General features: G+C 41.0%; 3 protein-coding genes, 5 long non-coding RNA genes and 3 pseudogenes across 12 annotated transcripts; 7 read left to right on the top strand and 4 right to left on the bottom strand.

The window, feature by feature from the left end:
- The first annotated feature begins 10,890 nt into the window (after window positions 1-10,890).
- Window positions 10,891-14,309, top strand: LOC134204136 (protein sel-1 homolog 1-like). Of its 4 annotated transcripts, none has more exons than XM_062678964.1 (4): window positions 10,891-11,106; window positions 11,214-13,179; window positions 13,382-13,586; window positions 13,653-14,309. In XM_062678964.1, exons 2-4 carry the CDS (start codon window positions 11,264-11,266, stop codon window positions 13,947-13,949), a joined length of 2,418 nt encoding a protein of 805 aa, XP_062534948.1. In that variant the 5' UTR covers window positions 10,891-11,106; window positions 11,214-11,263; the 3' UTR covers window positions 13,950-14,309. The 4 variants fall into 4 exon arrangements, with proteins under 4 accessions (XP_062534948.1, XP_062534946.1, XP_062534949.1 ...); XM_062678962.1 differs by having other exon boundaries at window positions 11,183-13,179; XM_062678965.1 differs by having other exon boundaries at window positions 10,891-11,146.
- A 23,133-nt stretch (window positions 14,310-37,442) lies between these two features.
- Window positions 37,443-42,364, top strand: LOC134204138 (uncharacterized). Its single transcript, XR_009977787.1, has 2 exons — window positions 37,443-37,719; window positions 41,637-42,364. It is a non-coding gene; the product is annotated as an uncharacterized LOC134204138 (long non-coding RNA).
- A 666-nt stretch (window positions 42,365-43,030) lies between these two features.
- Window positions 43,031-95,244, bottom strand: LOC134204129 (serine protease persephone-like; annotated as a pseudogene).
- LOC134204134 (uncharacterized) lies at window positions 64,743-72,587 on the top strand. 2 transcript variants are annotated; one of them, XR_009977785.1, is made up of 3 exons: window positions 64,743-64,856; window positions 71,581-71,935; window positions 71,994-72,285. XR_009977785.1 is itself a non-coding variant. In XM_062678960.1 (2 exons), the coding sequence occupies exon 2, from the start codon at window positions 71,599-71,601 to the stop codon at window positions 72,505-72,507; it is 909 nt and encodes a 302-aa protein (XP_062534944.1). In that variant the 5' UTR covers window positions 64,749-64,856; window positions 71,581-71,598; the 3' UTR covers window positions 72,508-72,587. The 2 variants fall into 2 exon arrangements, 1 of the variants encoding a protein (XP_062534944.1); XM_062678960.1 differs by having other exon boundaries at window positions 64,749-64,856; window positions 71,581-72,587.
- Window positions 77,086-79,588, bottom strand: LOC134204135 (uncharacterized). Its single transcript, XR_009977786.1, has 3 exons — window positions 79,510-79,588; window positions 79,013-79,332; window positions 77,086-77,381 (listed from the first exon to the last, which is right to left on the bottom strand). It is a non-coding gene; the product is annotated as an uncharacterized LOC134204135 (long non-coding RNA).
- LOC134204132 (uncharacterized) lies at window positions 80,234-85,347 on the bottom strand. The gene is made up of 4 exons (XR_009977784.1): window positions 85,182-85,347; window positions 84,533-84,836; window positions 82,702-83,165; window positions 80,234-81,006 (listed from the first exon to the last, which is right to left on the bottom strand). It is a non-coding gene; the product is annotated as an uncharacterized LOC134204132 (long non-coding RNA).
- A 740-nt stretch (window positions 95,245-95,984) lies between the features above and the next one.
- On the top strand, window positions 95,985-97,057 carry LOC134204130 (uncharacterized). Its single transcript, XR_009977782.1, has 3 exons — window positions 95,985-96,481; window positions 96,550-96,841; window positions 96,898-97,057. It is a non-coding gene; the product is annotated as an uncharacterized LOC134204130 (long non-coding RNA).
- Window positions 97,058-112,592: 15,535 nt separating this feature from the next.
- On the top strand, window positions 112,593-115,278 carry LOC134204137 (uncharacterized; annotated as a pseudogene).
- On the bottom strand, window positions 115,108-126,105 carry LOC134204133 (RNA-binding protein spenito-like; annotated as a pseudogene).
- Window positions 126,106-126,668: 563 nt separating this feature from the next.
- On the top strand, window positions 126,669-127,460 carry LOC134204131 (uncharacterized). Its single transcript, XR_009977783.1, has 3 exons — window positions 126,669-126,759; window positions 126,897-127,250; window positions 127,310-127,460. It is a non-coding gene; the product is annotated as an uncharacterized LOC134204131 (long non-coding RNA).
- A 9,745-nt stretch (window positions 127,461-137,205) lies between these two features.
- Window positions 137,206-138,396, top strand: LOC134204128 (uncharacterized). Its single transcript, XM_062678959.1, has 3 exons — window positions 137,206-137,452; window positions 138,028-138,317; window positions 138,392-138,396. Exons 1-3 carry the CDS (start codon window positions 137,427-137,429, stop codon window positions 138,394-138,396), a joined length of 321 nt encoding a protein of 106 aa, XP_062534943.1. The 5' UTR covers window positions 137,206-137,426.
- Window positions 138,397-144,179: the final 5,783 nt, after the last annotated feature.

Raw genomic sequence — 144,179 nt, 5'->3', positions numbered from 1 at the left:
ATTTGTTAGTAGGTAGAATTGTTGATTAGTTAGTTCTTTGATAGTTGGTTGGTTGCTTCATTGTTTGTTGGTTGATTGATTGGTTATTTAGTTCATTGGTTTGCATGATTGGTTTGGTTGGATGATTGTTGGTTGGTAGAATGATTAATTGGTTGGTTGCTGCTTGGTTTGCTAGTTGGTAGAACTGTTGAATGGTTGGTTGCTTCACAGTTGGTTGGTTTGCTTGATTGGTTGGTTATTTGGTTGATTGGTTGTTTGACTGGTTGATTGGTTGGTTGGTCGGCTGGTTAGTTGATTAGTTGTTTTGTTGGTTGCTTGAATGGCTGATTAGTTGATTGCTTGATTGGTTGGTTGCTGGAATCGTTGACTAGTTAATTATTCAGTTGATTGGTTGCCTGATTGGTTGATTGATTAGTTGGTTGGTTGATTGTTGGTCGGTTGCTTGATGGGTTGATTAGTTGTTTTGTTGATTACTTGATTGGTAGATTAGTTGGTTTGGTTGCCTGATTATTGGTTGGTTGCTTGATTTGTTAGTTGGTAGAATGATTGATTGGGTGGTTTGCTGCTTGATTTGTTAGTTGGCAGAACTGTTGAATGGTTTATAGTTGGTTGGTTGCTTAATTGGTTGCTTCATGGTTGGTTGGTTGCTTAACGGGTGGATTGATCGTTGGTCGGCTGTTGAGTGGATTATGTGTGTTGTTGGTGGCTTGGTGGAGGGTTTAATATGTTGATTGCTAGGTTTCTTGATTGGTTAGTTGTTTGGTTGATGGGTTGGTTGATTGCTGCTTGATTTGTTAGTTGGTAGAATGGTTGATTGGATGGTTGCTTCATTGTTCGTTGATTGATTTATTGGTTGGTAATTTGGTTGATTGGTTGTTTGACTGGTTGATTGTTTGGTTGCTTGATTGGCTGGTCGGCTGGTTAGTTGATTAGTTGATTTGTTCGTTGCTTCAATGGTTGCTTGGTTGGTTGATTAGTTGATTCGATGCTTGATTGATTGGTAGCTTGCTTGAATGGCTGATTGCTGGATTAGCCAATCAAGCAACCAATCAATTAAATAACCAACCAAGCGGCAATAAACAATGAAGCAACCAACCAACCAATTAAGCAACCAGCCAACTATCAAGGAATCAACTAATCAACAGTTCTACCAACTAACTAATCAAGCATAACAAACCAATCAATCGACTAATCAACCAATCAAGAAACCAACAAAACAACTAATCAACCAACCAGCCGACCAATCATTCAATCAAACGGTAAAGCAACCCATCAAGCAAATAACCAACCAACTAATCCAACAATCAGCCGTTTAAGTAAGCAACCAATCAATCAAGCAACGAATCAACTAATCAACCAACCAAGCAACCAACAAAACAACATGTCAACTAACCAGCCGACCAACCAATCAATTCCGTATTAACAGAGGCCCCCTGACACGGATGACAGCATGTATGATGCTGCTCTTCCTATGTATGATGCTGTATGATGAATGTTCTAGGAGCAGTTTGTAGTACAAATACAAACGGCGGAGATGCTGATATCCAGGGGAGTGCAACAGGAGCGTTCTCAATTCCGCATTAAGCTCCACTATCAGCTGTTTCGGATTCTCCCAAGTAATTCGACTGCAATAGATAAGAAAAAAAACATTTTTAGTACCTAATCAACATACTGAATACACTACGGTTTTAGTTATAAACATACTGATAACAAAGCTATAGTTTCTTAACATTGAAGCAAACGAACCATAAAGAACATCCCTTATAGTAGGTCATAGCTCGTCATAGCTTATATGCCATAACTGCCCTTCTATGCACAATAGTCCTATGTCCTATGTTTTATGTTTAAATAATACCAAACTCGAAGTGTATGAATATTATTATTTATTATATTATTATGTATATGTATACGTATTGGCTTCAAGTTACTCTTTATCATATGATATCACTTCTTACAAACGAGGCATGACAATATCTATCTACTTAACGTTTGACCAGGTTTGACCCATCTAATATTCTGTGTTATCTATGCTTATTAGATTTAAAACAACCTGATTTCTTCAGACCCATTCGATTAAAAAAACCGGACCAATTGACTCGAGTTTGCACTTTTGATCATGAGGTTATTATACATAAAGTGTTTAAAATCATATGTACCGTCGTTAGGGGTGACAATGGGTCAAATGGGGGTAAGAATGGGTAACTGTTTCAACTACTAAGAATGCTTGTAGAACAGGTTGAATATATCTGTGGGAGAAAACTTAAATATAAGAGACCTTTTGAACGATTTTGTAATCCGACATCCAGGCTGTCAGTAAGAACGATGACCCATTCTCACCCCTAGACCCATTGTCACCCCATGAGGGTATTGAATATATAATTAAATTATTACAAATAACGGTCTCACCTTAACAATCAGCGAGTTTGCGTGCCGGAGTTTCCGTCGTGATTTTTCCGCTAGATGATTTTAACGTCCGTTTTCGAGAACGACAAGTTCTGTCTGTTCTTGTGGACAAACTTAGCACAGTGGAGGCCGTATTAGTTTTCCTTTACGGGACACTTTTAGAGGGCGCAAAAGCAGGTATCCGGGTTCATGACGTATAACGGTGCTATTGGCTTTTACTGTAGATTCGTTTTTTTTCATGTTGTGCGCTTGATTGAATTAGGCCTGGAACGAAATTAAATTAGATTAGAATCGAAATTATTTCAGTAGGTTGTAAACACGCACTGGGCAAACAGTTTGTAAAAGATAATGGCGGTGCGAGTAATTTTGGCAGAATGAACGTTCGTACGTTTTTGGCAGAATGAACAATCCACCTACACCATACACACAGGCGCTTTCCGCTGTCGTTGCTGGTGGGGGCAGGGTTCTCCGCCGATTGTCGTTCGTGATACTCCTGGAAGCAGGGCGCAATGCACAAGTTCGTATGGCACTCAGGACAGTGGTACTTGGTTTTCCGTCGCAGTATCCTCCTTGTGTTCCAGCAGAAATTGCAACCCAGCGCGGGACCCTCCCGTACCACCGGACAGTGGCTAGACCGTTGGCTGTCCAGGCCGTGTATTTCCTTCGATCGGCTGCTCATCTGTATGAGGAAGATAGATCAATTCACTGTAAATACTGGCATTTAAGTACAAAACAAAGGTAAATTTTGATTCAGGAAATGTTAACACTTACCAAAGGAGATGAAGCAGACTGCGACAATTCGTCGCCTTTTATGCGAATTGAACTGTTGATGAACTCAGGTCGGCAAGTAGCGCTGCGACGATGGAGCTGGTGGTGCTGGTTCTGGTGATCGTTGTGATAGGTGCTTGTACTGGCAACCGCACTTCCCGATAAATGGTGCTGGCGCTGCTGTTGGAACGATTACATATCGGAAACGAGAACAACCTTTGGACTCGATGTGCGATCGGTTTTCAGGTGGATTTGTCGGATTTGTGGAATTGGGGGTACGGGTGTCGACGGTTCATCGTCCGAATCGGTTTTCAGAGAGGAGGACGGCGTTAGATAGTGGGTGGACCCACTACTACTGGTGACCAGGGTCAACGGAGTTGAGCTTTGTGTGGTGGGTATGACGAAATAGCCTGAAACGCCTTGACAACAATGGGTGGGAGTATTGTTTCACATGTTCTTGCAAGATATGGCTGCTGAGATACGGTGAGATGATGTTCGCCGTGTTAACGATCCGCGGGTGCTGATCGCGCTTCCGGTGGAGACGATACGGCCGGCGATGTTGGAATGATCGGTTCGGAAATTTGCCTTTCAAAATGATGGTGCGCCGGAATCGTCAATAAGTTTTGCGGGTACATGTTCGTTACATCTAGCGTGTCCAAGTCGGACCCGTACTGCTGACCGGACGATGATGAGTCACTTCCATTCTTTATCTGCTGCTGGCGGATCAGTAGACGACCTCGTTTAAATAAATAAAAAAGAACAACCGAAAAAGTTGTTGATGTGCGGCACGCGAGGGAAAAACAGAAAAACATAACAAAACATAAACAAAAATGAAAATGACAACTGTTGTCAAACTGACGTGGTTCGAATTGAGGGGCTTCTCAATGGTCGAGTGATTGTAATAATTGTAATCCGTCACTCCCCAGGGGTATATAGTGGTGCCCGGAAAAATGGCCACCCCTCCGTCTATGTATTCGTCAATGCTGTACATATATCCATCTCATCGCTAAACAAAGAAATACGGCACCAAATTCGTCGCTTCTTTTTGTCAACATGCGTGCTCACTGCTGAAAAAAATCACAAAAATAATAAACAAACCAAATTCCTTTCCATTGCTTTTTTTTTTTGCCGGCTGTTCGGCCACATTGAGAGTTGACGTAAAGTCAATGTCAACTTCTCTCCACGAACAGCCTAGATAGCCGTGTGGTGTCGGCAGCTGGTTATCTGGCTAAGAATAACATTACGGATTGCCTGTTCCAGTGGTAAAAGTCCACCATACAGGTGACCCCTAATTTTCGGTGTGATGCGGCTTTATGCTTACCGTGCCTACGAATGAATGGTTAGGGGGGTCTAATAAGAACCTAACCGCAAACGGAGCCTGTGAAGCACCAGGGCCCCTTCACAGTATTTTAGCCCTCGCTGCGCTAACCGGAGCTATGGCGTAGTTGACTTTTTACTTCTCCGAGATAATCGGCTACTCTTATTCAACTTCATCGTGAGGTTAAATAAGAGTAGGGTTATGAATATGTGTTTTACTTAGTTTTCAACAAATTGTCACCTATATGGATTCGCATTATGCGTTTTTCACAGTGTACTCTGTGTCTCGTCTTTGACGTTCGGCTTTGGCTACTCTTGTTCATCCTCAACGTGAGTGTGGGGTTATGAATATGTGTTTTACTTAGTTTTTCAACAAACTTCCACCTATATGGATTCGCATTATGCATTTTTTTTTACAATGTACTTTGTGTTTGTCACCTATATGGATTCGCATTATGCGCTTTTCACAGTGTACTCTGTGTTTCGTCTTTGACGTTCGGCTTCAGCTACTCTTGTTTAATCTCAACTTGAGGTTGAATAAGGGTGGGATTATGAATATGTTTTTTTTACTTAGTTTTTCAACAAATTTTCACCTATATGGATTCGCATCATGCGTTTTTTTTACAGTGTACTTTGTGTATATTACATTTATGGATTCGCATTATGCGTTTTTCACAGTGTACTCTGTGTCTCGTCCTTGACGTTCGGCTTCGGCTACTCTTGCTCAATCTCGACGTGAGGTTAAATAAGAGTGGGGTTATGAATATGTGTTTTAATTAGTTTTCAACAAATTGTCACCTATATGGATTCGCATTATGCATTTTTCACAATGTACTTTGTGTATGTTACCTATATGGATTCGCATTATGCGTTTTTCACAGTGTACTCTGTGTTTCGTTCTTGACGTTCGGGTTCTGGTTACTCTTGTTCAATCTCAACGTGAGGTTCAATAAGAATGGGGTTCTGAATATGTGTTTTACTTAGTTTTCAACAAATTGCCACCTATATGGTGTACTCTGTGTCTCGTCTTTGACGTTCGGTTTTGGCTACTCTTGTGCATCCTCAACGTGAGTGTGGGGTTATGAATATGTGTTTTACTTAGTTTTTCAACAAACGTCCACCTATATGGATTCGCATTATGCATTTTTTTTACAATGTACTTTGTGATTGTCACCTATATGGTTTCGCATTATGCGTTTTTCACAGTGCACTCTGTGTTTCGTCTTTGACGTTCGTCCATTGTTACATCCTCTGTGTTTTTGTGACCTCTCTTTAGTCCCTAGCTGAATGCGTGTGAGTCTACATAATTGGCTTTGTTATAAATGGTTCCATTCTCCTTTCCAACTCCACTTCCTCTTCCTTTCCTTTTTTCACATCCTTTTCCGTCAGGTAAATGATGAGAAAGGCCAGTGAAGGCGATGGCACAAATCTCCCAAATTGAGGGGAACGTGCCTCCTGAGCCGACGTTCTGATACCTGATAGTAGTTCGGATTTTTGAAATCACGGTAGACATATTTTTTTAAAAAGGTTGAAAGTCGACAAGCCAATGTAAATATTGATTTTTCTTCCAAACTCTTCAGTAAACAGAAACGTTCTATGCTAACTACCAGCGGGAACTGGTAGAGTTGAGTATACCTACTATAGAATATATAGGGGAATTGTTCCGATCTCAATCTCACTGTACATATATCCATCTCATCGCTAAACAAAGAAATACGGCACCAAATTCGTCGCTTCTTTTTGTCAATATGCGTGCTCACTGCTGAAAAAAAATCACAAAAATAATAAACAAACCAAATTCCTTTCCATTGCTTTGTTTTTGATGGGATGGAAATAGGAGCTATGAAATGAAGTGGCGAACCGTTCCCCTACGATAAAATATCTCCTATGATTTTTTTTTGTAACCTCATAAAATTTGATAAGTCGTAATCCAGGTTTCAGATTTGACCGAAATCGGGGCCATTTCAATCGGGGAACAAACATTTCTGATGGTTGTTCCAGCATGGGATTGTGGTAAATATCCATTCGTTCACCGTCCATTTTGAAAACTCCAAAGGTTAGTGAACAAGACTGCATGCTCCAAAACTAGATTCAGAAATCTAAAAATCTATCTCCGGAGCGTGCACCCGGAGTTTTCAAAATGGATGGTGACAAGGATGGTGAACAATTGAATATTTACCGCAAGGATCAAATGAACCAAATACTCTCATAACACATGCCATATATCTCCAAAACATGAAATTTGAGGCGTCGTACCCAGGTTTTAATACAGATCTAAACGTGGTCATTTTTTCCGTGAAACTGCATTTTGAGATTTTTTCGTAAATTTCTCAATACCGGGAACAGGAAAAATTCAGCACTCTCTACCAAATGGAAGAGGAAACACCGTCAACAGATCTTAATTTTCATTAAATTCGCGGCCAAAGTCAATATTTACGACTATTTCCGCTACAGAACAACAATGTCAAAATATGATGCCAAATCTGTCAAATCTAGCAAGCGCACTTCGTAAAAACACGCATTTTTTAACGATTTGATGCATTTGTAATGCATTATGTATTTTTATAGCAAGCATTTCTTAACGCATTTAGTATTAAGATGCATTTTTAACGCATTTGATATTTTACGCATTTTTCAACGCAATAAATTAATTGGCACATTTTTGGCGCATTTTTATCAATACGTATTTTGGATTCAGTCAAATTTCACAGTGATCCGCCCCTCGGGGATGGCAGTACTAAGCGTACTCGCTCATTATCGCTCACACAGGCACTCGTCCCATGCGAGACTGACTTGGGTGCTCGCACACCATTCACTCCATTTGAGTTATACTTGGATGCTCTCCCGGGCGCTCCGCTGCCATGCCTCGAGGTGTCAATAGCGGTAACTGCCTGGGCCTACAGATATTACGCTACGACACTCCTGCCTCAGCACGAGCAGATCAATCACACCTCTGCCGAAGCAGACCTCACGCTACCCTGCCGAAGCAGGGACACTCCCCATGCACCACATGTGCACAACTGTAGGTGTGTGGGTACAACCCACTGCTACCCTGCCGCCGAAGCAGCTTCTCCAAAGACCATTCGCTCCATGTGACCCTTTTCGGGTGCTCACTCTAACACTCCACTGCCATGCCTCGAGGTGTCGATAGGTCCCTCGACTCCTACCTCAGCATGTGCAGTTCATACTCAGACTTCTGCTGCGCTTCGAGGTGACAATAGCGGCGACACGCTATGACACTCCTGCCTCAGCACAACCAGATCACTCACTCCCTGCCGAGGCAGCTCACGCGCTACCCTACCGAAGTAGGGACACTCCCCATGCCAATTGGCACTCCCTGGGCTTGTGCTTTTGAAGCGGCACACAGTCGCTTTGATAGAGTCTGATTACGGGCACTTGTGGTTTTGGGAGTGGATTTTAGCAGAGCCCACTGCTAAATCCCACCACGCCCTAGGCAGTTCTCCCTGACTCGCAGACAGCTGGGGAGGGGTCGTCAAGCCCTTGGACATGGTCCATGCTGTCCCTGCTGCCCCCTGCTGTTTCCGGGTCTAGTTTACATCAAGGTTTACTTGTCCCGGCATGACAACGCTTGGCCGTGTTGTTGATGACCCGGCGACACCTCCACCTCCTCCGGTCTGATTGCAATCGGAATCGCCGCCCGAAAAATAGAGCAGATTGGCTTTGAATTACTGAAGAAAAAAACACAATTGGTTTGAATAAATATAATGTTACGCCTAAATAGGATATTACCTGTTGATGTTTGTTGCTCGTTTTAACGAGGAACCGGATCAGAACAACAAAACGTGAACAATTTTTCCACAACAGTTTGGCTGGAGGATGAATATCCGACGGCACCGCGGCTGCTTTTCTATTGTGATATGCTAATCATAAGTATAAGTTTCGCCTAATACATTTTTGCCATTAGGCGAAACTTATACTTTTCATTCAAAACGATAATAATCGATATGCACACTCTAGATGAAAACGATTCAGCTTTATTATGACAATCATATAATCGAAAATGAAAAACATAATCTGATGATTAATAGATAATATAAATTAAATTGTATAAAAAAAATAATTGAATTTTTTTACGTGTAGAACTAGTTTCCTTCGAATAAAAATGTTAAATGAAATTTATGATTTTTCTAATTTCAACACAGAGCCAAAAAAAGTTGGGATTCCAACATTTTTTAAGTTTTATTTTAAAAATATGGAAAATTTGGTATTTTTAAGAGCTAAAATTGTTGTAATCGAGTGCTAAATTAATTGATTCGAAAGTTTTTTTTTTCAATTTAATATTCTGATTTTAACAGTTAAAACACTCAATAAAAAAATTGTAAAATTCTCAATTAAACTTTAACATTTCACGTTTTTGGCAACACTGATAGGAAGAATAACTAAACTGGCAGCCAAAGATTATCGGTCAGTGACAGATACACTGTACCCAAAGCTCATCCTTGCATCGACTGAATTATAATTCAAGACAAAATTTTCAAAACGACTTATCTGCTTTTGTAAACAAAGATTCAAACGACGATTTGACGAATCTGATAGTTCTCCCACGCAAACCAATACCATCAACAGGTAGTGGAAACCTTCAACTACCTATTGGTGGTGTTGATTTGCGTGGGAGAGCTATCAGATTCGTCAAATCATCGTTTGAATCTTTGTTTACAAAAGCAGATAAGTCGTTTTGAAAATTTTGTCTTGAATTCCAGTTTTCTATTATTTATCTCCTCCCGTTATCATATGAGAGAGCAGAGCGACCGCCGCATGCATAAATATTCGTATGAAAATCATCTGGAAGAAAGTTGATTTTCATACACTGAAATCAAATCACCATTATATTTTATGTGCGTGAATCATATAAAAAAGATTCGACTGGAATTATCACGATTTTATGTGCAGCATTTGAAATTCATTAATCACCAGGGATTAAATAATAACTGACTATATGCAATATAAATGTAATCTATTTACATATCATTGGATCTGCCAATAAGTTTTATGTGCAATGATCGATAGTTAACATCTATCAACATCTGCATGTAAAACTCAATAGCGAACTCTAATAGACTTGTTTGTGTTGGAATGCTCGTGGTTGGATTTTTTCTCTGGCGACAAAATGTAAGTAAATTCAGATTAACATCCAAAATATCTTTAAAAGAGTTTTCATTTTCAGTTCCTGCCTTGGACGTCTGCCCACCATGCTTCACCAGCACCAATGCCGGTTATCGCTTTCCGCTTTCTTATTTTCCCAGTGGAAAAATGCATGCCAACTTGTTGTTGCCTGTTTCTGGTCGATAAGCTGGAGAAGATCCCGAAGAAGTGCTATAGTGAATAGAGCAACATTACGATTGTCGATTGGAACGAGATGCAGCTTGATTACCTGGTGGTTGAACATGTGCAAGCAGGAAGTGTCTATATGAAAATTCTGGTGGACCTATATTGTTTCATCAAGTACCAGCAATCAGATGCCGAGTTTCCACCAAACAGAGGAGTTGCAATCGGAACTAATCATCGCCACCGGTGAATCGCGTCAACATTGTTATAGGAAGACAGATCGCTGAATAACTATGATCCCTCATCGAAAACAACGGTTCCATCATCTGTTGAAAGAAGCCAATCCGGTACCAAAACTCATCACCACGGATAAATTCCCTTGCGGTGCCTTCCTTTACATCGGGGATAGCCTCCAACGCAACAGCCGCCCTGCAATTCTACGGTATCTTCTCCTTCGGGACCGATTCTCTCTCAGCCCTGGCAGCATTACCCCATAGCTGCACTCAAACAGTGGATACCATCCAACGTCCGAAACTGTGCAAGAGATGCTTTGTAGTTTTCCTATTGCTAGTGCCAATCTATGGGAACTGTGCTTTGCAATTGTATCATCGATTGATTCTTTTAGCATGATAGAATAAATAAAATTCATTTGAATACATTGTTTATTTTTGCAATATTTGTTTTGTAATTGAAAAATAAAGTAACAATTGTTGGGTTCGGTTTATAAAGCAGGGCAGACGAATAATATTTGCAGATGCATTTAAAGTATATTGGTAAGGCCAATTAATTTATATTAGTTGTGCATTTATTTTATGTGTGCGTTGCACATAAAAATGAAGGGCCACCAAAATTTCAAGTTTTATGTGCAAGATTCATAAAAATTATTTGCAAAGCTTGATTGCAAAAATATATGTGCGTTGCACATAAAATTTAGATGGTAATTAAGCTCAGTGTATGAGTATGTAGAAGCACAATATTTTTTTTACTCATTTTACGATATTCTGGCACCACCCTATGCTGCATATTTGCGCACTATCGAAAATTCCCGGGAGCGAATCCCATCTGTCATTATCTGCAAATCACACGTCATTTTTTTTGTATTTTCTTCCACCTCAGTGCAAAATAATAAACATCACATTCTCCGACGAAAAAATCTTCAAAGTTCATCGTCCAAAAAAGTGAAAAAATCCTCCGGAAACAGTTGTAAAATTGGTAAAATTAACTTTTATTAGTGCACCAAGAGTTTTGGTCTAAAAATTGAGTATAGAATCATTCGAACGAGCCATCGCTGAACCGTTTCGCCGGTGTATCGCATCAGCAACTTTGTGAAAGGTGCGAATTGGTGGTCGCAAGATTCTGATAATAGACGACGGTGTTGGAACTGATAGCATTTTATTCCATTCATCAGCAAACTTTTTTTTCTCCCGTCCGATGGGCAGCAAGACACGTCACAATTGTTGTTACTGGCGGCACTAAAGAGCACCTGAAGATGAGAACCATCGTATTTCTGTTCTGCGCCGCGACCCTGATCCTGTTCGGAGAGGTGTGGAGCAGTGAGTTGGAATCGTTACCGCAGGGGCCGGAGGAAACGAGTGCGACCTCCGCGGGAAACAATAGGAAGCGCGAAGGGGAGGGCAAGAATGCGGAAGAGGACGGAGTGAAGGAAACGAAGGAGAGTTCAAACCAAAGAAAATCGGCGGAAGGTTTGCTGGAAGAGTTGGTACTGGAGAAGTCCGGGAAGAAGAGTAGCGAGAAGTCCGAGTATGAGGTGTTGTCGGATGATTTGCAGTTTATGCATTCGGCGATAAAGATAGTGAAGGCACCGGATTTGTCGCAGGATAAAGAGAGCAGGAAGATGTCCGAGATGCTGAACGAGCTGCTGGACAGTCACGAGAGGATGATTCAGAAGATTGAGAGTGAAATTGAGGAGATTAATAGGCTTTCGCCGGAGGATGAAGAACCAGTGGTAGTGACCCCGGAGCAGTTAGAGGCGCAAGAGGCGTACGATAGGGCGATGGTGGTACTCAATAGGACCAAGGTGGACAAGCTGCAGGGGCATAAGCTAATGGTGGAGGCAGCCAATAAGGGCCATCCATTGGCAAGGATTCATGTCGCTTGGGCTCAGCTGTTGGGTCATCCGGTACACATGGATACGGAAGCAGCGAAGAAGACATTTTTGGAACTGGCCGAGGAAGGGTTGCCCGAAGCTCAGATGGGATTAGGTCTGATGTACGCTACGGGAATTGGGTTCAACGTTAGTCAGTCCAAGGCTTTGGTGTACTACACAATGGCCGCCCTGGGGGACAATTCGTGGGCCCAAATGGCGCTTGGATATCGGTCTTGGGCGGGAGTAGGCGTGCCGAACAGTTGCGAAACGGCGTTGGATTTTTACAGGAAAGTAGCCACGAAGGTGGCCGACAAAGTGACGTTCTCGGGTGGAGTCGCCGTTCACCGAATCAGGCTTCTGGATGAAATCGAAAATGCCGGACCGAGCTCTGGAATATTGGACAACGATCTGATTGATTATTATCAGCTGCTTGCGGATAAAGGAGATGTTCAGGCCCAGGTGGGTTTGGGCCAGCTTCACTACCAAGGCGGTCGCGGTATTCCACTGGACCACCAAAAAGCGTTGCAGTATTTTAGCCAGGCGGCAAACGCGGGTAATGCTGTGGCCATGGCCTTTTTGGGAAAGATCTACCTGGAAGGAAGCGACAACATTAAAGCGGATAATGACACTGCTTTTAAATATTTCAAGAAGGCCGCAGACTTGGGTAACCCTGTTGGACAATCTGGCTTAGGTGTCATGTTTCTACATGGCAAGGGCGTCCCGAAGGACACCGTAAAAGCATTGAAATATTTTACACAAGCCGCCGACCAGGGTTGGGTCGATGGTCAGCTTCAGCTCGGAAACATGTACTTTAGCGGAATCGGCGTAAAGAGGGACTTCAAACTGGCGAACAAGTATTTCAATTTGGCCTCACAATCGGGGCATGTGTTGGCCTTCTACAACCTGGGTCAAATGCACGCTGTAGGACTGGGTATGATGCGATCTTGTCCGACCGCAGTAGAGCTGTTCAAAAATGTTGCCGAGAGAGGAAAGTGGTCCGAGAGATTGATGTCTGCCCATCAGGATTATCGTTCTTATCGGTTCGAGGAAGCTTTTATGCAGTACACACTGATGTCCGAATTGGGCTACGAGGTAGCGCAGAGCAACGCCGCCTTCCTGTTGGATAGGGGAGAGATCAATTTGTTCCAGAATAGGGAGGAAGAGCTGATTCGAGCGTTGCAATTCTGGGGACGTGCTGCGGCTCAGGGCTACTCGGCGGCACAGGTGAAGTTGGGTGACTATCACTACTACGGATTGGGCACGAACGTTGATTTCGAGACTGCTGCTTCCCACTACAGGTGAGTGCCAAATGTAGGATTTTTTAACTCTCTTGCAGATGGTTCACGTCATCTCAGAAGGCTCTTTAGACGTTTAGATAAATTATGTTTCCATTAAGCTAACCTACCCTTTTCGTAGTTTTTATGATGGGATAACTTTTTAAAAATGAAAAAGGCTCCTAATATTTAATTTCTCAAATACACATATGTTGCATTTTTTCAGGATGGCCTCGGAACAGCAGCACAACGCCCAAGCAATGTTCAACCTGGGTTATATGCACGAACAGGGGCTCGGAATGAAGAAAGATATTCACCTAGCCAAACGGTGCTACGATTTGGCCGCGGAGACCAGTGTAGATGCCAAGGTTCCCGTTACTTTGGCACTGATGAAGCTGCAACTACTGTTCAAGTTGGAATCACTACGAGAGGTAAAGAATTGCGATTTGATAATAAAAAAAAACTTACTTTGAAAAATTCGCTACATTCGATTTTAGTCCCCCTTCAGCGTTCTGTTGGAACTGGACGAAAACATTGCTTCGAACTGGGATCTCTACCTGATCACGATGCTCACGGTGGTGCTCGGAGCAGCACTGTACTTCCGACGACCACCTCCACCGGGAGCAGCCAACTATAATCAACCGGCTGCTGCTGCGCCAGCAGCGCCCCCCGTGCCCACGGAAGCAGCAGATGAAGCTCCACTTCTGGACCGACCAGCCGCGCCTAGTAATACGAATGATGATCAACGCCGTCAGCAGCAGCAGCAACAACAGCGTGAAGATACACCTCAATGAATGTCGTGGCATCGTGCAGCTTCATCAATATGGAAGGAATACTTCTAATCGATGCTTTTATTTTTGAAACATTAATCTTTGTCAACTCATGTTTCATTCATTATTTGCAACTCTCACAGTACCGCAAATCAGTTCTGTGAAATTTACTAAAGTCAGCACTCTCTGTTGCATTATGTTTCTGTTTATTGACTTGCTCTGACTATACTTGAAGTGATTGATGAGTGTGATCTGATTCTACGGGAGGGCCATGTCGAAGAATGCGTTTTGAAAAGCCGTTGGATGATACATTGAGATACGGCGAGGTACATCTGCTGTCGGAACGAATGTAGAAGTTTATGTGAAATATATTTAGTAAACGGAGTTCGAAGCCAGAAGATTAACAAAAGAAAGCCTTTACATAACAACTTTACTTAAACAACAACAAACGCAAATATGGTGACTTGAGGATGCGTTTGAACATTTTTATAAACTTTGTGCAATGGAGATTGCAGGTTAATTGAGATTTTATATTCAATCATATGCCGAAAATGTAGTTAAAAACAACTTTGTAATTGTAATTTATCAGCCTACACCTTGGCCGACATCGTCCGCCCATCTTTACTTAAGTTAGGTGAAGACCTACCGAGCTTTTACCGCATGCGTTAGACCATGGCTTTCCAAACTGTGGGACGCGATCCCCAAGGAGGTCGTAGGCTTATCAATGGTGGGTAGCGCAAGACAAATCTTGATTCATACTTGTAGAGAATAGTAATAATGAGAAGAATAAAATAAAATAGATCTTTTACTTGAGTGCATTATTACTTTGGAGTGGGTTGGTCGGTGGCTGGATACGCCATCGGACCTAGTTGGGTCAAGAAAATCCAACTCTGGAGTGGGTTGGTCGATGGCTGGATACGCCATCGGACCTAGTTGGGTCAAGAATCCAACTCTGGAGTGGGTTGGTCGATGGCTGGATACGTCATCGAACCTAGTTGGGTCAAGAAAATCCAATTCTGGAGTGGGTTTGTCGGTTGCTATCGGATCGGATCATCTATCGGATTCGGATCGCTATCGGATCAGTTGGGTTATGAAAATCCAACTCTGTTTTTGGAAATTTTCTGATTTTAATGCTTGAATGATTTCTTGAGCCTGGTACGCTCAACCCATAAAAGCATAATGAAATCAGCTGTTTGTGAAGTCTTAGAACATGTAAATTGAACTGCTTTGAAAAGATTTTTAGACATTCTCTGATTTTAATGCTCGAATGATTTCTTGAGCCTGGTAAGCTCAACCCATGACAGCAACCATATTTTATCCCATCAATCTATACTACAGTCGACTCTCTACATCTCGATGTTCTATATCTCAATATCTCTCCCTATGTTGATGGTTTCCTCAGTCCCAGGGCTGACAATCGTCATCGTCATAGCACGAAATGCCACAGTAGCGACGAGTTGCATGGTCTTCATTGCTACTCTACACATCGTCAATGACGCGCACGACGTTAGCTTTCGTCTTGTAACCAAATCGTCCTGACGACATCGAAGAACGAAGACTTCATACCGTTATTCTTCAAGCGGCAGCTGCCATGCGAAGATTTTTACTAATTCTTTGTAATAATGAATTTGAAGCAACGTATGAAAGCGTTATGAATGTTATCGATACATTTACGTTACCAAATCTCCTACTATTTGTTTATTTCAGACGATATTATGTTTTTAACCAGTCCGTCTATAATGACGTGCAATAAATTGTGTGAAGAAGTGACGACGAAAATCGTCATAACTTTTGGCTGCGCGACTATCGTCGTGGTACGCATGCGGCGCGAAGAAAACGAATAGGTGTTGCGTCGTGCAATGTTATGACGAAGACTAAATTTTTTTCGCTTTCTTCATACGACGAGAATGACTATTGTCAGCCCACTCAGTCCCTTCAATCTACATACATTTGGGCTTTCTACATCTATAGATAATCTCCCTATCTCGATATCTCTTTATCTCGATGTGTTCTGATCATATTTTGTTCAGGATTCACTCTCCTTATGTCGATATGTTCAAATTTTTAGGCTACTAGACCATATTTGGACAATAACAAACACATCAACAACAGGAAACGACATTTATTTTGTTGTCGTTTTTCATAGCAACGAGCTTTTTTTGGATCTAGTTGTACCCATTTTAATTTTCATCCTGTTTCGAGATAAATAAATTGAATTTCTTTCCGTGTAGTGTTGCACACATTTCAACGTGTGAGTGGTGAGAAGACTCAGCGCTTGAACTTTTTTTTAGTTATCTTACGTACAGCATTGCGATCAGTTCGCTTTTCTTATCGCTAAATAAAATTGTTAAAAATACAGTCCATTAGTGCTAATTTCACTGATTATCCGAAGGAACATGGTCCTTAACGTACCGGATAATGAATTAGTGCTTTGATTCCCTATTTTCGTGCGCGATTCGGGAAATATTTTGACGTGTTTCGACGGCTTGACGCAGTTTCGGACGCGAATTGATTTCTGGCTCGGTAGTGCCAGAAAAGTGTGACGTAGTGATCGGCTAGAGGAAAGCTGAAGATTGATTCCCAGGAATTCGAAACTTACGGAATCGATAAAAGACAGTGATTCCGATGAAACACTCGGAAAGTTATGGAATGATATGTTCCTCAGATCCGGAAAAGTGAAAAAATTGTTATTTCCGTCGACGCCATTTTCAACACCGGTTGGAAACAGCGGCGCATATCGTAGTGTGCGTGATCAGAGAGAGGAACAAGAACAACGTCGTGAGGAAAAAATCATGGCCGAAACGGTTGAGGCACTAATTCAGTGTTGCCAGGCATCTAGAAATAAAGTAGAAAGAATACGAACGGCAATTGTTGCGTCAAACATGAGCCATGACAAATTCAGCTTCCATGCCCTGAAGCTCTATTTGAAGACAGTGGATTCTTCTTACGACGAATTCAATGGATTTCAAAATCGCATTTACTTGACGGACCCGGCTCGTAAAGCTGAGTTCGAACAAAACTTCATCGACTTTGAGGAGGTGTACGAGTTCACCCGGATTTCTATTTGTGAAATGATTCAGGCGTACGAGGATGAGCAACAAGCTGTAGCTGAAGTCTCTACAGCCGCAAGACAAAAACAGCTGATTGCATTGAATTCCGGTGGGCATGGCTCAGCTGGTGGTAGCGGAACACATACTCAGGCACGAAATCCACCTTCGCTAATTTTGCAGCAGGCTCCGTTACCCACTTTTGACGGACGTTACGATCAGTGGTTCAAATTTAAAGCCAGGGGTGGCATTGTGCATCTCGAATCGAATCACTCGATTCGTACGTTTTTGCATTCGTTTCGAAAAAATTGCGGCATTATGTATTTCGTTCGACTTCATTCAGTCGCAGTACAAGATTTCGAATGGTGCTGTACTAGTTCAATCGAGTATCTTCTGTCAAACGAAATGTAAACAGAGAGAATAAGAGATATCTGTCTCCGTGTTTAGTATGCCACCCGCTGGAGAGACAACCTTCAGCGCATGGCGAATGTGAGTAAACAGAGAGAAAAAGAGTAATTTCATCTGCGTGTAGCATGTTGCCTGTTGGAAAGGCATCCTTCAGGGCATGAATTGGCGGTTAATTTATAAATAAGCAAATTGTGCTCAATGACTATAAAAAGGAATATTATTTATTGAGCAGTTGCAACCGATTAAAACATTATGCCGATACGATATGTTTTGTAGATTGAGATATTGTTACGACACACATTATAAGTTTTATGTTTTATTGGCCCGTTTATATAATATATAATATTATTATCTAGTTCTAGAGGACAATGCATTATCCGACAATTCTAGCGCTAAATTAGCATAATGTAAACTCTTATTAGCGGAGACAATTACTGTTTACATTGTGCTAATATCGTGCTAGTATTGTCGTAGTGCATTGTCCGCAAGAACTAGCGAATATGTAAACGGGTCATATGCCACAGATCAAATTTTGAGCTAAATAATTTAAAGCCAATGGCCCACTATTAGCAAATGACAATTCCTGTTCACATTACGCTAATTTTGCGCTAGTATTGTCGGATAGTGAATTGTATGCTAGAACTATCCGACAATACTAGCGCGATATTAGCACAATGTAAACAGCAATTGTCCTCGCTAATAAGCCTTTACATTGTGCTAATATTGCGCTGGAACTGTTGGATAGTGCATTGTCCGCTAGAACTAGCGAATATGCAAACGGGCCATAAAGAAGGATTCGATAATAAATTACTTTGATGTTTCCATGTGTTTTATGCACTTGGGTTATCTCTTGCGCGTTTTTTGTTATGTAACTCAACTATTTTTACGTAGATTTTAGAATATACACGTTTTTACGCAGATTTTCCCCATCGGTTATTTCGAAATCGTCAAGAAATACGTGAAAACTACAAAAAAAAATTTAGTTGAAGTCGTTTTTACGCGGATTTCGGGATAATTAGAAATTGCATATTGTCTGGAAACTATAAAAGAAGGTATAATAATTACATTATTTCCTTCAAGATACAATAATGAAACATTTATTCTCTTCCCGTAGAGTAATAATAACAAATATAATTAAAAACTTTCAGCAAGAAATGACTCTCGAACAACATTCGAAAGCTAGAAAGGTGACGAGTGTTTTTCATTCGACTTGAGTCGTTTTTCAGTGTGCTATCGAGTATTCATAATGCCAAAACATCTCGTTATTCTTGTACCTCCTCGAGCATACTCGAACGATGAGTCGTTTTCGAGTTCGAATCGAAAGCCGTAATACCAAACATGTTCGACTCGATAAAATTACGTTCGAATCGAGATGCGCAATGCCACCCCAGGTTCCGTGACATCGTTTAAAAGTGTGTACATGACTCCGACGCTACGAAATTACATCACTTGGACAAGGCTTTGATTGGCGAAGCAAAAGGTGCCATAGACGAGCAGACCTTAAACGACAATAACTATGATGGTGCCTGGAAGATGCTGGTTGATCGATATGGGAATTTACCGATGGTGATACACGGTCACATCACAAAGTTACTCAACTTGAAGCCAATGACCAAGGAATCAACACAGGAGTTGCGAACCTTGCTCGACGATTGCGTAAAACGGGTGGAATCACTTGAATTCCACAAACTAAAAATGGATTCGATGGCCGAAGCGATCATCATCACTCTTTTGACGTCAAAGCTTGACCCTGCAACCAGGAAGTCGTGGGAGTTGTCGGTAGGACACGGCAAGCTCCCAGGGTATAAAGATACGATCGCGTTCCTGAGGAATCATTGCCACGTACTGGAGCGCTGCGAACAAGGAGTTGGTTTTGTGAAGGCAAGAAATCAGCATTCTATTTTGAAACCGGCTGTAGCACAAAAAACGTAGAGTAGAGTGGGGCAAGAGTGCGCGTGGGGTAAGAGTACGTTTTCGATTTTTTGAAGTAATAAAAAAAGATAAACTAGCAGCACTGCATCAGTTTGACAGGTATTCTGGCCAACTATTATCATGAGTAATTGTAAACGATTTGAATAAACAACAAGGGAGATATGGAGTTAGATAACTTTTTGGTCATCTTGCTAAAAATAATTGGATTTCCGCAACTAGTATTTCATTACCATATATCTAGACCAACATTTGAAAAGGGCGGAACAGCCAAAATGTAAACATTGCAGTTTTTCTTTTGAATGCATAGAATATGGTGCAAACTAGCCCATAGTAATGAGAAAAATAATATTTTCTATCAGTAAAAGTTATTTTGAGATACTTGAAAAATGGCGGATTTCCATCCTGGTTATATTCACCAAACATGGTTCTTACGCTATTCTTTCAAAAGCATAGGAACTTAGCGAAATTTGTGTGAATAAGGTAGGTTTTACTCTATCCTTCATATTGAGTCAATATTTATTGCATTTTCGCTTATATTTGCTGTAATAATGAATATTTTAATGAGAAATACGAAACAAGGATTTCCTACCTTTTGCTGGAGCTGCTGCTGTTACGGCGCGTACATCAGCCTGTTGAAAGGTTTATAGTGGAAATACGCCTTTCGAAAATAATCAGATGCAGGCTCCCGCGAGAGCTCTGTACCTTTAAATTTTTGTTCAATGTGTACACTGGAATAGCATAGACGTGATTAGATACCACGTTTGTTTCTATTAAACCCTAATAATGCATAAAAATCATAATTAAATAGATTTTATTAATTTCTTTTTTGGTTCCTTACTGGAAACCTAACAAAAGCGCATTTTCGTTATGAAACCTAAAAAATGTATATTAATAGCTGTTTTGCGCATAAGTAACATGAAACTATTTGGAAGCAAATCTACTTCAGTCAGGTCATGTAAAATGAAACATTAGCATCATTACTAATGCCTTTCAGTGAGTGGATCAGTACCTATACCGAGTTTAGGCAAGCTTTAAGACCAATTATTTGAGAGAAGTTCTTTAAGAATCAGTCACCCCCAGAAGTGATTCACCATATGCTGTTTATATTAGTTTAATTTGAATTAGTAAAATCGATTGTAAAACGATATAAAAACTCAAAGGTGCAGCCCAATGGGGTTGTAAGGCAAAGGCGATGCAGAACCATGCATGTAATGAGTATTATTTGTATTTTAGTTTGTGTTTGTAGTTTTAGTACAATGATATTTTACTCTTCTCAAAGTCTCAGCATTAACCCTCGGTATCGTTGCGTTTGAATTCTCTACAGCAACCACTTCCAACTATCGTAATCAATGCTGAAGGTTTACGGCTGCAAACTGAGGATTAGAACTAAGCTTATTGTTGCATTAATTTGCCTTCAGTGCGATGCACTTATAGGTTTGGATGATTTACCGAAACCCATTGCGAAACTGTTAGAAAATTATCAATAGTAAATAATTATCAATATATTTTATTTAATACATTGGATATGAAGAATTGACTCTTCCTTGATCGAATGGTCCAAGAAAATAGAGAATCCATCGAGAACCGGCTGAGATATTAACGTTCAAGTCTATCATATTTTCGTGATGTTTTTCAATTTTTCGCAATCGTAAAATGTACCCCAATATAGAAAATACAGACGTGACCCCAAATCAAACCTGTTTTTCTCTTAATCCATGATGTGAAAGCTTGGAAATTAATGTTTTAATTGGTTTATTTCTTGAGAATAACGTGCTACGCAATTCAAGCTGTACAGAAATAACCTAAAAGTAGGCAATTTATCGGTGAAAACGTTGGGCGGAACAACACAGGCAGTTGGTAACAGGACTAATTTCCATGGCGTATTTCCAGTGAGACTTTGATTTTGGGCGTAGTGCATGTAATTTCCATTTCTGAAGCTAATATACACTTAGCTGCATATTTTGACATAGCACATCGAAGACAAAGGTAGTTTTCATCTATAATATGCAAAAAGTTCAATTTTTATTGAATATTCACTAAATAGGAATTGATTTACAAGCTCGAAACTTGGAGAGCAATTTTCTCGGTTTCATGTTAATGGAATTCCGCCCTTTTCAAATGTTGGTCTAGATATACGTTCAATCAGGTGAACATTATACCATTTCGATAACCTATTGTATAGAGTACTTTATGGTACAGAACACCAATCCGGTTGGTTTTCCAAGAAGTCAAAACCATTACTTGAATAATTTTTGGGACTGTGGGGTAAAAGTACGCAGGAACCGATGGGGCAAGAGTACGCATATAAATCTTCAAGTTATGATGTCAAACCCGTATCTCCGGCCGAAATAAGACTTCTTTCAAAGCGTAAAGATCCACAACTAAGAAAAAAGGGACAGAATTCGAAATTATAACAAGTTTGTAGGATAAGTTGAAGTAATTCGGTGTTAGAAAGGACTTAGCGAACAAAGCACTGAAGCGAAATAATGAAATTGTATTAGGACTTGTTGTACACCTAAACATAGTACGAAAACATAATTTCATCTAAATGATAATTTCATTTAATCAAAAGAAACATTCATAAATTACGCAACGTTCAGCTGGGAGGTGTTGTGAGTTGTGTGACGATCCATATAATTTTTAGAGGATTCATACAAATAGTGTAAGATAGGGTGAGGGGTGATGAAATAGCCAAATTTTACGTTACGTGATTGGTAGACTTTCTTTAAGGAAAATGCCTTTGAATTCGCCACGCGAAACCTGATATATATTTTTACCTCTGAAGTTTTTTGTATATATAAAAAACAATGGTTTTTCGTATGAAAGTGCACATTTTTAGGACCCTCTCCCCCTTTAAGAGTTACGTAATCTTTAAACATTCCCTAATATATGCTCTTTAAACATCAATTGGCCCTGACGAAAGCGAGAAAACAAAATGGGGGCCGCCTGATGCTTTTTTATTTCACCCAGCAAGGGATATAGGACGTCAATTTTAAAATGCTTATTAAAGCGTTAAAATACATTTTTGCCTAAAATTGTTCACTTTTTTGGGTTAGAAATTTAATTTACTTTTATATAGGAAACACGAAAGTTGAATTATTTCGATTATAAAAACATGTGTAGATAAGGAGCCTAACATGTAGTTTTTCAAAATTCTAACCGTACGTATTTAAAAGTTTTCAACATATCACTGTTAATAACATTTTAAAAGCATTTTAAAATATACTTCCTATACTTCACCATGTTGAAAAACAGTGATTTCACGCACACGTCCGTCGCCGCTAGACGGCAATAGCGCGGCTGCGTCAAAGCGAATTAAATGTTATTAACTCTTATTTGTGTTAATATATACTTAAAGCACATGATTGAATAAATGCGTAGTCTTACCCCACCCAATGCGCACTTTTACCCCACCGGTGGGGTAAGAGTGCGTTTTTCACTTGTCTTGCAATAAGGGTTCTACTAAAACGAATCTCAATAATTTCAATATTTTTTCCACTGGGTAACATAAAGGAAGAGTATATGAATCATCGACACTGATTTGATATGCAGAAGCTTGCTTCATAAGGGCCACATGATCGATTGAAAATTAAGTGCGTACTCTTGCCCCACTCTACTCTATACGATGACAGTTCAGAAATCAGACGACGGATGCCCGATATGCTCAGCGAAACATTTGGTCGACTCCTGCGATGCTTTCAAGAAGCTACCGATAGACGCGCGGTATGAAAAAGCGAAGCAATTGGGGTTGTGCTTCGGATGCCTCAAAAAGGGACACCGGACGGCATCTTGTAAGAAAAAAACGACTTGCCTGTCTTGCACGAAGAAGCATCATCCACTGATGCACTATGAAGAGAAAAAATCTGGCAGCTCGGAATCTTCGGCAGAATATAAACAAACTAGTGGCAACGCGGAGCAACTAACAGCGGCGAAATGCGTGATTCCTGTCGAACCTAGCTTGGCGAAGAAACAGATCTTGTTGGCAACGGCAATTGTGAAAGTTTTTGATTCTTGTGGTGTTCCATATGATTGTCGTGTGCTGCTTGATTCAGGTGCAATGGCGAGCTTTATTTCGGAGCGAATGGCGAATCTGCTAAACTTGCGAAGAACAAGTGCAAACGTCCCCATTGTAGGCGTAAATGGGATGAAGACGACCGTAAAGTTCAAGATTAGTGCGAGAGTGGCTTCCAGGACGACGGATTACAGTTTTGTTGTGGAGTATCTTGTCATTCCTCGAGTAACTGGACCGCTTCCAGCGAATAAAATCGATTCTTCGAGCTGGCCGATTCCGAATAAAATGGAACTTGCAGATCCTAAGTTCTTTGAGCCAAGTCGCATCGACATGTTGATAGGTGCGGAGATGTTTTTTGATTTGATTCAGCCAGGTAAATATCGAATGGCCTCAGACTTGCCAGTGTTACAGGAGAGCTCGTTAGGCTGGTTGGTAGGAGGACCTGTGGGTAGTGCGACTACGTTTAGCACCGCACGGGTGTGTCAAGTAAACTCAATGAACATTGGCAATGATCAGCTGACCGAGTTACTTCAACGATTTTGGACGATAGATGATCAGCAAAATGAAGCGACTCCCAAACACGACGATTTTTGTGAGGATCACTTCTTTAGGACACACACTCGAACACCGGAGGGGCGATATGTCGTGAAAATACCATTTCGAGACAATGTTTGTGATTTGGGCGCATCTCGGCAGCAAGCAGAGAAGAGATTCCACTCATTAGAACGACGGCTTGAGCGATTTCCTGAAACGAAGAGAATGTACGTAGATTTTATTACCGAGTATTTGACACTAGACCACTGTCGGATTGTGAATGAAGCGAAAGATGAATCAGAATCGGTGTATTATCTTCCCCATCATTGTATAATAAAACCGGATAGTTCAACCACAAAACTCAGGGTTGTGTTCGATGCTTCTGCGAAAAGCAGCACCGAACTCTCTCTGAACGACGTCATGATGGTTGGCCCAACCGTGCAACCTTCCCTATTCGACATTATGGTGAGGTTTCGAATGCATAAATATGCCTTCACTGCCGATATCTCAAAAATGTATCGGCAGGTGCTGGTGCATCCTGAGCATAGAAAATATCAACACATATTGTGGAGAGAGAGCACGACCGAGCCTCTGAAGGAAATAGAAATGAACACGGTAACATACGGAACAGCAGCAGCTCCGTACCTTGCTACTCGCGCAATCGTGCAACTCGCCAAAGACGAACAGGATTTATTTCCCGGCGGCAAGCGATGCGGTACTGAAATCGTTCTATATAGACGATGTTCTTGACGGCGCAGATACACTACAGAATCCACAACAGTTGCAACGCGATTTGGTAGCTCTACTTGCCAGAGGAGGCTTTGAACTGCATAAGTGGTGTGCAAACAACATTACACTTCTCGAAGACATACCGGCACACGCACACGAAAAGCAGCTGAAATTCGATGAAAGCGGTGTAATCAAGACCCTAGGTATCTTGTGGGACCCAACTGCGGACGCCTTCATGTTCCGAGTGAAGCCAGTTGATGAGAATACCTCTAAACCAACGAAGCGATTAGTGCTGTCCGAGACAGCCAAGTTGTTCGACCCGCTAGGTTTCCTGGCGCCGACTGTTATAATTGCAAAGATGATAATGCAGCGGTTGTGGAGCGAGAAGACGAATTGGGATGATCCACTGCCTGCAGATCAGTTACATAGCTGGATGAGGTTGCGTTCGGAGCTTTGCAGCATCAGTTCATTCAAAATCGACCGAAGGCTAACGGCGGATGACGTGGTAACACAGGAGCTCCACGGATTTGCCGATGCGTCTATGCTGGCGTACGGCTGCTGCATTTATTTCCGAAGCGTGACAATGGATGGAAGCGTGAAAGTGTGCCTGATTTGTGCCAAGTCAAAGGTGGCACCCATGAAGGAACAGAAGCGTGTTGAGAACCTTGGAGCCGAAATAGAAGAAATTACTATCCCGAGACTTGAATTGTGCGCGGCTCTTCTTTTGGCGGAACAAATGAAAAAAGTGCGCGAAGCTCTAGCATTTGACACCGAAAAGGTGGTGCTATGGGCCGACTCGAAAATCGTGTTATGTTGGATAAGAAAATTGAACCTTAAGGCTCCAGTATTTGTGAGAAATCGAGTGATGAAAATTCGTAACCTGATGCCGAGTGTTAAGTGGAACTATGTACCTACGAAGGAAAATCCTGCGGATTTAGTATCACGTGGTGTGTTTCCCAACGAACTAATGACGAGTATTCTTTGGTGGTCGGGACCAGCGTTCATCCAGGGTGCAGAATACGAAACTGTACCGAACGAAGTCGAAGCGTTTGATGAGGAACAGGTTGCAGCAGTGACAATCGACATTCCCGAACAGATAGTGACAGTTGCTGTACCTGATAACCAACTGTACAACGGCATCCTTGGATGCAGCAGTTTGCGGAGGCTGCAGCGAATCTTTGGCCGAGTCTTTGGCTATAAGGTTTTACATCAAAGAAACATAACCTCAAAAACTCAATCAAATGAACTCAATTTGACAATCGGTGGTAGGTTCATGAGGTTCATCCTATTTCCCGCAGCAAGCGGATGAACCTTTGTTTATATACAAACCACCGATACCTGTCAAATATGGAAGAAATTCACCAGGACGCAGCCGTGGCTTCATACGTGTGACGTCATACTGTAAAACCAAATAGAGGCAAACGGTGTAACGATCAGGGAATCTATATCAGAGCAACGCCTAACAATATACCCTTTGTCATCAACAGTTTTTTACTGACAAACGCACCTCGCAACAAGCCTTTACCAGAACCCGCACACAATATGATAAGAATTATTTCCCTTGCATGTTGCATGAACTGAATTTTCCGAGAATACAATGCTATTTTTTATAATCAGAGTTAGATTCAAGAACATGTCCATAAAAGCAGAAACTACGATAGTATAAAACCGAATTTTTTTATATAGATAATGCAAAACGACGGAATGAAAAGTTAGCAACAAAATTGTCTTCTTTTTTGTTGCTGACAAAAATGTTCGGATCTTTGTCATTATTATCTCCGACAAAAACAAGGATTTGTTGCTAATTCCCTTTTGTCGCTTGTATCGCAAGCGCATCCAAGAAAAAATGATTCCCTGGTAACGACCAATTCTTCGCTATCGCAAAAATTGTGGTAGGGATTTCGGATTGCGTCCACCTTGCTCGTGTTTGATTTGCTGGCTTGCTTGGTCTTCTTGGTGTCCTTGTTGTCATTGCTTTGGATAATGGCGCGCAGCTTCTCGATAACTTTGTTCTCAACTTCGAGATTCGCTTGCTGCCTACCGTGGTTTCCGTCAGCTCCTACACTTTTTGGATCAGATCCTCGATCGTGCCGTTTTGCTTAACGGCCTCTGAGGTTTGTTTGGTCTTGGACGCTTGCAGATCCTTGACCATTTTCCGCAAATCTTCGATCTCCTGGTCCTTACTGGTTACTTGAGCGAAGAAACCGGATTGTCCAGAGCTGGAGCGGGATTTGGGATGCCTTGGTCCACGCGGATCTTTTGGATTTCGACCTCCTTGAGGTATTCCGGGCATCTTCTGCTGGAGGTTTGGTGCTCGTGGCTCTTGCAGAATTTGCAGGAGGATCGATCAGGGCTTTGTAGACGGTTGGTGGGCTCGTCGTTCGCCATTGAGGCGTTCGCGAGGTGGTTCTTCGAGCAGTTGCCGCACAATTGTTCTGCCCTTGGACATCTCTTGTTCCAACACCGGGAACGCCTCATGGGATTGGGGTAGTAGTTTCTGGTTGGGCATCTGAACTAGCTGAAGGAGACGTGGCTCGGAATGACTGTACCTGCGAAGGTCAGAATAACAGTCGGGGAGTCGCTTTTGATCCGGTGTAGCTCTTTCACACCTTGCTCCTTCACACCTTGCTCTTTCAGTTGGCTTAGAAGGTAGTCGTTCGAGACAACGCATCTGACTGAGTTCAGTTGAGGGTGTTCAATTACCGATATCTGTATTCCGTCACTCAGCTTGTCCACCTGCAGCAGCTTGTGAAACTGTTTCGGGTTGCGAACCTTGAGAGCATACGAGATTCCACCATTCTCCTTGTTCGCGCCTTCAATTGCTCCTCCGAGGAAAGCTTCGACGGAGAGACGGAGAAGGAAAGGGTCAGCACCAGGATTGAAATATGTCAAAGTCAATGCAGCGAAAAACATGGATTTCAGCATATTCTCATCTCATCGCCGCCGTCGTGAGTGCGACTGTAGGGCAGCCAAAAAATCATTCCAACACCAACCATTCAATTCAACTCAGTGCTGCCGAATATTTACAATCCTGGTCAGCACACCTTGCAGTTTCGCAATCTGGAGCGATCCAGATGAGTTGTCGGGGTCCATGTAACTCGGGAGTCTTCTCCCGGTATAGTCACCGTCAATACGGTTGGTGACCGTGCCATTACTGGGGCCCCCTGGGTCCCGTAAGCGAAAGGGATGGCCCGAGGCCACCGCCATATCAAACCGACACATGCGGATTTCAAAGCGTGCTCGTCGAAAAGCTCGACGCCGTGACTAATGTACCGAGCCGAAGGTTTTACTGTGCCGCTACCGTTACTAGTGGCTTTCACACTCGCTAAAAAATTGACTACACTCCCATCGCGCAAGATTATACCGCACTGTTTTTACGCTTTACCGACCGTGCGTCTTTACCGCACTGGACGAAAAAAGTTTGTTTCACTCTCGCCGCTCCCCTGTTTGGGTTCGCCACCTCTACGAAAAACATTCTCTCAATCCCTCCGCACAAGTCACAATGATGATGACCACCCTTACGAGATGGTTCGTTTCACTTCCTTCGCGCAAGTCACTAGCGACAATGCGTCGGGGTGGTTTTCACCCTTCGCGCTTACTCACGAAACAGCCACTATGCGTCTCCACCAGACCGAAAGAAAAAAAAACACTATTTGTCTCCACAACTTTTTTTAGGCCGGCTTAGGAACGGCTGAAAAAACAATGTCACTGGGTCTTTTCAATGGCAAAAGTTCACTGGAGGTCGAACGTGTGCCTTCCTGCAGGGAGTGCACTTTGGAAGCCAACTCAATTTTTCCAATGTCAAAACTTGTTCAGTGCGATTGCAAGGCTAAATCACCCAATTTTCACCCCTTTTTTCACCTTAGAAGGACGCTTCTCTTCTTTAAGAAATCTTATTTGATATTTTCATTTGTTTTCTTCTTCTTTTTAATTTTCAAATCATAAAAACAATATATAAACCCAATATTCATATTTTATTGTTCATTATAAACCTAAAACAATACGGTATTGTTTTTGGGCAAACCTTTTTCTTAACATTCAACTTGACCATTTTTATTTCTTATTGGTATATTTCGTAATAGTAATGGCTTCTTCCAGTATGGCGTTCACTTTGGAACCATACCGAAGAGGAACATCATTTAGTGACTGGTTCACACGGTTGAAATATTTTTCCGTGTGAACAAAGTGAATGATGACGACAAAATGGCATTTTTTATAACTATGAGTGGGCCAGTTATTTTTGCGGAGATAAAGCTCTTATATCCTGCCGGAAATTTCGAAGAAGCTCAGTTAGAGGACATTATCTCTAAGCTCAAGAACCGCCTGGACAAAATAGACCCAGATCTCGTACAACGGTACAAATTTAGTACTAGGGTACAGAACCCAGACGAGTCAACAGAGGACTTCGTTCTGAGTTTGAAATTGCAAGCCGAGTTTTGTGGTTTTGATAATTTCAAGGAGGTCGCAATACTAGATCGCATTATTGCGGGTCTCAGGGATAAAAATCTTAGGCAACGGTTGTTGAGCGAGGAGAAACTGTCTTTAACTAACGCAGAAAAAATAATTGCAACATGGGAAGTAGCCAAGGCAAATGCCGGGACTACTGAATCTCAGATAAGGGAAATTCCTAATTTGGTAGCAGCGGTTGATAATGGGCCAGCGAGCCAAGGAACTAGTATGGGAAGATTATCCAGGGTTTACGAACTAGCAAGGCAGTATCAGGAATCACCTAATAACAACACAGATAGAAAAATCCACTGAAATTTACGCCAAAAGTCATGCACATAAATGGAACGCCATTATTAGCGTAATTCCAAACGGGATATAGCCTAAATGTATACAATATTTGACGTGAATCGTCGATATTGCATACAAGTTGTAAGCAATCTTGTTGGGAAGAAGACCATTTCAGCGTAGAATAGCGTAAATTTTCGCTTGTAAAGTTTTACACGCTGTTTATTATTCATTATTTTTTTCTGTGAATGTGAATAATAGGGGCCCAGTAAAGAGTCGTTTAGGGTTTAGGCCATACGAACGAGCATCACAAATAACTCGAGGCGGTCGTGTTAGCTATGGTACCAGAACACACAACTTCCGTCGGGATAATCAAGCATATGGACAACGTCAATGGCAACGACCTGATTATTCCCAATCAATTTGTAATTACTGTGGAGTAAAAGGGCACATAAAGAAGAAGTGTTTTAAGCTGAAGAATCTGAATCGAGACGCTGTAAACCTAGTGGAATCTTATAAACCTGGACCATCGGCAGATAGGCATATCACGGAGCTGTTAGAACGTATGAGAACTCAGGATTCGGAGGACGACGACGAGTTAAGCGATTCAGGTGAATTATACTGCATGTTAGTTTCGTCAATAAACAAAATTAGCAACCCATGTTTAGTACGGGTAAACATCGAAAATAAGCAAATAGAAATGGAAATTGATTGCGGCGCATCTGTGTCAGTAATCAGTAAAAAAAGGTTTTTATCTAAATTTAACTGCCCTTTACAAAACTATAGCGAACAACTGATAGTTGTGAATGGGGCTAAATTAAAAATTGAAGGAGAGGCAAAGGTCTTTGTGAAATTTAATGGCAAAGAGGCATTTATGCAATTATTGGTGCTGGACTGTGATAATGATTTTTATCCTCTTTTGGGTCGAACTTGGCTCGACACATTTTATCCAAATTGGAGAGAATATTTTACGAATTCGTTGCACATCAACAGTTTGAGTAATGATTGTAGCAAAATGGCTATCGAAGAACTACAAAAGATTTACAAATGTATTTACAAAGAATTTCTCCCAACCAATTAAAGGATTCAAAGCAGAACTTGTGATAAAAGATGAAACGCCTATCTTTAAAAAGGCCTACGATGTTCCTTACAGATTGAAGGACAAAGTTTCAAATTATTTAGATAAGCTGGAGAAGGAAAAGGTTATTACCTCAATTGACACGAGCGAGTGGGCTTCACCAATTGTTATTGTGATGAAGAAAAATGACGATATAAGATTAGTTATCGATTGTAAAGTATCGATAAACAAATCTATTGTGCCAAATTCGTACCCTTTACCATCAGCTCAAGATATTTTTGCAAAATTATCTGGGTGTAACATATTTTGTGCCCTTGATCTTGAGGGAGCTTACACTCAACTTGAATTGACGGAAAGGTCCAAGAAATATGTGGTCATCAATACCATGAAAGGTTTATACAAGTATAATAGATTACCACAAGGAGCATCTTCTAGTGCATCAATTTTCCAACAAGTAATGGATAAAATATTAGAAGGAATTGAGAATGTATCATGCTACCTAGATGATGTTCTAATTGCCGGAAAGACCGTTGAAGAATGCAAAAATAAGCTTTTAATTGTATTGGGACGTTTAGCAAATGCTAATATTAAAGTTAATTTTGATAAATGTAAATTTTTTGTTACACAGCTCGCCCACTTGGGACATGTTATAAGCGGGAAAGGCCTTATGCCTTGCCCTGACAAAATGACAACAATAGAAAAAGTACTTGCGCCAAATAATGAATCAGAATTGAAGTACTTCCTCGGGTTGATAAACTATTATCATAAATTTATACCTAATTTATCTTCGAAGCTTTACCATTTATACAACCTGCTTAAAAACAATGTGCGATATATATGGGATGACAACTGTCAAAAGGCCTTTCTAGAAAGCAAAAAATCTTTAATTAATGCAAATATACTAGAATTTTATGATCCAAAGAAAAAGTTAATAGTAATTTCAGACGCTTCCAGTTATGGTCTTGGAGGTTTAATAGCCCATGTGGTAAATGAAGTAGAAAAACCTATAAGTTTCACATCCTTTTCTCTGAACTCAGCACAAAAGAAATATCCTATCTTACATTTAGAAGCTCTGGCTTTGGTATGCACAATAAAAAAATTCCATAAATATCTCTATGGACAACACTTTACGATATATACAGACCATAAACCACTAGTTGGAATTTTTGGAAAGGAAGGAAAAAATTCAATATACGTAACAAGATTGCAACGACTTGTTTTAGATTTATCAATATACGAGTATGATATAATATATAGACCTTCACATAAATTGGCAAATGCGGATTTCTGTTCAAGATTTCCCTTGCAGCAAAGCGTACCTGAAGAATTGGATGCAATTGCAATCAAGAGTATAAATTTTAGTAAGCAAATTCCAATCGACTATTTTATGATTGCAAAGGCAACAAAAGAAGACGAGTTTTTGCAAATAGTGTTGTCATATATGCTGAATGGCTGGCCAGAAAGAATTGAAAAACCCTTTACAGATGTTTATGCAAATTGTGCTGAATTAGAGTTAGTCGACGATTGTATACTATATAAAGAAAGAGTGATCATTCCCCAAATTTTCCAAAAACAAATTCTTAAACTGTTGCATGCAAACCATTCAGGAGCTATAAAAATGAAGCAATTAGCGCGCCGTATGGTCTATTGGTTCGGAATGAATGTGGATATAGAAAAATTCGTGGCTAACTGTGAGGCATGTAACAGTATGGCAATATCCCACGAATCCAAAGAAACTTCAAATGGACTCCTACTACGAGACCTTTTAGTAGGATTCATGTGGATTTTTTCTTTTTTGAACATCGTACTTATTTACTAATCGTGGATAGCTTTTCCAAATGGATTGAGATCGAGTGGATGAAACACGGCACAGATTGTAACAAAGTTTTAAAAAAATTAGTGGCATATTTTGCTAGATTTGGGCTACCTGATGTTTTAGTCTCGGACAATGGTCCTCCATTCAATTCTCATATGTTTATAAATTTTTTAAAAAATCAAGGTGTAAGAGTTTTTAAAAGCCCCCCCTATCATCCTGCGAGCAATGGACAAGCAGAGAGATTGGTTAGAACAGTAAAGGAGGTACTTAAAAGATTCCTAATGGATCCGGATATAGATGAATTGGATATGGAGAACCAGATAAATCTTTTTTTATTTAATTTTAGAAATTGTAACATGACAAGAGATGGATATTTTCCATCCGAAAAGATATTTTCATATAAACCAAAGACCGTACTAGATTTAATAAACCCGAACAATCATTATAAGAAACAGCTTTGTATATCACAGCCTGATGAAGATTTGTCCTTAAAGCATCATAGCGGGGATAATCCCGAATTTTCGGATGATGCTAAAAATCTGGTGGCGGGAGATGAAGTGTGGTATAAAAATAATAACCCACATCATCATGCTCGCTGGGTAAGGGCCACATTCATTAAATGGTATTCTCATAATGTTTTACAGATATCCATTGGAAACGTCAACGTAATGGCGCACCGAGCCCAAATTAAAACCTGCAAGGACGATAAATCGAGGCAAAGGCCGAACGTTTTAGTAAAAAAATATGAATGGCAAGAAGATCAGAGGAGGAGCGAAGGCCCAATGCAATTCAACGATCAACCAACTTCCAGTGACGTAGTAGCCGAAACTCCTAGGGGAGTTAGAAAGAGGAAACGCAGAACTTCCGGCAGTCCGCTGGGGATACCTCTGGAACTCAGAAGATCAAAACGTTTGAAGAAGATAAATCGTTCGGAAGATTTTTGCTACGATTAACATCGTGTTCGGATATTTCTAAGTTCCACAAAAGTTTGAATGAATTGAAACAAAATTGTATTCCATATTATAATATTACAAATGCTTGATTAATGTCAGTTCTGAAAGTGAAATCAACCTCTAGTAAAAGGGGGAGAATTATTGTATACCTGTGAATTTAAATACGTTGAGTATTCTGTCGTTTGACAGTTTCACTATCGCGCGTTCCTTAAGCGCTCAACCGAGCCGTTGGCTCCAGAAGAGAAAATCAATACACGGACCTCAGTCCACTCTGAAACCTAGAACTGTATAGTAGTGATTTACAACCCCAGCAAGAAACCCCCAATAGTAAACCGGTTTATAGTCCGCTTTTAGTTCCCTATATTTGGTAGACACCTTTTAACACTGCCCTTGATAAAATGGAATTTTGTGTCTATGTGCTTCGATCGTTTCTCTCCGTGGTTGGTTAACAATTTTATGCAGCTTTGATTATCCTCGTAGATTCGTACAGGAAACATTACGATTTCTCCGAAATCCTTCAATAACTTCTCGATCCTCTACAATTCTTGACAACATTTGGCGAGTGAGATGTTATTGTGGGCAGCAGGGACTATGTCCAAGGGGTTGACGATCCCTCCCCAGACCATCTGTGAGTTGTTGGGCTTGTCTAGGATGTGGTGGGGTTTAACAGTGGGCCCTGTTAAATTCCTAAAAAGCTGCATGTATTAGCAAGTAGGCCGCTCCAAAGCGACCGTGTGCCGCTCAAAGCGCACAAGCCCAAGTTAGGTGGGACACACAACAGACCTGACACGACGGCCCTCCTACGAGACAGGAGGTTTGAGCAGGCTCAATAATTCGCTAGGTCGCTAGGTTTCGCAGGTTGCGACAGGATGATTTACGATGAATTATATCCCCGGAACTTCGACGTCGTGGCGCTCACTAGATTTGCTAGACAAGACAGAAAGTGTGGAAAAGCGGACATCGAGCGGCTACCTTCTACCAAAGCTGTGGCACCACCACCGAGCTGGGAACCGGCTTCATAGTGCTGGGTAAAATGCGCCAACGCGTGATTGGGTGGCAGCCAATCAACGCAAGCATGTGCAAGCTGAGGATCAAAGGCCGTTTCTTCAACTATAGCATCATCAACGTGCACTGCCCACACGAGAAAGAAGCATTCTATGCACAGCTGGAGCAAACATACTATGGATGCCCACTGCGGGACGTCAAAATCGTAATCGGTGACATGAACGCACAGGTAGGAAGGAAGGAAATGTATAGACCGGTCATCGGACCGGATAGTCTACACACCGTATCGAATGACAACGGCAAACGATGCATAAACTTCGCAGCCTCCCGCGGAATGGTAGTCCGAAGCACCTTCTTTCACCGCAAAAATATCCACAAGGCCACATGGAGATCACCTAACCAAGAAACCGAAAACCAAATCGACCACGTTCTAATCGACGGTAAATTCTTCTCCGACATCACGAACGTCCGCACTTACCGCAGTGCGAATATTGAATCCGACCACTACCTCGTTGCAGTATGCCTGCGCTCAAAACTCTCGACGGTGTACAACACGCGTCGAAGTCGGACGCCGCGGCTTAACATTGGGCGGCTACAAGACGGTAGACTAGCCCAAGAATACCCGCAGCAGCTAGGCGCACCGTCTGGCTGGAGATGGCTGGAGAGATATTCGATCCGCCATTGGTAGCACCGCAACCGCTGCACTTGGCACAGTGCCCCCGGATCAGAGAAGCGACTGGTATGAAGGCGAATGTGAGCAGTTAGTGGAAGAGAAGAATGCAGCATGGGCGAGATTGCTGCAACACCGCACGAGGGCGAACGAGGCACGATATAAACAGGCGCGGAACAGACAAAACTCGATTTTGCGGAGGAAAAAGCGCCAGCAGGAAGATCGAGACCGTGAAGAGACGGAGCAACTGTACCGCGCTATGAGAAGTTAAACCGTTCACGTAAGGGCCACGTGCCACAGCCTGATATGTGCAAGGACATAAACGGGAACCTTCTTACGAACGAGCGTGAGGTGATCCAAAGGTGGCGGCAGCACTACGAAGAACACCTGAATGGCGATGTGGCAGACGAAGATGGCAGTATGGTGATGGACCTGGGAGAACGCGCGCAGGACATAATTTTACCGGCTCCGGATCTTCAGGAAATCCAGGAGGAGATTGGCCGGCTGAAGAACAACAAAGCCCCTGGGGTTGACCAACTACCAGGAGAGCTATTTAAACACGGTGGTGAGGCACTGGCTAGAGCGCTGCACTGGGTCATTACCAAGATTTGGGAGGAGGAAGTTTTGCCGCAGGAGTGGATGGAAGGTGTCGTGTGTCCCATCTACAAAAAGGGCGATAAGCTGGATTGTAGCAACTACCACGCAATCACATTGCTGAACGCCGCCTACAAGGTGCTCTCCCAAATTTTATGCCGTCGACTAGCACCAATTGCAAGGTAGTTCGTGGGGCAGTACCAGGCGGGTTTTATGGGCGAACGCTCCACCACGGACCAGGTGTTCGCCATTCGCCAAGTACTGCAGAAATGCCGCGAATACAACGTGCCCACACATCATCCATTCATCAACTTCAAAGCCGCATATGATACAATCGATCGGGACCAGCTATGGCAGCTAATGCACGAACACGGTCTTCCGGATAAACTGACACGGTTGATCAAAGCGACGATGGATCGGATGATGTGCGTAGTTCGAGTCTCAGGGGCATTCTCGAGTCCCTTCGAAACCCGCAGAGGGTTACGGCAAGGTGATGGTCTTTCGTGTCTGCTATTCAACATCGCTTTGGAAGGGGTAATACGAAGAGCGGGGATTAACACGAGTGGTACAATTTTCAGTAAGTCCGTCCAGCTACTTGGCTTCGCAGACGACATAGATATTATGGCACGTAATTTTGAGAGGATGGAGGAAGCCTACATCATATACTGAAAAGGGAAGCCAAGCGGATCGGATTAGTCATCAACACGTCGAACACGAAGTACATGATAGGAAGAGGTTCAAGAGAAGACAACGTGAGCCACCCACCGCGAGTTTGCATTGGTGTTGACGAAATCGAGGTGATTGAAGATGTTGTGCACTTGGGCTCACTGGTGACTGCCGAAAATGATACCAGCAGAGAAAATCGGAGACGCATAGTGACTGGAAATCGTACGTACTTTTGAATCCGCAAGACGCTCCGATCGAATAGAGTGCGCCGCCGTACCGAACTGACAATCAAAAAAAGGCTCATTAGACCGGTAGTCCTCTACGGACACGAGACCTGGACGATGCTCGTGGAGGACCAACGCGCACTTGGAGTTTTCGAAAGGAAAGTGCTGCATACTGTGGTGGCAAAATGGAAGATACCACTTTCGAACTCTAGAGAGCAAACGATAAGCTCTCTTTCGAAGTTAATGAGTGAGAGATAAAGATGAAGTGTAAAACCATAATCGGGGAAACCGAATATCTGAATAAACAGAAGTTGTTTGACACCCTTGTAGTCCAGACGTTTCTTTACTATTCTTCAACCGAAAGATAGTCCTTTCCGTAGTAGAGTCCTTTTAAAGTCCGCTTAGGTGAACAGAACAGTGGCGACGAGGAGAAAGTGTTGTTTTTAGCACCAATTTTCACGGCCGTTTGTGGTTTCGCACATTTTGGCGTGATTTTATCCACGTAAGTGGTGCTTTTAAGCGTGAAAACCGTGTTTAGTGGAAAACAAAAAAAAAAAAAAAAAAGATAAATAAGTTTCACCCGTTATTGATGCGGCATAGTTTTAGCACAATAGTAATTGAAATTGTCGTTAGCGTTGGTTTGGAAGTGATTTTTTTTTTCATCTTTTTCCGCCAAAGAATTATGAGACTAACGATTGTAGTGCTTTAAGTGCAGTTTTTTTTTTTCTTTTCTCTGTGAAATTGTCATAGAATTATAGAGAAAAGCGTTTTATTTTTCTTTCATTGGACTCCATTTTTTTTTTTCTTTCATTGTATTAATTTTTCTCATACATTGCTTTTCTTTTATTCTTTTGTTTACACAGCCCTATTGAAGCCAACTCCGCCATCCACCGATTTGAGGAATCTCTGACGACATCACTGGTAAACTGTGGTAGAGGCGGCAAAATCATTCTACCGCTTGTGTATATTTGGTGGTAGTGGTGTGGTAGACTGTCAAAGATCGAACTATACCAGTGTACTACGGGCTGTAGCCATCGCATTTGAAATACATTCTATCAACAATTTGTCGGTGCATCGTGCAACAAAGTGCATTTTACGTTGGGCGTTGACCCTGTTGCGACCGTCCAGTTTGGCGATATTTTGGTGAAGGTGATTGCTGTGATTTTTGCTTGGTTGGACTACTGTTGCTACTGCTTGTGGTTCAGGAGCTTGGCCCGGTTTGTTGCTGTTGAAGGGCTCCCAGGAAGTTGCTGTTTTTGAAGGGTTTGCCGTTGTTGTTGTTGCTGTTGGTCAGAGTGCTTCTAACGTTTCTGACTTTTGTGCTGAGAGTTTGGACGCTTGATTGCTACTTGGTTTCAGAGTGAGCTTTGGTTCGTCGCAGCGATCCTACAGGTACGTGATTATTTTTTATTGCTTTTATATGCTTTTGCTGAATTTTATTTACATTTAGACAAACCTGTGATAAGGTGCAATTTTGATTTTTTTGTGTTTTGTTCGTGTTTTGTTCGTTTTAATTGAAATAAAGGATAACGATGACTACCGAACCGTTTATTCCGGGTACAATCCCATTTTCGCAGTACCTGGAACAGCTAGAGTGGCAATTTCTGCATAATAATGATGGGAGGATAGATACAAAACCTCTTTTCTAGCTGTGTGGTACAGAAGTTTTCACACAGCTGAAACTTCTATTTCCGGTAGAAATTTGAAGGATTTGTCATACAAAGAAATAACAGAAGCGCTCCAAAAACGCTTTGATAAGAAGGATTCGGATGTTATTCATACATTCAAATTCTGGACACGCCGGCAAAATCCCAACGAGAAATCCGAGGATTTTGTGTTAGCTATTAAACAATTAGCTGAACTTTGTGGTTTTGGTGCTTTTAAAGAGCGGGCTATTCGGGACGCGCTAGTGATTGGTGTAAACGATCGTCAATTACAGAAGCGGCTTTTTGACGAGGAAGATTTGACTTCAGAAAGAGCCGTCAAGCTTATTGTTAGTCAAGAGTTGTCTTCGGATAGAACGAGGTTAATGGATAGAGATGATGATCGTAGAGGGAGTGTGATTGCTAGATTAGGACGTCGGGCAGTCCGTTCACCTGGCCGAAGGAGCTATCGGAGTAGAAGTCGTAGCAGAGACAGGAATCACAATAATTCATTTTCTTCCAGAAATGGTAGTCAATACAAAAGTCCGCGGAAACCTTTTGTGTGCTCATTTTGTAACAAAACAGGGCACACCAAGAAATTTTGTTTTCGTTTAAAGCGAAAAAGTCCTCGCAAAAATCGTCATGACGTCAAGTTTATTGAAACCTCTAAGCCTGCGATAGCCGAACATACTTCAGGTCTTTTCAAGCGATTAAAGGATGAGTTGAGCTCGGATTCTGAGGATGAAGTTTTAGGATGCATGATGATTGCATCGAAGCGTAGAGCTAATGAGCCATGTTTAGCGGAGTTAATTGTTGAAGATAAGAAAACAACTATGGAAGTTGACTGCGGGTCTGCCGAAAGCGTTATATCCGAGGAGTTGTATCGAAGAAACTTTAAAAATTGTCCACTGGAGGCCTGCAATAAACGGTTATTTGTAATTGATGGAAATAGACTGGATGTTTTAGGGAAAGTTCGCGTAAGTGTGCGAATGAAAGGAATAATCAAAAACTGTTTATGGTGGTGCTGCGCTGTGATAAGGACTTCGTTCCACTGATGGGGCGAACATGGCTCGATTGCTTCTATGATGGATGGAGAAATACATTTTCTGGTACTTCGGTACAACGCGTGAATGCCCTAACGGAGGACGAAACAGTAGACAGAATCAAGAGTAAGTTTCCCACATGCTTTGATAAAGATTTGTCTAACCCGATAGTCGGCTTTGAGGGAAACCTTATTCTTAAAGACGATACACCTATATTTAAAAAAGCGTATGGAGTTCCACTGAGATTGCGGCCAAAAGTGTTAGAACATTTAGATTCACTGGAAAAAGATGGTATAATCACTCCAGTGGGTGCTAGTGAGTGGGCTTCGCCGGTCGTAGTTGTTTTGAAGAAAGATCAAAGCATAAGACTCGTTATCGATTGTAAGGTCTCCATAAACAAGCTTATTATACCGAACACCTATCCTTTGCCATTACCCCAAGATTTGTTTGCTGCGTTATCGGGGTCGAAAATTTTTTGTACTTTGGATTTGGCAGGAGCTTATTCGCAGCTTTTGCTATCAAAGAAATCGAGGAAGTTTATGGTAATCAATACCATTAAAGGATTGTATGTTTATAACAGGCTTCCTCAGGGAGCATCATCTAGCGCTGCGATTTTTCAAAGGGTCATGGACCAAGTGTTGCAGGGGTTAGAAAACGTTTTCTGTTATCTGGATGATGTCCTTATTGCTGGCAAAGATCTACAGGATTGCCAAAAGAAACTTTATTTAGTGCTAGAAAGATTGTCTAGAGCCAACATTAAGGTAAACCTTAAAAAATGCAGGTTTTTCGTGAATAAATTGCCATATTTAGGGCACGTTTTGACTGAGGATGGTCTTCTTCCGTGTCCCGAAAAAGTTCAGACTATTAGTGAAGCAAAAGCTCCGCATAATGTCTCGGAATTAAAGGCTTTTTTAGGTTTGATAACCTATTATTCAAAATTTATTCCAAATTTATCTTCCCGCATAAGTGTTCTGTATGGACTCCTGAAGAAGGATACAAAGTATGAATGGAATGCAGAATGCGAAAAAGTTTTCAACCAATGCAAACATTTTCTTTTGAAGCCAGAAGTATTGGAGTATTTTGACCCAGATAAACCAGTAATTGTAGTAACTGATGCTTGCAACTACGGTCTTGGTGGTGTAATGGCTCACGTGATCAAAGGAGAGGAAAGACCAATTTGCTTTACGTCATTTTCTTTGAACGAAGCTCTAAAGAAATATCCGATTCTCCATTTGGAAGCGTTGGCGGTAGTCAGTATGGTCAAGAAATTCCATAATTTTTTGTATGGAAAGAAATTTACCATTTATACCGATCATAAGCCTCTGATCGGAATTTTTGGAAAAGAAGGTAAGAACGCGATGTCGGTTACGAGGCTACAAAGGTATATTTTTGAACTTTCTATTTACGACTACGATATAGTTTATAGACCATCTAACCGAATGGGTAACGCAGACTTTTGTTCGCGATTTCCACTCGCACAGGAAGTACCTAGAGAATTAGATAGAGCATATGTAAAGAGCCTAAATTTCACAGACGAATTTCCCATAAATTACAAGCAAATAGCAGAGGAGACCAGGCGTGACGAGTTTCTTACAAAAATTATGGATTATTTAAGAAACGGATGGCCAGATCGACTGGAAAAACGGTTCATCGACGTGTATTCACATTACCAGTGTCTAGAAGAGGTAGATGGATGTATTCTGTTTAAAGACAGGGTGATAGTACCAGAGTCAATGAAGAAAGGGATTTTAAAACTGCTTCACCGCAACCATTCAGGCATGCACAAGATCAAACAGTTGGCCAGAAGAACTGTATATTGGTTTGGGATGAATACGGATGTAGAAAACTATGTAAAATCTTGCCGAATATGTCATGAAACAAATCCAGCTGCCAAGAAACCGCCATATTCGCCGTGGATTCCTACAAACAAACCGTTCAGCAGGATTCATGCGGATTTTTTCTATTTTGAAAAAAGACATTTTTAGTGGTGGTAGACAGTTACACCAAATGGGTGGAGGTCGAGCTTATGAGGTTTGGGACAGATCATAAGAAAGTCATCAAGGTTTTCTTAGGCATCATGGCGAGATACGGATTGCCGGACGTACTGGTAACAGATGGAGGACCACCTTTCAACTCGAACTATTTTATCAAGTTCTTTGAGAGACAAGGAGTCGTCGTATTGAAAAGCCCTCCATACCATCCAGAAAGTAATGGGCAGGCAGAAAGGATGGTTCGTTTGGTAAAGGATGTTCTAAAAAAATTTCTATTGGATCCGGAAATTCGTAAATTGGACATTGATGAACAAGTATATTTCTTCCTTATGAACTACAGAAACATATGCCTAGGAAAGGATGGAAGTTTTCCCTCAGAGCGCCTGCTATCGTATAAACCAAAAACAACACTTGACTTGATTAACCCAAAACACAGCTTTAAACAAAATTTGACAAAAACAAAGCATGATGATAACCAAAGCGCACATTGTGCAGATACTGACAAAACTGCTAATCTGTTTAACAAACTGCAAAAATATGATCTGATCTATTATAAAATTCCTAACAAAACAGATATTAGACAGTGGTTACCAGCAACTTTTCTAATGCACATCTCTCCAAATGTTTTACAGGTATCGCTTGGGGGCCGAGTGATCTCAGCCCATAGACGCCAGATCAAGGTCTGTCCCGATTCTCATCGTACTCGGAAACGAGTTTGTGTACAAGAAGAGATTTTGGGATCCACTCCAGCACAGCATTTTGTCAACGATAATGATTACCACAGCACTGAACCACAAAACGAAGGGGGAGAAGCACTATGTACAAGTTCTGCTTATCGCAAGGCCGATTCTTCCTCAGCTCAAGGGGATTTTGGCTTACAAAGTAGTTTTCCGAGCAACGAACCACACAGCAAACGAAGGAGGGAAGAAGATTCTGATTCGGATTCAGATTTTTATGGATTTGCAGCAGATTCATTCGTTTTTCAAGAGGTTCCTGCTTTTGAAGAATATGAGATAACTTCACCGGCAGTGAAACCGATCAGAAGGTCTAATCGACGAATGAAGAGAAGAAGAAAAGAGGAATATGTTTATTACTAGCCACATATCGAAGAAGCATGTAATTTTGAAATAGGATAATTTCTTTTCTGAAATAGAATTGTTATTTAATTTAGTAATATTTGCTAGTTACTTATGGAAGGAGGAGTTGTGGTGGCAAAATGGAAGATACCACTTTCGAACTCTAGAGAGCAAACGATAAGCTCTCTTTCGAAGTTAATGAGTGAGAGATAAAGATGAAGTGTAAAACCATAATCGGGGAAACCGAATATCTGAATAAACAGAAGTTGTTTGACACCCTTGTAGTCCAGACGTTTCTTTACTATTCTTCAACCGAAAGATAGTCCTTTCCGTAGTAGAGTCCTTTTAAAGTCCGCTTAGGTGAACAGAACACATACCATCTATGGTGGGGTGCAGATGGCGGACGGTACGTGGAGGAGGCGAATGAACCACGAGTTGCATGAGCTGCTGGGAGAACCATCCATCGTTCACACCGCAAAAATCGGCACGTAGCCAGAATGTCGGACAATAACCCGGTGAAAATGGTTCTCGACAACGATCCGACGGGCACAAGAAGGCGAGGTGCACAGCGGGCAAGGTGGATCGATCAGTTGAAAGATGACTTGCGGACCCTCCGTAGACTGCGTGGTTGGCGACGTGTAGCCATAGACCGAGCCGAATGGAGAAGACTCTTATATACCGCACAGGCCACTTCGGCCTTAGTCTGAATAAATAATAATAATAATCATATTATGGTGATACGGAACACACATCTAATATATTACAGTTATCGTTTCCGGCCGAAAGGGCTGCGTTCAATACTCGGCTGAACGATAAAAACTGATATGTATCAAGTGTACAAGAAATAAAATATTGTGAATCGTGTAAAATACGGCAGACTTCAGTGGCATCCAGTTTTTGGGCCTGTTGATCAATTATTTGATATAAAACTTCAACATTGAAAAGCGAGTTTTCTCATATTTCGTATATTTTTTCAGTTTTCATGACAAATTCCTTATTCCATTTGTACTACGACCGTTCATGTTTTCGGAACTCCGGTCGGCCATACGATGGGCTCAATCCAATCGATAAATCTCGCGACCCGGGTGTATACACTGGGCGTATTCGATCCACATCCGTTTCCAAACGAAGTCACTCCCACCAGTTGGAACTTTCCGTCCACTACGATCTGGAGTGGACCCCCGGAATCGCCCTGGCAGGTATCGCCTACCTGTTTTGTGACGATGTTTTCACGACCCGTTGCGCAGTACTGCGTGTCAATGATGCCCTGGGGTAACCTGCGATTGTTGGTCAACAGATTGTTGTCAGCGAAGGATTGGTTACACTTGGTCAGGGCCACCGTGGTTAGATTGACCTTCATCATCTGAGCGGAGCGAATTTGCTCTGTAAATTGAACACAAGATGAGCTTTGGAAAATCTGTATGTTATATTCAGTACTTACTGTCTACATCAATAATCCCAAAACCTTCGGCAGTGAGAATCACATCGTTGGGTAAATCTCCGGTATCGCTGCGGACGCAGATGGGATTCACGTCAGGTTCATTTATCAGTCTTTTCTCCAGTTCAATCAGGGCAATGTCGTTGTAGCTGCGGCTGGCTCTGTAGTCGGGATGAGGATAAAACTCCTGTAAAATGTTAGCATGAAACAATCCAAGCACAATGTTGCATCAGCGCGAATCTGTTCCACACGTACCTTGATTCTAACGACAACTCCGTTCATGGAGTTGAGACTGGCCGTACCAAGCAACGCAACTACCGGACGTCCCTGTTTGGGAATGCAATGTGCGGCCGTCAGCAAGAAGTTCGGTGAAATCAGACTTGCACCACAGCGGTAATCGTACCCATCTTTGATTTCCTCGTTTTCGTACCCTAAGGCTGCCATGAAGGAAATTCCCCATCGGCGGCGTCCTCCCGTCGATGATGTGGAATGTTAGCCGATTGTCCGCATCCGGTATATCCTGGCAGGCCAAACCGCTGCGGACACCCGGCTTAAAAGTGACCGGTTTGTCCATTTTGCAACAGATGACCTCAATGGGGCCATCGAACCCGCACGTTACCCGCTCTCCGAAGCGTTTCTTCTTCACTATGGTCTCCAAGAACCAGGGACAACCGGTAGCCTCTTGACATATCCCCGCTTCTCCGTCTTTTAAGGTACATGTGTCGCCATCTAGAAAAAGAATAGATAACAATGATTTATGATTAAATAAGTGTAATATAGTACTGATTTAATCAAGTACATTCAAAAGATTTATTCTGATACATATTTAATATTTTTCGAATTTTTAAAATGTGGCAATTTTTGCAGCAGTGCTGAAATGCGTTCATTGCACATTGCCGTTCATCGTCCTGAGACGGAGACACGAATCGTATTCGATAGATCCTGTCGTAACTCTACCAGTTTGCGTTGAACAAGATTCTTTTGGTTGGACCAACAGTACAGCGATGCATCGAAAGCAGCATATGGTTGCTCATCTCAGACGAATTCGGACAATGTCACAGTATCCAAATCTCGCGTCGCTCCACTATGTGGGCGGTCAATTCCTTGACTTGAACTCGCCGCCCTTCTCGGTAGCCAGTTGGCTGACAATCTTTGGAGGGAAACAAATTTCGTCGAACCGCCAATGAACCAGCATCTGGGTGAACTCCAGCATTGTTTTGCACTGGTTGAAATCCCAGTTGTACCGAATCGCAAAGATCCAACGCCTAATCAATGACTGCAAGTGGAGGCATGTCCCACCGGAACTGAATCCAGATGATTGTATTTTTCGGGGAATGATGGCAAGTCAGATCTCGACGGTCGGATAAAAAAAAGACAGAATTACCGTCTTCGACCCGAGGTCGTACAGACTGAACACTTAATCATCTAGCATGAGATAACGGACAGGACATTTGCACAACACCCAGTGGACCAGTGGAGAACTTTTCGCTTTATGAATCGAGCCCACAGGGAATCGAGCCCACACTCCACAGCACATGCGTTTAGACGATTGAAGTCGCTAGTCGCACGGCTACGAAGCCAGTTTTCACTAGGACCTTCAACTTCATCGGGAGCACACGCATACTTGCCGATGTGCTCAAGGACCGTGGATTCGGCATCGTAGCGCTGCAGGAGGTTTGTTGGAAGGGATCAATGGTGCGAACGTTTAGAGGTAATCGTACCATCTACCAGAGCTGCGGCAACACGATAAACTGCCCATGAACAGAAGCTGGGAAAAAAAATTTCACATAGGGGAAAATACGGCTTTGGCAGGTTTTGTTCTATTATTGGCAGGGGGTTTTTGTCGACCGAATTTTATGAAATTTGGCCACCTATAGCTCTTGTTCTATGTCGCTCACGCAACCTGTCGTTGATGGATACAGACAGACAAGGAGCAAAAAACAGTGTTGGGAAATGAGTGAGCATGGTTCGTTCCATCCTCACTCACTCACTCATATGAGTTGAACCAGTTCTACTCACCCGTGAGTACTCACAGGTATGGTGAGCACTCACGCGTGAGTAAACTCACGCCTGAGTGAGTAAAACTACTCATTCGATTTTTTTGGTGAGTAAGTGAGGAAATAGGTGTATTTAAAAATATACTATAAGGTTAGCAGTAATTGAAAATGCGAATTTCCTAAGTCACTTGAAGATCATGAAATATGCGTGTACAAGTTTGTGTTGAGGTGCGTGTTTGTATTTAGATGCGTGTTTGTGTTTATATGCGTGTTCATGTTTTGGGTGCGTGTTTGTGTTTAGGTGCGTGCTTGTCTTTAGTTGCATGTTTGTATTTAGGTGCGTGTTTGTGTTTAGTTATGTGTTTATGTTTTGGGTGCGTATTTGTGTTTTGGGTGCGTGTTTGTGCTTAAGTGCGTGTTTGTGTTTAGGTGCGTGTTTGTATTTTGGTGCGTGTTTGTGTTTATGTTTTGGGTGTGTGTTTGTGTTTAGTTGCGTGTTCATGTTTTGGGTGCGTGTTTGTGTTCAGTTCCGTGTTTATATTTAGTTGCGTGTTTGTATTTTGGTGCGTGTTCGTGTTTAGGTGTGTGCTTGTGTTTAGTTGCGTGTTTATGTTTTGGGTGCGTGTTTGTGTTTAGTTGCGTGTTTGTATTTAGGTGCGTGTTTGTATTTTGGTGTGTGTTTGTGTTTGGGGTGCGTAGACTACGAATATAAAAATAGCTAGAAGGGACATGCGTTATAGTCAAAGCTTTCAATATTATTTAAATTTTTCAATAAATTTCTGTACCACCAGACGTGGTTCGATCATTTAGTTCAAGCACAGACAAACAGACATAACACTCGACAAATTTCCATCGTTCACTGATTTACTGGTCAATTCAAATAATCATTAAGTTGGCCAATCGATCACTCGTGGCGTGTGCATCGAATTTACTCTATTTTGACGTTTGCTCACTACCGCCACCTAGTTCGTGATTAGCCCAGCTAGCTGAAGTTAATTAAATTAAATGTTATTTTATTATTATATAAATTATTAAATATTATTAAATTAAGTTAAATGAGTAGAACTTGAACCACTGACAAACAGATATAATACATTGAACATTCATTCATCAAATCCATCGTCGTTCAAACACTAACGACATCTGGTTAGTGTTTGAACGACGATGGATTTGATGAATGAATGTTCAATGTATTATATCTGTTTGTCAGTGGTTCAAGTTTTACTCATTTTTTCAGAAGCCGAGTTTTAAAATGTGATTGTATAGCCAATTGTTTTTACTCTAAAATGTTGTATATCAAGTATTTTATTAAATAAATATTCATTATAAATGAGTCAAATTCGAACTAAATGATCGTATCATGCCGTAAGCATATTATTATTTTATACCTGTTCGTGCAGTGCAGCATGAGAACTAAAGATGCCGGCTTTTACTGTTTAGCACTTTTACAAACAAGACCAAAATCATTTTCGAAGCTGGCTAAATTTAACAGTAGGGAGCGTCCACACATTACGTAACGCTTAAGGGGGGAGGGGGGTTGGTCGAAGTGTGACGATCCATACAAAATTTTCAGATGTTTCATACAAAAAGTGTGACATAGGGGGGAGGGGGAGTTGAAAATGCCCAATTTTTGCGTTACGTATTTTTCGATTTTTCTTCTAACACCTTGTAAACAAGCTCTGTGAACTGTCAAACAAGTGAGGTTAGATCAAGATCTTGCATTGGTCTATTAACCCTCGGTACGATAATGTCTACTAGCCACCCTATAACCAGAGACCGGCGGAGTGAAAAACTGTCGAAATGGCAACGTATGAAAATGCATGAAATCGTGAAAACAATACTGGCATCACTTATTGTAGTATTTCTAATGTCAACTGCAACATCTTTTTGCGTGAGGGAAGTCGAGAAACTTTCCAACCCAAAATTTCATATTAAGGTAGTCTCACAGCTCGGGAATTTGGTTCGCGAATTTTTTTCCCGCGTGGTTTACATATGCGATGTTGGGCACGAATTATACGAAATTGAGCACGGATAATCACAATCCCGGTCCCATTTAAAACACACGGGGCGCGGGGACGAAAATCCGGCGGAAAGTTTTCCCAAGTTGTAACGTTACTTTTACCTTAAAGAAAGCCTCTCGTTAGTCCGGCTAATTCAGATTTTTCCAGAATAAAACGTACAAACACTCATTTAAATATATTATCTTGTCTATTTTCAAATGGACGGCCATTTGTTTTGGTTCATTTGTATGGATTTGACAATCGGTTTATCTGGTATATTTCGCGGGGGTTTACTGTAAATAAAAAATAAAAAGGATGAATGACCCATTTTACGTTAGATTTTTATAAGCTATTTTAAAAAGTGACATCTCCCGTGCCCATTTATACAATAACTTTACTTTCCTCCTCTGTATTTCCAACCCAGTTCACTCATTATTACTTCACTAAACATATTCTATCTGCGAAATTCTTAAAAATTTCCAACTTATTTAGGCGCGACATATTTAGGCGCTAGCGATGAAAATTAACCGTCGGTAAAATTTCCGCCATTTGATTTGTTTTGGCAATCACTCCTTCAACCTTCAGTCGGTCTTCTTAGAGTCATAAGCCTCTCTCCTAAAATTAATTCTAGATTGGAATGATTTTTGTCATGGTATTGAGTACTGGACATTACCTTTGTTTTCGCTTTTTTAATAAAATGATTCAGATAATCACAACTCACAAGTTTGATCGAATCAATTAAACTTATTAAACCAAAATTTCGGGGTACAATGATATCGTACTACAGATTGGTACCCCTTTACATAATTGTTTCGAATCATCCAGCAACAAACCACATTGTAGTGATATCTGTATTTTTAAGCACCCAGCCCTGTAGTGCTTGAATATATACGAGCCTATACCAAAATACCTAATGAGTAATGCAATTGTGTTATTAACAATAATAAAAAAAATTAGGTTTATCTTTAACCTTTTTCGCCATAATCGAGAAATGCTCCTGATATAAGTAAGTTTGACAGAACCACCTGAACCAATTTTTCAGGGTACACTGACATTGTACTGGAGACGTCAAGTTGCTCACGGGTTGGTGTACTCTGATCAATTTCTTTACATTGTACTCGGCTTTTAGTGCTACGGCCCATGCCGACACGCTATAACGGATGATAGACAATGCTACGCCAGCTATCAGCCTACACACTTGACTATGCACCGCCGATCTGTTGGACATCATTCGTGATAAAGATTTTATCGCCAATAAAGCCCGCTGACATGCATAATCGACGTGGCTCGTAAAATTGAGCTTATCGTCGATCATCACGCCCAGATGCTTGAGCGACCTCACGGAGTTAACTGTGCAGGTCCCTACTCTTATCCTCGCTTGCTGCAACCCATGGCGGTTATGCACTACCACTACTTCCGTCTTGTGGTGTGCAAGGGACAACCGTCTCGAGTTGAGCCATTCCTCCACTCTGCCAATCGCGTATGAAGCCTTCAGTCTGACTTCGTCGAGAGTGTCTCCTGCTACCTCCAGCATTACGTCATCCGCGAAGCCTTCAATCTTCACACCGGCCGGGAGACTTAAGCGTAATACTCCGTCGTACATAATATTCCACAGAACCGGTCCGAGGATCGATCCCTGTGGAACACCCGCAGACACTACGATCGACTTTTGACCAGCATCCGTGTCGTATAACAGCACCCTGTTCTGAAAATAACTTTTCAGTATCCTGCACAGGTAATCCGGAACTCTCAATCGGTGCAGGGAGTCAGCAATTGCTGCCCAGCTAGCATTGTTAAACGCGTTTTTTACATCAAGTGTAATCAACGCGCAGTACTAACATCTCTGGGGATCCTTAATCTGGAATACCCCACGTCTATCGAGTCGCTCATCGTCCGTTCTAGCACGTCGCAACCTTCTTTTAGCTCTAAGACAGGTTCTACGAAGATCTGCAATCGTGTCAGACCACCAGTACACTGGTTGTCGATTTCCTGGGGGCTGGGTCTTCCTTGGCATCGCTATGTCACAGGCACGTGTTAGTACCTCGGTCAGTTCGTTACCGCTCAGTCCTGTAGTCCTGCTTTCCCAGCGCAGCGCCTCCTCCAACAGTTCTTGATTGAACTGTGAGGTGCGCCATCCGGGATCAGTTGCACCACCTCTTCTCGTCGTAGTTTTCCGGGTATACTCGACCATAAAACGTACTTCCTGCTGGTCGCTAGAAGTATGACCCTCGTGGACCATCCATCCTGGTTCTTCAGTCCATTCTGCGCTGCAGAAGGTGACGTCGATACATGAATCATCGCTCGGTCCTCTAAACGTTGGCACTTGACCTTCGTTCAGAAGAACTACGTTCAATACCGCTAGTGACTCTAGCAGGATATAGCCTCTAGCGTTAGTAAACCTGGAACCCCAGTCCACTGCCCACGCATTGAAGTCTACAACTGCTACAACTACTGCTTTAAGGCCAGTTAGTTTCGCCGCAAGAATATCAACTACCCTAGTGTACTGCTCTATACTACATCTAGGCGGACAGTAGCAGCTACAAAAGTAAACTCCTTTTACCTTTGCTATGATAAAACCCTCATCGTCGGGAGAAGATATTATCTTCTGGATGGGGTATCGCCCACAAGTCCAAATTCCCACCATACCGGACTTGTCCGCAATCCAACTGCTGTTCCCAGCAGGGATGCGATATGGGTCGGACAGCAAGGCAACATCAGCTTTACACTCGATAACCGACTGTTGTAGCAGCTGCTGGGCCGCTTCGCAGTGGTTCAAGTTTAGCTGTGTTACTTGCATGTCTGGATCCTTCTAGAGGCCGGACAGGCCTGAGCACCGATGAGATGCCTGTTGCCCCCGGAGGACAGATCAGACATTTCGGTGCAGCCTGGCAGGTGCGAGCATGTTGGTTTTCGGCTCCGCACCTACGGCATAGCTTACTACGGTCAGGTCCCTTACAGTCATAGGACTTATGACCGTGGCCAAGGCACCTGTAACAGGCCCGATTGGGTTGGCTTGTGCTCAGCGAGCACACCGACCAGCCCACTTTCAGTTTTACCTTATCCAGCACCTTCTTGACCTCAGCCATAGGTACTTGGAATGAGGCAACCTGCATTCCCGCAAAGCCTTTGCATAACCGAATCGCGGATTCCTGGATCTCGACATTGCACTGCTCCTTCAGTGCGTCTACCAGGTCTCCGGCTTCGGTTATTTTATCCATGCTCTTGCACTGGATGTTCAGGACTGGGCACAGGGCTCTAACCTGAACCCCGTCACCCAGGACCTCCTCCGTCAACTAGAGCGCAGAGGGTCATCAGTACGGCCTGCTTCAAGTCCTTACTATAGTTCAACCGGTTGTCCAGGAAGGACATGATTACGTCCGATACGTCCGTAATCATTTCCATGGTCTGGACTCCAACCTCCCCATGGTTGGTCATCACCGAGTTAATGACTTTGGTCAGAGTGGGGTCGTCCGTCTTGACGTCAACCGGCACCTCGTCTGACCCAGCACGGGCTCCACCATCGCCTCCCCCCGGCGACCTTTGGGGTGACCTATCAAGGCCACTGCGCCTGGCGAAAGGGTTCTCTTTGTCACCATTCGCCTCACCTCCCTCCTTCGAAATTTTTGATTTTGCTGTTGGGTCCCCCTTGCGGCTGCTGTCGAATCCTGCTGGTGTAATCGCCTTCGCGAACCCATGGTTATCTATACATACCTTGCGGCATGCAGGGAGGCCATGCGAGGGTTGACACTGTCGTGTTCAGAGCCAGATCAGCGCTAGTCAGGAAGGAGCATCTGAGCCTACTCCCACTCAGCTACCAGCTGACCCACAGGATTGTATCGCGTGCTACAAGGCCCGCCACGGTTTTAGGGGACGGAAGACAGCCTGGCCATTAGCCCATTCGCCGTTTCAGGTCAGTGTTACCCGGCCTTACTAAGAGAATTGAATAACCAGACTACCAGCCCTCGCGTTCACAATATTTCAATATCCAGATACAAAGTCCAATAACACGGAACCAGTATACCATAATCAGGGTCTTACTGGTATCAACTCTGATGAGCCAGTGGCACTCCCTGGGCTTGTGCTTTTGAAGCGGCACACAGTCACTTTGATAGAGTCTGCTTACGGGCACTTGTGGTTTTTTGGGAGGGATTTTAGCAGAGCCCACTGCAAAATCCCACCACGCCCTAGGCAGTTCTCCCTGACTCGCAGACAGCTGGGGAGGGGTCGTGAAGCCCTTGGACATGGTCCCTGCTGCCCCCAGGTCGTGCGATATGTGCCATCACAAATATTGCCCTCCGCTCGCTTTCAAATCGACTTCTGTAAAAACATTCTTCATGCCTGCCGTATCCTAACGGAACTATCAATTCTATACCTTCGCCTTTAATTCTATCATGAACATGTACATGTACGTCTAAGTTTGGAAGATGATATTGTCGGCGTAGCACCAACTTAGAATTCGGAAGTCCGGACTTCCGAACCGAACTTTGTTCCGAAGTTTCATCTGTCAAACTAATGAATGCGTTGTTTAGCGCATCTTTAGGGGAATCCAGCGCACTACTTCCGAAGTTGGGAAAGTTGCCTGTATCTGGAGAAAAATCCAACTTCGGTTTAAAAGCGGTATAAATTTATTCCGGATACACAATATTAGCATTTCCATATCATCTTAAATTATTGTAGTTTTTGATACACAATCGATTTTTTGAAGTGCTGTCAAAAATCGACTTTTAAAATATTCGGGGGAAATTGATCCCTCTCCAAGAACTTGCTTTGATAAAATTAGAAAGGTGCCATCATATTTTTTAAATATTTTTCCTTCAAAATACGCAGAATTTTTTAATTGCTGTGCGTATACATGAACGATTTTTATTATTGAATTCGACAGCATATGCAATTTTAAAATTTAGGGAGAGTTGATCACCTCTCTATGATACCTATGCAATACATAATTTTTCCTACCAACCCTTCATCAAATCTGTCAAATCTACAAAAAAAAATAAAAGCCTGAGAACAGATTTATGGATGACTACTAGGGGATCAAGTGTCCCCCAATTGAGGCAGTAACTTCAAATCTAAATATACTAAAACTTTGGTGGAATATTTATATTTTCATCAGTACAGATCATTAAGCATATTTATGGCTTTGTGCTGTGAAAAAACGAAAGCATTTGGTCATTGTTATGAAAAGTTGTTCAAATTTTGCGTGGCCAATAAAAAAATCTTTAGGAAGGTCAAAACATACCAACCGCCCTGCAGAATAAATAAGGTTGTCAATCCGAAAAATAACTCACCACATGAAGGTCATTTGTCAAGAGGATCTATACTAAAGAATACGCTAAAGAGTAATTCTCGCTGAGACCGGGCCACTATTTGCACGAGGTTCTTAAGAAATCCTAAATTTATGTTCATTCGAATGCTTTTGGTAAGTATATTAAGGATCCGAGTTAAATTCTTCAGAAAGATAGCCCCCTCGATAGTTGATGATGATGATGATGATGATGATACTACCATCTATTGTAGCAAGGCACCTGCCGATAGCACTGGCCATATCTGACAAACGATTTGATCATGATTATACTATTGTATGTATTTCATCAAACTCCTGTATGAAGGGCCAAAAATGGGTGGGGTGGTTCCATAAGCAGAGACACTTATGCGAATCCACAGGATGGATAGAGAATCTCCTTCCAGAAGAAAGTTCGTACATACAATAATACAATCTAGCCCTCGTTCCCCAGATTGACCCAATAGATGGGGAGAAGAGCCCGCCCTTTATCCACGAAATGTTAACAATAGGAAGTTGGCAATTCCACTCTTCCTATCCAAATCGCTTCAATCGGGTGCCCTGATGGATATTTTATATATATTTATATAGTTTTAATGTAAATTATGATAATTTGCAATGGAATTTTCTCACCAAATCTGTCCTCGATGTGCAAGATCCTTTCTTCAACTGTTTTGATATGAATGGTTTTCTTCAGAGATGGAAAGACCAATTGTTCGTCGAGGTTCTGGTTAAAATCAGGTTACACTTGAATCGACATATCCGGGGAACATCCAATTTGGCGAATCCGTGACAAGACTTTTTTTCTTAATAGTTTCCGGGAAATTACTAGACGGTTTCCACCCATGGGCGTAGCCAGGATTTCGAGAAGGGGGGGGCTAACTTTTTTCTAAATCGTAGTTTTATAAAAACACATGAATATTAACACATGAAACCAAATCCAACCCAAATCGAAACAATAATGATTAAAACAATAATGGATTTAAAAATGCGTAATTTATTGCTCATCAGATATTTTTCAATAAAGTGAGAAAAATATTAACGAACTTAGTGTCGTGACCGGACGAAGTTCCTACGCTCGACCGTTCGCCGCAACAATACTCAGCAAACTGTAGTATTGTAGTGGATAAGATTGGCATTAGATGTTATGATAAAAAAGCCTTATGCTAAAAAAAGCCATCGTCGTTAATTATAAATTGAGAGCAAATTATGCAATTATGCAATTAATGATAATGGTATTTTGATATCATAATTTTATCATAACATCTAATGCCAATCTTATCCACTACACTTAGTATTCAGAAAGAATATAAAATCGGCTATAACAAATATTATTAAAATCCTGCATTCTTCCATAAGTCTTGTCTTATGCATTCTTCCAAAAGTTTAAGAATACTAGAACCATACATCTGAATTTCTAAACAAATCCTCTCTGAAATAATATTTATTATAAAATAGGCAGAAAAATCAATATGCAAGCTTTCTCCAGGAATTTCTTCGACAATTGCTCCTGACATTCTATCCGAAATTCTATCAGAGATTCTTTAGGAATGCCTCCAGGAACTTATTCGGCAGTGTCTACAGGAATTCCTAATTTTGCCGGGAATTGATCCGAAAATTCCACCATTATTTACTCCAAGCAAATCTTCACGAACTTCTTTATAAGTTCTGCAGAATTCTCTGCAATAATTCAAATATTTTCGTGCTGTTTCCCATAATTTTTAAGAATAAGAATATTCCGTGGAAATTCCGCAGAATTGACAGTAAACATTCCTGAGAATTTCACGAAAAATCTTCGAGCTCCTCAGAGAATTCTCCGGGAGGTCCTCTGATGATGATGATGGTCCAGCTACAAACCCTAACAAAGGTTTCAGCTAGACGAGATTTGTCTATAAGATGAATTCTCTTGTTTCCGAGAATGCTTCTGATAGTTTCCCCTGGGTTCCTTTGAAAATTCTCCGGGAGTTTCTTCAGAAATTCTTCAGAAAATTCCTTCGAGAGTTCCTCCAGGAATTCCACCAGCAATTCATCCGGGAGTTTCTCCGGGAATTCCTCCGGGAGTTCCATCAGAAGCTATTCCGGGAAATTATTCAGGCTTTTTTTTTCAGGAAATCATTTGGGCTTTCTTCAGAAATAAAGCTGGAAAATCCTCCAGAAGTTCTTCCGATAGTTTCTCTGGGAGCTCATCCGGGAGGTCCTCTAGGAATTCTTCTAGGAGTTCCTTCTAAAATTCCTCCGGGAGTTCTTACGGGAGCTCCTCCGGCAGTTCCTTCGGGAATTCCTCCGGGAGATCCACCAGCAGTTTCTACGAGAATCCCTCCGGGAGTTTCACCGGCAGTTTCTCCGGGTGTTTCTCTGAAAAGGAACTCCCGGAGGAACTCCCGGGGGATTTTCTATAGGAATTTCCGGAGAAATTATCAGAGGAATTCTCGGAGGAACTGCCGGTGGAACTTGGCTGGTGGCTGGAGGAATTTATTGAAGAACTACAGGGAGAATTTCCGAAGGAAATCCTGGAGGAACTCTCGTAAGAATTCTAGGATGAACTCCCAAAGGAACTTCCGTAAGAATTCCAGGAGGAACTCCTGTAATAATTCTTAAAAGAACCTCTCGGAGGAATTCCCGTAAGAACTCCCAGAGAAATTCTCTGAGGAATTTCTGGAGGAATTTGAAGATAAATGCCTAAAGAAATGCTAAATGAATTCCTGGAAGAAAGCCTGATTGAATTCCCGAAGGAACTACTGGTGGAACTTCAGAGGAATATCCGGTGGAATACCCTAGAGGACGAGAAAAAATATTTCTGAAGGAACTTCCGAAATCCCATTTCCCGTGAAATTCCTGCCAAATATCGTCCAGGAATTCCCTGTAAAGTTCTTGGAAGTATTACCGGAGAATTTCTTGGAAAAACTCCTGGAAGAACTCCCGGAGGAACTCCCACAAGCACTTCCGGAGGAATTCCCATATGGAAGTCCTGAAATAATTCTTAGAGAAGTTCCTAAAGGAATTTCCGAAAAAATATCTGAAGGAATTCCCAGAAAAATACCAGGAGGAATTAATGCAGAAATTCCCAGATGAAATCCTGAAAGTATTCCTGAAAGTAATCCCTGCGGATTGTTCCGAAAAAAATTGTGGAAGCACTCTTGGCAGATATCCTAGTAAATTCCGAGTGAAGTCCGGAAGCAATTCTAGTACACTTGAGTGGAAAATCTTCCGGGAAAATTCCTGGAGAAGTACCTGAAGAAACTCCCGAAAAAATACCTGTAAGAATTTCTGGGGAAATACTTGGACGAATTCATGAAGATATTTCTAGAGGATTTCTTGAAGGATATTCTGAAGTAATTGCGAAAAGAATTCCAGATTGGAATGCTAGATGATTTCGCTATTGAATGTTTGGAGGTATTCCCGGAAAATTTCCTGGAAGTAATCCCGGAGGAATTAAATGAAGAGTTCCGAGAGGAATGCCCGGAGAAGTTCCTAGAAGAATTTCCGAAGGAATTTCTTATAGATTTACAAGTGAAATTATGGAGCTAAATCGGAGGATTTCCGTCATAAATTTTTGAAGAAACTTCTGGTAGTATTTTGGGAAGAAATTCCGTATGTATTCTTGACGGAACTCTCGAATGCATGCCTGAAGGAAATGCCGGATTTTTCCTGAAGAGAGAATAACCGAAGAAATATCTAGAAGTAATTCTTGGAGAGAAGAAAGAAATCTTCAAGGAATTTCCTCGTGAATTTCCTAAAAAAATTGTGGGGGGTTTCTAAATAAGGAGAAATTACAATTATATGAGAAGGATTTTCGAACGATTTTCAGAGGAATTTGTGGATAACTTTCCGGAGGAATTCAGAAGTTTCCAGGGGAGCTTCTAGAAGGATTTCAAAGAGAATTTTTGAGTCCGAAATGTTTCGAGTTGTTTTGAACTTTCATATATTATGGATCCTGGATGCCCTAATAAGTTTTGGGAATCTTTAGAATTTCAACCACCTATTTCTGTATATGATTGGATCGTTCCACAATTTAGGGGGGGCGACGGCCCCCCCCTGCCCCCCCTTGGCTACGCCCATGTTTCCACCTCAACGTGCACGAATTAGTGTCTAGGCATCACTTTTACACAATTTCCGAGGAATCCAGATGACACCATTGGTATGTTATTCCGATTCCGTTGCACCACTGATGCATCGCAAATTAAGTAATAGAACACAAATCGACCAACAGGATTCGATAGACTGCATCGATTTGCGACTTTCCTGAGTCTTAATCTTCTTTCCATTGCCTTCTGGTTGGTTTTCATGAAAAACTGTCTGACCACTTTTGTTAAGTCCGCAGTGCTGCAGAATATTACGGAAGCCCCTGGAGTAGAGTTGAAAAGCTGGATGTCATTTTTCATCTCACTTGGGATGCCAATAGAGAGGCTAACAGAAGGACTCCAATGAACATTTTGGGAATTGAAGTACCGTAAAATTTTGTGCACGATTCCGCTTTGAAAAAAAATTGCAGTTAAAAATCATCTGTCATGAAAAAACGCGTCTTTTCACGAGCAATGACTACTAGTTTTTTTCAGATAGCCCCCTCGATAGTTATACACAAAACCAAGTTTATGGACCCCTCGATTTTTGTCATAACTCCAACATTTCAAGACAAAATTTTCAAAACGACTTATCTGCTTTTGTAAACAAAGATTCAAACGACGATTTGACGAATATGATAGCTCTTCCACGCAAACCAACACCATCAACAGGTAGCGGACATCTTCACCTACCTATTGGTGGTGTTGGTCATTGCGTTTAAAAGTTATGAAGAAAATGGTACATCGAACTATAGAAGCGCCATATAAGGTTGGTGTTTTAACTAAATGCGAGAAAGGCACCACCAACGCTAGGTGGATTAATCTGGGTTTTGTATCAAAAGTTCTGTATTACCAATACCAAGCCGATTTACCAATACAAAAATTCTTGAATTATTTAATACAATAACTTGAATACGGCTCCGAAATACTCAAAACTTTTGAGCCCTTCAAATAAAATACTGTTGTAGATATGCTTTTCATTTTTAAACATATTTGGCTTAGAATAGTATATAAAATCGTATGACGTCGTAGTATCACAGATAGCAAAATCCACTGAAATTTACGCTAAAAATAATGCACATAAATGGAACGCCATTATTAGCGTAATTCAACACGGGATATAGCTTAAACAAAAGATATTTTAGTCATCAGATAAAGATTGTCGCTGTCGTCGCTGTCCAGAACATCTTTTGCTGGCGAGGATAGGGGAGCTAAATGTCAAAGAAGGAAAATCCATACGATTTGACAACTTGGTACCCAACATGTTCCGGACAGCAGAACAAAGGGAACCGAAGCGTCAATCGTTATCTAGTAACTAAAATATCTTCTGCTTAAACGTACAGGGGATGGACAAAATAATTAGGATAGGCAAATTTTAGGTAAAATTAGATGTGTTGTAGCTACCTTAGTTATCATCCGATTTTGACAATTCATGCATGCCTGAACTAGAAAATTAATGCAGTTTGACGGTATGTCCATGGAACCGACTATGGCCACCGGATTCCGGAGATATTCCGGATTTTTCGGAGATAGGTTCAAAACCGTAAATTTGAGGTGGATATTAGGAGAAGTTGTAGTTAAAAATTGAATAATATTAGTAACCACAAATGAAGTAGGGCTCTTGCTGATTGGAACCATATATTGAGATTTAGAATCGGACCAGAATCAAGTGAGATATGGCCATTTCTTTAAAATCGGTTCCGATCGATACTTATCAAAGGGGTCAGGCCAAAACTTCATTTGAATCTCGCTTTTTGATAGATCGTCCACTATGATTTCATTCTAGAAGGCCTCTTATGTGTCCAGAATGAAAAACCAATTGAATAAACGAATCCTGGAGTCGCTGGGATGTCCCCGGGGAACCTGTGGAAGGGGACATTTTAGTTTTACCACCAAAACCGGTCATTCGACGGCTCTTTTTTCATGGTTTTCGATCAGGAAGCGAAGTATGAATAGAAAATGATCCATTGACGGCTCTAACCGCTACCAGGATCTACGGATTGGCCCCGGGGAACCTGTGGAAGGGGACATTTTAGTTTTAGCACTAAAACCAGTCATTCGATTTTTGATCAGGAAGCGAAGTATAAATATAAAATGGTCCATTGACGGCTCTGACCGCTTCCAAGACCCACGGATTGCTCCTGGAGAATCTGTGTAAGGGGACATTTTATTTTAAGCATCATAACCAGTCATTCGACGTCTCTTTCCTAGTGGTTTCGATTAGGAATCGAGAAATGAATATAAAAGGGACCATTGAGGACTCTGACCGCTTTCTGGACCTACAGATTGGCCCAGGAAACCTGTGGAAGGGGACATTTTAGTTTTAGCACCAAAACTAGTCATACAACGGCTCTGTTTTCATGGCTTTGGATCAGGAAGCGAAGTATGAAGTAGGCAGGTTCCCCGTGAGCTATCCGTAAGTCCAGAAAACGGTCAGAGCCGTCAATGGTCCATTTCTTGTTCATACTTCACATTTTGATTAAAATCCATGAAAAAAGAGCCGTCCAATGATTGGTTTTTGTGCTAAAACTAAAATGTCCCCTTCCACAGTTCCCCGGAGGCAATCCGTAAGTCCTGGAAGCGGTCAGATCCATTAATGGTCCAATTCATACTCATACTTCGCTTTCTGATCAAAAATCACGAAAAAAAGCCGTCGAGATATTGGTTTTGGTGCTGCAACTTAAATGTTCCTTTCTACTGGTTTTCCGAGGAGAATCTGTAGGTCCTGAGAGCGATCAGAGTCATCAATGGTCAATTTTATATTAATACTTTACTTATATAAAAGAAGAGCTGTCGAATGATTGATTTTGGTGTAAAAACTAAAATTTCCCCTCCCATAGGTTCCTCGTGGGCAACCAGTAGGTTCTGGAAGCGGTCAAAGCTGTCAATGGTCCTTTTATATTTATACTTTGCTTCCTGATCGAAAACTTATAATAAGAGCCGTCGAATAACTAATTTTAGTGCTAAAACTTTTATGCTCCCTTCCACAGGTTCCCCGGGGCCAATCCGTAGGTCCTGGGAGCGGTCAGAACCGTAAATTGACCATTTTATATTCATACTTCGCTTCCTGATCGAAAACCATGAAAAAAGAGCCGTCGAATGACTGATTTCGGTGGTAAAACTAAAATGTCCCCTTCAATAGGTTCCCCGGGGCCAATCCGTATATCCTGGAATCGGTCAGAGCCGTCAATGGACCATTTTATATTCATACTTCGCTTCCTGATCGAAAACCATGAAAAAAGAGCCGTCGAACGACTAGTTTTGGTGGTAAAACTAAAATGTCCCCTTCAACAGGTTCCCCGGGGCCAATCCGTTGATCCTGGAAGCGGTCAAAGCCGCCAATGGACCATTTCATATTCATACTTCGCTTCCTGATCGAAAACCATGAAAAAAGAGCCGTCGAATGACTGATTTTGGTGGTAAAATTTAAATGTCCCCATTCACAGGTTCCCCGGGGACATCCCAGCGACTCCAGGATCCGTTTATTCAATTGGTTTTTCATTCTGGACACATTAGAGCCCTTCTAGAATAAAATTATAGTGGACGATTTATCAAAAAGCGAGATTCAAATGAAGTTGTGGCCTGACCCCTTTGATAAGTATCGATCGGAACCGATTTTAAAGAAATGACCATATGTCACTTGATTCTGGTCCGATTCCAAATCTCAATATATGGTTCCAATCAGCAAGAGCCCTACTTCATTTGTGGTTACTAATATTATTCAATTTTTAACTACAACTTCTCCTAATATCCACCTCAAATTTACGGTTTTGAACCTACCTCCGAAAAACCGGAATATTTCCGGAATCCGGTAATATAGTCGGTTCCATGGACATACCGTCAAACTGCATTAATTTTCTAGTTCGGGCATGCCTGAATTGTCAAAATCGGATGATAACTAAGATAGTTACAACACATCTAATTTTACCCAAAATTTGCCTATCCTAATTATTTTGTCCATCCCCTGTATATAATATTTGACGTGAATCGTCGATATTGCATACAAGTTGTGAGCAATGTTGTTAGGAAGATGACCGTTTCAGCGTAGAAAAGCGTAAATTTCCGCGTGTCAAGTTTTATGTGCTGTTTATTTTTCATTATTTTTACTGTGCATATTAACCATAAAAATAATGATCATTGGTCAGGTGGGCCTTCACAAAATAATTTGGTAAATCATACATAACTTTTGATAGAAAAGACATACACCTGAGATTTTCGGAAACAATGCACAATATAAGTTAAACTTTCCATCGATGTATTAATATTCAAAATCTGTGGTTGCCAACCAGGCGGAAAAATATTTTTCAAAAAGAAATCCAAGATGGCTGCCAAATTCAATATGGCTGCTTCAATTTTTATTATTGAAAATTAAGAATACACTCTTCCTTTTTTCAACGATATGCTGATCTATCCAGTATTTTGCGCTCGGTAATTTTATTCCAATTAATCGTGTTTGATTTCGTTTGAACAGGCATGTACGGATTCGATGATCGCAGATTCTTTCCAAAATTCATTATTGAGTTGACGGAGGACAATTGGTCGGGGTTCTGCCAAACCGCACCAAACACCAACCAAATATTTCCCATTTTTCTATGCAAAATTTCGTTTAGCAGATTTGATTGATCACAAATCGATTCGAATATCTCTCAGTCTTATAACTGGGGATGTCCTTCATTGAATGAAGGTATGAATTGACATGAAATGATTTCCGTTTTCCTTATACGAACAAAATATCACAAGTCAGTCGAAAGCCGCTTGGTGGACCAATTGAAAAACTAAGTATACTTCAATGCGACTAAAAAAAGTTGTCCGTCCAAAAAGAATTGCTCTCTAAGCTCTGATAGTAGAGTAGTATATCAAAGTCCATAAGTTCGCCTGTATCTGCGTTTATCAAGTCCATTGAAAGCAACTTTTCGAATTCATGTCAATATTAGTCACGCTTATCCAAAGATCCTAGTGCCCAATCCATTTGACTATCCGCCAAGCTGTGTTTTTGTAATACATCGTGCCATGGCGAGCAACTGTTATTGTTCATTATATTCTGGCCTTGGCCTTATACCAAAAAAATGGTACTGGGCTTTGGTTAATTTAATACACGTTTAGTTATGTCGCTTTAGAATATTAAACATGCATATGAAAAACTACAATGAAATAAATATTTTTAAGAGAGAGTATAAACAACAAAACATGCAAATGGAATTCTGGACTACGCAAAAAAAGTTTGTCCAACCGATATTTACAGACGCAATTAGTTTATTTTTAGGTTTTTATAGTGAGTTCATACAAAACTCTTCGTATTTAAAATCAGAAGTACGAATTACAATTAAACTTCTTTTCTGAAACACGAATTCCAACGAATCATACAAAGTAAATTGTAATTGCGTCTAGCAGAATTGATATTCCAAAGTAGTGTGCTTGTGATATTCATATTATAAAAAAATAAAAAATAAAAAATAAAAATTAAAGATGAATATTTGAAATTAGGATTAAATTGTAGCGAAAGAAAGGATTAAACAAATAAATGAAAGATACTTTTTTAACGTTTGTTGGTTCAAGGCAGAGCTGGTGAGTGCCAATATTTTTCATAAAATCGAAGCCTACACTGATTATAAAACGTAAATATTTTCTACCTCTTGAATGTCACTAGGCACTCATTTGGCCACCATTATCGAGCGCGAAATACTGGATATGATCGGTTGAGAAATGTTGGAGTTATGACTGTTTCGGTGAATCAAAAATTGACAAAAATCGAGGGGTCCATTAAAATGATTTCATGAATAACTAACGAGGGGTTCATCTTTCTAAAGAATTGAACTCGGAGCCTTAATAAACTCGCCGAAAGCTTTCGAATGAATATAAATTTAGGAATTTTTAAGAACCTCGTGCAAATAGTGACGGGGTCTCAGCGAGAATAACTCTAAAACAAAACTACTTTAGTTTTCGATAAAACAGGGGTTGATCAAGTCTCCCCACATTCCCCTATGTAAAAATAGTAAAGTTAACTCCTAGTGTGCCGCTCAAAGTAGGCGATTCATTTATAGTATTTAATGTATCAGAATAACCTTATGGAGGTATTGGTTATTTTGGAAAATTTGATAACCTAATACTATGTACACTAATAGCGTATCGGGAATCGATTAATGTGCCCAAGTAGTGATTTACTCTAATTAAATTTAAGAGAAATGGCTTGATTTGGTGGGTTACGCGCCTCAGCTGCACTCCGGCAGTGGCAGCAACACGTTCAAAAAAAAAAATGCCCAGGCATTATTATAAGGCACCCGCTAGTATTGCTGTCGGTCAGCTCTGCAATGTGAGTTCCCAGTTCAGTGGAACTTTCCTATATGTTTCAGATCCACAAAAAATGAGGCAAACCTGATCATGATCATCATCTATAGGTGTCTGATGATGTGCAAAAAATCAACCCATTAGGCTGATATGTGGCCGAGTAATAAACATAAAGACTGCTAAAATGGCTTTTCACCTTATTCTATTAAAAAATAATTTCTTCCTTGACGTTTTGTAAAGGTAACTAACAGGTCCACGTATAGTTAATAAATTACAATTACAATTCTTTTTCACAGGTTGGCTGCTACTACTTTTATAGTAAATATCTAAAAAATGCGTGGGTTGTTCGGCTATGAATAATTCTGTTTTTCAAAAGTCTTGATTATGATTAAAAAAACGCTTCCTAAATTCCCCTTATTCTATCTCACCAGAATACACTTCCTCTTCATTTGCACATTCTATACAGATCGCTTCTCGCCGATTTCAGAATGCAGGATCGAGAGGTTATCATGTCGGTGCTATACCATTGTAGATTATGGAAACCACACAAACAACGCGCTTGCTAACACTAAACGGCATAGTCACTGTTATCGCGCTCTAGTTTAGTATTTTATCAAGCGTTCCTCCTGAAGACTACACCAATCCGGGGCTTCCTCGATGCTTACCGTATAGAGTCTGGCTTTGGCCATGCACGGATGCGGCCAACAGCGTGCAACCGGTCAAAAACAGCTGTAGCAGCAAACCGGCACCGATGGGTTTCCCTAAGGTCATCATCATCCTCGTCATCTTCGTAGGTCTCGTATTCAGGTTTTACCGCTCTTTGATTTTTGTTTACAATCGCGGAGTAGCGATGCGGAATCTTCACATTTGTAAACAGCGCAAGTTGTACAGCAGAACTCGCTCTCGCGACCAACACTAGTTGATGGCTTCGCGGAATGGTCACCGCTGAGCCGAAATAAAAATAAAAAGCACAACGGCAGATTAGCTTCTTCTCGGTAGCAGTGCCTTCGAATAATCTTCTTTGTAGTTAAGTGTAGATCAGTGTCAACTATCAACCGCTATAACCTCAATGACGTCACCTTTCGCATGCGTAGATCATTGTTTTTCGATCACTGCCCGTGCCATCGATTCGGCCGTCAGGCTTAGCCGACAATCGAACCGTAGTTCCGCAAACTGTTATAGAAACGGTGTCCGATCTGCCCACCGGGGGTTCACTGACAGAATTTAATCAACCGGTTTTGCAGTTGACGAGCACGACGCGATTACACCACACTCCCCGACTAGCGACGTTATGCGAACTGAACGACCAGAGCATCAACCGACTACTGATGGGCGGAAGCTGGACATCATCAAGTGAGATGGTTGCGCGCATCAAGAAGAGCATTCGCGTACAGATCTTCAATTCGGCAATCATCGCCGGACAGCAGCCGCTCATGTTGCACTGCCATGGAAGCGTGGCCGCTACCAGAGAGTGAGTTTCCAAAGAGCGAACTGTGATCGAAAGGTGATGGTCAGTCTGCAGAGAACTTACAATGGTGGTGATTAGTTGACAGTGGATTGTTATGATGCGATTTATGCATTACAACAGTGGTTGGACGCTGCTAAGAACAGGTTTGCGATTAGGTGCAATTTTTATCAGGTTCATGTTTTACTTTGGTACCAGGTGGAGGTGTGTAGAAGGTGTAAATTCCTATACAACAGCCATCCCACAGATGTAGGTATATCAGAAGGTGTCAATTCTTACAGCAGTCAAATTTGATTAAACGTCTTTGAATTTCTGTATGGAAAGGCTGTTCTACTGAAATATTAACCATCAGACAAAAGAGAGCAGAGGTTTGTTTGGCGTAGAAAACGTTAGACGCAAGTTTTACTGGTCGTGATCAATGGGAACGTCGATTTGAAGATGATTCTAATCTAGTTATTACTCATTGCACTAAATCTTAAGTTTGGTTGAAATTTGACATAATTCGGCACAATTAGGCATTGAGAGGTTGCAAAGGAATGTGAACTATGTTGTCATTCCATCGAAAGCATTATGGCTTAGTGACTGAATCACAACCCACTGTTTCCGTACCATAGCGCTGATTTGGCATGGTTGAAACCATCTGTTTTCAGTCTCACATTTTATTTGAAAGGCTTATTTGTCTTTGGGGGTTACGGAGCCCAAAACTTTTGATTTTACACTGAACCCTCTTTTTACGGCACTTTTTAGGGGTGGCCGGTCTAGGCAATTTTCCGATTGGAAATTGTCTCGACTTCCATAAAAGTTTCATCGTGTTTGCCTCATGATATACGAATGCAAAAATGGTAACTTGGCTTAGAAACCTCGCTGTTAATAACTGTGGAAGTGCTTAATGAACACGAAGCTGCGAGGCGGCTCTGTCCCAGTGTGGGGATGTAATGCCAATAATAAGAAGAAGAACCATTGAAATCATTAACATTAAACGTATTTTCGGTTTGTTATTTAAAAACAACATTGCGCATTATGGGCAGGCTTGGCATTTACTCGTATAATGAGCTCAATGAGAATAAAAAAGTTCATCAAAAATGAGCAACAAAACATCACGGATATGATCAAAACATAAAAAAGATGCTCTTCGTTGTGGGAAAAATGAGGAGTGGCTCTCTTTGGGAGAAACGGTTTGTCTCAATGTGCCTCTTTGAGGAGCATCATTTTTGTTGTTCTTTCCAATTGAACGTACAGAGAAATGAAAGCACACTTGTGTCATATCATCGCCACCCGCACTGAAATAGGATTTCGGATTGGTACGGAAAAACGGAAATAAAAGAATACTGTTTGAAGAGACAAGATTAAACACGTTTATATTGTTCGGTATGATTTTTACATTTGTTGAAAAACGAGGGAAAGGTTGACAGCTACCACAGTGACGCCTATCCGGTAGGGGCACACCACAGTAGCGGCGATTGCATAAGATACAACCGGGTTGCCAGATGTTGTTCTTTAACACCCCTGCTCAATCGCTGCAACTCGTTAGACCAATAGCAGCTCGATGTCTCTGAAAGGCTGCCAACGGTAGACCCTTGGTCATCATATCGGCTGGCTGATCCGACGAAGGCAAAAACTGAAGTCGAACTTTTCCTTGCTTCACCAGATCCCGTAAGAAATGGAATTTCACATCCACATGTTTAAGTCGTCCAAAATCCTTTGAGTTCTCGATAATGCGCATCGCTGACTGATTGTCCTCGTAAAACGTCGTCGCTTCCTTAGGTTTACACCAAAGATCCTCCAATACGCGAACTAACCACATCTCGTGACAAGCTGCTGTACACAATGCAGTCAGCTCTGCTTCGGTTGATGATAGAGATACAGTTTGCTGTTTTCGAGTTATCCAACTAACCGTTGATCCAAACACTTTGAATATACAGCCACTGACAGAACGCCTATCAAACTGATCGTTGGCCCAGTCTGCGTCAGAATATACTTCCACTGCTGGCACATCGTCCATTCTCCGATACACTAAGCCCATTTTTACGGTGCCTTTGATGTATCGTAAAATCCTCTTGAGATGCACCCAGTGTACTTCATTGGGACAACTCTGAAACTGACTTAAGAAGTTCACAGCTGCTGCCAAATCTGGTCTCGTTGTCATCACCGCATAGGTCAAACAACCTACTAACTCCCGATATGGCTTGTTGATTCTGTTCTCCTCTACTCCTCTTGGAAGTTTCAAACGGTTCTCCAAAGGGGTCGAGACTGGTTTACAGTCCCACATTTCGAATCTTCGCAAAACATCCTCATGATATTGCTGCTGACTGATGCGCATCTCACCACCTTCAATGTCGTAATCAATTCGCATTCCAAGAAAGCTTCTAGCGTCGCCCATATCGGCCATTTCAAATTCTCGCGAAAGAAGAGTTTTCACCATTTTCACTGCTTTCAGCGACCCTGCTATGAGAATATCGTCAACATATAAAACTATGACCAATTTCTCCGATCCGACCTTTCGAGTGTACAAGCATTGGTCGTTTTCACTTCTTACAAACTTCAATCGTTCTTCGATGAAACAGTGGAACCTTTGATTCCACGCACGTGAAGCCTGCTTCAACCCATAGATGGACTTCTCTAAACGACACACTAAATCTTCTCCTTCCACGAATCCCTCTGGTTGCACCATATAGATCTCCTCCGTTAACGTTCCGTTCAAAGAAAGCCGTTTTACGTCCATCTGATGGACGACTAACTTCTCCTGGTTCGCCACCGCTAACACAGTGCGCAGAGTATCCAGTTTCGCCACTGGAGAATATGTTTCGCTGTAGTCAATTCCATACTTCTGGCTGAATCCACGAGCGACCAATCTTGCCTTGTACCGGTCTTGAGCTCCATCCATGCCACGCTTGATTTTAAAAACCCACTTGTTGGTTATCGGCTTACGATTCTTCGGTAGTCTCGTCAACTTCCACGTGCCATTCTTCTTCAAGGAATCCATTTCCTCCAGAATGGCAGCACGCCATAAACTCCAATCACTTCGCCTTCTTGCTTCAGTTATCGAATCTGGTAGATTCTCAACATAACTTGTTGCATTCAGTGCATATGCTGCATAATCCATATCGTAGTCCGCGTACCGTAATGGCACACTCCGATTTCGCTGAGGACGACTTGTTCCATTATCGTTCTGAGCTGCTTCTCCGTTTGATCTGTTTCCCGAGCTGTTTCCAAGATCTTCCTCCACCGGTCCTTCACCAGAATCCGGACCATCCTCTTCGCGGAAACTGTCAAACTCATCATTCGACTCATCATCGGATACGGGGATTTCTTCTTCATCATCACTATTGGCAGAATTCTTCGAAACAGAGAAAATATCACTCGGCACCAAGCTGTTGGGGTTCAGCTTTGACTCTTTCCCTTCAAGAAAATCTACGTCTCGAGCATGAATGATTTTACTTATCTTTGGATTCCATATGCGATAACCATTGTTAGCAGAACCCAAGAGAATCCCTTCCATGCCTTAGCATCCAATTTTGTTCGTTGTTCTTTTGGAACATGAACATACACGTTGCAGCCAAACGTTCGAAGTTTGCTTACATCCGGCTTGCAGCCTTCCCACAGCTCATAAGGAGTCACATTTGATATGATTGCCGATGATGGACTACGATTAAGCAAATATGCAGCCGTTTGGATTGCCTGACCCCAGAAACGCTTATCCACCTTGGAATCCTCAAGCATGGATCTAGCCTTCTCCACCAGAGTGCGGTTCAGCCGCTCACTAACCCCATTCTGCTCAGGTGTGTGAGGAACCGTCCACTCTATTTGAATCTTTAGATTTGCAAAATCGATCAAAGTGCTTACTTTTGTACTCACCGCCATTATCACAGCGCAGTCGATGAATCTTACGCCCAAACTTTGCCGATACCAATGCCTCATACATCTGAAAGCACTCGAACACCTCGTCCTTGGATGTGATCAAATACACTACGGCAAAATGACTCCAGTCATCGGTGAACGTAACGAAGTACTTCATTCCCGAAACTCCAACTGGTGTAACCGGACCGCAAACATCCGAATGAATCAGTTCAAGCACACGCGATGAACGTTTTCCTTCACGCACTGCGAAAGGCTTTCGAGTTTGCTTGCCTACGACGCACGGCTCGCATACTATCATGTCCTTGCATTTAATTGCACTGTCCGATTTTATTCCGATAACCATTTCATCGCGAATAAGTTTCTCAAGGCTTCTTGCATTTAAATGTCCGAACCGACGATGCAATAATTCCAAACTTTTTGGAATCCGCCCGCACGATAGCAACGATTTACGCACACTTTCTTCGCCAACGAAAAAGTTCAAACCGTACAAGCGTCCCACACGCGAGCCAGTGGCGACTACTTCCGAACCACGCAGAATTTGCACTTTCCCATTCTCGTAGATCCCCTTCATTCCCGCATCGTCTACTCTCATCACCGAAAACAAATTGCACCTTAATTCCGGCACGCACAAAACGTCCTTCACTGTGCACTCAATTTGTTTACTGTTAACTTCGGAAGAACGCGAACCGTTCCGGAATGTTTTGCCACAATGCACTGTTCATTTTTAGCAATCGCTATCTCGATTGGCTGATCCAACACTTTCAGATCATCAAACAGCGACCTGTCATTCACTATATGATCCGAACAGCCAGAGTCAATGAACCATTTCACTTTTCGCGATCCGCACTGTACATCAGATCCCCTGCTGAAGCCAACAAAACACACGCCACCTTGATCGGCAAGATTCGCCTTCGATTTATTGCCTTCCTTTTTCTTCACAGGGCACTCCGAAAGTTTATGTCCCTCCTGCTTACACCCGAAACATTTCATCTTCTTCGTTTTCATTGGCTTCTTTGAGCCCGAAAAAGCAGCTTCACCACTCGCAGCTGAGGAACACAAATCGACACCTTTTCGTTTGGTTTCTTCGTCAAGCAACCGACATTTTACGAACTCGAGCGACAAGTTTTCTTCCGGCATTGTTTCAATCGCGGTAACCACGGTGGCATACGAATTGCCAAGTGTGAGAAGAAGATGACAAATCACGTCGATCTCCTCTAGCACTGCTTCCGTCGCACGATACTCACGCACTAACTTGTCGAACCGAAGAAAATGTTGCTGTAGCGTACCACCCTCAAACCGCATTGTGAGCATCTGGCGCTTAAGATGCATGCGGCTCGCGATACTGCGGCGCTCAAACACACGACGCAGTGCATCCCAAATGTCTTTTGGATCGGGTTTGTCCTGAATATATTCCAGCTGCGAATCATGTATACGCGACACTAGCAACGATTTACACTTCCTGTCCATTTCTTTCTCTTCTTTCTGGCCACATCTTTCGTCTTCCTCACAGCATCGCTGTCACCAGCCTCGTACTGCAAAGCCGGTACATCAGCAGCAAAAGTATGCACACACTCCACAAGCTCATGCTCTTCCAGGAGTACCAGCATGCGGAACTTCCATGCTGAAAAATTTGTGCCGTCGAAAAGCGGCAGAAAAACACGATCGGCTTTTTCAACTTCCATCACGAAACCACTTCACTAAAATGTTCCACTCGCGCAACGCGTTTACTGGACCCAAAACCTGAAATAGGATTTCGGATTGGTACGGAAAAACGGAAATAAAAGAATACTGTTTGAAGAGACAAGATTAAACACGTTTATATTGTTCGGTATGATTTTTACATTTGTTGAAAAACGAGGGAAAGGTTGACAGCTACCACAGTGACGCCTATCCGGTAGGGGCACACCACAGTAGCGGCGATTGCATAAGATACAACCGGGTTGCCAGATGTTGTTCTTTAACACGCACAACAGCCTCACACATTCGCACCTTCATGAGACCAGCATGAGAAAAGGGACCGTGTATGGCATCCATGAACGGGTAGAAATGAACACCATTCTATATTTTCATTAATTATTTACTGCTTCTAAGCAACAGGCAGCTTGATGTAGGCAATTCTACATTTATCTGGTTAGCAATTACAATTTGGATTGCAAAGAGCAGGGATTGAATGCTAAAGAGAATGAACAAGTCTCTCACTTATCATCTCTGTATACATATACGATATGTAGCAGGGTAGATGTTCCAGAATTGGCCATGTTCCAGTATTGGCCACACGAAGCACATAATTTAATATATCTAGTAAAATTGGCATTTTTTGACCTTTTCACGCAAAACCATTAAAAATATGAACATAAATCTTCATTTTGGTGGAAAAAAATTAATTAAAATAATGCAAATTTTATTAAATAATGAAGTTTTTTGCCGAGCAGTATTAGCTACCAGGGCATTACTATAATTTTTGAATTAGGGAGTCGTATTTTGTTAGAAGAATAGATATAATATTTTTCATGCTTATGCTACTTCACCAAGGTCAGTGTGCAATTTAATGAAGGAATTTTAAGTTTAACACATATTTGATCAATTTAAATTAGCACAAACTGTTGTTTTTCGCATTTAAAAATTATGTAAAATATCGCAGCATGCGCTTGTTTTTGCCACCCCTAAACGCGCTCTGCTTTTTGACAGTTCCTAATTTTCGCCATCCGCGTGACATCATTATCGTGATATGGAAATGCTAATATCATCTTCCAAACTTGGACGTACATGTTCATGATAGCATTAGAGGCGATAGTATAGAATTGATAGTTCCGTTAGGATACGGCAGGCATGAAGAATGTTTTTTATAGAAGTCGATTTGAAAGCGAGCGGAGGGCAATATTTGTGATGGCACATATCGCACGACCTTCCTTCTGCCAAGCTCCCGTATGAAGGGGGAGGGAAGAATATCAGTGTGGAAGCTGATATATCTCCACTGGCATTATCGTGCATTTTGCTAACAGCAGTTTTTCTCAAATTATTTCAATTGTGAAGGTAAAATGGTTTAGGATAACGAGGTACGTATACTTTTAATCATATTTTGTGTATGTTTTTGTTTATTGTCTCTTTATCATAGCAAAAAAAGTCCGAAACAATGTCGTCACGAAGTCCCTCCCGGCATGCGAGCAGTGAAGAAGCAATCAGAAAGTGTCTCGACGAAATCGTTAAGGGCTCTTCTGTAAAATCCACCGGTGATAAATACGGAATCTCTCGATCTACTATTCGATACCGATTGAGCAGCAAGTGGCAAAAAACAACCAAACATGGACCACCCAGTGTTCTCTCTAAGGAAGAAGAAGATAAAATTTGTGTCTGGATCATTGGGATCCAACAGCGTGGTTTCCCCGTACAGCGCCGTTCTCTGCTCCTCAAAGTCCAAGAGTTTTTGTCTGCTAATCCCAGGAAAACTCCATTTAAAAATAATTGCCCTGGTAAATATTCTAGCGATGTTATTATTATTGTTTGCCAATTCTATTATGCTGTTTCTAGGCCGGAAATGGTTCAACTCCTTTATTGTCCCTCCGAACGCAGCAAGCAAAACGTTACCGTGATGTTTTCGTTCAGCGCATCCGGACTGGTGGTAAATCCACTGGTCATTCTTCCAGGGAAGAGAATCAGAAAGGAAATCGCGCAAGGATTTCCCTCAGAATGGAAACTTGGGCAGAGTGAGCGTGGGTGGATGACATCTCACAACTTCGGTGAATACATGAAGAAAGTTTTCCACCCTTTCTACTTTCTAAAAGAAATCAAGCTCCCCATAATATTGTTTGTGGACGGCCATTCTTCTCACGTAGGAATAGAAGTGGCAGATTTGTGTCAGCAGCTGGGAGTCATTCTAATTGCTTTATATCCTAACACAACCCGTATTACGCAACCAGCCGACGTCTCTATTTTCAAACCATTAAAAGATCACTGGAAGAACGAAGTAGATGACTGGCGTTCGAAGCAACCAGATGTTGGCTCACATTGCGTCACTTTGGAGGTGTGTTACAGGAAGCAGTAGCAAAGGGAATTAAAAAGGACAGTATTACTAACGGTTTTCGTGTGTGCGGTTTGTTCCCTTTCGATGCTGAGAACGTTGATTACACTAAATGCATAGCGAAATCGTCGAATAACACTGTGTCTCCTCCTGTAGTTCCCAGTCAGCAGACTTTATTACCCAATATTGATAACATAACAACATAACAACATAACAAACGAAACAGCTGATGAACCCGTACTGTCCGATGCAAAAAGTGTTGAGGTATTAATCGGAAATACTTCAGCTACAGTAACCCACCAACTGGCTCAATATTTTGAGGAAAAGGTGTGATTCATTCCTTGAAAGAATCGATGGCAAGCAGTGACATAGACACCGAAGCACTCAATAATTCCGTTTCAATGAGCTTTGGCACTACTGAAAATATATGCGTTGGTAAGTTATTTGTTTAAACATAATTGCCAGGGTTTTTTCATAAATGTTTTCAATATTTTAGACTCAACTTCTGGTCACCCTGTTCCCAACATTCTCAAAGATACAACAAACCAAGACAAAATTTTCAAAACGACTTATCTGCTTTTGTAAACAAAGATTCAAACGACGATTTGACGAATCTGATAGCTCACCCACGCAAACCAACACCATCAATAGGTACACCCAAAATAATCATCACGTCATATCTACGTGAAAATATACGTGGATTTTTTCCACAGCACTTTTCACGTAATAATTAAGAGACTCAACGGTACAGGAACTCAATTCCACTCAATCGGATGTCACCGGCGTTTCACATGAAGGCTACGTGACTGCTCCATGGCTTTGACGCTTGATTTGTAATTTATTTTATTTATTTTTTTGCTTCAGCAAATAAGAAAAATGAGAAATAAAAGACTTTCTTAATATTTATTTGAGAACTAAAAGCGGAAATGTACATATTGACAATATAAATAACATATAGATAAATAATTACGTCTGGCAGATTTTCATCAATGTTAAAGCTGTAAAACTCTTGTGATCCCCGGAAACCGCAGAAGAACGCCGCATAAATTGAGCGAAAACGTGCATTGTTTGTATTTATCTCAGGATGGGAAGTGAAGGTTGGGTTCAAGTTCGATGATTCCATGATTCGATAATTTGCTACAAACGTATATGAATGCATTACTGTAGAACAGATAAAAATATATAGGAAATAAATTGTACTAACCTTTTTATATGAATTGATTGTTGGGCAAGTGGGACAACGACAACACTGACCTGCAACTGACAGCTGAGTGAGTTCTCAATCAGTGCTTCAATGACATGAAATTCACGTACATCGTATAGTTTATTTTCGTTAATTTTATGACCATTTCATTCAAATTTTACGCTACACCGCTACATTTTATATGCATCAGATAAAATTAGTGGTGTTGGTGAAATTGATTGGTTACGTGATTTTTCATGTAAATTTAACGGGTAGATTATTTTGCGTGAGGGGGAGGATTCCGCTACCTGTTGGTGGTTTTTGTTTGCGTGGGATTGCTATCAGATTCGTCAAATCGTCGTTTGAATCTTTGTTTACAAAAGCAGATAAGTCGTTTTGAAAATTTTGTCTTGAAACGTTGTATCGCAAACAAGGAAGAAAAGTATTTCCGAATTTCTTAAGATTCCACCGACGAAGCGCGAAGCATCGAAGCTATACCAAAAAATACTTTCCCGTTCTGACGGCCGGAGAACGTATTGAGGAAATAAGAAAAGCAGAGCAAGAAAAACAAGAAAATGAAATTCAAAAGAAAATTAGAGCAGCAGAACGAACAGACGCTAGAAGAAGAACCGAAGAAGCCAAGAAGAAGCGGGCCAAGAAACGAAAGCAAAAAAAGTTGAATGAGGAATCAGTGAAAGAAGAAAAAGAAAACTGTAATTCGAAAAGAGTTCGAAAAGCGACCACTACAACTCAGAGAGTAAAGTCGAAGAAGATGAAAACAGAACATTAAAGCGTTTGTGTGAAATGGAATTTGATTATAAAGCGGCCGGAAACGTATTGAGGGTATAAGAAGAGCAGAGCAAGAAAAACAAAACAATGCAATTCAAAAGAAAATTAGAGCATCAGAAGAGCTAGAAGCTAGAGGAAGAATAGAAGAAGTCAGAGCAGGTTGAGAAACGAACACAAAAAGGTTGAATGAGGAATCAGTGAAAGAAGAAACAGAAAACCGTAATTAGAAGAGAAAGGGAAGTCAAAGAAGACACACAAAACGTTGAAGCGTTTGCGTGTAATGGAATTGAATTGTAATACAATGATTTTTCAATATGAAACAGAGCAAATGTAATGTTAAAGTCATTAAATAAAATAATCCTTTTTTTCTGATGATGAATCGTATCTACATTTAAGAAAAAGAATATTACGGAATGGCAAAAAAATCGCACTCCAATTAAGTAAGAGTTTAAGGAAAAGGGAAATCTGACATTTTTAACTAGTAGAATAATACACTTTACAGGGGTCGAGTTATTCGGAAAAATGTTCTACGTAATAAGTACAGGGCTTCTAAACTAAGAACATCGGGTCCAGATTATAAGAAAAAATGCAACAAAACTAAAAAAGAGCTTTAAATAAGTAAAATCTTTAAGGAGCCTATTGTGTATTCCGAGACGAGCAAAAAATTACTCGACGTGACAGTTTTACAATTATGTAAAACAAATATAACGCCTACTATCGATTTACTCGTCTGCAAATGTATGGGAGTCGAGTGAAAAAACTGTCGACTGCGTTTTTGTTCTACTCGACAGTGACTGACGAGCAATTCGGCTCAAGTCACTGTCGAGCGGAATCGTCTTGAGTTACGAAATAGACCTCTAAATGACATTGCGCATTTTTGTCACTCTTTCAAGGAGTTGGTCCGTAGCAGGTTATTAATGGTCAGTAAAGCTGGTGAATTCACCGTGTCAGTTTGTTATGCGAAAAATGGTCAGAAAGATTGAGGAATCTGGAACATTCATTTATCCAGCAGCTGTTCTAGATTCATTTTTTATACCAGTCACTGGAGCCAAATAGAACAAACTCGCTGGTTTCCCCAGCAATGTTCAATTCATGTTTTTCAAATTTTCAATTAAATGAAATCATCATGTTGGCGCCAAGGAAGGCGCCGTAATTGCAAAGTGGATTGATCCGTAGATAAAATGACGCATTCATACACCAAAACCCTTGGAAAATATTTGAATCTCGTGATTCAATCGTGGTTCAAATCTGCAGAAAATAGAACGGAGCGCTATACCAGTTTTATTTTTTTGACATTTGACTGGCATAAAAAATGAATCTAGAACAGCTGCTGGGAAAATCAATGTTTCAGATTCATATTCAAACTGACAGCCCCGAACGATTTGAATCACTGCTGGGTACATAACTGAATGGAAATATTCACTGGCTTCTCGGTCTTCTCTCAGTGTTGCCAGTGCGGCTGGTGTGTAGTGACGGCGTAACAATATACGCTGCCTACACCCAAAATAATCATCACGTCATATCTACGTGAAAATATACGTGGATTTTTTCCACAGCACTTTTCACGTAATAATTAAGAGACTCAACGGTACAGGAACTCAATTCCACTCAATCGGATGTCACCGGCGTTTCACATGAAGGCTACGTGACTGCTCCATGGCTTTGACGCTTGATTTGTAATTTATTTTATTTATTTTTTTGCTTCAGCAAATAAGAAAAATGAGAAATAAAAGACTTTCTTAATATTTATTTGAGAACTAAAAGCGGAAATGTACATATTGACAATATAAATAACATATATATATGTTATATCTATAGATAAATATATCTATATCATATCTATAGATAAATAATTACGTCTGGCAGATTTTCTTCAATGTTAAAGCTGTAAAACTCTTCTGATGCCCGGAAACCGGAGAAGAACGCCGCATAAATTGAGCGAAAACGTGCATTGTTTGTATGTATCTCAGGATGGGAAGTGAAGGTTGGGTTCAAGTTCGATGATTCCATGATTCGATAATTTGCTACAAACGAATATGAATGCATTATTGTAGAACAGATAAAAATATATATGAAATAATTTGTAAAAACCTTTTTATATGAATTGATTGTTGGGCAAGTGGGACAACGACAACACTGACCTGCAACTGACAGCTGAGTGAGTTCTCAATCAGTGCTTCAATGACATGAAATTCACGTACATCGTATAGTTTATTTTCGTTAATTTTATGACCATTTCATTCAAATTTTACGCTACACCGCTACATTTTATATGCATCAGATAAAATTAGTGGTGTTGGTGAAATTGATTGGTTACGTGATTTTTCATGTAAATTTAACGGGTAGATTATTTTGCGTGTACTTTTTATAGCTGACACCCGCTCGGAAAGATCTTCTAGATGTCTCCCGTGATATCTCTGAGACAAAAAAATTAGTCTACTAGATATTTTTCTTCGATGTCTAGAACCTGTCAGACCTCAAATCCGCCTCAAATGCAACAACCGTTTCTACCTCAAATTTAAACCGTTTGAACCGATAGCGATTTGACAGATAGATTCTCTTAGATAACGCAGAGAATTCTCCTAGACATGGCTAGGAGGATTCTACTAGATTTTTGCTAGATTTGTTGGAGATATGGGTACCTTGATCTTTCTACTCTTCATTCTTTTTTTATTTTCGGATGTTTACATAACATTAAGAAACATTTTAAATATATTTTATATTTTATTTCATGCGAATAATCCTTTTTCTTTAGATTTATGAAGACTAGATGAGTTCGATGAATAAGTAGCATACTTCTGCTATTGATCAATGATCAATCGATGGCCCAAGAGAACTATAACTTAACAAGGCATTAGCCTACAAAACGGTTCCGTACTCGGCCCTGCTACGAACGACAGAAAAGTGGTCCATTATAATTGCAATCCTGTTTGTAAGAAAAAAAGGGTTTTCGTCACGATTATAGAAACAATATTGTGTCTGAAATCCTTTTGAAAGGAATACTATAAGGGATATAGAAGGTGTCCCATTAGAGTGATTCAAATTTTGACTTTTTCGCTCCCCTGTGCTTAAACGATTGTTTTTGCTATTTTAATAGTTTTTTTCAAATTTTTAGCTGATTTGGATGTAATTTGGTTGTGCACGTGCCGTTTGAAGGTTATATGAAAATTACTATGAGAATTGCCACTTATGTAAAGGATCGTTTCGTGAAGCAGCCCAGAATCTATTTGAATATATTTAAAGCATCACCATCACAGAATAGATCCTAAGCTGAAAGTCAGTTGTTGTTGCGAAGCAATCTGAATTTTGTGAGCAAAATTATAAAGAAAACAGAAATGCTCATTATTGATATTGATGTTATTCTTTTACGTGTTAAATTGAATTTCCCACAATTCGGTATTTCCATATTAACTTTTGTTGCCAGCAACAAATCGTTTAGCAACAAGGACGATATTTTCCCTTGTTAAATTTCCTATGTTGCTAACGTATTCATACATTTTTAGAGCTTAATGGACAATGATGGGGAACGGTTTTTCACAAAAGTTACTGTTTTCATAGTAATTTTCATCTGCTTGTGCTCAGTCAAATTACATCCAAATTAGCTGAAAATTTAGGACGATTATTAAAATGGCAAATGCCATCGTTTAAGCATAGGGGAGCAAAAAAGTCAAAATTTGAATCACTCTAGTGTCTCATTCGAATTACAGAAGGAGCTCCATCTAGAATTCAGTGTAGATTTCTTGTGAGTCCAGTCGAGATATCCTATAGAATTTGATCGGTATTCCTTTGGGGATTCAATCTTGATTTCTTTGCGGATCAAACCCTACAAGATTTCAAATGGATTTCTTCTAAAATTTCATCCATTTTTTGTTCTGAAAATTTATCAACATTCGTTCTGGAATCTAGTCGTGATTTCTTCTATTGTCCAGCAAATGCTTTTTAAATACATTCGGGATTCCGCTTGTCTTTCAGAAAGAATTTCGGCTAGGTACCGGAAGAAATCCCGATTGGGTTTCAGAAATAATCGCAACCAGATTCCTGAAATTATACCGACTGGTTTTCAAAAGGAATCTTCACCGGACTACATAATTTCCAGAAGCAATATTGATCAAATTTCAGAAAAAAATATCCGGCAAAATTTTAGAAGGAATGTCTTTACCTGCCATAAGATGAGTTAGTATTTTTTTCATTTAATTATACTGCCGTCGCAAGCATAGTTGTAACATCGTTTTTAGTTGAAGGCCTTGTTGCTGCCTTGGTGACCAACAAAAGTATTCATCAATGGATTTAAGGACTAGAAAGGATTGCTGGCAAGTCTAGCCATGATGTGTGATAGGGAAATAACTTGTCTGTTTAAATGCGACACCGCCAGCACAGTGGGAATGGCATCGTAAAAACGACATGGGACAACAATGCTCGGTACGGCAGTATACCACTTAGTAAACTTAAAATATACGTGCTGGATACATTAAGTGCTGGGAATAAATCTAATAATAGCAACTTGCCTTATGACAGGTACTTATAACCATCATTCGATCCTGCTAGCAGTTCTCTTACCGGTTACATTAACATTTGAAGCTATGATTTTCCTCGTAAGCCATCTTCGCTCAATGCTGGCGCGGTTATATGTGTGCCATCGCTTGTTGGCGCCGAAAACAGCAGATATATAGGTGACTTAAATCCGGATCCGAATGGCACCTTTCCTCCAACGTGGATGACAAATAGGAGCTGATTAATTTACATTGATGATGTTGCTGATATAATTCGAACAGCTTATCCATTGGCTTTTACAGCTTCTGGATGTCCGAAGAATTTAGTCTTTTGTTATGTGTAAATCTGTCTTCATAACCATAGCAGTGCGGGATCAATTCCGCAGTCTGGAATTAGGAGCAAGGAGATGATATTAGTAGGTATTAGAAATATCGTATACATAAACTGCCCATAAATACATAACTGTCCCATGTAGATAGAAAATCAAGCAAACATGGAATTGGTATGCATTAATGGGCAGGAAAGCAATATGGCACATTTTTCTCAAATTCGAATAAACTTACCTACGGCCACGCTTTGGCCGACTCGTTCAACTGCTACTGATTCATAGGGAGCGTCCACAAATTACGTAACGCTTAGATGGGGGAGGGGGGGTTGAGTGAAGTGTGACGGTCCATACAAAATTTTCAGATGTTTCATACAAAAAGTGTGACATAGGGGGGAGGGGGGGTTGAAAATGCTCAATTTTTGCGTTACGTAATTAATGGATCTTCCCATACCGCATATCTGCAACACTCAGGGCTTCACCCATTTACACCGCTCGTTTATAATCGTACCGACTAATTTGCTGTACTACTAAACTTTCCTACTTCAGGTTATTCACCACAGGTCCGACGTACCACTTATAAATGCGTTCATTCACCAATCCTCGTTCTCTACTATGTACTGAAATAGTTGAATCAGAATAAACATTATTTCCCTCATATCGGCGTCTCTCTGCGGGCTCAGACACTCAATGGGCTTGAAAACGGAATCGAATGGTACGATACCTTACGGTGTACAATATTCTGCCCAGACCCCAGACCAACGCTGTAATTGTAAGAATATTGTGCTGCTCGCCGACCATCATGTGCTCGATAATATCTACCCGCGATATCAAATACGGCAAAACAGTACATCATATCGGCATGATTGTCTTTGAACGGCCTTGATGACGGTGTCTGCCAGGACTCCTTTCTTTTGCACACGGCTTCCAGGAAGGTTAAGAGTGAAGGAATTCCGACGCAATCACAGCGAAGGTATAGGGCATTGTATTACACATGTATACATATTATTACATAATGTTGTTGATATCGAGATGCATAATCAAATACATGGTAGCCAACCGGCGGGCTTGGCCAAGTTGGAGATGATCCCTAGACGTTCAATACGGGCGTAGTAATCTCCGTCAATCAACAGTGGATCGAAATTGTGTGGACATAAGGATAAACCATATCACCAGCTGATGCAAGATTCGCACGATGACTTCGACTAATAAGCGATCTCCCATGGCGGGGGGTTTGGTTAGAAAGTGGTCCGACAGTTCCGATAATAGTTTTGCGTTCCTTTTACTCCTCAGGGATGAAGTCTATCTCGTCGACATTGGATCAGTAGTGTGTCTTCCGGTTTCATAAAATGGAGAGTGCCGTTGGGTTGAAAGTTGATAATTCTGGCGCCGTTGTCCTCAACTTGGAAAAAGAACCAGACAGGGATTCTTGTCATTGATGTTGGAGTGTCGTTCAATGGCTATAGTTTTGTGTTGGATCGGAGTGGTACCAGTACCAGCTAGGGTCAGCAGAAGGGTGATGTGACATGCAGAGTCACCGCTACGATCACCCCTGATGATGGGGTAACATTCGAGGGCGTCTCATATCCGGGGGTTTCCCGTTCGATGTTAGGCGATGGGTTCCGACGTGGTTTTGCACACTGGAGTTACTTCGGAATATGTCGTCGTCCCTAGGATTTTTCCAAAAACCATTTTAGCTCCAGTTTTTATCACAACGTTAATTAGCTGAGAATTCCTGAAATTGAGATAAAGAAGATTAAGATTGAGGTTTTTGGAATATCTGAAAGACTTAATTTCGAAAAGAATTCTAGGAAACCGAGAAAAATCTTCAAGGATTTAATGTGAACTCCTCCATGAAATCCGATTCTCCAGAAATTCAAGGAGAGTGCCGCTAGTAGATCAGAAATCTTTTTTTCTAAAAATTCCAAGAGATCACCTGTTCAGGATATATAAGAGAAAAATGATCTAAAACATCTCCATCTCTTGTCTTCCAAGACAAATGGTATCTAGCGAGCAGCTTGAAGTACCTCGAACTTTCTCCCGTCCTGCTCTTCTTTTTTTTATCCATAACTGGACATGTGCGGGATGGAAATAATTTTGAGCTACTCCAAGCTGCTCGTTGGACAGCACTAATTACTCCAGATACAGTGACGGGAAACGTCATTTCGATGTCAAGGTACTAATTTGCTATATAGTGATGAACTTTATTTTAATTTAAAAAATCACTTTAATAAAGATTAAAAAAAACTAATTTGCTACATTTTTAATTACACAATTTTCTATAAAACCATGTAGCTTTTAAAGGACCAGAGAACATTTTCTTGTAAATAACTTTTGAAAAAAGTTATTAGCAAATGAGTAGTAGCAATCTCATGACATTTTTTTTTTACATTTCCCATCACTGTTTGGGAAAATCTAGCTTGAAAAATCCTCCAATAATTCCGTTCAAACAGCTTTCCAAGGATTTTATATTCAATATCGACTCACGGAGGTTTGACTGTAACAGGAAATTTCTCCAGGTATTCCAGTAACCTCTGAATCAAACTACCAAAACCGAAGGGTCATTCGAACGGATATTCGAGAGAGAAGAAACATCACGCACCGATCATGAATGCCCAAGCTGACCTGAAGGAATTCTCACAATATTCTTGGGGGTAAACTCTCAAAATTCTTGGATGAATTACTCATCCAAGATCAATCAAATTCTTCTGAGTTACTCAACAATTTATTTCGGAATTCCTGGAGATATTCTAACAAAATTCATTGAGTTTTCTCAGAATTCACACAAAATTCTTGAATTCGCTCAAAAAACTTTTAGTAATTTAAGAGCACTTGAAAAAAGGGTAGAATTTCTTTAAGAAATTTATAAGAATTTTTCAAAGAATTCCAAAAATATTCTTCCAGAAATTACCAGGTAATTTCTCTGAAAATTCCAAGCCTCTACGAATTTCGAACAAATTTTGATCACAAATTCTGATCACCAGGATCCACAAGAATACCGAAAGAATTTCTCCCGAAACTTGGAGCGAGTTTGTTCAAGAATTCCGAGCTAATTCTTCCAGAAATTTCGAACAAATTCTTCCAGGAATTCCGAGAGTTCGTACAAGAATTCATAGCAAATTCCTCCAAGAAATTTGAGGGAATTGTGCGATCAGGAATTCCAAGATAGTTCGTCTGGGAATTCCAAGAGAAATGTTCAAATCTCTTTAGGAATTAATTTGGAACTACGAAAGGAATTCTCCCGGAAGGAATTTTACAAAAATATTTCTAAGGAATCCGCCCAGGATTCCCGAAGAAATCCTCCCAGGATCTCCGAAGGAATCCTTCCAGGATTTCCGAAGGAATCTCCTAAGTATTCCTGAAAAAAATCTTTTTTAGTAATTAAAAAGTGTATTGAATTCTCTTAATAAGTACGACTACGAAATATTACCTGATCGTACAGAAAAAAAACGCCACACCTTCGCTTCTGCGGGTCCATATATAGTAACCGAATTCGGTTACCTTTCCCATGTAGTACGTGCCGACCAGGTTCATCCGATAACAAAGGATCTCGCTCTCTTTGGACCACGATAGGAGAGAATTCCTCGCATCCAAAAACGCCTGTGTCACTGTTAGTGTTGCTTTGTTGGGCATCTTTCCACGAACATCAAATCCCTCCAAAAATGCTACACATCTAAAAGTGTATTTAGATCATCAGTTGCTATCCGGATCCCCACATGGAAAAGCCGATTCCCAAATCATCTTGTCGGTCGTGCATTGGGGCATGGATCGAGTGCGGAAAAAAGGAGGGCTTGTGTTTGACAGTTGGCCGATGTTTAGTCATGCCCGGGAGTGGAGACATCCTGTTAATACGCAGTGACCCAGGATCAAGAAGACTTCGTCGTCGAAAAGAACCTAATGTAAGCAAAGGAAAAAAATCAATTAGAACACCTATTAGGTATACGAAACAAAAATACAACAAAATATATAGTCGAACCAATTTTTCTTCTACTGAGTGCCACAGACCCGCAGTGTCTTGTGCTTTTGATCTTTGTTTCCTAGACTGAACCGATTACGGACGCTCGATTCCGCGTTCAGCTACTTCATCACCGATTTGTTCAATTATCGTCTGGGTTTTTCCCGTTTTTCCAGATCAAATCTACACTGCCTGTAACCGCATATTTTTCCCATATGGATAGGATACCCAGCAAAGATGGGTCAAATATACGGTTACAGTACATATAACAAACAAAAAGTATTGCGTTCAAGCCTTCTCCTGCCGCTTCTGCCGAAGGGATTCAAACTTAAATCACTTGAATGACAAAAACAAAAAGATATATATTACTAAAATATCTTTTCAAAAACACCATTTACATGAACACCGTCCTTTTTGAAACTTTACCTCATATTTATTCACCAATTAAATTGCACCGAAAACTTTTCCCTGAACGATTTTTCTTTTAGATTTTTCAAATACTTTTGGTTAGATAGAAGAAAATAATTAGGTATAGGGAGCGGGACCATTTGGGCAGCACCCCCTATTCCCATCCGCAATGTTAATAAATAACTCGACCACGTTCCAACCAAATGGTTTGATTGTTTGTACATCACTATAGTGATGTATATCTATAGATATCAGGTGGGTGGCACGCCGCCATGTTTTTGCAGCCAACATCTCAGTGTAAAATTCATGATAGTATGTGTTTTGTTTACAAGCATCACATTTGATTCTCATTAGGATACAGAACTGTCAGTGGGATACGGTCGCGTAATGTTGGCTGCAAAACAAACCTATTGTGTGAGATAGGGATGCCACCGGGCTGATAGATATCGACAGAATCTAACTATGTACTAAAAAACAAGTAATTCGATTGTAATGCGCTCGAGTAATGAACTTTGCTGACGGGAATAGAAGGTGCTGCCCAAATGGTTCTCTACCCTACAAGATATTTATACATAAAATTGTGATGTTTTTTATAGAAACGGGCCGTTTCAATGAATTTGTGGGTCTAATAGGTTCTGAATTCTGAAGGAAATCGAATAGTATTTCATAGAGGAACTTTAGGACAGTTTTTCGAAAGAGTTCTATATGGATACGCTAGGGTAACTGGGCATGTGATCAATTTTAATCGATTTCTTCTCCTGTGCTCAACTATTAAATGGTGCCCAACTGGTAGTATATATGTAGCTAAATACAAGATATTATATATTACTAGTAGCTAATCCCTTTTTTATGAGCTAAGCGAGTGCGAAGAGTAAATTTATTTGATTAAAGTACGAACCTGGAATGTTTTGGATATAGGTCTGGACGGCTGCATTGCTCTTCTTAAGTAACTCGAACCAAGGCTGCAAAAGAATCCCAATCTAAAAACTGCTGCTCTTCCAAAATATTCTATGAAACGTTCTTTTTAGCGTATTCTCTCGCGTATTCTAATATTTCTCCAAATACTCCGTTTGGGTACATATCTCTACGACCCGGAACTCGTTACTTTATTTGTTGTTTGGGCCCCTTTCCAGATCAAGCTATTACTGTTTAGGACTTCTCGATGTACAATTTTCGTTTCCTCTCCAGGGAGTTTGTTTACTCTGTGGATAACATTGTTTTGATTAGTGAGTAAATATTATATACGAGGCTTTCCCCACAATCCGTACGATAAACGATCAGTAATCTAACGTCCAGGATTGGAGGAGGCAGTGGCGTCACGTAACCTCACTTTTTACCTGTACACTAAACTGATACAAAGAATGAAAACTTTGATATTTATTCAAATGGAAAGTAAAACTTTCAGAGTCGTTTGAACTTATCAATATCTAATCAAATTCCTTAAATTTTAATCCAGTGCACAGGTAGATTGAGGTTTTGGAAACGCCACTGGGAGGAAAATTAAACTAGGTAGCACTTCATCAAAAAAAAAGTTGTTCCATACTCACCACCAGGCCACCCACAACGTCGGTGCTACACCAGACAAATCCGATCTGCAGAAGTCCGAAGCAGCATGCATTTGATAACTACAAAAGTAGCCTGCAATTTCTGATGACGGGTTATCTAGAAAATATTCGTCCGCGGAGGAACTGCAACAGAGAGAAAATTCCCGAAAACGTGGTGCGAGTGCGAGGCGGAACAATGGAAATGAAGCAAAAGCAAAGATGGCAGGGTGCACTTTTACAGCACTTGTACCGCTTCGATTGAGTGCACCGGTAAACATACAAAAATGGCGCTTAATTGAAGGCACATGGTTGGAGCCCAAGATGAATTTGAAACTTCACTAGGGTGGTTTGTGTCATAATGAGGTAGATTTTTGTTCGCTTTTAGACATTTTCCAATGCGGGCACTTTAGGACCTTTCAAGCATAATTTTTCATAACGACGAATGTAACAATTATGAGGATTCGAGAAATCCTTTGCAGAAAGTTGGCAAAACTTTTTTCTAAAACTGTTTAAGAACTAAATCTTATACATACACCGGTATGCTGTACATACGTCGCTGTACAATGGTCGGTTTTCCATAGTGCACGATTGACGCAACTGCAGTTTTGTTTTGTTTTGCTTTTTTGGTACATAGGTCGCTCTTAGTTCCCATATGTTAAAGCGACGTATGTAACAGTGAGACTTCAAAAATAGAAAATTCTACATACGTCGATTCGTAAAAAGATTGAATTAAAGAATTTTAGGATCTAAAATCAGCAAAATCGATGCGTTTTATATAAAGTCGCGTGTGATTGTCATGTTGTATTAAAAACCTCGTTTTGTTTACTTTTGTTACATACGTCCTTATGAAAAATTATGCTTGCTTTGGTATAATCCCGAAATCGCACAAAAACGTCACAAAGGTTTTTCAGAGATAAAATGAAGTTGTTGAAACCTGCAAATGCAAATAAAAAAATAATTTTAGAAGTAATCTATATACATAAAAATGAATTTCTGTCAGTCTGAACCTTATAGACTCCGAAACGAAAGGATCACAGTATGCGATGATTGAGGACGGACGTAAAAATCTCACGTTTCGTCAAATATTTTATCTTTATCAATCAAAAGTGATTTTTTAAAAAAGTTTTCGCGAATTGCTGATCCAGATGAGATAAGGTGATAGATATAGAATATTTCATGAGAACATTTACCGTTAGATCGACGGTAATTACGTGCTGTAAAAATATGGTAGAGCGCTTGCTTTTGAACATCAAGAATCAATGACCCCTCCAGAAGTGAGCTCGCAGGACAAACGCCAGACACAGCAGTAGCGGGAACAACGACAATAGAACCAGCTCTATTCCACCAGAAACTATAAAGCATGCAGCAGAAATACAGAAATCATTTTCAACGGAGGACTCGGTGTTCGTGTTAGCAGCAGTGGTACAGTATCCTGTAACAGTTGTGTGTGTGTGTGTGTGTGTGTGTGTGTGTGTGTGTGTGTGTGTGTGTGTGTGTGTGTGTGTGTGTGTGTGTGTGTGTGTGTGTGTGTGTGTGTGTGTGTGTGTGTGTGTGTGTGTGTGTGTGTGTTTACTCCCTTCTCTAAGTAGTGCTAATATAGATTGTGACGGTCTGTTTTACTATGATTTATGCATGTTAATGACACTGTTTAATAGCCATTTTACCAAAATCAAAGCGTCTTTTATCATACAGTTTATTTCTGCTAGGATCATACCAAACAAAGCTCAAAATCATAATATTCTCCAATAGTTTGGAAAAATTGAGATTAGACACATCAAAGTGGATCAAAGTGGTGCATAACGTTTCTCGTATTATATTGGGAACATAAGTTTTACCCAACAAATTTTGAAGATTGTCACGCAGCTGAAATGAATAGGTTGGTCACGATGACGAAAATTCACAACATTATTCGTAATTCGTTTTTAAATCTTTGCATCGTTTAACTTGAAGTTACAGATATTGACCTGAATAATAAAAAGCCCACTTGCCGTTTTTTCATACAAAATGGTCAACTTTGGATATCTAGATCTTGATTGCGTGTGAGCCGATTTTGCTGAAAATTTGACCAGAGCTCAGATATAACTTGAATTTTACCACACCTGGGTTTCGATCATGTTGATTCATAGGGTAAGGAATTATTGCGGTAATACCAAAACGATTTTTTTGGCAAATTGATTTTATAATATCTTGTAAACTACAACTCTTAGTGTACAAGTATATTCCGCAAACTTTTTTGTATTGTCAAAATACGCGTTTTTGGTAAACAAGTCATCAGTTTACAACCTATAGAATTCAAGATATTTAAAAAATAATTTTTTGTCAAAAATTTATTTTGGTATTACCGCTACTTGATTCCATAAATATAAACAATGTAAATGTTTCCAAGAAGATTATGTATATAAATGCGAGCAATCAGAATTCAATTAATTTCAATTGGGATCGCATAAGGGGAAATTTAATATATTTTATATTCTTTCTCGTTTCAGAGAGCGAACAATGGCGCTTAAACCTAGGCTAATTACCCGAGCAGCACAAGTCAGACTAAAATGGTTGCAGCAACTTTATAGTGACCAAATCAAGTCGCATATCCGTTGCAGTAATCTATGTGGGACATGTGTGCTACTTGAGTAACCAGAACAAGTTTAATAGCTTCGCCTCTTCGACAATCAACAATGGAGTGACAAACATTTCTTAGCATGGTCACTCCCAACGTCTGTTCATACTCATTGTATCATTTGCTTATGCTGATATTCCTAGACTATATTCCCTACCAACCATCCAGCTCCTTGACATCTATAAGGGCGTCGGTAAGTCGCTGGCCTCCCGTTAAGAAGATGTCATATCATCATATCCTTACCTACCTTAGTAACGGAGAAGATGGGCGTGGCCGGCAATGGTAGCTTTCATGCTTTATCATTTGGACCTCAAATTAGGTTGCTATTAAATCCCAAATAGTAATCCATAAGCAGTTGGGGTAAGAAAGTTAAAGAAAATACATGACAGCTATCAGTATGCAATCTACGAAATACTCTGTTACAACGCAACGCAACGCAACGCAACTGAACCTTATAGACTCCGAAACTACTGAACCGACCGGCATGAAAATTCGTAAGCAGATTTTTTTGGGTCCGGGGAAGGTTCTTAAGATGGTTCGAGACCCCTCCATTCTTTGGAAAGGGGGGCTCCCATACAAATGAAACAGAAATTTCTCCCATAACTCGAGAACTAAGCAAAGAATAAATTAATTTTAGTCTGCTAGTGATAAATAAAGCACGTTTAAATGGATTATTAGAAGTCCACGGAAAAAAGGTTTTATAGGAACCCAAGCAATTTCTTGAAATCTATGGAACAACGAACATTTCTAAGCCCGCTTGAAATCTGGTCCGTTAGGCATTCCGAAATCCTAAAAAAAATCTGGGACTGTCATACGATTTCTTGGTAGTTCGCTTTAGATCGCTAGATCCATAACAAGTTGTGATCCGTGGCCTCTTGCAGGGCAGGAAAGAATTCCGAGATGTGTGTCATGCTTTTTGGAAATCCCTAAACACTCTTGGAAAAGCAATATTTGTCCTGAAAATCGGGGAAAATTTTCAAATTATGTGAGTATTATGTCTGCAAAGATATTTTCAAGTCCAGATTATGTTTACAATTGATTATAATGTCGTAGAGTTCTCTACACCGTGCTTAAGTATGTGTCCAACTAACCTTCCTTTCTCTTCCAGGATTCGCAAGGAAGTGGAGTGATCAAGGGGTGGGTCGCTGAGCACAATGTTCCAAGCACACATTTTACGGTGTATTGGAACAAAGAATTCACAAACAGTGGCACACTGTTGCACACTTCTGACATCAAATTAGCTAAATGTCAAAATTTGGCAACCCTGCCAAATATTGTCATTCTGACCGCGTTTTTTGATAAATAACTTTTGTTAACATATTTTGTTTCCTGATTTGTAAAACGGATTTTTCAGGACAAATCACTATTTCAAGCTCTATCTGGAATAAGGGCGAATGTCGCAAGAGAGAATTCTCTTCGTCGACTTCCCCTCCTTTAAATAAAAGTGACAAACAGCGGATTTCTTTGTGGTTTATCACCTCAGAACGAAAGAAAACAATGCGAACTTGCATTCTGAGGTGACAAACTGCAAAGAAATCCTCTGCTTGTCACTTTTATTCAAAAGAGGGGAAGTCGACGAAGAGAATTCTCTCTTGTGACATTCGCCCTTTTACCAGATAGAGCTTGATTTGTGAATGAGGATTCAGAAAGGGATTAAGGCTCGGATTCAGGTGATAATTTGTCGAGTTGGCAAACATACGCGATTCAAAACCTCGGATAATCATCTCCGAAATAAACTATCGACTAGAAATCGGTGCCACCGATTCGGTGGCATAAATATAAACATTGGCGTCTAGATTCGACGGGTAAGCGAGTAAAAAATGGATGGATCGGGTTTAGAGGTTTATTGTGTTCCGGCGGTGGAAAATACAGAATAGTTTATATCTTGGCTTATGGCAATGCAATATTTAATAATTGCATGTTGAAAACGTTTTGTTTATCTTCATAAAAACACTTCCGCCTCTGGTATGTTCCATATTCTTCCAAAGATTTTCTGCATATGCAAAAATTCAAAGGACCTGTACCCTTGCCCCTACCTTCTGATAATTGATTTCAAAAATGAAGTAACTCGATGCTTATGGAGAGGTTAGAAGAGTTGTGAGCTCGAATTCCTCCCAATCTGCAACCGGGAAAATATCAGTAGATGCCCAACCGATGGAAGCGGAATAGGGATCAATCTGGCTGCTGTCTGTGAATAATATCAGCACAAACAGCAGGGACTATTTTCGTGGTATTATATTTATGGAGTTGTTCTGACCCGTTCAGAATGATGCGAAGCGGCGCAGGCTCTGTCTCTCCGGTTCCTGCTGAAATTCTGCTTTTCAAAGATTACTTCCAGTTGATGCGGCGGGAGAAACGAAAAGTATATTTATTTTTCACATTTGACAGAAGTCCTTTTTTCTAATGTTTATGTTCGAACAGAGTTGCCAAATTTTATCATTTTGCCGCATATAAAATACGGCACCTCGTGGCACACTTGTGGCACATGTATTTAAATGGGCACGAATTGTATTGTGCTCAGCGTCCCTCCCCTTGGGAGTGATGCTACTCTCATACAATAGTCTAGGTTTGTAACATCTACGAATTGCTTAATGTTAATTACCAACTTTTGCCACATTCGCTATTTCCTGTTTGTCCTTGTTGAATGTTGGACAAGTCTAATGTTATGTATACGATGTTTATAATCCCTTACCAGCCCTGTGAATATGTTGTTGTCTATTGTATGTTGAATGTAAATAATAATAAATTGACCACCGCGTAGAGAGTAACCGCTTGTGTTTACTTCCACTGATCGCGTCCGAAATACCCCACCGGGAGTGTAGATCGGTTCCGCTGCGTACCGTGGGAAGCCTCAGTGACAACTTCCCACAGGTTATTGGCCCAGTGATAGTGGAGATTTCGCTAAAAATAGTGTGAAAGTTTGCCCGCGGACGCTACCCTTTGTGCTTGTCGTTCGGCGGGAGCAAATTTGTTCCACTCGTTAGACTGTGCTGCAGTGGGTGGTTAAAGCAGCTGAGAACGTTGTACATGGTTAAAAGTGATTACCGGGAGGTGGTTAGTGTCCGGATTGCCAGCTGTGTTTCGTTCCATCGAAGCTGGATTCGGAAGCAATTAGTGCGGACTGAGAACCATTTTGTGCAACGAGCTGTAACTGTAGCCGGTGGTGATCGAAGACATTGTTGTGTACCGACTTCGTGTGTGTACGGGATTACAGTGTGCGCCATCAGAAAACGAACAATTTCGAAATGGCTGAAAAAGTTTCGATCGCGCGTTTGGGTAATAAGAATTACCAAACGTGGAAAATAAAAATTGAAATGCTTCTGATCAGTGTCGACCTGTGGCATACGGTGAATGAGAAGAAACCGGAGCCAGAGACTGCGAGATGGTCGAAAGAAGATCAGAAGGCGAGGGCAATGATTATTCTTAACGTCGAAGATAATCAGTTGCCGTTAGTGAAAGACGCCAAATCGGCGGTCGAAGTGTGGAAGAAACTGAAGAAGTACCACGAAAAGGCTACGGTTACGTCGCGAGTGTCGCTTCTGAAGAAGCTGTGTAGTTTTAACTACGAAGAAGGTGCGGATATGGAAGCGCACCTGTTCGCCATCGAAGAGCTGTTTGATAGGCTATCGTGTGCCGGTCAAAAGATCGAAAGTTCGCTGCAGGTCGCGATGATCTACCGGAGTTTGCCGGAGTCATACGACGGTCTGGTGACAGCGTTGGAGAGCCGGCCAGACGCGGACCAGACGATCGAGTTTGTGAAACAGCGGCTGATGGACGAGTACCACCGACGGATGGAGAAGCGTGCAGGAATGTCCCGTGAGTGTGAGGACCGGGCATTAAGTGTGCACAGAAGAAGAAGAAGCGAACGTGCGAGGGAACGAATTTGTTACCAATGCCGAAAACCGGGACACATCCGGATGAATTGCTGCGGGAGCCGGAAGCGAAAACGGCAGCGAAGAGCGACCCCCGAATTTGTTTCGGCGTGGGAGGCGATCGGCAGCAGGGGAACTGGTACGTAGATAGTGGCTGTTCGAGCCACATGACCAGTGACCGGGCATTCTTCAGCAAAATCGACGTGAATGTGAAGCGAGATGTGACGTTGGCGGATGGTTCCACCGTGAAATCTGCCGGAGTAGGCGAAGGCACGCTGAAGTGTATCGATGGCAGCGGCGAAGTGAACGAGGTAGTAATGAGAGAGGTGTTATACGTTCCGGGACTGGACAGTGGTTTGATTTCGGTCCGGAAGCTTGCCCAGAAAGGACTGAGTGTACACTTTAACAAAGCTAAGTGCGAAATTATAAGCCTCGGAAGAAGAGTGGAAGCCGTTGCTGAACTTCGTGGAGGACTGTATGCCTTGAGAGTTGCAGAAGGAAGGAAGCAAAGTTGGCGTATGGGCGTGCAAATGCAAAGCAAAGCTAGCAATGGGCGTTCGCTTGAGGAGGAGTGCCAAGAGGAAGAAACCGATTTTTATGACTGTGTGGATGAATATTGAGGAGAAACCCGATGCTGTGTGCTGGATGAGTCGTGAGCGACGAAGACCAAGTGGTGAAGAAGACGAAGCAGGGGCTGACGACGCAGGGAGAGTACCGAAGACTGAGTGTCCAACTATGTAGAACTTTGTTTGACTTTGTGAGGCGATACTTTGTGATATCTGTTAATGATGATAAACCTCGAGGAGGAGTGTTGAATGTTGGACAAGTCTAATGTTATGTATACGATGTTTATAATCCCTTACCAGCCCTGTGAATATGTTGTTGTCTATTGTATGTTGAATGTAAATAATAATAAATTGACAACCGCGTAGAGAGTAACCGCTTGTGTTTACTTCCACTGATCGCGTCCGAAATACCCCGCCGGGAGTGTAGATCGGTTCCGCTGCGTACCGTGGGAAGCCTCAGTGACAACTTCCCACAGTCCTACCCACGACTCGGAATGTGGATGCCCCTCTGATACTAGTATATAAATGCGACAATGAACAGATGTTCAAAATAGTTCAGTATTGTCCCTGGAGAGCACGAAGCAGCTTTCAATTACTAAAACCCAGATCAATCCACCAAGGCAAAAAACAATGTTTTTTTTTAAATAACTTTGGAGCGCAATAACCGATCGGGACAATTTTCAATAGGAAACAACTAGACTGCGTCGATTGCAACCTGTTAATGCTAAGTACCAAAAAGTGGCACTAGCTATAGGAAGGTGATATAAATATATAGAACAAATTGTATTAAAATCCTCACTGCACATGCCTTTAATCGTCCAGGAGAGATGCGTCGTCTGGCCACACGATATTTTCAATCCAATCCAAGTAGGATGCCACACGGGTGTAGATTCCTGCCCTCCACCCACATCCCAGCCCAAAAGAGGTGATTCCAACCTGGTAGAAGCGATCGGCCGTTTCATTCTTATAATGCAAAGGACCTCCCGAGTCTCCAACGCATGCATCACCTCGTTTACCGGAAGGTTGAAGTTTTCCAATAGCACAGTACTGTCGTTCCGTAACACCGGAAATTAATCTACTGTCTAATGTGCCTACTTCGCCTGCATATTGTTGTGCACATTGCTCCAAAGGTTCTGTGTTAAGGTCGACTTTAAGAAGTATGCTGGACCGCGACTCATCAGCTGAAACCGAAACAGGAAATTTGTTCGTAGGAAATAGGGAAAGTAATCTTACAATTTGTTCTCACTGTCTATCAAACCCCAACCGGATGTGGTCAGAACATGGTCCACTACTAGATCCTGTGGGTCAGTGTACAAGCAAATCCTGTTGACATTATCATCGTACCTGAACGGACTGACCAACTCAATTAATGCGATGTCATGATAATTACTTTTCGATTTGTAATCAGGATGCGAGTAAAATTTCTGAAATGGATAAATTATGAATTGTTTCAGTAATTGCCACGGCTGCAATATCGTACCTTCAATTCAGAGTCCTGGGTGTTTGTGTCACCGGATGAGGACAAGTTGATCGTACCCATTCGGGCAACGATTGGTCGATCTCTCAAACAATGGGCTGCCGTCAGCAGGAAGCTTTTCGAAATCCAGCTAGCTCCACAGCGGAAGTCGTAGGGCTTATCCGGTTCCGCTGATTTGTACCCCAAGGCAGCTATGAATGGTATTTCACCTTCGGCGGCTTCCTTACCCTCTATGATGTGTTGTGCGATGTGCGTGGAACCCCGTGAGAAGTTCTCGCATGCCTTGGTGGCCCTCCTTCCCGTACTCTGTGTTGTGCTGGTAATGGTTCTGTTTATTACCAAAAATGCAAAATAAAGTTGCGATTGATGATAATCTGCGCTTAAGAAGCTACCTGCCAGAATCCTCGTTTGGGCAACAAATCAGAACATCATGGAGTGTGTAACCACACCTTGGAATAGAACGGATTGAAACTAGTTTCTTCTGAATCACATTCGGCTGTATCCAGGGGCAATCCTTGGGCATTTTGCATGTGCCGGGTAAGTTAGCTACTGACTTACAATTGTCGTCCTCTGCAAAAAAAATAGCGCTGTTGAGTTCTGGTATCTAATTAGAAGTTCGGCAAGGTGTTCTAACACACACTGGACTGAAATAATTTGAAAATTTAACTAGGGCTATATGATCATCTGTTAATTGATATGTTAGCTTCGTTCTATCATACGTTCTGGATTGAAAATTCTTTGAACGGGTAGAATAGTGTTATGAGCGACACTATTAACGAGAATAGCAAAGGAAGCTGACAACGGATGGTCTATATCGATAGAGTCGTTATCTTTGACGATCACAAGCGAAAAATCACTCCACGGTCTATGAATGTGAAAATTCCGATGTTTGTAAAATCGAACTTACCGTATAGTATCGCAGATGTTTGACCGAAAATTCCAATTAGATTGGAAAACAACATCAGTCCATGAATCAACACAGCTACTGCTGACAATTTAACAGAATAAATGGTATGCATAACTGCAGTGTGATTTGTTTTTTGCGGAATCTGCTACTACAATGGTTAGGTATTTTTGTGGATTTAAATTTCATATAATTGTGGATCGGTAAACTTTATTCTATTCACCGTTTCTGCTTCACCGTTTCTGGAACTACAAGCTATAAATGCGTGGGTGCAATAAATGGCAACTTTACTTGTGTCGCGGATTGTTCTTAACATACAAACCAGTTTCTGTGGTTTTAAATCCGATCTGGCACTGAAAATCACATCACATCTTGATTATTTTGCTTAATTTCTTTAGTTATTCCACTAAAAAACCAATCCTGGAAGATATTGCGATCACGTACAACGGTTTTCGTTAACGGTTTGCTGGTGCAACCTGTTCCGCTCTTCTAACCAGTGCTATTTTTAATTGTTTAGGTCCGGTTTCGGGCACGGTGTGACAACCTCGAACAGGTTCCAGCTCCAGATTGTTAAGGCAACAGAATCGAATGATGCTCGCGGTTCGCTTCTCGTTGGTAGACTGATGATGACCAACTTGCAAATCCCATTCTTTACGCAAACCGCACGGTTGTTTCTGAGATTCTAGCTGAAGAGTAGACATACAGTTCGTGTCGGAATTGAGTGTACATTTACGATGAAAGGAATATATTTAAAATTTATATGATTTCTGTTAGTTATTAAGATATCAACATCCATAAAACTGATCTTTTTTTTCAGTTTGTTCTCATTTCGTAGGATAAAACTGTCATCGTTGGATCGGAAAATTATCTTGGTGAGATGTTGGGGTCATCTTCAAAGTTTCATTACTTTTTCATTGGTAAAAAGTTTGGTCTGATGCCGTGTAGCAAGTAGGTATCTCTTTTTTTTCGAATAGTTGGTTTTATGGTTCCCCATAACACATGCGAGCGACGCAATAATTGCGACGAGATTCTATCACTTAGCGATTGCGATTCTGTTGCCGTTGGTAAATATGGAAACGTAAATGGAACATTGTCGGCAGCGACCCAACGCCAACGATAGAATCGCGGCGACTAGTTGTCGCCGTCGCGGTATCATTTGAGAAAATTTTATTTTTGATTAATTCACTTAAAAGTGAGAAAGAATTTATTTTTTTTATTTATTTTTTTCAAAATTTGTTGAAATAAAATGACGTCTTTGGAAAAGTTGTCAGAAATAATGTACAGAAAAACTTTGCCAAAGACATTACGGGTCTATCTATTGAAACGAACAAATTATGACTGAATTTCAGATAATAGGTCATTTAACCATATAAAACTGGTATACAATGAATAACTTTGCATGGTCGAATTTTTGAGGTTATAAAGTTTTTTTTATTCTTATCGAGACTTTCAGCCCGAGGCTAGTTCGTCTCGAATGGTTACCAATGTTCTAGAAACGTATTCAGTACATAAAAATACAGCATTCAGCTACACAGAGCGAAAAAAAGTTGTGATTTTAACATTTATCTAATCTTGTTTTAACAATTAGGAAAATTTGGTATTCTTGAGTGCTAAAACGTTTAATTCAAAAGTAAAATATTTGATATGACAGTTTTTTCCTCAGTGTAAACCCGTTATTTTTACAGTAAAACCACTCAAAATAAAATGGAAAAAATATTCAAATTTACTTGAATATTTCGTATTTTTGGCAACACAGACAACAAAAAATAATGAAACTGGCAGCCCACGACAATCTGTCAAAATCGAAAACAGAAAAAGGAGGGAGATTTATCCCGCAAAGGGTTGTGCCGAAAGAAGTGCTAATGGTCAAGTAAGTTATTATTTGCGGTGTGAATTTCTATTGAATTTTAATGAGCATTTATGTTTTTCTGACGACAGCATGAAAGATGATTTTCTGCTAATCGTATCCCTCCAAAAACACAGGAATCCCGTGCCATTCGCGACATGTATCTGGTTCGGTGTCTGGAGAAAGACCACCGGAGGATCTGCCTCGATGTGGTTTTGAAATTCATCACGTCGGAGTGATCTGTGTGGACAGAACTTTAAATGCCGATCCAGCCGATCGTTACATACAAGCTCCAACCCAAGTCCAACCTCGTTTAGGGTGAGAATCTGCCCGCTCACACGGTTATGGAAGGAAGCAAAATTCGTCTGCATCATAATTCCGAAGGTAATGAAATACTAATAAACAACAACAGTGAGCTTTAGTACTATTTTTCCTTACAGAATCAATATCGCAGAGCTTCACAGCAATGGTGCCTTACGGTGATTTAGGATCATGAATTTCCAAGCGAATGCACACCATTATTTATCGTTGCAATAACTGGAAAATGAGCATGCCAATATACTTGCGCAAGGACATCAACAAGATGATGGTTCAGACAAAGCCGAATAAAATCGATTAATTTTAGATAAGAAAATCTCGAATAAAATAAACAAAATAATTATAAATGTATAGAATTTCATTTTGACATTTGTATATATACTTAAATTGAAAATGCACACATGAAATTGAGAATGAACACAGCTTGTTATTTTGAAAGTATCGCCAGTTGATTCTAATGTAAAATGCACATGTCGATTTGAGAGGAAAATGTTATTTTAAAAAGTTCGCTCTTGTGAAAGCTCTTGCCTAGGTGACATTTTTTCAATTGTAGTTTTAACAATTCTATACTTTCTACTGAAAACCACTAACTAATTTTCTAAATTTTACCAACGATTTTTTTTTGTGTGTACTGAATCATAACAATATTTTTAATTGTTAGAAGGAAATTCGAGATTTACGAACAAAATTACACATTTTCACACCAAAATATCTCGCAAGGTTGCAAAAAGTGACAAAAAATGCACATTTAAAAGATAAGCTTCAAAGCTTTCTATTACAAGTGGTTTTATTTGTATCTCGTTGTTGCCGGAAGCTACGGCAGAGTCAGCGTAAGGATTCGGATCAATTGTGGAAAGAAAAGAATACACGCGAGAAATCACTTTAGAACTATTTATTATAAACTTAAAAGAGTTACACCTGGACGCGGTAGCGCTTACTTCACGAATGAAGCATCTGTTCGTTGGTGTCTCTCTCGCACCTCGTTTGGCTCAATGTATGTTAGGCACACAGGTGTGCATTCAAACGAGGTATGGTTGAAGTGGTAATCGTTGTACCGTTCCACACTCTTCCTCAACGTTTTACAGCTTCACACTTACTTTACTAAGCCTAGCATCTCTGTAAAGCGTCCATGCTTCTCTGGACCTAGGGGTTTTGTCGTAACGTCAGCGATCATGATGTCTGTAGAGCAATACTCCAAGACGATGTCTCCTTTATCGCATAACTCCTGGATGAACTTTTGCTTCGTACTAATGTGCTTCGATCGTCTATTCGTTCGCTCTGTCCTAACGAAAGCCAAGCAACCTTGATTATCTTCCTTCAATATAGCTGGAGCTTCAAGCGGTTCACCAAAATCGAATAATAATTGTCGCAACCATATAGTTTTTTGGCAGGCCTCCGACAACGCAACATATTCTGCCTCCATCGATGATGTAACACATTACTGCCGGCGACTGGCCCATGAGATCAGACCACCGTGGTAATAGAAAGCAGCTCCTGATGTTGACCTTCTTCTGGCAGGATCTCCCGCCCAATCGGCGTCAGAGTATCCGACTAATCCTTCGTTAGTAAGTCCGCCCAAACGCAAACAATAATCCTTTGTAGCCTTCAAATACCGCACGTTTGGCGGCGGTCCAATCTGCTTCGTTTGTGTCCGAAAATCTTCTTCCAAGAACGGCAATATCCGGACGAGCAATTACCAATACGTACAATAACCCTCCAACAAGACTTCTATACTTGGTAGGATCATTCAGCTTTTCACACTTATCTTCTACTTTCAGAAATCCCGGATCCATCGGCGATCTAGACACTTTAGCTTCACCCATCCCGTTCTTCACAGCTCTTCAACCGGATTTTGTAACACTCTTCTTCGTGTAGCACTTCTAGTCCCAAAAAATTACGAACTTCGCCGAGATCAGTCAATTCGAACTTTTTGCACAAATTGTTTATGATCTTCTTCACTTCCAGTACTGTGGATGCAGCCATCAACATATCATCCACGTAAACAAGCAAAAACACTTCTTTCAAACCCGCCAGCCGAGCATCCGGTTCGTATCCCGTTCGTAGATGGGTGGCTTAAAGCGCCACTCCTTAAAGGAGACCACCAACACCCATAGCAGATTTAGGTTTGCCCGGCCTGAGACCCTCCAGGAGAAGGGGTTGAGTTTTCCCGAACTAGGGAAGGAAGCTAACTGGCTGCCTTGGAAAATAGGGACAGAGGTTCGATGCGAATCCTGCCACCCAACGCTTCAAAATACCCTTCTAATAATTCGTCGGAACTAAAGTTTCGTGCCGTGTGTTTTCCTCATCGGTTGAAGATTCCTTGAACGAAAGCTTCCAATTCGAGAGTGATCGAAGTCGATTTCGGGTAGACTAACCCAGTAACATCTAAAACACGAAAATAACGAAACGAACCACATGAAAATCCTTAGCAAAAAAAACTAATTTTCTTTCTGGTACTCCACCGCATACAGAAAAACATTTGGGAACTACTGATCACGTTTATTCTATCATCCCACAGAGGTGGCAACTATCGCCAAGCAACTACCAGAAAGCTTTCATTCACAGCGGTTTTATTGGTAGATACCTTCTTACATTACTTCACTCGATCGATCGCTTCCTTTCCCTTCTACGCTTGTTCGCTCTCTACGGGCGATCCGTATCGTGTGTGTTCTACAACAGGTTTACTCTAATTCCCTCATGCGCTCCTAGCAAATAATCACTTCCGCGGCTACGGATACAAGTATTTATTACACGGCTACCGCTACACTTAGATTCCAGTTCGAGACAGCAACACGTACGGACGTGTTTTTTGCTCGCGCATTTTTTCGAAGTGTTTTTTCTCGTTCTTTCGCCGTTTACGTTTTCGCTTGTCGCGTTGGCGTTATTTTCTCCCGGACCCGTCATGGGAGACTCGGTGGCCGATTCGGTCGCTGGAAAAGTGCCTAAGCGCACTGCTCTTGGAGGCGCGGGTAACCCCTCCAAGCAGCTTTTGCAGAGCAACGTGTTCTCGCCGTTGCCGCTTGATGACGCCGGCAATCCGCCGAAAAAGCGGAAGAAGCAGCAATCGCAGCTGCCGCAGGTGCAACCGGAGCGGAAGGAGAAGTGCCCGCCCGTGTTTGTGAAGGGCGATCCGCCGGATTTACGACCAAAAATTCGCCAGCTGATCGCTAAGGGGCTGAAATGTACTTTTCGGCTCTGCAGCGAGGGCGTGAAAGTGATGCCGGCCAACAGGGACCATCATCAATCCGTCGTGGAGTTCCTCGAGGTCCACAAGTATGAGTACTACACTCATGACCACCCCGGCACGAAGCCGCTCAAGGCCTTGCTGCGAGGACTTCACGACATGAAGGAGGAAGAGCTCCAAGCAGAGCTTGAAAGTTGCGGACTGAAGCCAGTAGCCGTCCACAAGATCGCTCGTCACGACAAGGCGAGGAAATATCGCGACCAGCTTTACCTGATCCATCTGGAGCACGGCTCCACTACCTGGAAGGACCTGAAGCTGGTTGGCGTTATAAATTACACCGTCGTTGACTGGGAGCGATATCGGCCAGTGCACCGCGATGTCACGCAATGCACCAACTGCTTCAATTTCGGGCACGGCACCAGGAACTGCCGCATGAAGCCGCGCTGCAACAAGTGTGGCGAACCCCATCCGACTGACGAGTGCGACAAAATGGAGGTGGCCGATCCCAAATGCGCCAACTGTGGCGACAAACATCGGGCCACCACAAAGGGCTGCCCAAAGCGAGCCGAGTTCCTGGAAATCCGGAAGAAGGCTTCCACCAGGACCATTCCGAAGAAGAACCGTGTTCCTGTAATCAACGAGGTGAACTTTCCAGCTATCCCGGCTCCCCGTCGTGTGATTCCAATACTCCCACCGCTACAGCCGCACAAGCGACTGGCAGCGGCAGCTGCATCGGTCCAAGCTGCAGCATCGTCGGCACCATCCACCAGCGAATGGCCCCCGCTTCCTCCTCCTGGGTTCCGTCGGCAGTCGGAGAACGAAGCCGTCCCACCGGAAGAATCTGCCCCGCTGTACACTCCGGAGCAACTGATGCCGATCTTCGCGCAGCTCGCCACTCGACTGCGCGGCTGCAAAACCCGATTCGACCAGGTCTTCACACTTGGCATGTTCATCATTGAAAATGGCTGCTAGGGTGGGCCTGGTCAACTGGAACGCTTGCTCGCTAAAGAGCAAAACAATCGAGCTGAAGGATTTCCTTGAGGAGAAGGAAATAGACGTGGCGTTCATCACCGAAACGCACCTAAAACCGGAAGTGAACATCAACATCCCGGACTTCCGCATCGTGCGACTCGACCGGCCGACCAGGGAGGTGGTGTGGCCATCGCTCTTCGCTACAACATCAACTGTCGTCTGCTTCCAAGTTTCCAGCTCAGTGTCATTGAGGCCATCGGTGTCGAAATCACCACTTCGGTCGGCACAATCGCGCTCATCGCGGCGTACTGTCCAACGCAAGCCAAAGCCGGCGATGGATCATCGGCTGCCCTTCGGAGGGACATCGTCAAGCTGACGCGGAGGCAAGGCCAGTATATCATTGCCGGCGACTTGAATGCCAAACATCAAGCCTGGGGCAACAGTCGCGGCAATCGAAACGGCACCATCTGGAGCAACGACATGGAGGAAGGCCACTACACGATCCTGAGCCCGGATTCCCCACTCGGCTGAGTCGGTCCGGTGCCCACGCAACGCTCGACCTCTACGTAACAAACCTGAGTGACCACGTCTCGCAGCCGGTTGTATACCAGGAGCTCAGTTCGGATCACTATCCGGTGGTGGCGGAACTGGGCTCCTCGGTCAATCGGCACCAGCAGTTACGGCGGAACTACCACCGAGTGAACTGGCAGCGTTTCCAGCAGTGCGTCGATAACACCGTCGACTACGAGGTGCGTCCGGAGACGCCGGAAAGTATCGACCGCCAGCTGTGCGCTATCGAGGAGGCGATCACGGCGGCCCGAGAGCAACACGTACCGACGGCTCGGCAGGTAAGCAACTCCTTAAACATCGATACACTCACCAAATATTTGATTCGATTGCGGAATGTCACTCGCAGGCAGTTTCAGCGTACTGGACTGCCTGAGCTTAAGGCACGCTGCAATCGAATCACAAAAATTATCAAGGCCAGAATGGTGGACCTCAAAAATAACGACTTCTCGAATAAGATCCGCACTCTCCCAGATTATGCTAAGCCGTTCTGGAAAATGACCAAAATTCTAAAATCCAAGCCTCGGCCCATTCCACCTTTGATCCCACTAGACAATAATGGCTCTAAGGATCGCTTGATAACTCCTGCAGAGAAGGTCGCTGAAATAGGTCGTCACTTCGTCAGCTCACACAATCTTGGGCAGAACATCGCCAGTCCACACGAAGCAGCCGTCAACGAGCATGCTAACAACATCCATTTGATTCCCAACGACTTCTCGGAGGAGTTGGAGATCTCAGCTGACGAATTGACGGCCTATATCAAATCGTCGAAGAACATGAAGGCCCCAGGCTTCGACAGCATCCTGAATCTCGAGCTCAAACACATGAGTGCTCCGTTCTTTGAGCACCTCTCGCTGATCTTTAATCAGTGTCTCCGGCTTAGCTACTTCCCATCGTCCTGGAAGTCAGCGAAAGTCATCCCCATCCGGAAGCTTGGGAAGGATCCTTCCTCCCCCAAAAGTTATCGACCCATCAGCCTTCTCTCAGGGTTATCCAAGCTATTCGAAAAAGCTATTCATCATCGGTTACTTGAGTCTGCCGAAAATCTCAACATCTTGCTCGAGGAACAGTTTGGTTTCCGACGCGGTCGGTCAACTGTACACCAACTGACCCGAGTTACCAACGTCCTCAGACGGAACAAGTTTGTCTCGAAAACATCCGCCATGGCCTTACTCGATGTCGAGAAGGCATTTGACAATGTATGGCATGATGGCCTGGTGTACAAACTACAACGCTACAATCTTCCCAGCTACCTGGTGAAAATCATCAACAATTACCTGTCGGCAAGGACATTCCGGGTCTCAATCAGCGGAGCGAGTTCCAATGCGCACAACATCGTCGCAGGCGTCCCCCAGGGCAGTATCCTCGGGCCCCTGCTTTTCAATCTGTTCACCTCCGACATGCCAGAACCTCCAGAAGGCGGCATTCTGTCTCTGTTCGCAGATGACACCTCCATCGTCTACAACGGTAGAGTGATCAGAGTGCTAGTGGCAAAACTCCAACGAGGCCTGGATGCCCTGACAGAGTACCTCACCAGCTGGAAGATCTGTATCAACGCGGCGAAGACCCAGGTCATCATTTTCCCCCACTCCAAATCCCCTAAACTTGTTCCGCCTGGGGACTGTAAAATCATCCTCAATGGCACGACTGTCGAATGGGCCAATGAGGCCGACTACCTTGGCTTGACCCTCGACAGCAAGCTTATTGTCAGGCAACAGGTTGACAAAACGGTGACAAAGTGCCCAACAAACAACGACAAGCTACAAATAAGCATCTAGGTTGAATTATTGTTTATTTGTGATCTTTGTAGCTGAATAAAATGGATGCTGAATAATTTGCTAGACAGATTTCATTTCAGTATTTAATCTAACTAATATTCGACATGGCCTATTTATTTGTTTACTACCTTTATTTGAAGTCGAACTTACGTTTTCGTTTTATCACATTTCAGCACATTGGGGAAGTTTAACAATGTACTGAACTAATGATTTTTAAAGTTCTCTGTTCGACTATGATGTGATGCTCTGAAAGGGTGGTCGAATTGAGTTTGAATAGTAAGTTAATAAGCAGGCTTTAGACATCCTTCTTTACCTTTGTCCTTCTTGACCATTGGATTTCACATTTATCTGATCTATCGCACAGTGGGAAAAAACATGCTTTTTCAGTTTGAGAGAAAATCTGGATTCTAGATCTTTCAATTTATAGAAAAATAATGATTTATTTTCAAGACATGCTTTTTATTTTCGTGATTTATTAAACTGTCGTAGATTATAACGAACGAAACTGCTGGAGCAATAAAAAAAATCACGCATTCATGCGAAACTAAATTTATTATCAATTCGGTGCAAAACCGAATTATAGCCGCTAACAAAGTTGGATTTTTTTCACAATCCATACGTTAAACCTAACTTCGGAAGTGGTGCGCTGTTTTCATTTGGTGATGTGCTATACAGCGCACTACTTCCGAAATTAGGTTTAACGTATGGATTGTGAGAAAAATCCAATTTCGATAGCGGCTATAATTCGGTTTTCTACTGAATTTATAATACTAAAAGCCCGGACATAACGCCGTTGAATAACATCGGAAAATTATTGAATCTTTGATGTGTGGAATCCCAATATTATCGCATGGATGTTGATCTTTATTGCGGCGAAATAAATAAAATTATCTTAGCATTTGACAATCATATCGCAACCGATTATCAAGAGATTCTGAGGAAGGCCGAATATACATTGATTTTATTTTCATAAATCCATAAATAGCATTAGGGACGGATTTTATTTTATCGTTTATCGACATTATTTTTACGTATTTTTCCTAGTGTGCGATGGTTATGACTGGCTGAACAATGGTTGAAATAAAAATCTTGTACAGTTATTAACAAACTGTAGTTTGACAGATCGACTTATTGAATAAGAGTCCAATTATGATTCATATTCAGCAATAAGATTATTTATGTTATGCACTGATTGAGCCATATCTAACAAATCAAGGATGGCGCGGATGACAACGTTACCGGCGGATGATCAAATGACAGCAGTTCGAGACCCGATTTAGGAAAATTTTAAAATTATTACATATATGAAAATAGCAATTGCTTCAAAATACGTTCATTGGAGATCTTACTGATGTTACCTTCTATGCATTATTATTTTCGAAGAATTCACATGTAGCTGAATTGAGGCTTAGTAAAATGCTTATTAAAGGTTTAACGAATCAGTTAATAAAGTTGTTTTTCAAAATGAGATGTTGTAGTTGTATAACTTCGCCAAAATTGTGTGAACAAAGCTTGAACAGAAGTTGAGATAAGAAATAGTACAGACATTATTCAACACAGCGCTGAATTAAATCATCACACTGATGTTAGTTCAACTAGTGAATGTTTGTTGGGTGTAACGTCTTGTTGAAACTACTGTACCCTTTGATCAACCGCCGGTCGTCATTGTCCCTGAAAAATAAGCTTGCTGTCTACAAGCAAATCATCCTCCCTGTGATCGAATATGGCATGCCGGTCTGGGAGAGCTGCGCTAAAACCCACCACCTCAAACTTCAACGGGTCCAAAACAAATTCCTGAGGATGATCCTCAACACCCCTCCCAGGACAAGAACATCCGAGGTCCACCGTCTGGCCGGAATAAAAACCTTACATGAACGCTTTGGTGAGTGTAAAGAAAAGTTTAGGGTCCGTTGCTTGCATTCGGATCAGGCTCCAATTAGGGCGCTAGTTCCAATCTAGGTTATCAAATTTCTTATTGTAAATATTAGTGTACATAGTAGTTAGGTTATCAAATTTAAAAAAACACACCAGCGCCTCCTAAAGGCCGTCATATTAACAGTATATCATATAAACACTTAAATAACAATGTAAACATAAAAATTTAAAATTGAAGTTGGAGGGCCAAGCCGGCCGAGCACTGTACATGTAAAAAATAATTGTAGAACAGAAAATGAAACAATAAAGAAGAATTTTACTACCGCTACACTTTCTGCATCACGATTTCGGTATCGGCGCTGCGGCAACCTATTTCAACCACATGTTGCGGTGGCGGTGCTTAGGGGAGACGAGACTCCATTCATACACGGTCGGTTGATGGACCGACTATTGTTCGTGCCTTTCGGTCACATGCGCATGGACGACACAAAAACAATAGGCATGCTTGCCTGGTACTTACGCGACAACCTAGGAACTACGTGCGGGTGTTTCGATGGGTGTGGGCAATAGAGGTAATAAACTTAGTTTATTACCTCTATTGTGTGGCCGGGCCGGCGGCGGCACCGAAGGTGCTGAAGCACACTACTCCGACGGTGCGATTTTGCCCTCTCTCCACTGGATACGCGGACTTATGCGCGAACGCGACACGTGTGTTCGATCGTCCCAGCTCGTCTTCGGTTGCTGTTGCTGGCTGACGACACGGTTTGTTGGTAGCGACCTGCCTGTCCAGGTTGCGGAATTAGTGAGTGCTACCCTCTTCCGGCCACGCGTGTCCCGGGTATCCTCCGAAATCGAAAGGTGGGGTCAAGAGCGATCTCTGACTTTGGGTGATGTGCCGGCAATGGCCTCCTTTGCCGCGAATCCTATTAAGGACAAGCTCAACACACGTGCTCCACCTTTTGCATTTAAAATCCACTGTCTTACCTCTTGTACAAAGAAACAACACACACTTGCCGCCTACTATTAAGTCCGTTTTGTCTATATGGAACGATTAACTTGGGAAAGGGAAAGTTTAATTAGCAAATCTACTCAGGAATTTCACATGGTTTTGAGTACTTAATTAAGCACACCACGACGCGACACACTGAACCGATCACTCTTGCCTCTTCCACAATTCGAAACGAAGTGGACGATCCAAGCCTAAGAATGTCCTCAGATACCAGCAAATTTCCAGACTTTCGGTTTCGAGGTCGCGAAATTGGACGAAGTCAAATTTCGCGAATGTCGCATTGTTAGAAATGTACTCTGAAACATTAGATGGCCTGATGACCTCTCTTTCTAGCGGCCGTTTAATTCCCAAATTAAACCCTCTTCCCATGTTCGGAAGGAGTGGGCCAAGCCGAACGGGAAAGGTCATTGCATCCTGAATGGATACCTTGCCAGGTCGATGTCCGCTAATAGAAATCGCAGATTTGCATATGACCCTGCTCGACAAACATTTAACTGTTGGCGCATGTAACTGAGTTGGGGACTCATTTACGCAATCGTTGCAACCAGAGATGCCAGATTTGAAGACATTTGAATCTCTGTGAAGACATTTATTTCGTGAAGACATTTTGAAGACTTTTCAAAATATTTGAAGACTTATCTACTTTTTTGAAGATACTTGAAGACAATCAATAAACCAGCGAGTGGAAAATACAATTCTATTTTTCACTTATAAATTCTGCGACTTCTATATGTAAATCACACAAAAAATTACAAAAGTTTTAAAAGTCTTTGTCTCTGGCCTAGAATTTTAAACATAAAAATACCTTCACACTAGCGGGCTGATAACTGCAACGCATTTCAGACTTCATACGCACTTAACTTTGAGTTGTGCGCTGGTTAAAAAATTCCCAATGCAGAATTTGTTTGAATTTTCCTTGGCGGCGGCGTTTTTGACGTGTATGTAAAAAGGTATTTCGATTATTCAACGGAACGCAAAACATGATTGAATTCTTCTATGACTTGATTTAATCTAATCAAAGTTGAGCTAGAACCTGAATTTTATCTTAATTCCTTCTGAATTCATTTGATCTTTTCGGCATTTCCATGTGACTTTCCTCTAAATATCCGTCGGGAAACTCTTTGAGTTGAATTGAAATTGGGAATTCAGTTCAAAATTTATATCTAATAATTTTCGTAAAAAATTTAAATTGAAAATTCTCCTTAATTTCCACAAGTTCTTCTTGTTGAAATTGTTCTTGTTGTTGAACAAGTTCTTGTCTTGTCCTTTTAATTTCCACAAGAAAATTGTCTCAATGAATTTTAATAGAAAATTTTTACGAATGTCGACAAGAATGTTCTGGTCTGAGACGAGATCTGCAAAGACAGCTTTTTTTTCCTTGTTTTGACACTTGTTCTTCTTTTCATCACAGTTGATCATCGATTCTCAACTGTTTCCTTGAGTGTTTCACCTAAATCCCGGGTAGAATCTTCTGAGCGAAATAAAAGTGTTCGCAATTCACGGATATATAATCATATTTTTAAAGAGATTTTCCTATCGGGAATAAAACACGTATTCATAACTGTGCAATATTAAGCTGTCCGGCTATTCTAAAATACTTTTCAAAGTGAAAAAGTACTCGTAAAACAAAATCATTCGGAATACTTTTTGAGGGATACCAATACTTTCACACAAAAAGGTGCTGGTTGCATCTGACAATTCGTGACAGCGCTTGCTGGTTGCAGATGAAGTTACATTTTTTCCTCTTTGCAAGTCCCGTCCCAGGTTCTGGTGGTAAATGATTATTTCTCATTATTTCCATGGTAAATTTCTACGTGAAAATCTTCCTAAAAAAAAATTTAGAAAGTTCCACAACAAATTCGAGGGAATTTTAATTAAAGACTAAGTAGCAAAATCAGAGGAAACTTGTTACACACTTTCGTTAAATACTTCCTTGAATTTCTTTGGTAATTCTTCTAGAAATATCTTTGGACATTCTTCCAGTGTTTTCTCTGAGAATTCCTCTAAGAATTTCTTCAAACATACGTTCTGGTATTCTTTTCTAAATTCATCCAGGAAATTGTCCGGAAGTTTCAGGGATTTTTTCGAAAAGTCCTCCAGGAATTCATTTGGAAGATCCTCCAGAAGTTCCTCCAGGACTCCTTCGGTAGTTCCTTCACAAATTCCTCCAATAGTTCTTCCAGGAATTCTTTTAAAAGTTTCCCCCGGGATTTCTGCGGAAGCTATTCCAGGGATCTCTCATCTCTCATGTTCCTCATCTGGAAGATCCTTCAAGATTACCGAATTACTCTCCAAGAATGCCTCCGGAAGTATACTTTTATTTCCTCCAGGATTTCTTTCCGAATTTTTTGCAGCAATACCTCAAGAAGCTTCTCCAACTACCTCCACGAATTTCTCCAGAAGTTTCTTTTAGAATTTCACCGGAAATTGCTTTAATAATTCCTCAGGAATATCCTTCAAAAATTCATCAGGAAAATCCTTCAGGTATTCCTCCAGAAAATCCCTCCGGAATTCATCCTGAAGATTCTTCAGGAATTCCTTCTTAAGGTGATTATAGAATGCAGCCCGTGGTGAATTTCAAATTCACCACACGTTTATCTACATTCATTTCCAAAAGCCCAAATCTGGCGTAAAAGTTTTCGTACAGTGCCGAAAATAAAATTATGATTGTTCAGCATAACTAAGCAAACGATCTTTCATTATTTCAGCCCCATACGCGTAACGGTTCTTTCATCTCGTGCTCTTGAAAAAAATATTGGAAAAGCACGTGGTTTATAAAATGGCCGATTTCTGGCTTCGTTCTATAATCACCTTAAGTTCTTCCAAGTATTCCTCCGGGAGTTCCTTCAAAACTTTCTCCAGAAGTTTCTTCAGTAAATCCTTTGGATGTTCCAACAGGAATTCCTCGGGAAGTTTTTTTCAGGAGACAGGGAATTTTTTCCAGAAGAAAGTTATGAGAAGCTCCATCGGGAATTTATCCGGAAGTTGATCTAGGTATTTATCCGGACGTTCCTACAGAAAATTCTCCGGATGTTTTTCAAGTATTTCACAGTAAATTTTGAATCCCAACAGGGTATTTAAAAAAAGAAATTTGGAAGAGTTCCACGTGGAAATTCAGTTTAAAAATCCGACTCAGTACAAAATCCAGGGAAAACTCGTTTAAAAAAAAAGAATTTTAAAAAATATTCTCTTAAATTTTAACAGTTTGAACGTTAAAAAATAAACATTATTCAACATCAGTAATACAACGAGATTATTGAATTTACACACCTATTGGGGTATCCAGTAGCCTTGCGAGCAAAAGCGTAGGATTGTCAATCCGGAGATGGTGAGTTTGATTCTCGGTCCGGTCTAGGGTGTTATCGGGTTGAAAACATTCTCGACACCCTGGGCATAGTGTATCCATTGTACTTGCCACACAAGATACATTGAATACTAAGTTGAAAAGCAGGCCAAGTTTCAATTGGAATATAGAGCCATTGAAGAAGAAAAAGAAGACCTATTGGATTTTGAAATTTCTCGCCGATAATCATAATAATAATATTGAAGACATTTGAAGACATTTTTAAACGACTGTGAAGACATTTGAAAATATCATCTGGCATCCCTGGTTGCAACTCTGTGAAGGATGTGATCTAGTGCGGTGGACAAAGTTTAAAGTTTAAATGAAAAAACGACTGAACATGCAGACACGTGAAATAACGAAAACCAATTAATAATTGCAGTGAAAGGAAACATTAAAAAAGCGTACTTGTTACACATTCTCTTCTTTAACGTATAAACACTGTTCCGTTGTGGACGACTTGAACGGTGTCAGGCCATTAGGCCGAAGGCCATTTGGCCGAAGGTCATTAGGCCGAATGACCATTTGGCCGAATTAGCAAAAAGAAGCAAACAGTTAAAAATGAGAAGTTCTTTCTTCCTTCTCCCTTCTTCCTTCTTATATCTGTCTTCTTCCTTCTTCTTTCTACCTTCTTCCTTCTTCTTTCTTCCTCCTTCCTTCTTCCTTCTTTCTCCTTCCCTCATCCTTCTTCCTTTTTCCTTCTTCCTTCTATATTCTTCTTTTTTCCTTCTCCCATCTTCCTTTTCCATTCTTCCTTCCTCTTTCTTCCTTCTTCCTTTTCTCTTCTTTCTTCTTCCTTCTTCTTTCTTCCATATTTCTCCTGTCTTCCATCTTCCTTCTTTCTTCTTCTTTCTTCCTTCTTTCTTCTTACCTCTTCCTTGTCTCTTCTTCCATCTTTCTTCTTCCTTTTCCCTTTTTCCTTCTTCTTTCTTCTTCCTCTTTTCTTCCTTCTTTCTCCCGTCTTCCTTCTTTCTTCTTCTTTCTTCTTCCCTCTTACTTCTCTCTTCTTCCTTCTTACTTCTTCCTTTTTCCATCTTTTCTTTTTTCTTCTTCTTTATTCCTTCTTCCTTTTTCCTTCTTCCTTTTGCCTTCTTTCTTCTTCCTTTTGCCTTCTTTCTTCTTCCTTTTTCCTTCTTTCTTCTTCCTTCTTCTTTCTTCCGTATTTCTACTTCCCTCTTCTTTCTTCCTTCTTCATTCTTTCTTCTTCATTTTTTCTTCTTCTTTCTTCCGTTTTTCTTCTTCCTTCTTCCATTTTCCTTCTTCCTTATTCCTTTTCCTTCTTCCTTCATCTTTCTTCCTTCTTTCTTCTTCCCTGTTCATTCTTCCTTCTTCTATTCTCCTTCTTCCTTCTTCCTACTTCCTTCTTCCTAATTTATTCTTCCTACTTTATTCTTCCCTTTTTATTCTTCCTTCTTTATTCTTCCTTCTTTATTCTTCCTTATTCCTTCTTCCTTCTTCCATCTTCCTTCTTCTTTCTCTTCCTTCTTCCTTCTTCCTTTTCCTTTTTTCTTCTTCCTTTTTTACTTGTTTTTTCTCCCTTCTTCTTTCTTCCTTCTTTTTTCTTCCCTCTTCCTTCTTCCTTGTTCCTTCTTTTTTCTTCCTTCTTTCTTCTTCCTTCTTCCTTTTTCCTTCTTCTTTTTCCTTCTTCTTTCTTCCGTCTCTCTTCTTCCCTCTTCCTTCTTCCTTCTTCCTTCTTCCCTTTTCATTCTTCTTCCTTCTTCCTTTTCCATTCCTTCCTTCTTACTTCCTTCTCCTCGTTTTTTTTTCTTCTTCTGTTCTACTTCTTCCTCACTTCGCACTACTCATTTCTCACTCCCAAGTTCTCATTCGGCCTAATGGCCATTCGGCCTAATGACCGTTCGGCCTAATGACCATTCGGCCTAATGGCCTTCGGCCTAATGAACTTCGGCCTAATGAACTTCGGCCTAATGACCCAGCATCGACTTGAACCCATGTTTGGTAACACTCTTCAATTTTGCATTCCAGCATCTGGCCGACTGGCGGAGGCCATAAATGCTTCGTTTTAGGCGGCAAACCAACTCCTCCTGTCCCTGAGCTACACTACCTGGCGGTTGCCTCATAAACATTTCCTCCTTCAGAATTCCATTGAGGTGTGCGGTCTTTACGTCGAGATGCTTAACGATCAGCTTCCGGTTTGCAGCAATGGTAAGAAACATCCGCAAACTAGCTTGGCGTGTCACCGGAGCAAAAACACCCCGAACTGCTGATTGAAGCCCTGTGCTACCACCCTGGCTTTGAATTTGACCACTTTATTGTCTTCGTTGCGCTTAACCTTATACACCCATTTGGAACCAACCACTTTTCGACCTTCAGGCAATGGTACCAATTCCCAGGTTCCGTTACGTTTGTGAGAGCCTAATTCTTCTTCCATTGCATCACGCCATTTCTTACTCTTCACAGCATCCCTGTAGCTTAGTAGTTCTTGCACCGCACATGCTGCTATTCCGACGACGTAGTCTTCAAGGTGCTGAGGATACACACTCTTTGTCACAACATCATCCCCTCTAGCAGTTTCATCTTCTGGTGCATCATAATACAGATCATTGATGTCATAATCATTTTCTCCATCATTGAATTCCTTCTCAAGCGGCTGCAATTCTGTTTCCCCAGATTCGTCCTGATCAATATGCATTGGGAAGTCCACCGATGATGTTCCGTTTCCGAGTAGCAGTCGCAGGATCCACAAATCGATACCCTTTGTGTTCCATGGAGTACACAAGCTTTCGAACTTTCCGATCGAGCTTGCTCCTCTTCACATCCGGAACGTGTACATATGCAACACTTTCGAATACTCTCAGGTGCTCCAGATCTGGCTTTCAGTTCTTCAGTTCTGAAGATACGTTGCGGAAGGAACAGCTTCTCCCTAAAACCGTTTCTTCAGACCGGAGTCAAGGAGCATGCACGTTGCCATTTCGGTTATTGATCTGTTCTTTCTTTCGGCAACGCCGTTAGACCATTGACGAATACATAGACGGAGTGGTGGCCATTTTTTCGGGCACCACTATATACCCCTGGGGAGTGACGGATTACAATTATTACAATCACTCGACCATTGAGAAGCCCCTCAATCCAAATCACGTCAGTTTGACAACAGTTGTCATTTCCATTTTTGTTTACCTCCTGTTTCTGATTCAAAAATCAATGAATCGAGACGAGTTTGTTTAATCACGGTGGAAACCAATGTTCTGAAGCCAAAACAAGAAACACAACAGCGGTACACTCGAGGTCGGGGAGTGAAACGTACCAGCAATGGCGCTAAAGTGGTACCCACCAAGAAAATTCATCCTCGAGCGATTCCCGACCCGGATCCGCCGGTTCAATACATTTCGTCGGTAATTGTGGATGGTCAGGATGTTTACTATACATACTCAAAAGTAGGCGACGATAGTTCGGAAGCAATTGGATTAACGGAGGAGGAGGAGGATGCCTGCGATTGTGTCGTTAGACTTTGATGGGACCTACACGGACGACGCGCCGGAGGGTAAGAGCAGCTGCTGAAGGATGAGCAAGAGTACTATAATGTTGAACCGCTGGAGTCAGATGTTTGTTTAATCTGCTTGAGTTGTCGGACCTCAAGGACCACATTGTGGACGCACGACGGATTGAAGAGCAGATCAAAGATATGGCATGTGAATATTGTAACAGAATATTTTCGGATATTAAGACCCTGGGCCTGGACCGACACATCGGTAAAATACACTTCACAGGATCACCTCAATGGACACACTGGGGATCGTGTTTACCAATGCGGTGAATGCAAAGATCAGCGTATGCCTTCCGGATGGGATGTCTGGTGCACAAAATCTTCGACCATGTGAAGCTGAACGGCGTATACGTGTGCCCCGGGCTGTCGAGCGGCACAAGTACCGGCACAGCCGAGTACTGCACCAGTAGCAACAACAGCACCAGCACCAGCTAGATCTAATAATGGGACACAGCGGAAGAAGAAATTCCGTCAACGCCGGTAAGACATCTTATTTTTCAAGGAAAATGAACGAAACAAATTTCTCAATGTTTTTGAAAGCTTCTCCAAAACCGAAACGTGGATCAGTCGCTTTCGTCTGTACCACGAAACAGGAAGAAATTTTAATATTAATTTACGGTAAGCCATTGACATTTCTTTTTACAATTATGTATAGTTTTTCAAAAGCTCCAGAAACAAGTGAATGTTGTTTCGATTGATCATGTCATATTGATTTTACTTTTGAACACATAGGCTTTGGTCCGATTCGCGAATTAAAATCAAATTAAACTTAAAAATGACAGTTATATATAATTTTCTATAATTTTCATATAATTTTATAATTTTCAAATAACCCTACTCGCAGAGCAAGATTACTTTGACCGATGTTGAATCGTTTTTGATAGATGTTTTGACGGTCTTACTGGGTAGCACCAGCCATTCTTATGAGCAGGGGATTTCATAATTTCGAATTGTCACTTTTAAGTTTAATTTGATTTTAATTCGCGACTCGGACCGAAGCCTTAAAAACAATACAAAGTACGAAAAAGTCCTTTTGAAAAAAATTTATATAAAAATTGTGTATTATATTTCGGTAATTCCTATTTCAAAAAATGGGATTTGGTTCGTTATTTAGGGGGCAGGCCATAGTAATTTATGTATTCAATATGAATGTAATGTTTTAAACATATCAAGCATAATTTTTCATAAGGACGTATGTAACAAAAGTAAACAAAACGAGATTTTGAATACAACATGACAATCACACGCGACTTTATATAATACGCATCGATTTTACTGATTTTAGATCTTAAAATTCTTTAATACAATCTTTTTACAAATCGACGTATGTAGAATTTTCTATTTTTGAAGTCTCACTGTTACATACGTCGCTTTAACATATAGGGAACTAAGAGCGACCATGTGAATATCATGTTGTATTAAAAACCTCGTTTTGTTTACTTTTATTACATACGTCCTTATGAAAAATTATGCTTGAATTTGAATTTAATTAATTATTTATTCATTATTAATGAAAACTATTTTCCAGGTCAACAGGTCAACAGCTTCGTCTTGATGGACGATCGCATAGTTGATGTAATTTCCTTGGAAAAAACTTATTCATCTCGGACAGTCAAATGCCTAAGCAAGCTGATTTGTTTATGCTGGATCTCTGACACTGAGCTGGCGGAATTGGATTGGACGACGGACATCTGATGATGTTCAACGTGGATGACGGTGACGAAGAGACTATGAATCACGAGTTAAAGCAAAATTTGCACAATAAACATCCGGTGCCTGCCGACTTGCATGTTGATTACGGAGGCGGATGAATTGGGTTTGCACAAGTACCCTCAGCAGTCAGAGCACAATTGTTATTAATAAAGGTGGAGTTTGGAAGCATTTGATCGGTATGGTCACAGTGGAAACGGAAGACCCCATTCGAGAAGCAAGCAAACAACCGCGTCCGGAAAAATAAAAGAAAATCAAGCGATACGTTCTGGTGAACAAAACCGATAACAATATGAGCACTCCCTTGCCAAATAAACAGAAGGATGATTCACAATTAAAGCCAGAGGGAATCAAAACGCCATTAACTCAGAAAATAAAAAAAAGGTAAATAATTTGAAATTAATGATTTATTGGTTTATTATTAATAAAAACTGTTTTCAGGTCAAGGAAGGAATTGTGGCCGTACGTGAAAACAGCTGGACAGGCGGTCTCCAGGCGCGCACGTTCCTTATCCACATGAGTTGCGCGCTGCCCATTTCCTCCGGAACTTGAACTTTCTTGTGCCTCAACACGGAACCAAAACCAAAGTCACTACCGAAAAGTTGTTGCACTCAGGATGTTGCACTCACTCATAACCTGCCAATCCAGCTAGTTGACGTAGATGTGGATCAGTAATCCCAGTTGAGTAACCGCGAATCGAATCCGAAATCTGCTGCGTGATCTGGTCAAGCTTCTCAAGATCATCGGGTCCGATCCAAGATACTACCAACAAGGACGACTATCACCGTAATTCAAGCCCAATCAGGAATCGCAGCACTCGAGAACCCGGTTGGAGATCAAGAGATGCGATTAATGCTATGGAGCAGCTACATTAACGTTCGCTGGCAATGCTGTCTTTAGGGCAAACGCCAGTGTTGAAGCCTCGTCATCACCAGCAATTATTGACCTGGAATATAGGATATCGTCAGTATCGATTCGATTAATAATAAACATGACAGTTTAGTATAGCGTACTTCACTTGGTTCGAATATGTAATGCATTTAACACACATTTAAATATGAAAGAAAACCATCATTTTGAGAAATTCAGTACACATTTAGTTCTGAGAGTAAAATGTTATTTTGAAAGGGTAAATACACATTTAGTTTTTAGAGGAAATCGTTATTTTGAAAAGTCGGCTCTTGTCAAAGTTCATTTTGAAGTGACATATTTAGAATTGTAAATTCAACAATCTTATACTTTCTACTGAAAATCACTAACTGATTTTCTTAATTTTACCAACGTTTCTTTCAATTTCACCAACGATTTTTTATTTGTGTGAAGTTAAAGTAATTTTTCATTTGACTTTGATATTATCCCAAATGAATGTTAGTTGGAAGAATGGTTGATTGGTTGGTTGCTTAATTGTTGGTTGGTTGCCAATCCAACAAACCAATCAGGTTATATGATTGATTGGTTGCTTGACTGGTTGATTGATTGGTTGGTCGGCTGGTTAGTTGATACTGTTTTGTTCAACCGTCTAAGACGAGTTTAGGACTCTCCATTTAATTCCACCAATTATTTTGATATCTTTTCAGATACGTATTTCGACCACAACTGTGTGGTCGTATTCAGTGTCTCGCACTCGACTGTTTTGTTGCTTGCTTAATTAGTTCGTTGGTTGAATAATTGATTGGTTGATTGGTAGATTGCTTGATTGGATGGTTGATTGATTAGTTGGTTGTTTGGTTGATCGGTTGATTGGTTGCTGCTTGATTTGTTAGGTGGTAGAATGGTTGGTTGGTTGGTTGCTTGATTGTTGATTGGTTCTCAATCATACCAACTAATAAGGTTATTTGGTTGATTGGTTACTTGACTGGTTGATTGATTAGTTGCTTGATTGGTTGGTCGGCTGGTTAGTTCATATGTTGTTTTGTTGGTTGCTTGGTTGATTATTAGTTGGTTGGTTGCTTGATTGTTTTGGTTGTTTGGTAGCTTGCCTGAATGGCTGATTGCTGGATTAGTTGATTGTTTGCTTTACTGGTTGATTGAATGGTTGGTCGGCTGGCTAGTTGAGTAGTTGTTTTGTTGGTTGCTTGAATGGTTGATTGGTTGGTTGCTTATTTGGTTGATTATCTTGTTGGTTGATTGGTTGATTAGTTAGTTGTTTGATTGGTAGCTTGCTTGATTGGTTGGTTGCTGGATTAGTTGATTGATTGATGGTTGGTTACTTATTTGGTTGATTGGTTGCTTTACTTGATTGCTTGGTTGTGGTTATTTAGTTGATTGGTTGGTCGTCTCGTTAATTGACAAGTTGATTAGTTGATTGGTTGCTTGATTGGTTGGTTGGTTGCTTGATTGTTTGGTTGGTTGCTTGATTAGTTGGTTGGTTGCTTGATTGCTTGGTTGATTATTTGGTTGATTGCTGCTTGATTTGTTAGTTGGTAGTATGGTTGATTGGTTTGGTTGCTTGACAGGTTGATTGATTGAGTTAGTAGGCTGGTTAGTTGATTAGTTGTTTTGTTGGCTGCTTGGTTGATTGGTTAATAAGTTGATTGCTGGATTGGTTGGTTATTTAGTTGATTGGTTTGTTTGATTGGTTATTGGTTGGTTGCTTGATTGGATGATTAGCTGGTTGGTTGTTTGATTGCTTGGTTGATTGGTAGCTTGCTTGAATTGTTGGTTGCTTGAATGTTGGTTGGTTGCTTGACTGGTTAATTGATTGGTTGCTTGATTTGTTAGTCGGCTAGTTAGTTGTTTAGTTGTTTTGTTGGTTTGCTTGGTTAATTGGTTAATAAGTTGATTGGTAGGTTGCTTGAATGGTTGGTTGTTTGATTGGTTAGTTGATTGATTCGTTGGTTATTTGGTTGGTTGGTTTGCTGCATGATTTATTAGTTGGAAGAATGGTTGATTGGTTGGTTGCTTTTTTTATTGATTCCTTGATTGGTTGGTAATTTGTTTGATTGGTTGCTTGACTGGTTGATTGATTGGTTGGTCGGCTCGTTAGTTCATATGTTGTTTTGTTGGTTGCTTGACTGGTTGATTAGTTGGTTGGTTGAATGATTGCTTGGTTGATTGGTAGCTTGCTTTAAATGTTGGTTATTTGATTGATTGATGCTTGATTTGTTAGTTGGTAGAATGGTTGATTGGTTGGTTGATTGCTTGATTGGTTGGTAATTTGGTTGATTGGTTGCTTTACTGGTTGATTGGCTGGTCGGCTGATTAGTTGATATGTTGTTTTGTTGGTTGCTTCAATGGTTGCTTGGTTGGTTAATTAGTTGATTTGTTGCCTGATTGATTGGTAGCTTGCTTGAATGGCTGATAGCTGGATTAGTTGGTTGGTAGCTTAATTGGTTGGTTATTTGGTTGATGGGTTGCTTTCAGAGCATAAAATATTCACTTTCATGAAGCACATTCACTCCGACTTTTGACATTTGTGTTTTTATTATTCAAAACATAGAATGACTTACTCAGTTTACTTCTTCATAAATTCATTCAATTGATTACCACTGAGTATGGTAATCGCGCGAAAAAAACAAAATTAGCCTTGATTATATTGACATTTGACGCTAAAATGCCCCTCAATTGAACGTCAGGATTAGATCTATGCGTGTAGTTAAATATTTAAATCATCAAAATGTGTTCAGTTTTACGATTATTTAATAATTTGTGATATTCAAATAAATACTCACTGACCCATATTCATCATGAAAATTGACGGTGCAGAGCCGAATATGAATATGTTTAGAAGTGAAGTGACAAAGAAGGCCGATGGGCTTCATAAAAAATAATCGAATATTTACAGCTCTGGTTGCTTTACCGTTTGATTGAATTGTTGGTCGGCTGATTGGTTGATTAGTTGGTTTTTTTGGTTTCTTGATTGGTTGATTAGTTGATTGATTGATTGATTGGTTGGTTGCTGCTTGATTTGTTAGTTGGAATAATGGTTGATTGATTGGTTTCTTTTTTGTTTATTGATTACTTGATTGGTTCATAATCTGGTTGATTGGTTGCTTGAATGGTTGATTAGTTGGTTGGTTGAATGATTGCTTGGTTGATTGGTAGCTTGCTTGAATGGTGGGTTGCTTGATTGATTGGTAGTTTGCTTGAATGGTTGGTTATTTGATTGATTGCTGCTTGATTTGTTAGATAGTAGAATAATTGATTGGTTGGTTGATTGCTTGCTTGATTGGTTGGTCGGCTGGTTAGTTGACATGTTGTTTTGTTGGTTGCTTGGTTGGTTGATTAGTTGATTCGTTGCTTGATTGATTGGTGGCTTACTTGAATGGCTGATTGCTGGATTAGTTGGTTGGTTATTTGGTTTGATGGGTTGCTTTACCGTTTTGATTGAATGGTTGGTCGGCTGGTTGGTTGATTAGTTGTTTTGTTGGTTTCTTGATTGCTTGATTAGTCGATTGATTGGTTTGTTATGCTTGATTAGTTAGTTGGTAGAACTGTTGATTAGTTGATTCCTTGATAGTTGGCTGGTTGCTTAATTGGTTGGTTGGTTGCTTCATTGTTTATTGGTTTGGCAGTTTGGTTATTTAATTGATTGGTTTGGCTTGATTGGCTAATCCAGCAATCAGCCATTCAAGCAAGCTACCAATCAATCAAGCATCGAATCAACTAATCAACCAACCAAGCAACCATTGAAGCAACGAACAAATCAACTAATCAACTAACCAGCCGACCAGCCAATCAAGCAACCAAACAATCAACCAGTCAAACAACCAATCAACCAAATTACCAACCAATAAATCAATCAACGAACAATGAAGCAACCATCCAATCAACCATTCTACCAACTAACAAATCAAGCAGCAATCAACCAACCCATCAACCAAACAACTAACCAATCAAGAAACCTAGCAATCAACATATTAACCAATCAACCAAATAACAAAACAACTAATCAACTAACCAGCCGACCAACAATCAATCAACCAGTCAGGCAACCAACCGGCAATGAAGCAACCAATTAAGCAACCAACCAACTATAAACCATTCAACAGTTCTGCCAACTAACAAATCAAGCGGCAACCAACCAATCAATCATTCTACCAACTAACAAATCAAGCAACCAACCAATAATCAGGCAACCAACCAACTAATCTACCAATCAAGTAATCAACAAAACAACTAATCAACCCATCAAGCAACCGACCAACAATCAACCAACCAACTAATCAACCAATCAACTAATCAATCAACCAATCAGGCAACCAATCAACTGAATAATTAACTAGTCAACGATTCCAGCAACCAACCAATCAAGCAATCAACTAATCAGCCATTCAAGCAACCAACAAAACAACTAATCAACTAACCAGCCGACCAACCAACCAATCAACCAGTCAAACAACCAATCAACCAAATAACCAACCAATCAAGCAACCAACCAACTATGAAGCAAACAACCATTCAACAGTTCTACCAACTAACAAACCAAGCAGCAACCAACCAATTAATCATTCTACCAACCAACAATCAACCAACCAACCAATCATGCAACCAATGAACTAAATAACCAATCAATCAACCAACAAACAATGAAGCAACCAACCAACTATCAAGGAACTAACTAATCAACAATTCTACCTACTAACAAATCAAGCAACAATCAACCAATTAACTAATCAATCAATCAATCAACTAATCAACCAATCAAGAAACCAACAAAACAACTAATCAACCAACCAGCCGACCAATCATTCAATCAAACGGTAAAGCAACCCATCAAGCAAATAACCAACCAACTAATCCAACAATCAGCCGTTTAAGTAAGCAACCAATCAATCAAGCAACGAATCAACTAATCAACCAACCAAGCAACCAACAAAACAACATGTCAACTAACCAGCCGACCAACCAATCAAGCAAGCAAGCAACCAACCAATCAATTATTCTATCATCTAACAAATCAAGCAGCAATCAATCAAATAACCAACCATTCAAGCAAACTACCAATCAACCAAGCAATCAAGCAACCCACCATTCAAGCAAGCTACCAATCAACCAAGCAATCATTCAACCAACCAACTAATCAACCATTCAAGCAACCAATCAACCAAATTACCAACCAATCAAGTAATCAATAAACAAAAAAGAAACCAACCAATCAACCATTATTCCAACTAACAAATCAAGCAACAACCAACTAAACAAATAACCAACGAATCAATCAACTAACTAATCAAACAACCAACCATTCAAGCAAGCTGCCAATCAACTTATTAACCAATCAGCCAAGCAACCAACAAAACAATTAATCAATTAACCAGCTGACAAAACAATCAAGCAACCAAACAAACTACAAACTACTACTTCTACAAACTAACAAATCAAGCAGCAACCCATAAACCAAATTACTAATCAATCAAACGACTATCCATTCAAGCATGCTACCAATCAACCAACCTACCAACTAATCGATCAATCAAGCAACCAACCAATTAGCCATCCAAGCAACCAACAAAACAACTAATCAACTAACCAGCCGACCAACTAATCAAGTAACCAATTAACCAACCAGTCAAGCAACCTATCAATCAAATAACCAACCAATCAACCAAATAACAAAACAACTAATCAACTAACCAGCCGACAAGCAACCAATCAACTATTAACCATTCAACAGTTCTACCAACTAACAAATCAAGCAGCAACCAACCAATCAATCAATCATTCTACCAACTAACAAATCAAGCAATCAACTAATCTACCTATCAAGCAATCAACAAATCAACTAATCAACCCATCAAGCAACTGACCAACAATCAACCAACCAACTAATCAAGCAATCAACCAACCAATCAAGCAATCAATCAACTGAATAATTAACTAATCAACCATTCCAGCAACCAATCAAGCAACCAAACAATCAGCCATTCAAGCAACCAACAAAACAACTAATCAACTAACCAGCCGACCAACCAATCAATCAACCAGTCAAACAACCAATCAACCAAATTACCAACCAATCAAGTAATCAATAAACAAAAAAGAAACCAACCAATCAACCATTATTCCAACTAACAAATCAAGCAGCAACCAACTAAACAAATAACCAACGAATCAATCAACTAACTAATCAAACAACCAACCATTCAAGCAAGCTACCAATCAACTTATTAACCAATCAATCAACCAAACAAACAATTAAACAGCCAACAAACAATGAGCAAACAACCAACCAATTAAACAACCAACCAACTATTAAACTGATCCAAAATTATTTATCAGATCGCTCACTGCAGGTAAACTATCAGAATTCTAAATCTGATAGATTACCTGTTAGAGCTGGTGTTCCCCAAGGTAGCATACTGGGGCCCATATTGTATAACATTTTACTTCTGACTAACCTGATTTACCACCAGGGTGTCAAAATCTTTGTTTGCAGATGACACAGGTCTCTCAGCCAAAGGGCGAAGCCTTCTGTGTCATTTGTAGTATGTAGATTGAAAAAAAAGTTTGGATATTTTCTCCACTTACTTGCAAAAATGGAAAATTTTCCCGAATGCTTCAAAAACTCAGTTTATAATTTTCCCACATAAGCCGAGAGTTTCTTATTTGAAACCTTCTAGCAGACATATTGTCACTATGAATGGGGTTCCAATTAATTGGTCTAGCGAAGCTAAATGTTTAGAACTTCTGCAATCTTCTATTGCAACGATTAGCTCCTTGTACCCTTAGTAAAAATTAGGTTAAGTTTAGTTTAAGTAGAAAACTTTGTAATTCCTACATGGTTTAATTCAACCAGATGAAATATCCTAACTGCCAGAGGCAATTGAAATGTATTAATAATAACTAAAAGCGTAACATAGCAAATAAGGATGATAGTGTTAAGAAAACACGGAACACCTAGTCCAAGAGATGCATATATTATATAATTAGCAAATAAAATTAGTAAAAAACTAATTTGCAGCTGCCAAAGAAACCTTATTTTCTTTTTTTTGCTGTTTATACAAAAATATGTATTTACTTTTTCCGATGCCTATGATCTTGGAACCCGGAGGACAACTTTCTTCTGACGATTATCATGAGGCTAAACGATGATACTTTTATGCCCAGGGAAGTCGAGGCAATTTCAATCCGAAAATTGTCTAGACCGGCACCAGGAATCGAACCCAGCCACCCTCAGCATGGTCTTGCTTTGTAGCCGCGCGTCTTACCGCACGGCTAAGGAGGGCCCGATATGCCTATTCGTTGTAAATAAAAGCATCTTATATCAAATGACAAAAACAATAAACTGCCGTAGATAAACGCTGCAGCAACAAACAAGTATTTGATAACAAAAATTAAAATTAAACCTTTTTTCTAATTATTCTACAGTTCGTTATTCATCATCTTACCTTATGTGTTATCTGCGCCCTCATCCGCAACTCAGGCGGTTCCTCCTCGGACTACCACGATTACCAGATGGTCTTCCTTCAGTCCCTCCTCGGTGAGGTTGTGACATGTTCGTTTCAACAATTCTGTCGAAAAATCGCATGGCGGGAATGAGTAGCCGGTTGCTTCCGTTTCCTTATTGAGTAAGGATATAACGCCGGCCGCTTCTTTCTGCTTCAGGTAGGACACGAGATTACGCAGTGGACGCGTCTGAGCGCTGGCATCATCCGACGATGCTACCGATGACGTCGATCCCGGCAGGCCGAGGAAGATTGCGTGCGACGATGACGTCGATATGCGCTTCTGCACATCTTCCAACTGATGATGATTTGTTGAGCTTTTCAGCGCTTTTCGGAACGATTTCCTTAGGTGGCCCATATTGCCCCGATCACTCCTATATCAAATGGCAAAAACAATAAACTACCGTAGATAGACGCTGCAGCAACGAAAAGTCTTTGATAACAAAAATTAAAATTAAACCTTTCAAGCAAAATTTTTCATAACGACGTATGTAACAAAAGTAAACAAAACGAGGTTTTTAATACAACGTGACAATCACACGCGGCTTTATATAATACGCATCGATTTTACTGATTTCAGATCTTAAAATTCTTTAATTCGATCTTTTTGCGAATCGACGTATGTAAAAATTTCTATTTTTGAAGTCTCACTGTTACATACGTCGCTTTAACATATGGGAACTGAGAGCGACCTATGTAACAAAAAAGCAAAACAAAACTGCAGTTGCGTCAATCGTGCAACTATGGAAAACCGACCAATGTACATCGACGTACGTGTAGCATACCGGTGTATGAATAATTTTATCGTTTTTCACAGTGAATTTGAATGAACTGAGCTTTGCTGTGAAGCACGCTTATTACGTGTCATGTAATGATGCATGCCAGCGGAAAAAAGGATTGAAAAAAGATTTAGTTTTAAAACAGTTTTAGAAAAAGTTTTGCCAACTTTCTGCAAAGGAATTCTCGAATCCTCATAATTGTTACATACGTCGTTATGAAAAATTATGCTTGCTATTTTCTAATTATTCTACAGTTCGTTAATCATCATCTTACCTTATGTGTTATCTGCGCCCTCATCCGCAACTCAGGCGATTCCTCCTCGGACCACCACGATTATCAGATGGTCTTCCTTCAGTCCCTCCTCGGTGAGGTTTTGACATGTTCGTTTCAACAATTCTGTCGAAAAATCGCTTGGCGGGAATGAGTAGAGCACACCGGTTGCTTCCGTTTCCTTATTGAGTAAGGATATAACGCCAGCCGCTTCGTTCTGCTTCCGTAGGACACGAGATTACGCAGTGGACGCGTCTGAACGCTGGCATCATCCGACGATGCTACCGATGACGTCGATCCCGGCAGGCCGAGGAAGATTGCGTGCGACGATGACGTCGATATGCGCTACTGCACATCTTCCAACTTGGGTTGATCGAGGCGTAGTCGCTGAGTAATACGAAGGTGGTGTTTACCTTCCTCGTCCTTCATCAGGCTGTCCACTATTTCGTTGTTTCCGTCCGTTAGGTGCAACTTGGTGGGGAATAGTGAACTCTTCAAAATCAGCGCCCCTTGCCAGAATGTGGTAGATTTCCGTGCGACTTCTGGTAACGTTCTTGCATTCGATAACATGCCATTCCTATGAGAAGACGAATCAGAATCCGAATCAGCCGGAAATGCGTTGCCTCGGTGAACGGGAGCGAGATCTATCGATTCCTGGTTCACGTGATCCAGAACGACGGCGTGAATCATATTCGCCATCGGCTCCTGATCGACGCCATTCATCATTGTCCCCGTGGTGCGGTGGGCCATCACTATGAAAACTGCCACGGAAACCACCACGCCCGCGGAATCCTCCTCTGCCGCGGAACGGTCTTCCACCATAGCCGTACAATGAATTTTCCTCGTATGATGCACCACCTTCCGGATATTCGTAGTCGGGGGCGCGACGATACTCACCGCCTTCCTCAAAACATCCACTGCGCTTTGAGAACGATGGTGTTGTTCCGTTGTCAGCAAAATCGATACGAATACGACGATCCGGTGCCCCTAACGGGAATCCACGCATTTCCTTCACAGCAGCCGTAGCAGCATCAATAGAATCGTACAGAATGTAGGCCTGGGTGTCCCCTTTGTTATATTCGATCTTTTGATGGCACCAAAACGGTCGAACTCACGCTTCAACTGAGTAACGAAACGAACAAACAACAAACGAACCGAAACGACGTCACAAGGTGAGGGAGAAAAACAAACAAACTGTCAAAACGTCAAGAGGGGTAAGTCAGCGCTCGTAAAATATTTATGTAATTCGTCACCCACGAGGGGTATTTTCTTCAAAATGAAGAAGAAGACATGGTGCCCGATTTTCTGATGGCTTTGTACCGGACATTTAGGTCTATGTATTCGTCAATGGTTAGACTGAGGGGAATACGCAGTAGTATCATTGACGAATACATAGACGGAGGGGTGGCCATTTTTCCGGGCACCACTATATACCCCTGGGGAGTGACGGATTACAATTATTACAATCACTCGACCATTGAGAAGCCCCTCAATTCGAACCACGTCAGTTTGACAACAGTTGTCATTTTCATTTTTGTTTATGTTTTTGTTATGTTTTTCAGTTTTTCCCACGCGTGCCGCACAGCAACAACTTTTTCGGTTATTCTTTTTTATTTATTTAAAAGTTATTTAAACGAGGTCGTCTACTGATCCGCCAGCAGCGGATAAAGAAAGGAAGTGACTCATCCTCGTCCGGTCAGCAGTACGGGTCCGACTTGGACACGCTGGACGTAACGAACATGTACCCGCAAAACCTATTGACGATTCCGGCGCACCATCATTTTGAAAGGCAAATTTCCGAACCGATCATTCCAACATCGCCGGCCGTATCGTCTCCACCGGGAGCGCGATCAGCACCTGCGGATCGTTCACACGGTGGACATCATCTCACCGTATCTCAGCAGCCATATATTGCAAGGACATGACATGACAAACAACACTCCCACCCATTGTTGCCAAGGCGTTTAAGGCTATTTCGTCATACCCACACACAAAGCTCAACTCCGTTGACCCTGGTCACCAGTAGTAGTGGGTCCACCACTATCTAACGCCGTCCTCCTCTCTGAAAACCGATTCGGACGATGAACCGTCGACACCCGTACCCCAATTCCACAAATCCGACAAATCCACCTGAAAACCGATCGCACATCGAGTCCAACGGTTGTTCTCGTTTCCGATATGGAATCGCTCCAACAGCAGCACCAGCACCATTTATCGGGAAGTGCGGTTGCCAGTACAAGTACCATACCTATAATTATATACAAACTACTAAATTTGCTACTTTCTTTGTAACAAAAAAATTCTAACATTTTTTCATTTCATAGTGACGGTGAAGATGCCCTAATAACAAAAATCCAACCATGGTACCAGTATTTACGATGACTTTGTGGATTCTGTCTGGGCGACCGTACGGTCCACGGATATACGCCGCGGCGATGCAGATATACCTAAATGAACGTGACACGCCTTCCGCACAGTCGCCAAGTGTTTTGCAATCCAGCGACTATTCACTTCGGTTATGCTAAAAAAAGAACCGTGGGTGCACAAACCTAGTTGGCGGTGCGAGTATCCAGGATGGAAACTTTGTTTATCTACCCCAGGATGGTAAGTGGTTCTGTTTCCTTAATTTTCAAGTGCCAAAGACTTTTTTTTAATTGATTCAGCATATTGTGAAGGATCGTCTACATTGCAGAAAAATCAAAGTAAATATTCCTAAAACATTTTTTTTTTTATTTTTTCAGGTACCTATTCAATACGTTCCGTTGCTTATTGTGCCATGCACAAGCTAGAACTGCAAGCTATACGGCCAATATGGCATGTGGAGAAGGATGTAAAGCAATGAGTAGTTTTATCCCCCTGCGATTATCTATTTTAACGCAAACAGATGCCTTTCAAATCCTGCGACTGCAGGAATCCATGCTTGGTGCTCGTTTGGGACTTCGCCAGGTTCCTAAAACAATCGTGGTGGAGCTCACTTATAAGTTAGTGGATGCCGTTTGTCAAGACCATGACGTGACAAGCACTGGAATTTTAAAGGATCGTCTCCAGGAGGAAAATAATCTAAAGGCTCAAAATACTGCCAATATGTATAAAATGTAAGCAGTTACTATTCACAGCAACAAAAAGTCACTGACTGAATTGCATCAAGTTGCAGAATTCTCTTACTTTGATATGGAGGCTATTCGTTCGATTCGATTGAAGTCATGCCCGTTCTGTTCTTTATGTCCTATAATCAACGGCCTGAAATAATGTAGTCTGGACTATAACTTGACTTATTTGGAGGTAGGCGGAAAAGGCTGAATTTTGCAATCATGTGCAAAAGTGTCCCCAAGGGCATTTTCGTATGTGAGAATAGTACCACTAATGCTGGACTGACGGTGGCTGTTTGAAGTTTGAACAGAAAAGGCTCACGAGAATACTTGAAAAGAGTACTGGCAGATCAGGATGCTCGTTGTATCAATGAATTAGATAAATTGTCCGAAAACCATCAGATATTGTTGGAAGCCATGGAGTAGCAAGTTTTAGGCGTGGCTAAAGAAGGAGTTATTTGTTCACTACCCTTGTATCTTAGTCAGTCTCCTATAATGAAACCAGCTTTCTTGTCTTGGTTTTCATTCAACTTGATCGACCGAATGCCCATCTGGACAACTTGCTAGCAGCTACGTTCAACGACTATACGGCATCAGAAACGGACAACAAACACAGAGTGCAGGGTTCCAGGCTCTTCTAACCGGAATGAGCACAATAACTATTCGTAGATCACAACATGGAGCACCTCTTCACGAGCAATTGAAAATCATAGCCAATGAAAAACTGTTTTTTTTGTAGGTGAAACTTATTCAGAAATACATACCGTATGCACCGTATGCATATCTTTGTGGTATATCCCAAATTGACGGAAGATGCGACATAAGTAATTAGACATTTTTACGTCGAAATACGTCGGGACCAGCAGGAAATGGATTCTATTTCGGTAACTAACCGTCAGCTTAAGGCTTTGGTACGCCTCTCACAAGCTAGGGCCAGGATGTATTTTAAAACAGAAACAACTCTTCAGCACGCTCGAGACGCCATCCTGCGGTACAGTATGATAGATGTATACAGCGACGATTTTGGGAATCTACAGCCAAATCGCCAAATGAACGATGCCGAAATGAAGCAGACCAGTTTGGAACAAGACCATTCTCTCACTGACTGAGCTAAAACAGATGGCTAGTGCTGGAACGGATTTCAATCGAGTGCTAGACGCTCCGTAAACATTCCAAGATTCCTGCCCAAAAATGACGGGATTTGTATGAATTCTTGTCTGATTCTTCTTCTTACTGGCATTACATCCCCCACTGGGACATACCGTCTCGCAGTATTCATTCAGCACTTCCACAGTTATAAACTGTGAGGTTTCTAAGCCATGTTACCGAGCCTGTGACAAGCCCGCTGTCATCATTGAAAAAAATAGTGCCCAAGACATCCTGGCTTCGATCTGGCGATTGGGTAAACAATAGGATGTAAGTAGCCTGCATGTTACAATTTTTGCATTCGTATATCATGAGGTTAATACGATGATACTTTATGCCCAAGGAAGTCGAAAGAACCCAGCCACCTTCAGCATGGTCTTGCTTTGCATCCGCGCGTCTTATCGCACGACTAAGGAAGGCTCCTTATGTCTGACATATTGTTATTGTTAATGACACGGTGGCGAATTTGTTTTAATTAATTATTCAACAAGTTTGTTTTGTAATCCAGTAATTGACTTGATTCATAGTTTTATGGTTTCCCGTAGACTAGAAAAAATACGAATAAACTTATAAATTTTGCTGGTACTACAATACAACTGGCGTCAATTAAATGGTAAACATCTATTTTGAAGATTTTCTTTCGGTCTGACCTATAAATGAAAACTGAAATAATCCATTTGGACTCATTTTATGTCCGATTGCCATGAAACATTCAGAGAAGAAGGGTCATCATGTCTATAGATTATGGTACTTGACCATGGTGTCAACCTGGTCAGATTCATAAAACTATAGATATGAGCGAAAGTGCCCAGAATGTATCAGAAGTCAGTTTTCTTACGACTGGATCACCAGTACATGGTTCCGAGAACTTGGTTCCCTAGGGTAGTACACACTTTTCAATCGGTGTAAAACCCAACCTTACGACGTATTAAACTTCATGATTTTGAAAGACAAGCCCAATATATATATTTTTTTTTTGAGTTTTGGGATACATCGGCCTCGTCCGGAAGTGTTCCCGGTAACCTGGTTTAAACTTGCGATGAACTTTCGATTTTTGCTTTTGAAAGTCAAGACCAGCAGATGAGTTTTGAATGTTTGTCGACACATTAGCTAAGTACTTCATTATGGCCAGACCAGCTGTTATTGCACAGAGAACCAAGAGATGTTTTCTTTGGAACTAGCGCTCATCTTCAATGTACAAGTACTGGTAAAATTGTTTAAGGTTAACGCCTGCCACATCACTACTATTCAAAGAAAGGGAAATGGGAGGAAATTATGCTATTTACAATCACTTTCCACTGCAAGCAGAAAAACATCTGCACTAACCACGATTAAAGTGATAGCAAAGAAATTGTAATAAAATGTGGTACATATTCTACTTGAACGTAGAAAATGAGATTTCGTTTATTTCCAACTTGGCTTCAACTTATATATTTTTATTAAATATATTTCTAGTTGTTTTTCATTTATTAAATTTTTAGGGCGACTACATATGGATCGAAACCGTTATTGAACGTGAATTTGATATTACTATCGGGGTCGGATACTTTAGGCTACCGTATTCAGGTCTGAGATAACAATGGAAATGCGCTGTGGATTTCATTAGAGTGGCGTATCAAAGCATACCTTGTCCATGCTGAGTGTGGAGAACATGATCTAGCTAAAATTGTGCACAACTTGCTCATCCAATACAACGACAACTTAATGTAAAATTATAAAGCCTAGCAGTTCGTTGCAAGTTGCCACCGTGTCAACATCGTTTGCAATCGTATCCTACTTAAAGTTATTAAATCAAAGTCAATTCAACCGAAACTGGGTAAATTACCGCACGAGCGCCCTGACTCTTCCCATAAGGATGCGACGGGTTCGAGTGGTCCCACAAAAATAGTAATTCGCAAGAATTACGACAAAGCTAAAAAATTGAATCCAAAATCTGCCGTGCATCTGAACTCGATGATCGAGAACAATGGAATAGCTTCACCTCTACAAAGCGTACAATACAATGTCTCGCCTGCAGTGCATGTGGGGGAAACAACATCGACGATTGCAGGTATTTCTACCCATAATGAGTTTCAAATGCTGGCGGATAATGGCGGTCAGCATATGGAAGTAACTGAGCGCACCACCAATCTCCTCCAACCGGTAAAAAGTACGCTGTCCGCCCATCTACGTATATGACATAAGTGTGACCGAAATCAACGCCATTGCTATGTCGCTATCCATCAGCAAAAATGAGTACCTGCAACGTGTAGGCCGTGAAGGATACAACTCACAGTGAATACCGAAAACATTTTCGACTCGTTCATCTCACACTTCAAGGAAAAAGACGTGCGCTTCTACACACACAGGCTTCCGAGTGAAAATCCTATCAGATTCGTCTTATCTGGTCTGCCTGCTATCGTCAGCGCCGAAGAGGTGACAACAGAGTTGAAATCCCTCAACATTGCCCCAGAGAGTATCAAATTGCTACATGCGTCAACATCTGGCAATAATACCTTGTACGTTGTTTCATTCAAACGTGGAACATACAAGCTTCAGGACCTACGAAAAGTTCGTTCGCTATCCAACGTTATCGTCAACTGGCGGCCGTATTCGAAGAAGGTTACTGACGTCGCCCAATGCTTCCGATGCCAGCAGTTTGGTCATGGAATGAGCCACTGCAATCTCCAACCAAAGTGTGTGAAATGTGGGGAACTGCATCTCACGAAGAACTGTACAATCCCGAAGAAAGTGAAAGAACAATGTGCTCCATCGGATCAAGGAAACGGTGACCGTAATTTGATCAAATGCGCGAATTGTAGCCGAAATCACACGGCCAGCTTCAGAGGATGTCCAGTAAGACTGTCCTACATTAAACAGCTCGAGGAAAAGAAACAACAAGCACGCGCTCGCCAAACTGCTTCGTCAGTTTCCGTCCAACGAGGGCGCCCTTCGCCAGCTACGGTCCAGCCGGGTGTTTATTTTTCGCAAGTGGTAGCAGGTGAAGCCAAAGGTCAAAACTCGGATCTATTTACCTTGTCCGAATTTCTAAGCCTAGCCCGTGAGCTCTACTCTAGGCTTTCAGTATGTAGCAGCAAAGCTATGCAATTTCTCGCTCTTTCGAGCTGATGGCAAAATATGTGTGCGATGGATAATCTGTCTACACTCAATGTTTTGAACTGGAATGGGAGGTCCCTGCGAAACAAAGCTCCCGAATTGTTCGACTTCATGATTTCACATCAAATAGACCTGGCAATAATAACGGAAACTTGGTTGTCATCAAACATGTCTATTTCACATGGATTATTTTCTTGCATACGACTGGATAGAAGCCCAGATAGAGCAGAACGAGGAGGGGGTGTGATGATTGTGGTGCGCAAAGGGATCTCATATGAACAAATTGATTACTTGGATGTCAAATCTATTGAAGCAGTTGGCGTCATTGTCCAATCATCTAGGACTCCTATACATATTATTGCCGCGTACTATCCAGGCGGGTCTAGTAGACAACAAATTGAACAATTCCGAAAAGACATACGTAAATTGCTCTTTTCAGCTGATCCAGTGTACGTCATCGGCGACTTCAATGCACGTCATCGGGCCTGGAACTGCTTAAAAGCCAACAAAGCCGGAAAAGAATTGTTCCTCATATCTGCGCGAAATACCGGCACAACTATCCACGCTCCCGACTCACACACCTTCATTCCCACCGGCAGAGGAAAACCATCCACACTAGACTTGACCTTGTCCAACAACAGATTCAACATATCGGTGCCGAAAGTTGTGCATGATTTATCTTCAGACCATCTGCCAGTAACCTTCACGATTGACGCTGAAACACCTTACAACCCTAATGTACACCAACACCGAAGCTATAATCGCGCAGACTGGTCAAGATTTCGGCGAATCATGGACGATAGGATTGATCTGTCTGCAAATGGAATGATCTCTAACATCGACTGTCCTGCTGAAATCAATGAAGCAATCGAGTTTTTGACAGATACTATCACTGATGCCGAGGCCTTGGCTGTTCCTCTTGTTAACATTCAACAACATCAGCCAACATTACCAGAATCCGTAAAACAACTCATCAAACTTAGGAATACTCGAAGACGTCAGTATTACAGAAGAAGAGACCCGATGATCGGTATGATCGTATCCGCTCTTACTCGAAGGATCCAACAGGAAGTAGCAGAACATAGATTCCGGAATTTCGGCGATATGGTTGAAGACCTAGAATCCGGAAGCAACAAATTCTGGAAGATCAGCAAACTTTTGCGTAACAAGTGTAAATATAATCCTCCCCTCAAAGTCGGCGAGTCCCTCATCGTCTCACCTGTAGGGAAAGCCGGTATACTAGCCGAAAAGTTTGTCAACGCTCACTTGAATACACTGCCAGGTGATTACGCTACAAATGTAGCTGTAGAGGAGGCCGTACAGGAGATTTCTCGTCACCAGGACCTAAACAACGATGGTAGCACATACGCCAAACCCAAAGAAGTTCGTACCATTATCCACCAGCTAAAAGCGAAGAAATCACCGGGGAAGGATGGTGTACGCAACATCGTGCTCAAGAACTTCTCACGCAAGGGAATCGTCTTCTTGACAAGGTTAGTGAATGCTTGTATCAAATTGTCGTACTTTCCAGAGGCTTGGAAATGTGCTACTGTCATTCCCATAGCAAAGCCCAACAAAGACGTAACAGACCCAGGAAATTATAGGCCTATCAGTTTACTCAACACTATGAGCAAAATTTTTGGAACGAGTGATCCTCAACAGATTGAACCGACACCTTGAGAGACAAGTGGATTGATTCCAAATGAACAATTTGGATTTAAAAGCGGCCATTCCACAACACACCAGTTGATGAGGGTTTCAAAAACCATTCGTAATGCTTTTGCGAACAAAAAGTCGGCAGGAATGGTGCTTCTCGACATAGAAAAGGCCTACGACTCCGTGTGGCATGAGGCTCTAGTGTATAAACTTCATCGGAGCAGATGTCCTATATATCTTGTCAAGATGTTATACTCCTTCCTCAAAGGTAGAACGTTTAAAGTATCGGTAAATGGTAGTCTATCCAATGAGTACGACGTTCCTTTTGGTGTGCCGCAATGGTCGGTGCTCAGTCCAACCCTGTACAACGTGTTTACTTCGGATATCGTTATGATTGATGGAGTGGTATATACTTTCTTCGCCGACGATACAGGATACCTGGTGGTCGATAAAGATCCGGAGATCATAACCACTCATCTACAAGCAGCTGAAAATTCTCTGGAAGAATTCCAAAGAAAATGGCGTATTAAGGTAAACCCTACTAAAACACAAGCAATATTCTTCACCAAGAAACGAGCACAAAACATCTTCCGTCAAGACAAATAACTGCCGGAGGAGTATTAGTTCCTGGAGCAACGAAGTCAAATACCTCGGAGTGAACTACGACAAAAACTTATATTCGACAAACACGTGAACTACAGCATTCAAAATGCGGTAAACTCATTCGATGCTTATATCCCTTGATAAACCGGCGTTCGAGATTGCGATTGAACAACAAAATGTTACTATACAAAACAATATTTCGGACTATCCTCGTTTACGGCGCTCCGGCTTGGCGTGATTGTGCAGCTAATCATCGGAAACGGATCCAGCGGATGCAGAATAAAATCTTAAAGATGATACACAACCTGAATCCATACTTTCCTACAGACGAGCTCCATCGTTTGGCTAAAATTGATAGAATTGATGAATTCATAGAAAAAAATGTGAACAAATTTGAAACTTCCTGTGTAATGTCAGGAAATCCACTTATTCAAAATCTGTTGACTCTGTGATAATAGTTAGTAAGTTAAAAAAAAAAACATAAGTTATTACTGAGTTTTTTTTTTTTCTAACTTAATTTTTCCTCACTTGCTTAAAAATCTTTAATTGAAACCTAAATACTCATAACTGAAATGCTGAAATCACAGATGAAAGGTAACAAAACACTGTACAGAATATTATAGTAGGCTAAGCACTTATCGACGAATGAATAAAATAAAAATTAAATAAATTAAATTAAAATATAAAGCCTAGCATAATTATAGGGATTGAAATGATAACCCACGTTTTCCTAACAACTTTTGCAGACTTTCCAGATTCATTCTGATAACTATAGATCCAGGGAATGATTTCATTGGTGAGCAACCAGCGCATATCTTCACCGTAGAAAACAACTCGTACGGAAACATGCAACACCAAGCTCAGTATGTTTTAGTCTCAGAAGAGTCTGGAGCCGATTAGACGGAAAGCACAAAGCTCATTCTGCAATATGTAGTCATCAGTAGAATACACTTCAGAGTAGAGTAACAGGACTGTAAGAAAACAGTTTAGCGAGTGCATAGCTATACTGCCGCTAACCGCAAGTCAGACTTATCTGGATATGGTGTCCATGTACAGATGGGACTGACTTGCGGTTAACGGCAATATATATTCTGTTTAGAAACTCTGAGATGACCTCGATGGAGCTGTAACCGAGCAATAGCTATATGAATATCGGATAATGTCGTAGAATGATGAAGAGCGAAACAACTACCTGTTAAACTGTTCGCTGTTCGGTTTTTCATCAGAAGAAAATATTAATTTGTACTACATGCATCCGAACGGTTACAAGATTTGTGGAGCATCAATTAGTATAGCATATCGTCAACCTGAACGTAAATGATTGGCATGAAAAAACTGAACTTAGTGGCCTACACTCACGTAAATAAAATATGGAAATCCATAAGTTTTGCCTTATGAAACAGCAGAAGTTCATTCCATAATTGATTCATAAGGCTTCTATGTAAGCCATAGTCATTCGAATAAATTACATAATTATGCCTTATGAAATTCAATATGTTGCCTCATGAATAAAAATCATAAGGTAAGCTTATGGACCAACATGTCATTGATGGTGTTCATTCAAAGAAAACAATCAACGTCATTACTTTTTTCTGCAACCCGATTGACCACGATTTTTCTTCAACATTCAGTTAATTTGCAGATAATTAACACGATATTACCAGTAGCGCGATTTGGACAAACTGTTGGCAGCGGATGCAGGTAAGATATTGCTCAAAATACTACAAACATATCATGGAATAATTCCGAACGAATCCGCTGACTGCTTCCGCTCATGAACAAAAATTCTGATCTCCCATGTTAAAAATCTGTTACAGTTCTTCCACGGTTGTCCAGTTGCTTCCATGGTTGCGTGTTTTAAAAATATTTAACCTTCAATAAGACTTTCGGTTCTTCCAGATTTGACGGGTGCGACAACGGCACGTGGATGGAGGCCTCAAATAAGAAGCTGTTGGCCCGTTGCTTCCTGTCCAATGAAGCAGAACGTCAGCTTACCTGGTTTGTCCAACACCAGCATACCTTGTGCCCTGTTAATACTGCTCCACATGCGTCTCGGTATCATCGGCAAGGCTTGAATTTCTCGACACGGACGTGCATCCCCAGAACTATAGTAGAGCTGCCCATCCAGAGTGACTGGGCAATAGGGCACTTTGGATTTTCAGCACATTCTGGTGGTAAATACCTCCGTAGTGGTCCGGCTGCAGCTCCCGTTAAGGAAACGAAATGAGTTTTTCGTAAAGCTAAAACTGGACATGGGCCGCTCGATTGATATCTTTCAGGAGGAGAAGTGGGTGATCACGGACAGCAATGGAGAAGACTGTTCCAGATATGACTGCATATCCAAGTCCATATCCGACTTGAAGGCTGGTTTACAGTTCTGAAAACTTGTCACGAGATTTGATTCCCCAATGCATTTTTAGAGGGGCGGGATTTATGGGAATTGGGCACGGAAAAATCGAAATTTCCGCCCTTTTGAAAATACATGGGGATCAAATCCCGTGACACGATTTCCGAACTGTAAACCATCTATTAAGGAGGCGTACTATTTAGCGAAGTTTTTCGCGCATGGAAGAAGGTTGATTGGAAGTCTAAGATTTGATGAAGTATCTCATCTTAGAGGAACGCATCTATTGTGGTCGATCGCGTTCAGAAATGTATTCGTGCAGTTGTTGCATGGAGACTGGGTTAATAACACGATGCAGATCGAGATGCAAAGTTCCCCGAAAGATTGGCATGACTAATGAAGCACAACACCGTATCCTATGTGAGTGATTTGTATAGGATCCCAAGTAACCAAAAGTTCCATTAAAAGTACGTTTTTCGCATAATCAGCTTGACTGAGCTAATTACACCAAAAACGTACTTTTAAAGGAACTTTTGGTTACTTGGGATATTGCTGAAGCAGTCGAGGGTAATCCACGTAGTGGTGAATACCTACAAAAGCGCAGGAAATTGTTTGGGAAATGGTTTGTTAAGTGGTACGTGTCGCGCCGTACATCTTTCGATCGCGAAGATCAGTGCGTGGCAATATTTGGCAGCTTGCTTGGCAGGGTTCCTACTATAGACTAATGGAAAAATGAAATAAATAAATATTTGCTTCCAAAAATACTGTATGACCATTTTTATTTTTTAATTCTAATTTTATTTCTAATTGAAACCTTGAAAATGAGCATATGCTGAAAGTACGTATTTCATAACGAAACTTATGAAATTTCATAAGGTTAGGCAATGAACATATTAAGGTAACCTTAAGTTAAGCATATGCCTCATTTTAGGCAGAGTTCATTTCAGGTTCACTCAGTTTCATAAGGCAACCTTATGGTTTTCAATAAATGTTCTTGTGGCGAAATTTCATAAGGCAAGTTAATGAACTTCGAAAGGTTTTTTTCGGCAGTGTATAACATCATCAATGAGGAATTTTGGTTTGCATCACTTTTGCTGGTGTTGTATTCAATGGCAAGGCGCTCGAGGTTTTCTCAAAAGGAATCGTTATAAATTAATTGCTGACCAGCTACAAGTTATTCAAAGCTCGATAAATTGGTTTCGGCATGTGGTGTTTGCCGAGGTGTTTGCTGAAGATACATTTGGTGCAGAGATCCTCAAACTAGCCGTAACACTTTCGAGTCAATTCATCGGATTGGATTGAGAATGTTAGCCGTAAAAAAAACGCCATAAACCAAAATGAGCATATCAACGACATCACGAAGGTAGATTTATTATTTTATTCAATTTACATTAGATTATTTTATTCAATTTACATACAATTGCTGCTATGGATAACCATTCTTCGATGTACTGGAAATTTATCAAAGCACTATTATCACTTTACGTATTGAGGTAATGCTTTGGTTATCTTTATAACAAGCGCATTTTCAACTGAGAAAACTGTGAAAATGATTTAGACAAACTATGATTCAAAATCAATATTTCTATGGGGAACTTTTTCACAAAATTATAAACCACCGTTATAGAATATAACCAAAATCCGTTGGTCTTATGACAAATATGTTTTATATTGCTCAATAAATAAATTTTCAGCAGTTTGCGATTATTTTTTATTATTCTAATATTTAAATTCCAGAAATCACCTATATTTCACATAAATGTATTCATGCTGCGATGGTATGAATTCCATTAGACAGGCTTATGACATTTCATAAGGCAATTATATGATTTTGTTATGCTTACCTTATAATTCACATACGCGTTCACTATGACTCTGCTTCATCCCAAAGTTCATCCTAGTCCATAAGGTAAACTTTTGAACGGTTTTTTACGGCAGTGATACAGATGAGCAGCCGATCGAAGGAAAAATACCCGGCCTGGATAGCCAACGGTCTAGCCACTGTCCGGTGGTACAGGAGGGTCCCGCGCTGGGTTGCAATTTCTGCTGGAACACAAGGAGGATACTGCGACGGAAAACCAAGTACCACTGTCCCGAGTGCCATACGAACTTGTGCATTGCGCCCTGCTTCCAGGAGTATCACGAACGCCAATCGGCGGAGAACCCTGCCCACCAGCAACGACAGCGGAAGCGCCTGTGTGTATGGTGTAGGTGGATTGTACGCAAAAGTGGATGTCCGATTTGTAGAGCACCTTTACTTTGCGGAATTGTGTCATTCTCTTTGTTGTTTTTGATGGGTAAGAATAGAACACACATTCAGACTATTGCGATATATATAGGAAGAAACATTTTTGTAACGCTCCCCCGATCACGCTCTGTCTACTCAGATTTACCTGGACCGTTTTACCGTATTCAGATTTTCTTTGAAATAATCAACCAAGAGGCGGAAAAAGTATACAATTTTTAATGAAGATGTTTTACAAATCAAATTCGGTAGAAAAACACACAAATCTGATAGAAGGCGACGATGATCGTAATCCCTTTTGTCGGCGGAGTGACCGCTTGGAGCTTCAGATCATGTTTTGCAAGTTTTCCCGTACAATATAAAATATTTGGACGAGAATTGCTTCCAATCCGAAAATTGCCTAGACCGGCACCGGGAGTCGAACCCAGCCACCCTCAACATGGTCTTGCTTTGTAGCCGCGAGTCTTACCGCACGGCTAAGGAGGGCCCTTAATTATTACGAATACATATCTTAGGATCACTTAATGAACTTTCAATAGGATATCCGGAAATCCACATAATACATCAATCGACTCAGCTCGATAAATTAATTGATTGGTTTGTTGCCTAATTGATTGCTAAGTTGCTTGATTGCTTTATTAGTTGGTTGGTTGCTTGATTGATCGTAGCTTGCTTGAATGGTAGAATGGTGAGTTCCTTGATTGGTTGACTGGTTGGTTGCTTGATTTGTTAGTTGGTTAATTGGTTGGCTGCTTGATTTGATTAATTGGTTGCTTAATTGGTGGGTTATTTAGTTGGTCGGCTTGTTAGTTGATTAGTTGTTTTGTTGGTTGCTTGAATGGTTGATTGATTAGTTGGTTGGTTGATTGATTGATTTGTTAGTTGGTTGGTTGCTTGATTGATCGTAGCTTGCTTGAATGGTAGAATGGTGAGTTCCTTGATTGGTTGACTGGTTGGTTGCTTGATTTGTTAGTTGGTTAATTGGTTGGCTGCTTGATTTGATTAATTGGTTGCTTAATTGGTGGGTTATTTGGTTGGTCGGCTTGTTAGTTGATTAGTTGTTTTGTTGGTTGCTTGAATGGTTGATTGATTAGTTGGTTGGTTGATTGATTGATTTGTTAGTTGGTGAAATGATTATTTGCTTGATAAGTTAGTTGGTTGATTGAGAGCTTGTTTGATTCGTTAATTGCTTGATTGGTTAATGGTTGCTTGATTGATTGGAAGTGGTCTTGAATGAATGTTTCCTTGATTGGTTGGTTGCCTAATTGGTTGGTTAGTTGCTTGATAGGTTAATTGGTTGCTTGATTTATTTTTTAATTGATTGGTAGCTTGCTTGAATGGTTGAATGATTGGTTGCTTGGTTGATTGGTAAGATGCTTGATAGGATGGTTGTTTAATAGGATGGTTGCCTAATTTAGTTTATTGGTAGCTTGCTTGAATGGTTGATTGATTGTTTTATTGTTTGCTTGAATGGTTTTCATGTTGGTTGCTTGAAAGTGCTGATTAGGTTACTTGATTGATTAGTAGGTTGTTTGATTAGTTTGTTGTTTCATTGGATTTGGTTGACAGGCTGGTGGATTGGTAGGTTGCATGATTGGTTGGTTGGTTGATTGGTATAGCTTGCTTGAATGGTTGAATAATTCGGTGGTTGGTTGGTTGATTTGTTAGTTGGTTGAATGGTTGGTTGGTAGCTCGCTTGAATGCCTAATTGTTTTATTGGTTGGTTAGTTAATTGGTAGCTTGCTTAAATGGTTGATTTATTGGTTGCTTGATTTTTTGGTCAGCTAGTTAGTTGATTATTTGTTTTTTGGTTGCTTGATTGGTTGATTAGTTGGTTGGTTGATTGATTGATTAGTTGATTTGTTAGTTGGTTAAATGTTTAATTGCTTGATTGGTTGGAAGTTGATTGGTAGCTTGCGTTTGAATGGTTGGTTGGTTGATTGGTAGATTGGTTAATGGTTGCATGATTAATTGGAAGTGGGTTAGAATGATTGTTTGTTTGATTGGTTTAATTGCTTGATTGGTTTCCCTTGTCATAAGACGAGTTTGTACAATCCCATTGAATTCTACCACTTAATTATTTCTTGACAGATACGTATTTCAACCAACAGTAAAACCGTCTTCAGTGTTTCGTACTTGACTCGACTCGTCGTTGTCTTATGACAAATGAAGACATTCCACTAAAAAGTTCAAAATAATTTTCTTAACAAATTGATTGGTTTGTTACTTGATTGATTTGTTGGTTGCTTAGTTGGGGGGTTGGTAGATTGATTAGTTGCTTGATTGGTTAATTGTTTGCTTGATTGATTGGAAGTGGGCTTGAATGATTGGTTGCTCGATTGTTTAGTTGGTAACTTGATTCTTTATTTATAAAGTTAATTGGTGATTTGGTTGCTCGATTGATTGGTTGCTTGATTTGTTCTTCTTCTTCTTATTGGCATTACATCCCCACACTGGGGCAGAGCTGCCTCGCAGCTTAGTGTCTATTAAGCACATCCACAGTTATTAACTGTGAGGTTTCTAAGCCAGGTTACCATTTTTACATTCGTATATAATGAGGCTAAGATAATACTTTTATGCCCAGGGAAGTCGAGACAATTCCCAATCCGAAAATTGCCTAGACTGGCACCGGGAATTGAACCCAGCCACCCTCAGCATGGTCTTGCTTTGTAGTCGCGCCTCCTACCGCACGGCTAAGGATGGCCCCTGCTTGATTTGTTAGTTGGCTGAATGGTTGGTTACTTGATTGGTAGTTGCTTGGTAGGTTGGTTGTCTAATACTAATGACACACTGATGGTATTCGTACCATGGTACAAGTTGTACCACAGGTGTGTCACCTTGTACCATGCTGGTACAACGTGGAAAACCGTGGTACAATATGTACTAGGGTACATAACCGTGGTATACCACGGTCCTTATACCACCAGTGTGTCTTTAGTATAAATGGTTTATTGTTTGGTTAGTTCTTTGGTAGCTTGCCTAAATGATTGATTGCTTGATTGGTTGGTTGATTGGTTTATTGCAGAGGCGTCGCGTGATCATTTCTTCAACCTGTGCACTGTTTTAATATTTCGAGAAAAACACATAAAGGGGACCTGAAATGATAAACAAATAATTTTCCTGCGCGTTTCTCAATAGGTTTGCTTATTTTGTTGCATCTAACTGGTTCTCTGGTTCTAACTACTTCTTATTTTATGAAATAACTCAAACTTAACTAAGCTTCAAAGTGATTTAAGTAAAATTAAAAATTACTATAATCAGAATCGTTTCCAATGTGACAAATAAGCAATCTATCTAGCTGGCACTTTCAATTCTTAAAATGAGACGAAGTTTTAAATACAGAAAAGGAAATTGGAATATATCAATCATGCAAAGTCTCGAATAATAATTTGTAATTAAAATGTCATAACAGAAAAATAAAGTCTGTACAAAAAAGAGAACAATGAAGTTCATAGCCCTTACTCTTCTCAATTAATAATTATTCTATTCACAATTTATATCTTTGATCTATATTATGGACTGGACAGATGTCGAGAAGTTTTCCGTCCATCAGCATGGAAACTTGCTCATAAAAATTTCATAAATTTGTGTGGACCATTGACATTTGACTTACCCCCTCCCTAACTAAATATATTGGATTTCTCGAAAAAAAAAACATTTAAAAATATTTTTTTTTAAATTTTGACCCTGTTCATATTCGCTAATTCTGCGACAATATAGATTTTCATCAGAAGATGAAATGTCTGTTTACAATATGTTAATATTGTCGGATACTTCAATGTCTAATATAATAGGTGTATTTGTAAACAGGCTTTATTGCGCTTATTAGCAGATGACAATTTCTGTTTAAATTGAGCTAATGTCGCGTTAGTATTATCGGACAGTACATTGTCGTCAGGATTAGTGGATGTGTAAACGGGCCATCCCATTTAACATCAAAAAATATCAAAAGCGCTTTTGCTTCGCGTTGCTTATTCAAAGCGGAACTTTCGTCATGGAACGCTTTGAGGAAGCAGAAATGCTCACGCTTTACTCTTCTCTCTCAATTTTGTTCCGGTCGCGCTCTCTTCACCGAATCGCGCATGCGCTGTTTGAAGCGGTTCTCGATAGGCATCAAACCGTGCACTGCCTGCGAGGAACGCTTTGACTACCTATACAACGCCGATTGCGGTTAGAGCAGATGATCCACACATTCAAAATAATGCGTGTATGATGCATGACAAAACGTTCTCGGCTGAAAGTTCCGCGTTCATACAACATCCTACATGTGGTGTCGGTGGGTCGGTTCGGTATCGTAGAGAAAAATATAACGCGTCCCCATCGCAGCATTTGGTTGCCTCACATCACATGCCGCCTATAAAAAACATGCATATTTTCCATTTATGTATCTAATAGTCAAATTTGCATGAAACATCTTTCAAATGCACATTATTCAAATACATGCTTGAATTAGAAAGACAAGAAATCTATCTAGAGTTCAAATGTTGGGGATAAAATTGCAACATGTGCAGTGCACAGGTTGCACATGCGGACGCGACGCCTCTGGTTTATTGCTTGATTGATTGGATGGTTGCTTAATTGATGGGTTGGTTGATTGATTAGTTGCTTGATTGGTTAATTGGTTGCTTGAGTGATTGGAAGTGGGCTTGAATGGTTGGTTGCTCGATTGGTTAGTTGCTTATTTGGTTGCTTGTTTAGTTGATTAGTAGTTTTATTGATTGCTTGAATGGTTAATTGATTGGTTCTTTGATTGGTTGATTTGTTGGTTGGTTCATTGATTGCTTGGTTGATTGGTAGCTAGCTCACTAATAACTGTGGAAGTGCAATGAACACTAAGCTGCGAGGCGGCTCTGTCCCAGTGTGGGGTGTAATGCCAATAAGAAGAAGGTATTGGTTACCAAAGTTTCATGGATTGCTAAGAACGGAATTTCCAGTTCAATGTCTGGAAGCAGTTACGGTTTTACCTTGTCATTCGATAATAAATAGAAACCGAAGCAGCTGTTGATCGTCATAAACCTAAAATATGGTGGCATACTCCGACGGCCTTGTGTTGGAACCAATAAAGGGTTCAGGAATACAACATTTGCTACCGATGCAGAAGATTATGAGAACGCCGGCGCTCAGATCCTCCAAAAGAAGCAAAATGGGAATATTGTCTCGCCAAATTCGGAAACTCGTCGAGAGCAGAAAATTAGTGAAACAGCTAATGAAAACAATATTCGCCAGATGCGCTCAATTTTCATTTTCATTGATTATATTAACGGAGATACATTTGCATGACTTCGGTGATTCGCATTGCTGCCCACACTACCGTAATATGTAATGAATTACCGTAATGATTACGAATACATACCTATTTTAAGATCACTTCAAAACGAACTTTTGTTGAGAGGCCCGAAGATCCATATTGTTACACATCAATCGACTCAGCTAAGTTGGCTTGATTGATTGATTGGTATGGTATAACTTGCGTTTGAATGGTTGAATAGTTGGTTTAGCTTAAGTTGTTGACTTCGGGTTTGGTTTCTACTGGGTTGGATTGATTAGTTGTGGTTAGTTTAGTTGTGATTGGATTTGAGGATTAGTTGGTCGGCTGGTAAGTTGATAAGTTTGTTTTGTTGATTGCTTGTGGTTACATTAGTGGATTTTGGTTAGCTTGATTGGATTTGACGATTAGTTGGTAGGTTCCTTGCCAGTTGCTTGGTAGATTGATAGCTTGCTCTTGACTGGTTGGTTACTTGATTGGTTTGGATGATTATTTGAGTTTGGCTGCTGCTTGATTTGTTAGTTGGTAGTATGGTATGGTTGATTGGTTGGTTTGCTTGACGGAGGCTGATTGATTGGT

The sequence above is a fragment of the Armigeres subalbatus genome, unplaced genomic scaffold (assembly GCF_024139115.2).
Source record: "Armigeres subalbatus isolate Guangzhou_Male unplaced genomic scaffold, GZ_Asu_2 Contig411, whole genome shotgun sequence".
Lineage (NCBI taxonomy): Eukaryota > Metazoa > Arthropoda > Insecta > Diptera > Culicidae > Armigeres > Armigeres subalbatus.
The sequence above is the reverse complement of the archived record's forward strand: the minus strand, read 5'-3'. Positions and strand labels throughout refer to the sequence as shown.

What these genes read in the sequence shown, in the direction of transcription:
- LOC134204136 (XM_062678964.1), top strand. Translation starts at nt 11,264, where the DNA reads ATGAGAACCATCGTATTTCTGTTCTGCGCCGCGACCCTGATCCTGTTC. An exon ending in ACTGCTGCTTCCCACTACAG is followed by an intron (nt 13,180 to 13,381) that starts GTGAGTGCCAAA and finishes GCATTTTTTCAG; the next exon opens with GATGGCCTCGGAACAGCAGC. An exon ending in AGTTGGAATCACTACGAGAG is followed by an intron (nt 13,587 to 13,652) that starts GTAAAGAATTGC and finishes ATTCGATTTTAG; the next exon opens with TCCCCCTTCAGCGTTCTGTT.
- LOC134204128 (XM_062678959.1), top strand. Translation starts at nt 137,427, where the DNA reads ATGAGCATATCAACGACATCACGAAG. An exon ending in ATATCAACGACATCACGAAG is followed by an intron (nt 137,453 to 138,027) that starts GTAGATTTATTA and finishes TTTTTACGGCAG; the next exon opens with TGATACAGATGAGCAGCCGA.
- LOC134204134 (XM_062678960.1), top strand. Translation starts at nt 71,599, where the DNA reads ATGTCGTCACGAAGTCCCTCCCGGCATGCGAGCAGTGAAGAAGCAATC.